This window comes from Aulostomus chinensis, chromosome 24, assembly GCF_037954235.1.
Source record: "Aulostomus chinensis isolate RoL2024-O1b breed Wild chromosome 24, RoL_Achi_v1.0, whole genome shotgun sequence".
Classification (NCBI taxonomy): domain Eukaryota; kingdom Metazoa; phylum Chordata; class Actinopteri; order Syngnathiformes; family Aulostomidae; genus Aulostomus; species Aulostomus chinensis.
The window spans coordinates 15,672,871-15,794,766 of NC_141343.1; the positions used below are offsets into that span (position 1 = coordinate 15,672,871).

The window sequence follows — 121,896 nt, forward strand, 5'->3', positions numbered from 1 at the left end:
TCATTCCCAGAGCTGAGACCCATGCTAGTTAGCTTAGCACATCGAATGCTAGTGGATGGGAAGTGTTAGCACTCGCCCTTCAAGATCATGAGATCACTAAAGAAACAATCACTTTGACAGGATTCTAGTTGTGTGCTTGTGCTGGCACCAAAAGAGGACAGTGTGTTAGTACAAACAAGCTAGCAGGCTAGGAAGCTAAATAACGTGCCACTGCTGATTCAGCAGGGTTCCATGAGATTCCGCATGTCCAGATACCAAATAACACACAAAATCAGCCTCTACCTCAGGCTAATGAGTGCATATTCATCTTTTACAAAATTCCAAAAGCTGGCTCCATATGTTGGTGTCTGACGGAGGTACGCTAACACCTACCTCCCACTCCTATTCACTGTGCTAAGCTAACTAGCGTGGGTCTCTAAGGTTTAAGGACAAGAGCATTTCTCCCTCCAAAATTAGCATGTTTCTTTAACATCTTCAAATCAAGTCATCACTTTAATCTTTAAAACTTCATGGTTGGCGGATAACAAAGATTCATCAAGTGAGCTAAAGTGTTGAAAATACCGCATCACTCTTGAATCTTGAATCTCTTGAATCTTGAATGTCACCGTTCACGGAACGAGGCCACACAGGGTCAAAACCACAGTTCAAAATCTGACCTTTAAAAACTCTCATTGGACAACAATTTATATCTTGTAGCATCCAAGAAAACTATTCGGTTCCTTCTCTCAATGCCCCATAAAAACATCTCTCTAAGGCCAAAATTGATTGCAATTTGTTCGAGGTAAAGTGCTTTCCAAACAGCGTGGAACTACAAGACAATTTAAGATTTTTCATCTGAGACGAAATAAGGATGTTCAGCTCTTCGCAACAACCGGGGTTAAGATGAGCGGAGAGGTGTTCTTCCCGTCCTGGACGAGGCAGGGGCTGAAGATGGGGTACAAACTCTCATTAAAGGTATCGGCAAAGGAGAAGAGATGCAGACGCGCCTTCACGTCGTAGAACGAGATCTGGCCTCCTTCATAATCCAGGAAGATTCCTACTTTACTGGGTTGTGATGGCAGCATTAGAGGCAGCCGGGATGATGCCAGAGCTTTCACCTCGCCGTTCTTCAGCCACAGGCACCAGTATCCCCCACCAGGACTCAGCTTGATCTCACCCTTGCGGCGGGCCGAGGCGCTGGCCATGCCCAACGTCCAGGCCGTTTTGCGCCCCACGTCCACCTCCCAGTAGTGTCGTCCCGAGCTGAGACCCTCTCTCCCCAGGACGAAGAGGGCGGGGCTAAAGCGTTTTGGGCCTTCAGAGTGGGATGATTTGCGCTCTTCATATCTCACCTGGCGACCGTCATCGGACACAAGCAGGTTCCTCTGGGCAGTGCCAGGGTCCAAAATCACCTCACCTGGGAGAGCAGAGCAGAACTATGAGGATGACAGAAATACACAGATGAATGCCAGTAAATCAAATATACCCTAACCCTAGAAGTGAAGGTGCTGTTGTGACAGGACTCACTAATGTACTCAAATTTGGCACAGACGTCCACTGACATTCAAGGACAAACTGAAAATATTTTGATGACCGAAGGTCAGAGGTCCAGGTCACTTTTACCTCACGTGAACGCGACATCCATCCTATCCTTGTTAATACCATATCTGTGAACCTAAGCTTGGCACATGGCAAATGACCAGATTTGACAAGATTTAGAGGTCAAAGGTCAAGGTCATTGTCACGTGTACGTGACATCTAACCTGTTCTCCTTAACACTATATCTCAAAAACGCTCAGAAGCCATTTCCTCAAATTTGGCATAAATGTCCACTGGGACTCAAGGTTGAGCTTTTTTGGTGGTCAAAGGTCAAGGTCACTGTGACAGGCACACTCTGCAGAGGTACACAACCACAGCGCGCTATTCCTAGAACTGAATGCAACAGCGCCAACTACAGTGAGTCCTACACGGAAGTGGCACCACCTGGTGGCCATCTGCGATAATTATACGTTCAACATTATTGCCTACCACTCTTCTAAAGTAGCTTGTCGTCAGTGTCACGCCAGCCACGAGTGAGGTGGCAAACTTGTTACTCACTTGAATAGTTCTGCACCTTCCGCAGCTCTGAAAGGAAGAGACAGAGAGAGTTAGAGTCGGAGCAGATGGCCGGCGTGGGCTGCAACCACGACGAGCTGTGAATGCTCCAGACATGTGCTGCTGTCAGTCAGCAGTCGGCGGATGAGCTGAGGCATCGACACTATCTCCATCTGTCCCGCTGTCTTGTATGTGTGAACGTGAGTGTCTGGAGGCAGACTGGTGCACTGATGAGTCACTTTTCTATTCCCGAGTGCTGAAGTAGACAGTGCTAATGATCCGCACATCCCCGGTTTGGGTTTTACACAGGAAGTGGATTACAGGGAGGTGATTGAATGTGCCTTTTTTAATGCAGTGACACAAAAAAAAGCATCTTATTTCAATAGATTTCACTTTACTAATTATGGTAATTTGTAATTTCTTATTTTTATAGTACTTTCGAGGATAAGTTTAAAAACTGTAACAACAGAATTCCCCTCCCCCGGGGATTAATAAAGTATTCTGATTCTGATTCTGATTGATATGTTGATTTTGTTAGTATTTATTGAAGTAAAAGCAGTTACAGAAGCAGCCAATATTACGGTGCTAATATTTAGTTAGCACTTAGACCGATGTCCTACCCATCCATCCATTTTCTACCGTTTATCCTGTTCAGGGTGGTGGGGGTGGAGCCTATCCCAGCAGCCTTCCCCCTGGACAGGTCACCAGTCCATGGCAGGGCCAACACATCTAGACAGACAACCATTGGCTCTCCCAGCCACGCCTACGGTCAATTTAGAGTCTGGATTAACCTGGTCCCTCTTGATGTCTTTGGACTGTGGAGGAAGCTGGAGTACCAGAGAGAACCCAGCAGGAACAGGGAGAACATGGAGACTCCACACAGAAAGACCCCGTGCTCCAGCCGGGGCTCCACCCTCAACCTTCTTGCTGGGGGCCACAGGGAGGACCACTGCTCCACCGTGCTGCCCTAGACTGATGACCAGAATTTAACATGCTAATTGCATGTGTTGGTTTAGATGTATCTGATAGAAAACAACCATTCAAAAAAAAGACAAATGATCTAAAAAATTGCCCAAGATTTTGTCAGTACTCTGCTGAAATGAGCTGAAACCTCCAGTTCGCTCATCTGAGACTCCGCTGGGACTGAAGGATGAAGGAAAATACTTTGGCAAGCCTTTGCCATTAATGCAGTGTCTCTGAAAGGCCTCACGGGAACTGCTACAAATCTGGTGAAGGTCACCGCCACCTCCTATGACTGACAAATCTGTGGTACAGCTTGAGGGATCTTCTTGAACCTGGGCACAAACGTCCGCTGGCACTTGAGGATGAATTGAAAACTGATAGGGGTCAAAGGTGAAAGCTAACGCAACCTCACGTCTATCCTATTTTGTCTGATGCCGTGTCTCAGACAAAGCCTGAAGAATTTACTTCAAATTTGACACAAATGTCCACTGGGACTCAAGGATGAGAAGCTTTTGGTGGTGAAGGGTCAAGGCCACTGTGGTGGGAGTCCACTGCAGGAGTATACAAACCCTGTTCGTTGTTTTCCAGCTGGATTTGAGGAAATCCTCAGCAAGTTTTGGTACTTGTTCATGGATTCTGTCTCATATTAAATGTTTCTTTGGTTTTTGCTCAACTTTTACTCAATCATTTATATCCAAGCGTTGATCTTATAACATGGCCCTTTATTTAGCATGACAGGCTTTCACTCTTACCTTTCCCATACAGCCTCTTAAGCTCCTCCTGAAACTTGTCAACGAGGCTGCTGACGGACGAGCGGATGGTTCCCAGGTAGAGGTCGGTGCTGATGCTGACCGCCGACCAATCGGTGGGCTCGGGTAGAGGCGGCAGCGTGTTCAGGTTCTACCAGGACCGGAAGTTAAAGGTCAAAATGGGATAAAATGAACGTGTATGAAGAAGAACACTAACCACCCTCGAGCGGGGAGCTAAAATGGGAGAAGCTCAGTGCCGTCTTGTGAATTCCTTATTGGTTCAAATCTGTGGCAGGTTTGGCAATGAATTCTAAAAGCACTGAGATGATTCATGTGGACGGAGACCAGGGGATGTTTGTGTATCTGCGAACTACAATGAGTCACACTCGTAGCTTTGATCCTGCAAATACTGCGTTCAGGTACATGAAGCTATTACTTCCCTTCTGCCAGGCAAAAAAATAAAAAAATAAAAAAACACCCCAAGCCACTTCAAAGATGTTCTTTTTTATGGGAGAATCGACATGGGACGAACGCACGAGGGACCGACCCACAACAGCTGTTCACATAGAGGCATTTGATGATGTCAGAAGTAGACTTAATACTCATAATAATGTTGATTAGAAATATAGAGAGATTTGTGAATGCGTATTGTTCCCTCCTGGATATGCCGGTGCTTAATCAGTGGCTGTTTTCTGTAAGTAATTGATGAGTGAACTAATTATGTCACAGGGGCTTTCCTCGTCAAAATGAGCTCATCCGTGTGTCCCAAATACATATCAAGTATGTTTTGCAGAAGTGAAACTACTATATATGCAGGTAATGCAGCTGCTTTGAGACCCGCAAACTTCCATCTCCGCCATAACTGGATCAGCAACTTTGCATAACCGCCACCACGAAACCCAAAGAACTACCTTGGTAGAGGAGTGTTCAGCTCGGTTCTACCTGTAAGAAGACCACTTTGTCCTTGGTCTGTGCGAAGGCATCCAGCTCATTGCTGCGCCTCCTGAGCTGACTCAGTTCATTCTCCAAGCCTCGAGCTAACTCCTGCGCGTGGCGCTCAGCCTCCTGCTGCCTGGTGCCGATCAGCTCCACCAGCTCTGCTTGGCTCTGCTCCACCAGGCGCTGCAGCTCGGCATAAACCTGCCAGCTGTCCTCCAGCTCCTTCTGAGCGCTGGTCTACCAAAGGGGCCACAGGAGGAGAGTTTAGGTGGGGAAAAGTCAGTTAAGCTCAACTTCAGAGGAGTCAAAGTCATTCAGCATCAACTGGAATTGGAAATACATCATATTTGTTGGTTATGTAATTCTGCAGACTTGGGAGCAGAGTTCAGCTGTTCCATCCTCCCGTGGTTCTCTGAAGAACTCCTGTCACCTTCCCTTGAGCCTAGAAGAAGTTAAGAACAAAAAGCCTCTAACAGCCAAAAGGGAAGGACAAAAGGTAGGAGCTGCAGGTTTGCGTTACACTGAAGGTTGCACTACAGCGAACTTGTATGGTCGCTAAGGTCTCCAACTTTTTGGTAAATATGCTTTTTGTCCTGCGACCCATGCTAGTTAGCTTAGCACAATGAATGGTAGAGTAATTTTGGAATCAGCCCAGTCAAGGGAACCAAACGTTTGTTGAGGACGAGAAGAGCGACTGCTGCTACTCATCACGAGGATGATTCATCACGATGAATCTTTCCAGCACCACCAGTCCACCAACAGACTACCCCCCCCACACCAGACCATTACGTGGCACAGGAAACCACCAGTAGTTACATCTTAAATGTTTCAACGCTGTTTACTCTTTATGTTTTCATCTCAAAGTTTGTCTATGACATGAACCCACATGCCCACACACAGTCAGATGTTTACACAGTAAACACACACACACACACACACACACACACACAAAGACTTGCACAGCCTGGTAACCGAATCCTCTTTGTATTCTTGCAGGTAGATAAAAATGTCATCTAGAGGGAGTCAGCGATGACCTGGGACATTTGTTCATCACCGCTGTAGTCAGTTTTTTAATACAAATACATGTATATGAACAAAAGTAAACATTTGTGTTGTAGGCGAGTTTTGACACGAGGCTGTGAGGAGGAACTGGGTGTGGGAAACTAAATGTAAATGTGGAGACTGGTCACACCAGTCGGGCGACTGCAGATGTGGATCTAAAGAGCCTGCGGCTGAGAAGGGCAACATGTTGGCCAAAGGGGTTTCGATTTTCAAGGAAACGGGAGGTAAATCTGACGTTAGATTGGCGGAAAGACGAGTTTGTAACAGGGATCGTGTCTAGGAATGCAGCTTAAAGTGCACGTTAGGGTATATGCTCATTACTAAGACTACATAAAAAAATAGTTGCCGAAAATAATGTTAGCCAGCCATGTATATTTTGCTTGAAGCTAATAAGTATTGACAGCTAACAACAGCTTCAGGGTGACAGTTTGTTTTAGTTCAAATAAAAGTATATGACTGAATATAAGGCTGGATAAAAAAAGACAGGCTTGAGAGTTTGAAAACTGACATTTCTGGATAGTTTTCTTGTTGTTGTTAGCCATCAGTCTCCATTAGCTTCAAGCTAAATTTTGACTGTTTCTGCATCTTGGAGTCACAAAGTCGTAACGAAGGCGGTAAAACGCTGTTATGTGTTCCAGCTAACCTTGATAATCTTGATGGATTGTTTGATTTCATCCAGCTTCTTGGCTCTCTCCTTGATCAGCTGTTTCAGTTCAGACCTTTTCTTTCCCAGGATACTCTATAAGGGGGACAGGAGTCAGATCAGGATTGTCTTCCCAATCCCATGAAGTGCTCATACGTGACTATAACAGACCATCTTCTTCTTCCATTCGTGGTCAGTGGATACGATGTCGTGGGATTTATGCCCCGCCTCAACGCAGGACTTGCAGATGCAGGTGTGGTCCGTACGGCAGTAGACCTCCAGCAGACGCTCGTGTTTCTTACAGATCTTCTCCTCCAGGTGGAATGTTGGTTCAATCAAACGGTGAGAAGTCAAAGACTTCACCTGGGAATTCACACATGGAAGAAGATGAATACAGACATGTCCGTGTTCCTCCACCAAAAGCCAATGGGATTGTCCCATGTGATTTACTGAAACAGTAAATCAAGATCATCTCAACTAATGAACCACTCTGATGATGCTGGAAGCCTAACTGCAATAGTAAGCAGTACAAAGCTAACGTTAGACTAACAAACCACACCATGACTTCAAAGTCACAACCACTAAGTTTCAGGCTTCTTCTGTTTTCACCCTGATGACCTTTAATGACCTCCACGACCTTTGTAGTCTCCTTTAGACTCTTGGTACTTATTAATTACCCTGAAAGTAAACCAAAAACTGACCTTTCTATGGTGCCTGAGGTGGGTCTCACAGAACGACCCCGGACAGTTCACACAAGACTTGTGGGCCTTTAACTTCCTCCCGATACAGGCATCACAGGGAACGTCCCCGGGTCGTGCAAACTGTCCAGTATCAGGCCCTGGTGAGCCCACTGCATCTGAGCTCAGATTCATCACGGACCCTCTGGAAGAACCACCAGCCCCCCCACCAGCTCCCCCAGCCACCATCAACCCTTGGAACTGGGAGGAGATTTCAGCCAGAACCCGGTTGACACTCATCTCTGGCTTTTTGGAGTAGCCTTTCTTGCACATGGGGCAAAGGTACTTCTTGCTGTGGTTCCAGTAGCCCTGCAAGCAGGCCTTGCAGAAGCTGTGACCACATGGGGTAGAGACTGGTTCCTGGAAGACCTCCAGGCAGATGGAGCAGCTGAACTGGTCCTCGGAGAGACCTCCCGGAGAGCCTAGAAGACAGATGCAGACTGCTGACTACGAAGAAAAGACCCCTCTGTACTCCTCAGTTTTGACAGGGAACATGGAAAGGTGTGGAACAAGCGGACCAGTCTCTCCACCTTTGGCTTCATCCGAACTGTTGTGGACACACCTTGCAGGCACATTGTACTGCAACACCAGCTGGTACAGCCTCAGTCAAAAGTTGCGTGCGTACAGAATAGAGTATAGCACCATCAAAATGATGATTTCCACAAGCGGAAACATTTGTCTTTTAACCGTTTCACATGAAATTTGATGGAAGTTCATCAAACGCTTCCATCAAATCACCACTAAAAGTATATCCAGGATCGAGAATTTGATCCAGACCGCACAGTCCTGGCAGTGTTCTATTGCCATCAAATCCCATCTGTTCTTGAGGTTTACCACAGCAGCGAGTTTCTGCTATTCTGAAGAGTATAAACCACAGTGACTCTCACCAGTCATTGTAATCGCTTGAATTAGACCACTGAGCGTCCCAGAGGGGAGGATACAAACATTATTAGTATAATGAGGTCATTCCATATGCTGACCTAGAAAACACTCTCTCACAAGACCTGTCAAACAAATCTGTGTCAAGCACACACTCAGTGGCCAATTTATCAGGTTCACCGCTGCAGTTTAAACCGTCAATCTTACTCTTACCTGCCTCAGAGGCTTTACTGTACAGAAATGGGGGCGGAGCCAAAAATGTGGTCCAGTTCTTAACAGAGTTTATGTTTCTATTTACATTTTATTTGCTTTCTGATATTTTCATAACACATCTCCTCCATTATTGCTGATTTTTGAAAATGAGAGAAGGAAGTGTTGAGGGTGTATCTCTGATGCACCAGTGGGTCATTTTATATTCTGCAATGATGGAGTCGGCAACAGTGAGACTGGGAGGGCTGAGCATGGAGGCAAAAGTGACTTAATCTGGCTTAATCTGAACATATTCCCTTTGATAAATACCACCACATACCTAAAGGTGAGTGCGGATGCCCTAAAATCCCGTAGTTCCCTCTGCTTCCCTGCCAAAATGTGAGTTTTTAAGTCGTAAACAGTGCGTTATTGGTCAGTTTCACAATTCAGTATATTTTTATTTTTAAAGAGGTGGCGCTTGAATAATTCACCAATCAGTCAAAAGAAAGAAAAATCATCAATCTATATTTTGATAATCACTCATTCCAAGCAGTAGTGTCAAACATTTGGTGATTCTAGACGCTTTTTGGCTGATTTATAGCAGAAATTGAATTTTGGGGGGGGGGGGAGCCTCATGTTTTGGAGTCCTGAGCAATGGTGATGAGCATCCATCACATTTCCTTGATGTTTTATAAACAATCACTAGTTAAGAAACTCGTTAACAGCCCTTTCGCTTTGTGCTGTAAATCTTTTTTCACAACTACAGAACACAAAACCTTTTCACGGCAAACAGGAAGTTGATCTCAACGCGTCATTCTCTCCAGGGCTGAGCAGGAATGTGAGGAATGCGGCGAGGCCAGACCTTCTACCTCCCCGACCTGCTTCGGCTTTATCAGAAAACAACCACAGCAACTCCACAAACTCACCGTGTTCATTTGCCTCCAGACGCTCAACTCAAACCTCCTGACCTCCAGCCGCCACCGATACCACGAGCCCAACAGTTTTAGCAGTTGTGAGCAATTTATAGAAAAAGTTGGATCTATTAACAACATGTGAGAGGCTGACAGAACCGGAGCATCACATCACAACATATATAACCCTAACATCAATGCAAATAGGAAAGTTAATTAATAATAAGATAAACCCTTCACTTCATCTACATTTAAAAACACACTGGTAATACATGTGTACACGACATTTCTCATGGTTGAACAGCTCCACACCATCTTTTGAGATTTTTTAATCGGCCTATTGAAAATCTGCACGCGTCACTGATGCACTTGCGTCCCATTTCTGAGGAACAAATTTGTTTCCTTCCATCACGTAACTGTAATGTAAAGATCGAAGACTCTGAACTGAAAGTATTCACCGGAGTTTTGTCTAAATGTGACTTTAACTCTATCTTTTCTCAGCAACATCGTCACAAAAACTTATATTCAGAGGAGATCAACCCTGAGGTACAAATTGGTGAACTTACTCTGCATCTTGTTCTCTGACGTGACACTCCAGTCCTTCACTTCATGTACTTAGACACGAATCACACTCCAACAGGTGTTACACTCTTCCTGAAACCAGGGAAGGCCCCGCCCCCCTTCCCATGTCGTGTTTCAGACACACCCAGGTTTCAAAAATACACACTCCTTTTGTTATCACGCCTCCACGGCTCGTTATGCAAAACCCTGGACTGACCAACAGGTGTGTTTAGTTGAACAGGGAGCTGCCTGATACCAGCCTGAGCCCCACGAGAATGAGTGAGTACCGTCAAAGTTGTTAGTGACGAGTTCCACCACCCCTGGGCTGTAATCTGATCTTAATTGTTGAAATTATTGACATTTCTGGGATCAAACAACAAAAAAACAACTACCATATTCTTTCAAGTCAAATTACAAAAACAAAATGCAACACTTTCCGTCCTCCACCATTGCATCAAGCTAACTAGCATGAGTCTCAGCTCCCTAATGCCCCTTTTTTAGTTCAAACAAATGAATAATGTTTTTATGAAACTTTCAACTAACAATCTGCCATCAACAAATCATCCTAGGGCATTTCATGGTAAGGATTTTTCAAAAGAAATAAAGAATTAAATATTTAAAGGTAGCATAAAGCAAAACAAATAAGATGCCAACCAAACAAAAAAGGGAGAGAACCAACCAACACATAATGGTCGGACACTTTTCATCATTTTCTTATAAGTAAGTCTTGATTTTTTAATAGTATTAAAAGAACCAAAGACAATGATTTTCTAAATAAAAATAATAATAAAAAACACCTGCAGAACAGAACGGTGCATAACCAAAGTCCAAATTTACCTGAAAAAAAAAATGTTATATTGATGAAATAATTCAGTAAAATCTTTAGCCAAAATGCTCTTCAACTGCAGGAGAGTTGCCAGATGTTGGATTAGCCGTAGGAATGGCAGATAAAAGTGAGGCTTCATGCTGTCATCGGTCTCAGATACCGTCGGACCGACGAAGGAGCAAGACGAGGGTCAGTATAGGTTCAGCATCTCGACGCTGGTCCAAGCTGAAAGACCAAAAGTGTCTGAAGCCATGCTGAGGGGGCCAGTTTCCTGATGGACAGCTAAGCTAACGGTTGCAAACGAACAATAGCAGTCGCTCAAGTTAGCAACTTTAGGCTCTGACAGGTTTATGTTGTTTTTGTTGGTGTGTGACATCATCACCAAATGTATCAGGAGATCAACCCCACGAATTATCTGTCTTATTGCCTGATTATTCCAACTCTGTTTATGATGATGGCCATTGATTATCCATCCATCCATCCATCCATCCATCCATCCATCCATCCATTTTCTCCCACTTATCCTGTTGGGTCATGGGGGGGGTGGAGTCTATCCCAGCAGCCTTCAGGACCAACACATAGAGACAGACAACCATTCACATGTAATTAATTATATATTTTGTCATATATTCTAATTAATCTAAAGAAGCAACATGAAAACAATCATGTTGAATGGTTTGAGAGGGTACCAAATCCCACATAAGGTGCTAACACTTCCCATCTTCCACCATTCATTGTGCTAAGCTAACCAGCACAATTCTATATTGCAGCACAGGGAAGAGATGGGTTTCTGTCCTCCCGTCTGTCCGTGGCCACAATGGACAGTAAGAAACTACCTAAAAGTTGCGGTGTTCTTTTGACACCGTGAAAGTTTACCTGACTATAAAACTATCCTGCTACATCAAACTGAGAAGCATAGAGGACCTCGGTAAAAAAAAAAAAAAAAAGGCACATCAATTGCGTTCTGTAGGTGAAGACAGAACATAATCAGCTAGGTGATAAATGACGAAGCGGTTAAGCGATTAAAAACGTCCTCACCTGTACAGATGGAAACATCTTGGCTGACTTCATGGTAAATCACTCGTTTTTTCATCAATCACCTTCCAACTCACAAAATTGAAAAAAAGGTTTTTGCATAAATGAAAGGGGTGTTGGAGGAAAACTCAGCTGAATAAAAATGAGATATGTACCTGATGAAGGTCGGGGCGAGAGAGGGAGCATCGTAAACTCATAAATATTCCAGCGGTAAATCATCCAGCTGCTCCTGTCCTGGAGAAACGGACATTAAGATGTCATACAAAACTGTCAGGCCCTTGGCTTTAATTAAGTTGGGTTTTTTTTAACTGTTTTGCAACTTTGTTTTGATATAAAGTTTTCCCCAGATTCACTGAGGCAACACACCACACCGAATGATGGAGAGAGGAAGAGCGAGATGCCTCAGCACTTGGGAGTTTCACATGATGCTAATGTGACACTGCTAGCTTGCTAGTTTTTATATTTTCAACAGTAGTTTAGCGTACTAGCAAGAACGCTTGCCAGTTAGCACTTACAGCAAATGATGAGACTTACACGGGTATTTGGCTTTAAACCAAAGTTTTGGACATTTATTGTTGTGTTGCTTGTACGACAGTAAAACACTGACAAGAAGCTAAAGCTGGGTGGCACGGTGGTGCAGTGGTCAGCACTGTCGCCTCACATCAAGAAGGTTGTGGGTTCGAGTCCCGGCTGGAGCACGGGGTCTTTCTGTGTGGAGTCTGCATGGTCTCCCTGTAGGTTCTCTCCGGTGCTCCTGCTTCTTCCCACAGTCCAAAGACATCAAGAGGGGACCAGGTTAATCCAGACTCTAAACTGACCGTAGGTGTGAATGTGAGTGTGAATGGTTGTTTGTCCTCTATGTGTTGGCCCTGCCATGGACTGGTGACCTGTCCAGGGTGAACCCCGCCTCTCGCCCGTATCCGCTGGGATAGGCTCCAGCCCCCCCGCGACCCTTAGACAATGGATGGATGGATGGAAGCTAGCTCCCAGCTGCTCCCTGCCACCTCAGCATTCAAGTCCCTTGGTTCTTGGTTATCTTAATTGTAGGCACTGTGGTTTTTCCCGTGATGTTTTCAGTCCAAAATGGTGCCTTAAAACCACCAGTTTCTCCTCTCGACTTATATACTCTTTGGTAAAGCCAGTGGAATAGATGAATAGGATTTTACACTTAAAATAAATATATTGAAAGCTAATGGTGGTGTTTGAACTGCCTGAAAATAAACTCGGTGGCATTTTCTTGTTCATGTGAGTTTGCAGCTGCAGCAGCAGCAGCTTTGTTTCAAGCTGCAACCCTTCTCTTCCACCACTAGTGGGCAGTGTTGGGCTTCAACTGAGGTACCACCAGCCTACTTAACATTTCTGATGTATTTGTACTCTACACTGTACTTGTACGAGAACAGAAATGACTAACGTGGAACTCCATACAGTCACAAAGCAATTAGTGTGATGCTGCTGACTAATCCTGGGCTCCTGCCTCCCAACACTCCCTCAGGTCTGGATCTTCAAGGCGTATTCGATCCCCTCTACCTTCCTGCAAACGTCACTGCATCTCTATTTATCTGCATATTATTGATTGTCCTCTGTGTTGTGTTTGTCTTATTCCATCACTACTAATTAATTGTAAAATCAAACTCACATGGATTTTGGATAAAACACATGGATGACCCTAGTTTATTGTCTCTCACAGCTGTGAAGGAAATTTAAACAAAAGACACATTTGTTTCAGGAAACGTGTTTTTTAACGGTCCAATATTTTCTGTTATGATGTGGGGAATCAATGGACATCCATGGAAAACATTCTGGTTTAAAGCTTTAGAACTGAATTAAAGTCAGGCTTGATTTTGGTTTATTTGCTTAGCTTCACCGAAGCCCTTGAATCATGGACGTGTTATTTGAACCCAGTGACATACAAAGGTAGACTAATATTGCTGTTTTACATGTCTGACGCTGGCACAGGGGGAAAACTGTAAAACCGCCACCAAGAGGGCTTCATGGATACAGAATAATAACAAAAAAAAAAAATCAAAACCCACTTATAAAGTTTGTGTTTTATCGCCACAAATAGGCCAATAGGATTGTTCCATGTGATTTTAGTTGAATCAGAAAATCAGCTCCGTGGTGAACAAAAGTTGCTGAGACTTACAGGTGAGTTCATCGAGATCATCTTCACTTACAGTGAAGCCTAAATTCGATTTTTAGCAGCACAAAGCTAACGTTATGCTAACGATATGAATGAATATTGAATATCACCACAACTAAGCTTGACGCTTCTTCTGTTTTCACCGTAATGATGTTAAATGTGCTCGACAGCCTCTGTAGTCTCCTTTGTTGGTGACCGAGTGTGGTATTTATGGATTATTTCATGTCCAGAGTAAAACATTAAAATATAATCAGCTCATGCTAACCAGGGACCTCATTTCAGGCATCTAACCAAAACCTGCTGACTCGTAGACGAGGAAGCCAGATGTCGAACATCGCTAACTAATTTACGTGTTTTAGAACTCACTCCTTAACCGTTCCAGTTCATGGAAAATATGTGCTCTGGTCCCAGATTGAACCTAGATTACTTCCGTAAATGTTCTTCTTTTGTCACAAGGCCCTTGATGGAAATGTGTCCAACACATGTCCAGATGAATACTGCTCAGCTGTGTCCAGCCAGCGGCGTAGGACAGTCGACAATTTGATACAAGATACCTCCAAATTGTAGTATTACCTGTCTTTGCTGCATATTTCTTCACAAACTGTGTATTAGCTTGTGGATATTCTGCCACAGATAGACGACCCTTCATGGTTGAGGTCTGTCCGTCTGTGTGTGTGAAAAACCTCCATCACATACTTGCAGGCTATTTTACATGATGTTCTTTTAATAAATAATGTACTATTCTGTAGCAGAGCCCTTCAGAGCCTCCTCCTGAGTTGTTGGGGGGGGGGGGGGGGCTGGAGAATACAACATGTCCACGAGGGTCCTCACAAGGATACAAGCATGGGACTGTGAGTCTTCTTACAATATGCAGTGTTTCCCTACAGCAAAGCTACTGCAGAGATTGTGTCACATGATGTTACGGAGCTGCGATTTCTTAGAGTAGAGGATTTCTGCTTTCTCTCTCTGTCGCAGTGTCAGTAAAGGTAAATGTATTCCTCCTCCCCCTCTCTTCCTCTCTCTCTCTCACTGTTTTCTTTAACCATCTTTTCTTTTTTTTAACCGATCCGCTGGTCTTTTCTTTTTGCTCCCCCCTTTTGTTCTCCCTCTGTTTTATTTTCCATAACCCTATCCAACTGTTCTCTTTCAGGTTTAAAAATAGAAGCTTCTCTTTGCTATTTCTCTCACTCTTTCTCGCCGTTGCCTCCCTGCCAGAAGCTGCTCCGCTGTTTTTTTTCTTCAAACTCCCTCACTCGCATCTTTCTCTTTCATGCTTTAATTTGTAGAACACTTGCAAAGATGCAGCTTCAGGTTCCCCGTTTGTCTGCAGCTTCCTCTTCTGTTTCTGACACAACACCCAAATAACACTGAGCTCTTCTTCACCGTGTAGTTGAGTCGCATCCCAGCATGTTGCTTCCTCCTCCCTCTACGCCACCTTCCTCCTTCCTCCTCATGCTCTCTGGCTTCCCAGACAGGCTATCGGTGCTCTCGCCTCCTCGGGGAGCGCTCATGAGCGTCATTGATAGTCAGTGTCCCATTCTGGATGTCAGCGATAACCCCCCTTGCACCTTGGTAACCAGAGAACAACAGCTGGAATTACGGGATCTGATCATATAGCATTTCTCCATAGGCTCCACAGGAAGTGTTGCTGCCGCATTAGCACTAAACACTGAGACCTAACACTGATCCCCGTTGGGATATCCTCCAGGGAGCTCAGGAGCTGGGGCGGTGATCCTGAGAGTCCTGGGTACTTCGTTAAAGTGTGCGCTTGCGGAAGCCTCGTGTGCGGGTCTGCTCGTTGGCGGTACTTCTGATAGCCAGTGGTTATGTAACGTATCGGTGCAGGCTGAGGGAGCGCGTCCCTCCAGGGGTTGTTGTGGTATAGCTGATTTGTACTGATCAATGATGAAATTCCGATACTTCCGATCCCGACAAATCCAGGATCAATTCCCATATTTAAAGGTCCAGTTGTCGAGCTGGTTGTGATTTATCATCGGCAGGGGCTGCGACCAGTCGCTACACCAGCGCTACGCTCCCTTGATCTGCGACCTAGAACCACTCATCTGCTGCTTGTTTTCTGCTGCTCTTTCCATTCACCTGCTCATCTGCTACTTATTTTAATTCGTCTGCTGCTTGTTTCATTTCTCACTGCTGCTTTGCTCTATCTGCCGCTTATTCCCATTAATTTACTCCCGTTTCTTTTTATGTGTTACTTATTACCATGTGTCTGCGACGTATTTTCTACTCACCGGCTACTTATTTCAACACCTCTGCTTATTTTTCATTTACCTGCTGCTTATTTGTATTTACCTCTACTTATGTAAATTAAAGAGCTTCTGATTTAAATTCATCTGTTCCTTAATTCTGGGGCTCTATTACTGGGTGTGCTGCTGTGTGTTTTCCCTCCAGTTATAGCTTGATTCTTTTACATACCTTTTGGCCCGTGATGGTTGTGATTGGCTGGCAGAGAGAGAGAGAAGAGGCGGAGCCAGACCCCGTTCCCGTGCTGGCGATCACAACATAACTCCAAATGGTATTTATTGAACCTTTAGACGTGATTCCGCCAGTTAATGACTTCTCTGTTTTATCTCCATATCAGGTAAATCCTTCTCATGCATCAGATGGCTTTTGTTGCTCTGGTGACACTCATGTGTGTCCTCCGACATTAAATCAAGCGCGCTCAGGCCGATGCAGGATTTTCTTTAAACCATATTCTGCTTAAGCCGCTTAAACATCTGAGCACAGTAGCACAGTTGACAACGGTTATCTCCTCGCCCTCCTGATGTGATCTGATCTAATCTGATGTCATCCGATCTGATCTTGTCTCTCCTCATCTTGTACGATTTGAAATATTCTCTGCATATGTCTTCATAAAGACACACTAGAGGACAAAAGCAACACGGCGTTTCTCGGCATCATATGAGACTTTGTCAGGCTAAAGATCATGAGCTCCGATAAACATGAGAAATCAGGAATCCTGAGAGGGGGGTCGCTCCAAATGACGCATTTTTAGATTCAGGGTTTAGTGCTGAAAAAGCGTATCACCGGCTGAGTTTAGCCAGAAGCTGTGGGATCAAATACCTCCATTTTCCAGGCCAGCTAATGGGGGACAATGTTGTGTTTTCATTATTTCTTATTGAAGCAACTTATCCAAACACAAAGACGTTGGGAGAATATTAACATTCTGCTCATGCCAGTGTTTGTGCCTGGTGGAGGGCTTCAACTAATAACATTTTAATCATAATCACACGCAATTCTGAAACAAACATGGAGGCAGATTTTTTCTGAGGAAACACCTGGGCTCGTGCTAGCTGTTGCTACAAGCTAATGCTCCATCGGTTTGGTGGATTTGGCCATTACAGGTTTTCCTGTTGCCTCCTCTTTTCACGTTGCAGGATTGTAGTTGTGAAAAACTCACCAACTTTTTGAGAAATGCACTCATTTGCCATCGTCCATAGAGACCGGCTGACATCTAGATAGCTTAGCACAATGAGTGGTAGCGTAAGCGAAGTAGTAGCATCCCTACAACAGAAGTAGTCAGGTACAGTTTTTTTCAGACATGATTTTTGCCTTCATTTGTATGACTAGACCCTCACGTTTGTTATGAAATATGAGGCAGTCTGAGATTTTGAGTCATTATCATTTTAGAATCCGATTAACTAGAACTACTAACCTGACTGGAAACAGCAAAAATATATGACAACCAGAAGAGTGGGTTTTTCTGCTCATGGTGGAGAGGATGAGGAAGGTCACCCTGGACTAACAGGATCCTGAACCTGTTTCTGGCAATCACTGGACCAACTACAGGTTTAGGTTTACCTGAGCAGGTGAGGTGATGCAAAGTTGACACTTCCCATCCAGTACCATTCATTATGCTAAGCTAATTAGCATGGGTCCCAGCTCCCTAGAAAAGTATCTCTTTCCTTCTCTCTGGGTCTTGTTCTGTCTTCCTCTAAAAGTTGGTGTTTGTAAAGAGCCTAAAATAATCCGATCCATGACGCTAAGATTGCTCCTTTATTGGACCCAACGTCAACCCTCCTGATCCCCCTTGGTGTATGTTTTCCAGGGCCTCCTACTGATTTGACCTACCCACCGTAACCTCACTTGCTCCCCTCAACACGACGCAGCATCACCTCGACTCTGGGCTCCCTCCTTGGACCAGCTGGAGGTCAGTTCAACCACATCCTCTACAGACCTCTTGACTGTTTGTACCCAACACTTACGAATGGCTTTAAGGCCCATTTATGCCCAAGGTTAAATACACATGAAGATGCGGATCGAGCCTTTTGTCCGTACTCTGCGTTCATTTTGTCCGTATTTCTGCACGTTTCCATGAGGCTTATGGATACAGACCAAACAGAGCAGTACCACTGGAAATCGTGGGGGCAGTGTTGCTATCACTACCTGATACATAAGTCTAGTGAGACACAAAGAACCAATAGCAATGGTGAAACACTTTGAGGAACGATGTACAAGTTGGTGAGAGAGCACCTGGCGAAGCAAGTTATCAAATTCCCCGGCAGACATGCGGAAGTATTCGAAATGACGCTCGTCGTCATTTTCTGTCATCGGCAGTTCTAGAGAAAAGAATTCTCTGTCCTCCTGTCATGATGTATGTACGGCCTCACCGACCACTGCCTCCTGCAACACTGCCTCTGCTTAAAATCACCATGTTTGTTTTTGAAATTGTTGTTGTCTTTCACTTTGACTGTGGGCTGCCCCCTGGTGGATGTACTGGTTAACCTCCCTGCCAACCCAAAGGACGCAAGGAAGTGTGTGAGCGGTGACGGCAACATTGTTTGAAAGGGACGCATACATTTTGGTTCGTACGTTGAGCATAAACGGGCCTTCAGAATCGTAGTCCCTGTTCTTGAAGCCACGTCCTTTTCCATGACAGGATATTGATCTCTGACTGGCAAACTGCCAAGACAAAAAACTGATCCTGCAGATGGAAAACAGATCTCCTCATGGGAGATCCCTAGTTAGAACTCGAGACTGAACTTTGGATTGATTATAACATTCAGTACGGTTGTTGGTGTCAGATATTAATGGACTAAATGACGTGTTGTCAAAGAATGTGTATTTATAACACCAAAGTACTGCACTGTTCTACCACCACACAGATGAAAAGGTGTAGTTCTACTTGACTTTTTGATCGGTATTTTTATGGGGCCATTGGCTACTTTACGTAATCTGTTAAAACGGATCTTTTCCTGGTTGGATCATTACAGCCTACCTGACCTCTCTGACCCCTGTGAGACATGCAGCCATCTGTGTCAAGGGGACACAAAGACAGATTCTTGTGTCCTACTTATCCTGTGTATAATTGACTGCTCCAAATTCCTCAATTCCAGCCCTGGAATGACGAAGGCGTGGTCTATCATGTCATCCTCTAACCGCTTTGAACTGGAGCAGCACCCAGTGGGGATCAGATTGGGACCAGCTCCTACGGGGACCCTGGCAGCGTCCCCTTAAGGCTCCAGGTCAGATGGATACTTGTGCGTGGAATGACTGTGTGAGACATTCAGATGGATTTATTTCATCTTCATCAGCTGTTTAAGTTCACCTTCCAGTAGACTTCAGGTTTTACATGTAACAAGTATGGATACGCGAGACGGGATGTTGACGGTTTAGTTTGCATTCAGGCCTGGAGGAGCACCTGAGCTAAAGTTTGATTTCCACTTTGCCAAAGTGAAGACCTCCTTAATCCACAGCAGAGTGGTAAACCTCCAGCTTTAATAATTTACTTTCTTTGCCGCTTTGTTCAACGCAAAATTGCTTGGTATCACCTTTTAAATTCCAGCTGAAATTTAAAAAAAAAAACAGCTTCTTAAACCTTTCAGTTCATATCCAACACCAAAAAAATGTTAAAAAAAAAAGTTTTGTATTTTTATATCATAACCCAATCTTTTTATCCCCCCCCCTGTAAAACCCTGACACATGCAACCAGTTTCAGGCACTAACATCCTGACATCGTCCCCCTGCGCCAGTAAACGTAGCCACACGCTAATCAAAGTGTGGGATCTTGATACTTAGCGGCAACGAATGAATCGTACGATGGAAGCAGGATATTTCTTGGCCAAAAATTCAGTAAATTGAGGGAATGAGTTATATCTTGTGGCCTCAAAGTAGATAAAGGGAGGGAACAAGTTTGATGTTGTGGTCTCAAAATAAGTAAACTGAAGTAAGGCGTTAGATCTCGTAGCCTCAGACTCACTACAATGTGGGAAACAAGTTAGATCCTGTGGCCACAGTCGGATTAAGTTGAGGGAACAAGTTAGATCCGGGGCTCTGTCCTGGTTTGAAGCCTGACAACCAACCAGCGTGACTGAAGAAACACGCACGACGGTGGTAGAGTTCAAAGCTATATGCAGCAAACTTTATTGAGTGCAGAAAACACAGTACAGGGGATGTTGTGCATTCTCACCAGCCGCCGTCTCAGAAAACACGTCATAGATTGAAATGTCAAAAATACAAGGGAACCCTTCGGCTAAAAACATACAAATATGAGAACCACAGCAACTTCACACCAGAAACACAATGACGTCACGTAAAAGGGAGAAACGTAATTTCAGTAGTAACTAAAGCATCAGTCATGGAAGAGGGAGTCGGAGGAGTGGTGGGTGTGGGGGGGAGGGGCGGGGCTCTGTAGAGCTTCCTGATTGGCAGATGCCTCCCTGAAAGGATAGTGGTCACTGAGAAGTCCACGCCTCGCTATCAACCAACAATCATCCTCCTGTCAGAATAGTTGCTTTCCTCAGCGGGATCTAATCTTTTTCTGGCACTGCAGACGACATAAAGGAGGGATGTAGAAGGAGAGATGCCCCTCTGAAGTATGGCTTTGATGTCACTTCCGGGCTGTAACGCAGCCCAAGATATTAACGGTTGGCCTATCGCACCCATGACTATCAAGTACATTATATTCCTGTGGAGCGTAGTAAGTGGACGTAGATACACGAGCAGCGAGCGGGGATGTGAGGACACAACAGACCCGTGCGGGTTTTTCATGAAGACCCCACTTAAGCCACCTCGGACCAACAAACGTGGCTTTGGCTCCTTTTCACCGTCGCCGCAGTGAGACGAGTTTTAGTGTTTCCATACATCCTCCCCTCTCATTCACAGCGCCGCGCTCGCCAAACCCCGCATTTGGTTGCCTTCGGGGAAAGTAAAACGAGGTCAGGATAACAAAGCAAAAACACAGCCTTGACAAAGAAAGAAAGAAAAGAAAGAGAGAGAGAGCGAGGCTGAGATGTTTTGCTGTATATTAACACGGGGAGGGTTGAATATCTTGCAGATGCAGCGAGTCAGTAAAAATATATAAACAAGGAAATAACTTGATATTCATCGTCACAACATGCTGGGATGTGATATCCACACAAATGGCTTGTTAGCGGTTTATTAGCTGAAGGCTATTCCATTAGTAAAGGTACTGTCAGGAAGGATCCCTGCTTGTGCGGAGCTTCTCACTCTGTCTGATTTCACTCTTTCTCCTCAATCAGCCTCATGTAAAGACACACACGGCTGCGACCATCAAACCTGTGACCTTTCAGCTGAAGGTCACGCTTGTCCAAACACCCCAAAGCTCTCAAATCCACCAGGATTACAACTCACATTTCACATGAAAATGACCGGCCCGCCGTGACTTTCTTGACTCGTGTCTGTTGCCAAGCAACGTTACGTTTCTTTTCGATGGGGACAGGTAGCTATTTACAGCCTCCAGACGGGGATTCTGTTTTCAATTACACGGATATGGCTCTTGAACAGGGAAAGCAGAGACTCTAAAATCCCTACAACAATGCAAATACGCAACATTTGACTGTCGGCAAATCAGGTTCCACTCATTTCACTCCAGTAGATAAAAGCACGATAATATAAAGAATTAATAAAGACCAGCATAACGAGCAGTTTAAAAGTGTATCTCGGAAGTTTAAAGGCTGATTCATACATGTGCACTGGTGTGGCTGCAATGACACCACCGAAACACTAGCTGGCGTTGGAGCTGTGGACTCCTCATGTTCCTTAAACAATGGCGGTCAAAACTGTTAATAATAAATGCTCGTCACCAGCTACAGTTACTGAGGAGATGAAACACGACGGTACGAAGCCAACCCATCACAGTTGCTGCGTTCTGCATACGTTAGGCTAGCATAGCAGCTCCAGAGGTGTCTGGCTGTGCTTGTTAGCATTCTGCTATAGCATCAAAACCATCTCGTCTCTTGGTATTTCTGTCAGCCAATCGTAATCATCATGGGCGGGGCTTAACCAGGGATGCAGTTGCAGCACCTTGTTAAATATTCCTGGAGGGAAAGCGAGCTCTATTCTATTCTATACAGAGATGTTTGTTCCGACTAGACAACAGACCAGCCTGATTACGCAGTCAGATCAAAGGTTTTCAGGGTGTAGCTTGCTACTTAGCTGGTTAGCTAGCTCACAGTTTCTTCTGTCTCATGTAGCGAGGAGGATTTGCAAAAAGGGGAAGGAGAATTGTGACAGAAATAACGTCCAACGGCAAGTTCATACCTGCAGTGTTGGTCCCTTTTATGAGGCGAACTCAACGAAGGGCGGCCGAGCTCTGCACAGGCAGCTGCTCGTCCTCCGCCGTATCCTACCATATCAACTTGATGGATCAAGTACACATCAGGCTTCACACTACAAACACTCGCTTATCTTCTTGGTCAGGGTTGTGTCGGAGTGACTTGATCAGATTAGACTGAAATGGTCAAATGTTGCTAATTTCTGATTGGACAAAAGTATGAGACATCATCTGGTTCAGAGGGAAGAAACGGAAGAAAAATAAAAAACGGAAATCTGCGGAACAGCAAAACATGTTCGGAAAGTAGTTTTCTGTTGTAGGAGGTGCTTCCAAAAGTAGCACTTCAATCAGAAGTATTCTACCCAGTCAGAATGTGCCTCTTATAGATGGGCGCTGAACTGAAAGGAGCTCAAATGGATTTCTAACTTGTCAATCCCCTCAGCTCAAGCACACGGCTCACTCAGACTCAGCTCGCGTCGGCGGACGCGTGTGTGTCATTGAGCTAGCCTTTTCACATGCTAGGGAATGATGTCCTGAAATGTCCCGCCGTCTTGTGGAGGAGACAAGTGACTGAGACAGTCGAGCAGGTGCCAGCAATGGCCGGCGTGTGCTGGTTGCAAACACTTCCTGTACTTGAAATAGAAAAGAGGTTACATTCCAATAATAATTCTGGTAATTAGTGAGATTATTAAAGCGACGCGGAGTAAATCTGGCTTTTTAGAAGCAGTTCAGTGTACATCACGAGGGAATGAAGCAGGAGCGTGAGCGCAAATACGAAGGAGTCGCAGCAGAATGTGCTTCAAGTCAAATAAGAAAGAGGCGTTTGTCCTGATTTTTCTGTCTCCTCACGCAGCGTCTTCTGCCTCTCTGTCTCCGTCCGTCTGATCTAAAGGTGACGGGGCTCCGGTTCATGGCTGGCGTCTGCTCAGAATCATTATCGAGAGGTTTTTTAAGGATACAGAGGTTTCAGTTACCAACAGGGACGCTGAGTAACCCGACACCAAGCTTTCTCCGAAACAGTCGGAAAATCCAAATGTTATGAATGTGACCGACGCGATGCTGACAGCAGGTTTTACTGATGGGAAAAGGTCTTGAATAGAAGGTTAGCTTGCGGGTACTCAAAGCTGATGTTAGCAGGTTTAGGAGCATGAGTGGAGAGGTTATTGCCCCCATCTTCAAATATTTCACGAGTTTTACGAGGAAAGAGAATCATTCGAATACTCAGAAGGAGTGAATCTGGATCATTTATCCGAACGCCGCGTCTCCTACTTTCACTTCCTACGCTGGCACTCGCGTAGCACGAAGGATCCACGATCGTGTGAATTAATTTCTGATGAACGATAATGGTTGACGTAACTTGATTCTTTTCATTTATAAATGTCATGTAACATCTTTTTTCTATATTTGCAAATCTGCCTGAAGTCACTAGAAGTATACCAGAGCACAGTACAGTACTGCAAGTCGTGGTCCATCAATGTACTTCGCTGCACACTCTGAAGTGGTTTGGAGTGTGACATATCAAGCTTCCTCAGATTACGTGCTTGGATTTTAGTGTGGGGGGAAAAAAACACATAAAAACTGTATGAAATAAATGATTAATACAAGAAACGACGCTGAATTCACGGCTTATCAAATCTGACAGTTGGACACTTCAAAAGACCAACTTTGAATTGTTTGTGTTCATATTTTGCCTACATTTGAGGTTTGTAGCCACTGGTCTACTGGATGTCGATGTAACGCCGGGGGAATATCTGTTGCATCCTGCAGGACAGCAGGTCTGAGATGGAGTCAACTGAGAGACCAACAGCAAGAATTATTCATCATGACTTCTTGTCCTTGGACTATCAGTGACGCAAGCAGCAGTGACTCAGTGGCCGCCACTTTCAGATCTGCTATCACACGAAGGCTTGTTTGTTAATGAGCTGATACATAAATATTTGAATGGGTTTCCACCTGATTGTCCGGTGCGTCAGGACACAAACGCTGGACGGTCGCTAGTTGTCAATCGGACCGGAGCAAGCTAGCGACTTGTGCCTATTTTCCATCACTTATCGATCTCGCCTGCAGCAGATTGCCTCTAACTGTGCAAATTAGCAGCCAGTTTCCATGACCACCACCTCCACCTCCGTCACCTGTGAGATCAGACTGGCAGAGGCGATCCAGGCGATCGGGCTTCCACGGGAGGTGATTTTACACCTGAGATGGTGTTATTTTCATCCTTGCTGAGCGACAGAGGATGAAAGAAAATAAGCTGGGGGGGGGGGCACGAGGGTGTGTGTGTGTGTGTGTGTGTGTGTGTGTGCTTCTGTTGTTCTTGTGCTCGCCGCGCGTTTTAACGTCTGCTCGTGTGTCATCTGCAGGATTAGCAGGGTTTGCATGTTTGCAAAGGGGTGATATGTGGGACATTTGCAAAGGTTAATGTGGTGATGAGGCGGGGGGGTTACAGTAGTTTGACATGCTAGATTATAATTTCCTAATCTCTACCCTTTCCCCCCCTTTCAAATTTGTAATCCTTCATATCAGTCCATCTCTCATGCAAAAAGGCGTTTCATGACACTTTGCATAATATAACAATAAACCCTGAATAATTAAAACCCCTGCTCCTTCACCCCCCACCCAACCCCCCCACCCCTAACCATACATTTCAATCTACTATATTTCTGTACATTTGTTTTCATTTGTGATCAGTCATTCTACTTCTTTTTCTTCTGGAAACGCCTGAACTGGTTCTGGATGGCGAGCGCTGCCTTCTCCGTCTCCGGAGCCTCCAGGTCGATGTCGATCTCCTCCTCCTGTTCCTGAGGCTTCGCCGCCGACGCCTTCTCTGGAGGGGCAGAGGTGCAGGTTAATAAACAGCATATAGAGGGCAATAAACGTGTCGGCCTCAGGGAAGACAGAATTTTAGTTAATTAGCAAGTAATTTTTGAGATGTAGTATTGTAAGTCCCTCCCTTTTCAGCTGGGTCTGTAAAGTACCAGGACTACCCTGAGCGCCAAAGACCCGGCCAATAGAGCTCACCCATTTAACGCAGCGAAAAACTGTATTTTTTAATATTGGGTTTGGAAGAGGAATGACAACAATACCGTAGCCCTGACGTGCTAACTTCCTATTAAACTACAAAAATACCTCATCCCTGACGTGCTAGCTTCCTATTAAACTACAAAAATACCTCATCCCTGACGTGCTAGCTTCCTATTAAACTACAAAAATACCTCATCCCTGACGTGCTAGCTTCCTATTAAACTACAAAAATACCTCATCCCTGACGTGCTAGCTTCCTATTAAACTACAAAAATACCTCATCCCTGACGTGCTAGCTTCCTATTAAACTACAAAAATACCTCATCCCTGACGTGCTAGCTTCCTATTCAACTACAAAAATACCTCATCCCTGACGTGCTAGCTTCCTATTCAACTACAAAAATACCTCATCCCTGACGTGCTAGCTTCCTATTCAACTACAAAAATACCTCATCCCTGACGTGCTAGCTTCCTATTAAACTACAAAAATACCTCATCCCTTTACACTCATTTTTGAGGAATTGCTTCTGTTTGTTTGAGGCAAAAATGTAAATCATCTCCAACTCTGGATCTCAGACTGTTGAATAAAACTTGAACCGTCATTTTTGGAGAAAGAAATGTTTTGATGAGCCATGTTCAAAAGTGATATCGTTAGTTAGCATTAATCAATTAATCGGAATGGTTCATTCATCCAAAGACCGTTTGGGGATCGTGAGGTTCAACAGGAGTGATGACCTTCGCTACTTAACGTTACACCTCAAAGACAAAGCCGGTGTATTTTGTCCTCAGTTACCGCAGTTAAAGCGAAGAGCTGAGTGGAAACCTGGCGTTCCCATGCCGAGCACCCTCAGCACTTATTTTGTGCCCACTAGCTGATCAAGTGTTTGCTGCATTGATAGATGGGAACCTCTGCAATGCTAGAATTAGATATTGATGAGCAATGCTGCAAGTTAAGCCGCAGCCAACTTCTCCTGGCTGACAGACGGCTCGTTCCTGCCAAAACGCCACCTTGTCCTGGTCTCTGAGGTCATGGAAAATCACTGATATGACCTCCATGAAACAGAGAGGCTGTTTTTGGGGTTTTTTTGCTGTTGTGGATGCAAAACCAAAGACAGCAAAAAAGAGTTTATCCTCTTCATTCAAATCTTCTTCAACAAAGCACAATATTCATGTTGTAAGATGTGGTCCATGAAGAGATGGAGCAGGGATCCAACCCTCGCCTCCGTCTGGTCCGACACGTCTCCTTCCCGACTCATGCGTAGTTGACTAATTACTCAACGTCCGAGGCTCAGAAGTGAGAATGATAGTCATTTTCACCAGCCGCAGTTCCGTAGAAGTGTTTAATTCAATATTGTGTTCAGGGATCTCAGAGAATTCCGAGACTTCTTACAATCCCAAAGTTACAAAGGTGGTGCTGTTAGCGTTTCACACAGTTTGAGTGTCACAAGTTCCTTCTGGGGAGGGTAGTCCCATACCTACTACAACTACTTCGATAATTATGTACATAGTCTAGTACCTTTGCCTTCCCATCATCATTTTGCGTAAATAGAGAAAACGACTGGGAAGTATAATTCCAGTGGCCTTACTATGTAACGGGAAAATACGATATTTGCTCCAGGATAAAATCGGGATTTTTGGATCTCATTAAATCACTACAACAAAAACGGTCAAACGAAATAACAGAGAAGAAAACTGAGCATCGGAGGTGGGCCCTCACGGCTCTCCACTCTGTTGAGGTAGCGAACACACAGCAGCAAACGCCCCACTGCCAACAGTGAAGCCAGTCAAAGTTCTGTTGCATCCAAATGATGACTTCTTGTCTCTGGTTCAATCTGAGTATGAATTATTTTGGGAGATTAGTTTCTCTCCCTAAAGCCATATGGCACATCAGTGTTTACATATTAAAAACCTCCGACGTACCTTTGTTGTCAGCTGCAGTCGTCTGGCTGCTGTTAGCAGAGTTAGTGGATGCCAGCTGCAGAGAGGAGAGAGAGACAAGAACAACCCTTTAAGCATCATTAACTGTAACTGTACCTGTTAAAGTGTTATATTACTGCATTACTGCAGCACTTTTGCTGCACGCCTGAGAGAAATTGTCAAGATGTTGCTGCAATTGATGTTGAGGGAGTTTTTGCTACCAATGCACCTGTTGTTAGGAGTACTAAAAAGCAATACCTCATCCAAAAGATGTATTCTGAGCTGTCAAGTACTCCCATATTAGTGTCTTGGGCTTATGATTACTTTTTCTCCTCCTGCATTCCTTGTTTGTGACTCCAGAAGGCAGAAAATGCCAACAACATACACAAGGCTTGAAGCTAATGGGAACAGACGGCTAACGACAGCAAAACTGCCCAGTCCACGTCTTCCCTATCCAGCTGGATGCTCAGTAATCCACAAACGCTTTGTGATTCGAGCTAAAAAGGAAAGCAAAAAAGAGACCATACCAAAGCTGCAAAACTGCGCAAGCTAGTTGGTTCAACTGAACGCTTCGGTACCACAAAGCTGACAGTTTGTTTTTAGCTCAAATGGAAGTGTTTATGGATTGCTGAGGATGCGTTTGGAGAAACAAGACATGAATACACGATTGATGAGCTTGAGAGTTTTAAACTGTCAGATTTGTGTTTTTTTGGCCAGTTTAGCTCTTGCTAGCAATCAGGCTACATTAGCTTCAGACTAAATAAACATTAGCTGGCTGGATCTTCATTCTGGAGTCAAAAAAAGAAAAAAACTTTATCACTTACAGGTTTTTTTTGTTACACAAGATACCTGATACACAATCAAGTGCCTTAAAGGCTTTCAGTCATGACAGAATCTTCCAAGTGTCATCAGATCTGTACCAAAGTCTCCTGCTTGTCACCAAACGGTCTCTGTTTCTCTCAGAAACACTTGCTGGCCAACTGAAGTAGAAGCAGACAGACTGCGCTGTGTCGTCCCGGAGCTGTTCGATTGACACACAATGACACACTGCAGGGCAGACAGAGCTGACTAAGGCGAAGCTACATGAGCGAGTACGTTGGCCAGGTTCAGCCGTCATCTTCTCCCTCTCATCAGCTTGTCAGATGACAAATTTACATCAAGTTTGTAGCGAGCATCCTCGCCGAGTCCGGAGAATCCCAGGAGTTCTCATCCCACCGTGTCTGCCTCCCTGTCAGCGTTTGAAACCTTTTCAACCATCAGTCTCAGTTCCATCAAAACGTCTGGAGCATTTCTACTGGGCAGCGACAAGGATTGCCCAACAACAATACAGATGCTGAAATCCCTGCCAGCAACAGCTGGGTCACGCTTGGTGCTTTGGTGGCTCAAAAACCTTGGTTCAGAGTTCTTGTTGTGTCCCAGCCTGGAAAGGTGGGAAGGCGATCATCTTTCTGCTGGTCTTTGTTTTTCTTCAGGATCGTGCAAAAACTATGTGGCTGATTTTCACTGAACCTGGTCAGGGACTTGTAGCTGGGTCAAGACAGAACCCAGTACATTTGGGGTCAGATGAGTCATAGCGCCACCTGGTGGCAACAGGAAATGACTTGTGCTCTAAATTGTTGATGTCCTCCTCCTCGCAGGTGAATCAGATCACCTCAAATATGGTCAGAACTGTAAAGATGAGGAAGAGGCCATGTTGGATAATTGACCTACAACAGGAATCTGTAGTAGCTGGACTCCAAATGGTCAGATCTCTGGCGAGAGTCCCGGCCTGAAGACCTTTCCAGGCCGAGTTGAAGTCGTAGCGCCACCTATTGATTGGTCAGCATTGGACTGCTCCTACACGTAAAAGTCAAACTCAGTTTCCACCTCCCTCTCATGCTACGGAACAGAACCACTCTTGAACGAGGTCGTGGGGGTCATCTTGTCGCTCCTAATTAGGACCCAAGAACCAGGTGGCGAGCGTCTGCCTTGTCGGAGGTATGAACTCTGAGTACTTACGCAGCAGGAGAAATGTCGCCAAGAAGTTGGCGCTTTAAGCTCACTTTCGTGCCAACAGACGTTTTACATGCAACATCCTCCTGACATGAGATGAACGTGCAGTGCCGGGTCTTCCGTCTCGCTTCCTTCTGTCGCGTTCAGCCTTACGTGCTGAGAGTTACGCTCACAAATAAGTGAGTCAGTGACACAGGAGACGGCGAGAGGAAAACTGACAGAGAGGGACGTGGACGGAGGTTTATGCAATATCGTGTCAGACCGAGAGAGGGGGAAAAAAACAGAAATATGAGTGTGCTCAAGTATAAGTGTGTGTGCATGCATATTCATGTGTGTGTTCACATGGAGCCCTGCTTAACTTTGTCCTTATTGCACTTTATGATCCATGTAGCGAATGACCCATGCATAACGCGATCTCCAGCAGAGCGTAAAGGAGTTGGTGAGGAGAGCCTGTCACTCCCGCCCTGCCAATAAGTCTTTGGTGTGTGTGTGCGCATGCAGAGGTGCATGTGATGGGCTGATTTGTGTGGGAGTTTTTCAGTGTTCATACAGTGTGTGAGCATGATGTGTGTGACTTCTGTGCACACGTGCAAAAGAAACCCATCGGGTCCACAACCAATCAGAGGCCCACGTTTGGAGCCAGGGAGCCCAGACAGAGAAGAAGACTAATGTTCAGTGACTGCAAGTGTGTATACAGTCTGTGTCTGCTTGAGGAGGGAGGGAGAGAGGGGGGGGGGAGAGAGAGAGAGAGAGAGAGAGAGAGAGAGAGAGAGAGAGCGCACTGGGACTTAAAAGCTCAAAGAGAAGAAATTCAAATGACAGGCAAGGAGGCCGAGGTCGACGGGGTGTTCCGGAGTAAGCGGGAAAGAAAACACTTGAGAGAGTGTGTTTGGGCAAAGAAGAAGAGTGACTTGCACTCTGAGTAACTTGAAGATTGTAATTAGGAAGTACAAGTTTTCCAGCAGCAAGATCCTGCAGGCGTGTTAAAGCTTCTCCATCCAAGAGATGACGGTCGAAAACTACCCACAGTGGGAGAAATGTATGAAATATCAGGGCTGGGTGAGGACCTCATACATGGGTCGCAGTACTTTTGGATATATTGCAGTATTCTCCATAGTCACTCCACCGAAACTGTCAAAATACAGCTGAAAGTACAACTTGCTCCCCTTGTTGTTTATACTTGGGATCTGGAATATCATACAACACTGTGGAAAAAGAAGGATAGCAGTATAGCAGATTTCTCGTCTGTTTCCACTTTGATGTTATCTTGTACAACACTGGAACCTCAGTTAGCTGCTAGCAGCATTATCGTTTTCTAGTTTGTACCTGGTAGCTTCTGGTACTAGCTCAATGGACAACTAGCCAGATGTTTCCAGTAGCATGTACAGTACTTAAAGCGGAACGCCAATGGAAAACACAGAGCAGAAATAAGTGACAGAGTTGGAAGAGTTTGGCGCTCATTCTTGCAAGTTTTGACAACAAAATAACCAGGGGAGTTGGTTTAGCTGAATGTGCTAGCTAACAGCGCTCGCTCGCTCACAGTCGCGCTAAACCTGGAAGTGTTATTTTGTGTTTTAATCTCAAATCAAAGTGTTTGTGGATTATTACATTTACAGCTGGATAAAGACACGGGATTATATCGGATAATGCGCTTGAGAGTTTGTAAACTGACATCTTTTGGTACTTTTGCTGTTGTTAGCTTTTAGTAGCGATTAGCTTCCAGAGAAATTAACATAGCTGGCTCTTTCTGCATTCTTGGGAGCACCTGAATGGCAAAACACACATCTTGTGTGAAATATCTCTTCTAATATTCATTCCAATGAAAAATATATTTTTAACCACATTTTTAACATCTGCTGGTATAAAATTAGCCAAAATGTCAGCACTGTTCTTATTGAAATAATGTTCTTTGATATGGTTTCTGTGTGACATCAACAAAGTGGAGCTATTTCAGATATCCGGCCTATTTCTGAGGCGATGTGATGTAACGTCATCCCAGAAATAGATCGGATGATGTGCTTGAGAGTGGAAGCTGACATTTTTTTGGATAGTTTTGCTGTTGTTAGCCATCAGTCTTCATTAGCCCCAAGCTAAATACACATGGCTGACTCTTTCTGCATTCTGGAGTCACAAAGATGTAATGCAGCGATGAAAGGAAACATCTTTTTAAGCTTAAGATTCCTATTTGTGAGTACTTGAAAGGCAAAATGCATACAGCCGAAAAAAAAGGGACAAAAAAGAAATGAAAGGCGGGTAAATTGCAACATGCTTACATCACACATGCATTACCGGTCGTGTAATGAACTCCTGAGTTACTGTTTCACTCGGAAACCTTCAGCTCAGAAACATACAAGAGGATTACCTTGGCAACCAGAAGCTGAATGTCCATAGCGACCGAGCTACAAAGTGATGTTGGTGGCAAATTACATGTGTGCAGCTTCAATCAGTGTTTTTGCTCCTTATTTGGGCACTAAACTATCATTTTCTGATTTTATTATGTAGACACAAGATGATTAGAATTTGGTTAAAGAATACTGGCCACAAATAAAAGCCTGGAGAGAGAGAGAGAAAGAGAGACCTATTAGCTCTTATTGCACCACTGCTGCTGTGGCGGAACATAAAAGCCATAAAAAAAGAAGAAGGAAAAAAAGGTGCAGCAGGCAGAAAGAACAAGAGATGTTGTAAAAACAGAGAGACTGCAGAGATATGAGTGTCTGCAGTAAGAGAGAAAGAGACTGCGGAGAGAGAGAGAGAGAGAGAGAGAAGCTGTACGTTCAGCATTATCACACGGCGAGAGGAAGGAGGCATTAAAACAAGCTTTCACTCTGACAGGATCCACTCTTGACAGCACGTCTGATAAGCCCATCGAGAGAGAGGGAGAGGGAGAGAGAGGCTAGGCAATTTGGCCTTGACAAACATGAAAACAAAAAGGGTGAAGCAGCAGAAGAAGAAGAGAAGATGAGAAATATAAGAAATGCAGAATTGTTGAGTGGGACGATTTTTCCCAGACGAACTCCTTCTTTTGTGCCATTTTGTCATCTTTTCTGTCGTTGTTTGACTGGAAGGAAAACTAGGAACGTTTACGTGAACCATCTGGAAAAAAAACAAACGCCGTTGAGGTTGTTGAGGACATTAAACTTCATCACACTGAAACACAGAAGTGCAAAGCCAATTGTGATGAGGTCACGCGCCCGTGGTGTAGTTCCTGCGTCGCGTAACGTCAGCGTGAGACTTCAAGTGATGAAATCCCCGCCTCAAAACCATAAAAGTGAAGATGATTGTGCGGAACTAAACATAAAATTCTCACCACATTTTTTTCTGCCACATATTTTCAGTAACAATCCCAAAATCCAACGTAACAGCCCCAATGGGGAGCCCATAGAGATGCTAACTTCCTGTTACCAACTTAGCAATCATGGATAATCAAATATTCTTGACCACTGCGGTTTTAAATATGAGGGGACCATGACCTTTGACCTCTCTTGTGTCCCCGTGGATGTTTGTCACCTCACGTGAACACGATATCTGTCCCATACGTGTTTACGTGATACCTTTGGAACTTGTTGGGGGAATTTTTCCAAATTTGCCGCAGTGACTTTGACCACCAAAACCCTTTGTCATCCTGGGGTCCCAGTGGACGTTTGAGACAAATTAGAAGAGGTACGCTCAAGGCGTTCTGGAGCTATCGCTTTAGCTGGAATGGGACGGATGTTGTGCACATATGAGGTGACAGTGCCTTTGAACTTTGACCAAAACAAACTTTTGGGTTCATCCTCGAATCCCAGTGGACGTTTGAGCCAAATTTGGAGGAATTCCCTCGAGCCGCTCTAAAGGCATCATATGAATGAGAAATAGGTCGTACGGTTGGTTTAGCCCGAAAATATTACGCCTCCGCTGCCGAGGCATAATAGAATAGGAGCTTGATATCTCCATGTAATAATCCTTGTATCAACTGTCCGTCCTTCTGTCCCGCCCTCTCTTCTTCCTCTTGTTCTTTCACTTCCTCCCTCTTAATCAGGAATGACAAGCTGGCTTTAAGCCTCCCGTGACATGTGTTGTTATCACACCTCTCCCTCCACTTAGAGTCAGGGATTCCCCCTCTTCTACATGGAGTAGTTAGCGCTGCTATTCATGAGCCCCAAAGAGAATGAGCGGAAGCACGGAAGGAAAAAAAAAACGAGGAGAGAGGATGGGAGACAGAGACAGATTGCAGCATTTAACAGAGCGCCCTGGGGAGGCGCTGAAGGTGATAGAGAGAGAAAGACGAGCGAGAGGGAGGGAGGCCAGATAGAGAGAAAAGAGACATGTATTGTAGCGAGAGGGTGGTTAAAAAATAAACTGGTTCAGCGAGGACGACTGGAACATACGTGGAGGATTCAGGAGCGACTCGGCAGGCGTAAATGGAGTCCAGATGGACGAACGCACTCGTACTGTACACACCGAAGCAACTCTGCTCTTCACACGGCGCGATGCACTTCATTTACAACAAGGTTTTCCTCTGGGGAATACACCTCTCCGAGCTGTTTTCCTCACACTTCTGTCACATTTCTTTACCCTGTTCCCAGTTGGTTCTGTTTTTCTAGCCTTGCCTGATACGCACCAACCCTCCATGGAAGAAATGCAATATTAAATAGCTTATATAAGGTTCCAGAGAGCTGCCCAGCGTCAGGCATGATTAATGTCAAGAGTAGCCCACGCTTCCTGCAGAAAATCAAACTTATTAGTGAAGGTTTATGCTCAGTGTTCTAATTTCTATATTAAATATTTTGCTTGTTTTGTGAATGTTGTAAAAATACAGAGTTGTAAAAATAAATGTACATCACATTGTCCATCATGTCCCAGAGCCACAGGCGATTTTGTCCAAAACTGGGAAGCTTTCTTTTCCTTTCTTACTAAATTTTCTAAACACAACATTTACCTCATGGACACCAGGGTAACCTGTCACTCCAAGACTTGATTCAAACCCTCTTTCTGCTCTTCCAAAAACTGCTTCGGACAGTTGCTAAAGAGGTGAGAGGAAACTTAGCGCTGGAAGGCGTGGGCACATGAAATTTTGTGGCTGACCTCATTGCATATTTGTCCGAATTTCCCATTCAGGGAATGAGAAATGGCGAGGGGATCAAGTTCAGAGGGGAAAGAGAGATATTCATATAAAAGAGGGGGCGGTAAAACGGATTAAGGAGACTGCCCACTATTCCCAGTCTAATATTTGGAGCTGGTGCTGATTTGGAGTCCCGAGGTCACATGACCTGGAGGCTACTGAAAATAGAAAATTTGGCAATGTATAAAAATCTTTGTTTTGGGGACAAAAACTACTAAAATATTCATGTTCAATAAAAGATGCGTGTTCTGTTTTTCAAGTTTTGTAGTATTAGCATGACAGCAAGGATGAGGTGTGTTTGTAGTCCAACAGGAAGTGGTCCTGTCAGGGACGATGCGTGTTTGTAGTCCAACAGGAAGTTAGCATGTGGGGGACTTCAAGGTCACCACCACTAAGCTTCAGGTTCCTTCTGTTTTCCCCCTGATGACCTTTAACGACCTCCACAACCTCCATGATCTCCTCCAGACTCTCGTTAGCAACCCACGTTTCTAAGACTCATAAAACCGCTGTGGTATTAACTGATGCATTTTTAACAAATCGTATCTTCAGCCTGTTCCCCCTGCAGACCTTGTTTCAATAATTTAAGTGGAAAACCCACTGACTTGGAAACCAGAGAACCAGACTTATTTCCAGGTTTGAGGACTCGTTCCTGCCCAGCTCTGCTCTCATGCAACATTGATGGGACAGTATAGATGAGGAGACAATTAGCCTCAAATAAACAGATTGAAAAGATAAACGAGTGCTGCAAAGTGCTAAGTGGTCCAGGGGGGATACAATAATTACATGTCAAAATCAGGTGATGTTGAAGATTTATTGCTGATTGGTCCTCAGGGACGCTGCATCATTTGTTACAGATTTTTTTAATTATTCCCAGAGAAAGAGCCTTTCTTTTCTCGAACAATCCATCTCTTTTCCTTTTCTTTTATGTAACGTCAAGCTTTCGGGGGCTGTTTTATGCACCTCATGGAGAGTTTAGCCTGGATCACGCTCTATTCTCTTCCCAGCTCCTCATCCCTGCTCGGCTGCACTCTACCCTTCAATTTTACACCCACCCGCTTGTTTCCATCTCATCCAGTCCCCCTCACTGTCCTCCTCCTCCTCCTCTCCTGACTTCATCCCTCTTGTGAGGACACTCAGCTAGCAGTCGGCGTTTGGCGTGCGCCACTGTACGAGCACATCTGTTTGGCTCTTACTGTACATTTAGTGGACCAAGTTGTTAAGCGCTCTGGGTGTCCCGTGCGAGCAGGAGGTCTGCTCGTTCAGACTGCTGCTTTTAGAGCTTAACCGGGGGATTCTAATGGACTCTGATGGGCTGGAGGTTGTAATGGACTTTGGACTCTAATCTAATTAGAATTAAAGCTGGATTTTCAGCTGTAATGGAATCTGATAGTCTGCGAGAGCTCGACGAACAAACTAAACCCAGTTAAAATGGATCACCAGATGACGCTCTTATCTTGGATGCATTGTTTTAGGGTCAGACGGCTCCAGAAGCAGCTGACCAGCTGTGTTTGTTGCCATTGCAACATTTCAAGTGATACTTGAGCCAGAAGATGTAACCTGCCCTTCCGTGATTCACCATCTCATGAAGAAGTTGTGCATTCTGCATGATTCTTGGTGACTCTGGAGGTCAGACATCCTCCGCTACAGATTGTTAGCTTGAAGCTAACGACTACCAACAGCAAGACTGTCCCATATTCTGCAAATTCAAACTCATCATCTGGTACAGTCCACGACTTATTTATCCAGCCGGATGCTCAGGTATCCACAAACAGTCTGATGTGATCTGAAACAAACCGGACAACCTTTGGTTCCACCGAGTACCGTGAGGGACCAGCTTGTACGTTCCGTTGAACTCGTTCAGTGTTTTTGGAGTACGGAGCAGCTCCATAAAGACAACTTGCGCTGCATCCGAAATCACTCATCGTACTCGGGATGCAAAATATCATAGTAGTATCTCGTAGTAGTGGAATATCATAGAGTATAGAGTAGCGTCCAGTGCTTGCATAGTTTTTACAACAGGACCCTGGAAATAATAAGCGTCTGTCGGTGCTCTAAGAGTTCTCACCTCCTTCTCTAGTGTACTTGGTAACATTTAAGTATGGAATTTGTGTTGAAGCCTCAGATTAAACCGGATGACGCGTTAAACTGACCTTTTGCTGACGTTAAGAGTCGGTCTCTGTCAGCTTCAAGCTAAATATGCGCGTCTGGCATTTTCTAGATTTTGGAGTCACCGAGAAGGTGGGAAAAAAAAAATCTTAGTGAGACGTGACGACAATTTTTGGGTGAAATATCCGTTCATGTGACCGTGGCTGACATGACAACGATGAACTTTGACGAGGAAAAACAGGATTTGAGCGTGTGCGTGTGAACATTTTGCCTCCCAGTGCACTTTGCTCGACTTCATGTCTACTTTTATATTGAAAATCAGAGTCCACTCTGCCATCTGTTAGACGCTGCAGCACCGCTCCCCTCAGCCTCTGTTCTCGAGCCATAACGGTCTCCTCATGCTGAAACACACAGTACCTGCCCACTAAAAATAGTACAATGCCGGTTAATGGCTTTATATAAGTCGGTGGGTGTGGGTCCGCGCGGTAAGAGAGTGATTCAGGAATAGTTGTGATTCCTGGGGGGTAGATGGGGATAAGAGCATGTAGAATTTGAGATTTGAATACCAGTAAAATACCAGTAAAATACCAGTAAAATACCAGTAGAAGTTTAGTCTTTAGAGCAGTGAAGGCAAGCACTGTTCCAACAAGAGGAGGACAAAAATACGGCTGTGTGTCTAAACTGGGATTCTCGGATATTCAAGGCTCATCTGTATTTGATATCCTGGCGATATTTGATGTTACAGGATGAAGTGGGAAGTGTTTGTGACTAAACTACACAGGAGATGCATTTCTCCAATAAATGCTTCCATAAGGATCAGATGCTTCTTTAATCTGCACTCACTCAGGCCTGCTTTGGCTCCTCCTGATAGGAAGGCAATTGTTATCTGTGCTGATCTCGCACTGATCAACTTTGAAAGAGGGAATTTTTCAGCTCGCGCTCAAGCTAATTTGTCTTTGGAGAACACAAACACGCTTGGAACCATCACAGTTGGCTGTCATTTACATTGAGAAATGAATCAAGTGATCATTGCAAGCTGCCCGTTCAGACCGAGTAGCATGGGCCAAACAAAAAAACGCAGAACAAGAATTAGGTTCTCCGCTCAAGGTTCCAGTGAAAACACAAACATTGGAAGCTCTTTCAGGTTGGATGCAATGTGTGAAATTTCAACAATTTTTAACTTTTGGACGTGTTTGACGGGGCAGGAGACCACACCTGAAGCACCTGGATAAGCTAACACTTGATAAACACCTGGGGGGGCCAATTTTCTTCTATAAAACTACAAATGTGTCTCTCCCCCCCAAAAAAGGGCATATTTTCATGACGTGGCTGTAATCTTACACAGAATAAGTGATTACGTCCCTCCGGATGTAGCTGTTAGCGCTGTTTCTGGACACGTTACGGATGAATTTCCATTAAATTCCTGTGAACTGTCTTTGGCCATGGAGAAGAAAATGACTCGGTTCGTATTCGGTATCCATGTAGCCTCTTTGGCGCAGCCGTTTTTTGGACTCATTTTCTGGAGCATCCGTGTGTTTGTTCTCAGCGGACGTATTGCAACTAGTGCTGCTACAGTAAGAAGAGAAATCAGCTTTGATGTATTCAAAGTAGCAATTGATATTCAAAGCATGCATCCGTGTCATCAAGTATTCACATATTTCAGTGTTTGATATCGGATAAACACACACCCGCCTCACCCCTTTGGGAAAGGGAGGCAGATGATTGGGTGGGAGACGGAAGGAGGGGACGAGACTAAAAACAGGTGCAGGGACAGACTGAACATAATTAGGGATCCTTTTATTGGGGAAAAACACACCCTTTGCTGGTCTTTTTCCAGTTCTTTGAAAACACACATTTCTTAAGCTGCACACACACACACACACACACACACACACACACGACTTAGTTCGGCACTTGCTATCAGAAGGGGGGGGGGTGCAGCGCAAAGACTCTCTAAAAGCTCAGCAGAAATGTATTTATAGACAGAAATAAAAGGATTATACCTCCATGAAGGAATAGGGGAAAGCCAGTGATTTCCAGACACGCCAGATGCTGTTACAACTGGAGGAGGCGGGGGTGGGAAGGCAGATACAGCGGGGGAGAAAGGAGGAAGTGAGGGGAGGAGATGGGATTGACAGATGGAGAGAGATGGACTGAGGAGAAGTGAATAATAGCGCTTTCTCAGTTTTACCTCTTCATATTGGCCTCGTCAGACCCTGGTAATTATCCCCTGTCAGCTTGACAGGAATCGGGTGGCTTTTTGCATGGAGGAAGCCTGCTAAGTGTTAATTACAAGTAGAATAAGAAGCCACCTCACTGTGTGTGCGCTGTGCCTTCCACGGGGCTCTTTGTGGATTTAAAAAGTATTTAAAAAAGGACTTTTTGATAATGTGGTGTTAGAGAGAGCAGGGGTAGAAGGAAAATCCACCAAACAGCTGTCAAAAGTGGAACCACTGCCAAACACGGTTTACATAACAGCCCCATTTAAATCCTGGCATATTCCACTCATATTCCCAAAATTAAAAAATGCCCCCCCCCCCCACATTCTGACTTCACATCACGCTGTGCAGATGTTAGCTCCCGGATGTGCGCATGAAAGTGTTAATACCCTGCCTCTCTCTGTTGCTAAGGAGAAGCCTTTAGAGAGGGGGAGCAAAGAGGGAGGCAAGGGGGGAGAGATGAATAGAAGCTGCTGAAAAGAAAGTGGGTGACAAGATTTCAGCTGGAGGAGACAGTCCGTCAAAGCAGCGGGGAGGTGCAGTACCATCACTCGTGGCCATCACTTCAATGGACGTGTTTGTAGCGCTAGGATAGGCCCGAGAGTGACGACACGCGTCCTCGTGCTCTCGTGGAAATGAAAGCAGGAGGACGAGCATGTCGGGATTTTATCGACTGTAAAACTCTTCAAAGTGTCAGGTCACGTGTTCTAATAACATCCCGCGCGCTCGACGCAACCGATACTCATGACACATTCGTATGACGCCTCCGAAAATGTTGGGCCTAATATTTTGTGCACGATCCTACGAAAGCGCAGCAATACAAGCGATCAATGAGACGCGAACCTCACGCAAAAAGCCGTACATTCCTGTTGTTTGCAGTGGGGAAGGCAGTATTTTAAGGTAGCTATGACAATGTTGTGGTTCCCTTTTGCTCGGGAAAAGTCACTGTAAAAATGTCCCAAGTTTTCGCTAAAAATGTCCAGATTTTTGCCAGAAAACAGCAAAAAAACATCTGGTTTTATCACTGGAACGATGGCTGTAAGTGTCCAAAAACCCCAAAACAACGCGCAGTTCTTTTGCTCAATCACAGCTGCAAATGTCACAAAATCCCACTAAGAAAATTTGGTTTTGTCACCATTAATGTGGTTGAAAATGCTGTGATGTCACACTGATAACGTCTTGTCAACAGCACTACAGCTGAAAACATCCCGCCGTTTAAAAACATCCGCTCTCAACCCTTCAGCTCCGGCTCGCGTTTCCGTGGGTTAAGTGCGGTAGGAATTAAAGTACATTATTTTTCGTTGGAATTAGCACAAACAGAGGATGACAACAGCCTGCTCTATTGAACCGCCTCTGTATCTGTGGGGATATCTAGTGTTACATAATTTATAAGTCATACGCTTGCATTTGTTCTGCACATGTGTGTGTTTTCATGTTTGCGTGTCCAGCATTGAAACGAAAAAGAAGAAATGCTTTCCCCCTCCACTTAGGCCTTATTCACCCGGATGGCACAGATGCAGTCTAATGCACGAGGTCAGGGGTTCAGCTTGTATCCGTCCAAATGGCGCTAAAAGTAGAATGGCATGGTTGGTCACCAGAGATTAAGTTTACAAGCTGCTGAGGAAGACCACAGTGCCGACTGTGAGTCTCCACATCAGCTGCTGAACAATGATGTTTGCCCACTGACGCGTGGAAGTTCTGATTCTGGACTTGTTGGCCAATGCCAAATGCCTTTTACCGTAGGGTGGACTACCGGTCACATGTGAGCCGATAGTGGTGGTACTGGCACCGCAAACTGGGTCCCCAAACTGTAGTTTGTTTTGCTTTGCTAAGTGTAACAACCAAAGGAAAGCAAAGGCGTACACCAAGCAACAGGCTATGGTAGTTTTTTGTTTTTTTTAACTGCATGCCATGAAGTGGTGTGTATAGTGCTGTGTATGTGCAGACTAACAACAAAAACAGGCTCGTGCCACACAAGCTGTACTGTCTGGTACTTCACTGTCACGATATAAGCATCGTTTCAGCTAAAGCTAGCTACCGTTAACATTAGCGGCACATTTTGTGATTCAGCAGATGCGTCCTCGGGCCAACTTTGTGTTTTGCATCGTGAACATGACAGATCATCTTTATCAAGTTTTTAAAAGCTCAACCAACAGACCGCGTTGGTCTTGAACACAGTGGTCGCGTCCCTTGAACTCTAACAGTTGCTCTCCCACCCACGTTTGCTCTCAGGCCATGTAGCCCTTTTGGGTACGTGAGAAGTGGAACCTTTCCATAAGGGAACGTTCCAACTTCCCAGCTGCATGAACACACATCTGGAGAAAAACAACAACAACAAAAACAAACTACTTACCTACTGTATCGCTTAAAAATGGCGACCGTGAAAAACGGTCTATTGTATAGACATAAAACACCCTACACCACCATCAGCAAAAGCACTTCTTCTCAGTGAAGGCATTCGCTGGCTTGTCAAACCAGTTTGACACGGATCACAACTTCAGCTTAGTCCACTTTCAGAGTGCAGACTTGGGTAACAAACTTCCAAAAATGAGCCGTTCTCTGGTCTGGTTATCAGTGAACTGCAGGAGTGACCCGCAGATGTTCCACGGGTCATTCTGTTTACATTTAGAATTTCCCATGAGCAGCGGGGGCATCATCTGCTATGTATCAAAAGACAGACATGTCCACTGCTGCCTCCCATCTGTCCAGGGAAGGAAAATGCACTGAGTCTGGATGTTATCAAGCCATTAGTTGCGTGGACAGAGTGAAGATTTGTGGCGGTACGGCCCTGCTCTACCCTCCATAGTTCAGGAGACAGGTGCCCTCTAGTGGCCGAGTAATTACGATAAAACAAAAGAAGTTAAACAGATCCTTTACAAATACATAAACAGAACAATAGGGAGCAAACAAGTTTCACGTCATATCATGCTGTTGCTCCATACCCGTGCACCATCCAAGAGATGAAAAAACACAATGAAAACCATATATATTCTGAAAACAACAGTAAAATGTTGTATTCAGTACAGCAGAATCTAATTCTCAGTACACTGACGATCACCTTGTGGAGCCATGTCGGAAATTCCGTACACAGAATTCAAACTGATTTCAATGAGCTGACCTTTGGGGTCTACTGGGATCCGGGATGTGAAAGCCTCTTAAAAATGATCACCCTTATTAACCTTGATGAAGAAAGTTACTAACCCAAGCTGGGATGTTTTCCTCACCATAACCAAATCCGACACATTTCCAAAAGCAGCTGCAGTGCTTTATCATTATATATCATAGAAAATTCAGATGTTTGCACCTTCTTGTGTCTGAGGCATTCCAATAGCTGTGGTAACATCTGTCCATGTAATGGACCGGTGACGTATGAAGCTGGGGGAAGTGAATGGCCTGGACCACGTGCAGAAGGAAAGGTCCCATTGGAGCAATGCTCTACATTTGTGACCCAGAGGAGAAAACCAAGCACCACAGGGACCTCCATGACGTCATTTTTGTCCATGGAATTTATTTGACGATGGGTTTTCCAAGCGTTTACATAATTGAACAGTGACAGATGCAGGCGGGAATGTGCACAGTCAGTGAGACTCTCGCTGTCCAATTCTGTTACCCATCTCAGCAGTGGCGTTGTCATGATGTCAAACACAACTTGCATGGAAATTCATCAAACCTTTGCAATTCCATCCATTTTTTATACTGCTTATCCATGAAGGGTTGCGCGGGGGGGGGGGTGGAGCCTATCCCCGCTGACATTGCGTGAGAGGCGGAGTTCACCCTGGACGGGTCGCCAGTCCATTGCAGGGCCATTAGGAGGAATTCTGGGTTCAGTATCTTGCTCAAGGACACTTGGACATGGTCACCTGGGGGAAGTGAGGCTCGAGCCAGCGACCCTTCGGTGGCTAGACGGCCGCTCTACCTCAGAGCCACGCTGCTCCAACTTTGCAGATTTGTTTCTTTAAAGGTAACAATCACAGTTATCAGTTCTTAGGTGTCAAAGTATACGGCTGTACCTCAGCCAACCACCACCACACTCTAACGTACGGTCGAAAGGATTTTTTAAGAGCGTCTGTACTTAAGCATTTAAAAATTGTGATGAAAAACTGGCACTTCTGACCCACTACCATCCTTTGTGGTTAGCTAACTAGCATGGATGTCAGGTCCCCAAATGCTGCGAAGGGGACAGAAGGATCTCCATCTTTGTGTCTGACTCTGTGGAGGATGGACTATGGGCTAATTTCCCAAAAGTTGTTCCTTTAAAGACTCAACGTTAGCCGTCTTCCACTGATAAACACAGCATGAACTACCAGGAGCTCCTACATTTGCAATGCAAAATTATACGCTGCAGAATAATAGAAGCTATGAGGTAGAAGTGAGAATTTGGTGCCTTGTGTGGGCCAGAAGTGGGCCAAATGGAATAAGCCAGGCTTGATTCAGGTCAGATGCGGGTCAGGAGGTGGAGTTTAGGCAGCTCGTCCAAATGTGCATGTCTACAGCTGAAGATGTGGTACAATTTGTAGCCAAATAGTCACTTCTTTACTTTCTGCCTTTGAAATAAACCTCCAATCTGTTGATGCTGATTCATTGTAGTTCTTGTCAAATGGTGTTGGGCTCTAATGCCTCATTTCCAACAAGTGCATGGAGTCCATAACTTCCTGTTATACACAGCCCCCATAAGACAACAGAATCATCAGGAGTTGGAAGCTAATTTTTTTGTTTCTGACACCTACAAGTGTGACATATTCACAAGGAGATAAAAAAAGAGTTGTTTCCTTCACTTTTGACCATTTCCAATATAAGCAAATACTAAGGATCAGTAGTCAAGGGGCTTCGCAGTTTGTTTCCGCGCATGGGTGTCTGTTGTGTATTTTTATGTTTTACACGTCGTATCCACGACATCCCAAACAAAGGAGAACTGGGACTTTTCCAACCTCATACTAGAAAAAGTACTCAGATGCACAGAGACATCGTTAAGGAGAATCCAAAAATGGCGGCACCCTCAGAGTAACATATCATCAACGGTAAAACAACTCGAACTCATTTTAAAAGTATTGAGTATTTGCATTGTAATAACGCTTATGAAGGTGGTAAATCCCACTAAGCATGGATATTGATGGCGAACTGGTCAAATACCGTGTCCTGTCCCTACTCACAGTATCGACATAAGTTATTTGGGAAAAAAACATTAAAGAAGGAAATTTCGATAAATGTCATATTTGGTTAATTTTATAAATCATTTATAGATGTAGCTGGAAAGGAACATGTTAGCGTTATACATAAAATTGGCAAGGAGGCTGTACTTGTTGTCTTAACGTCATATCACTTGCCATTTAAAAAAAAAATCTTAGCAAAGGTCCGCCATGTTTTTTTTGTTTGTTTTGTTTTTAACCTGAAGCCCTCGCGACGCTTTGAGGGCGGAAGTCGGAATTTTCAAACGGGAAGTTCCCACTTCCGACTTGTCTTGAATGGAACGTCATGTTGTCCGGTGTTCGGCACCTGTCCGTGTGGAACATGAAATACGTCATCGGCTTCTCCTGGGACAGAAAAAACTCGTGAGTTCGTTAGCACGTTTAGCTAGCATCGGATACACCTAGCTTGTTTACCTAGCTGTATCCCAACTACGCAGCGAAATCTCCATTAAAAAAATTTTTTTTCAATGTACCCGCAAGTACAGGGATAGGAGGAGCTTTGTGAAGACTTGGGAGTCCACGGCGGTTTCATGGGAATGTCAAGGAATTCCAGTGTGTTCATTGCCGGGTTCCAGTGGTACGTGACCAGAAGCAGCACCCGACCAAGTTTGTCCAGCGGAGATTACTAGACCGTTTCATCCTCTGCCAAAAGTACCGGGTCAAAGCCTCGTTTCACCGTGAAACATCTACTTTATTACAGGCCACCGGCAGGAAAACGGTGCATCTGCAGCAAGTTCGGGGAGGATCCGCGATGTGAACCACCGATCCGCGAGTGGAGGACATGAAGTAAGTTTCCGTCTGCGGGGGCTCATTAAAATGCACAAAGCCAATTTTAATCCTCACATTTCCCTTGTGCAAGTGAACCGTTCCCGGAGGCCATATAAGACATTTAAAACCACCCATAATTAATTCGATGAATGCAAAACAAACCCTTTTTGAATTTTATTTTGGACACCCGAGGAAGGGGTCTCGTATTTGTCCCCGGCCCCTACTTTGGAGAAGCAAAGCTCCAGCAGATGTTCATAATCGCCCGCTGGCGATGCGAGCTTGTGCCGCTGCAGTGCTCCTGTCAGACTTGGGACCGAAGCCAAACAAGTGTCGGGGGGTAGCGTTGCGCTAAAACGCCGCCAGGACCGCACCTCGGATGCGGGTTTTAAGGATGTGTAGGAGTATTACAGAGCCAGGTTTGCGTGAAATGTCTCGGCTAATTCAATAAGACGTGGAGAGAGACAGAGACAGAGAGGGAGCGCTCGGTGCAGTCAGTGCGCACTGGAATGGACTTGAACACTCACCTCGCTCATCTCGGAAACACAGGAGTTCTGCAGCACAAGTGGACTTGAGTCTTCTGCCTCCGTCTAAGAGGTCTGCAGCGCGCCTTCACAGGACTGCAGGGAAAAGATGGAACTGTCTGGTAGCCGGTGGGGAGAGATGCTCCGGGAGTCAGCGCGGCTGCAGCAGGCTGAGAGGAGAAGAGGCGCTCCGGTCCTCCGGTACGGATAATTGAAGGAAGCGTCAGTGCTCGTATCAGCGAGGTTTATGGGCAACAGGATCTCTCTCGCTCTCTCTCTCTCGCTCGCTCTCTCGCTCGCTCTCTCTCTCGCTCTCTGTCTCGCCCACTCAGTCTCAACCAGTCACCAGGGAGCATCAGACTATTGCCCTGGTACAGAGATGTGGGCTAATAGTACATCAGAAGGAGGACAACCCTGGAGCATTAACTCTCAAGTGTCAATCAGCATTTGACAGGCTATATTTGTGTATTTATTTCCCTCAGTGAGAGTTTCAAATCCCACAAGTCCTCCAACCCTGTGATACGGCCGATGTTTAGGAACGATAACGTTCTGCCGGGTCTAGAAAAGATCCTGGTTTGACTTAGATGATGCTCGTCAGTACGGTATCCTAGCATCCCATCACAACACAGCAGGTCCTCCACCTCTGTATACGGGGTTTTCCTTGCTTTTGTAGACATTTCTTGCATTTGTATGGTCCTACCTACCACAGCCACCAATGATGGCTTCTATCCACCGCTTGTGTTGACCGCATATCTTCTCTCGCCAATATTTGGTGTGTAAACTCACAAAGACGAGTGTGTGCTTCCTCGTTCCTCTTGCTGAGGGGGTTTCTTGTGGAGAGAGAGTTAAGTTTGGGCTTCTCTTCACTGTTTCTGGACCCTTATTCCTTTTCCGCAATCGAACATTAAACTTTTCACAATCAACAAATAATTTGAGTGCAAAAGTATCAACACGGACCCAAAAACATATTTAGCTGGAAGTTACATGAATTTCTGATTAAGAATTTATTAATGTGAATTCAACACTTGCACATTTATATTCCCAAATCTTGAAATTTAATTTGAAAATCCAAAACTTAAAATCTGTTTCTGAGATGCAGACCAGCCAAGGATCTTTCAGAGTGGGTCCTGTACTCTAGACTCAGTTTAATCTGAAAGGAAAAGTTGTTGGGTTCCCATTTGTAGGCGGATTATTTTGTTCCCAACAAAACTTCTTTTAAATTGATGTTTCCACCTTTGCTCTCTTCTCAGTTTTTAGATTACAAACTTAACTAAATATATAAAACTAACCAAACTTAAAACTAAAACAAGTTCCCTCCCTCCATCTTCCCCCTCTTCTCCTGTTGAGGGTGGTGGGGGTGGAGCCTATCCCAGCAGCCTTCCCCCTGGACAGGTCACCAGTCCATGGCAGGGCCAACACATAGAGACAGACAACCATTGGCTCTCCCAGCCACGCCTACGGTCAATTTAGAGTCTGGATTAACCTGGTCCCTCTTGATGTCTTTGGACTGTGGGAGGAAGCTGGAGTACCAGAGAGAACCCAGCAGGAACAGGGAGAACATGGAGACTCACCCAGAAAGACCCCGTGCTGCAGCCGGGGCTCCACCCACAACCTTCTTGTTGGGGGCCACAGGGAGGACCACTGCTCCACCCACAACCTTCTTGCTGGGGGCCACGGTGAGGACCACTGCTCCACCGTGACAGCCTAAAACAAGTTTCATTTGTCAAATCTAAATACTCAAACGAAGAGTATCCAGCAGAAGGAATTCATCTTAAATGATAGCTTTACACAAATATTAGTCAGAAGGTTTTGTCTTTTTGTCAAGCCAGAACAGAACAATGGTTTTTGAGAGGAACATTGAGTGCGTTTGTGTGCTCAGGTTGGGTCGTTCGTCTTGAGAGGAACGACCGAATCAAGCTAACCTTGTTTTTTTCAGATGTAACATTTTGTTCACCGGTGCAAAAATAACTTGATTTGCGGTTAAAATGTAAAGCATTGAGTGGTTGATTCAACTTTCTCATAAGTGATGCCACCGGAGGGCGGCATTGCGTCAAATATCAAACCAGATACCTTCTTCCCCTGGTGAAGTTTGTCAAGGCTGCAGTAAATCTCTCCAGGTACAAATACATCCAAATTAGACCTAGAGGATACTGGCGTCATCCTCCCAACTCACAACTGCCTGGTGGGTACAGCTTCAGGGTTCCTGAGGAGAACCGCTAAACTTAAACCCAGTGTTCCTTTCTCTGAAACCTCTGTTATTTATAGCAAACTGTTAAAGTGCTAAATGTTTCTGCAGAGGTGTGAATCATGTCTGGTATGGAGCAGGGAGGAATTTTCTGTTGTACCCATGAGGGCCATTATCTCATTATCCATCAATGCTGAGGTGACATCAAGTTTCAGGACGGAGCCTAAAAAAGCACAGCATCCTCCCATCTAACTGATGTCCTCAGACGTTTGCAGTCCTCTCACCACCGTTCTGAAACAGAAGCCCAGCTTGGGCGGGCGAGGTCACGTACGGAGCACAATTCCGTCAACGATGGTGGAGAGCTTGGGTCATGGCAGTGCTTTATTTGGGTCGTACTGTTTGGTGCTACGGTTGAAAATAAAGCAGGAGGCACCTCTGATTTCAACATCTGTCTTTAGGACTTTATTATTGACTGTAGAATATCTCAGCGCCCTCCGTCCGTATGTACTTGGTTGTGGTTTACTCGTAGTTTTGGAGACTTTCTTGTCAGACAGTATTTGGGGAATATTGGTTCCTAAAATGGTGGACAATGTCCTGGAGGAAGCAGGGGTAGCTGTCGTACACATACAGTGAAGGTCTATGTTGTAGCAGTCAAACAGCAGGTGCAAACATTCATCAGGTTCTGAGGCATTTTCATGAAGTTCCATCTGTTTGACCACTGGTTAATTTACTTCCAAAGAAATCCAAAATGCTGGACGTGAGCGGGTTCATTTTGGAGGTCTGTGCTTTCGCGTGGAGCTGAGCTGCTTTCACATCTCCGGCAGGAGCCACAATGATTAAGTCACCTATGAGTCAGACCTCCAGGCTCTTCGTACTGTACAACTACAATCCTAGTCTGTTAGAAGCTGTTACCGACGCCCCTGGCCCATGCAACGCCAAACACTTCCCTCCACTGGGGGGGGGCCTTCCTCAAGGTTCCCTGAAACATCGTCCTCTAAATTCAAATGATCGGAGTCCCTCTCAAAAGGAAGTTTTCACATTGGTAAATCATTCTTTGTAGCAAATCTGTTGGAGAAGCAAGGGTCAGGGTGGAGAAGGGTTTCATTTCTCGCCATTTCTCACCAACCATTCCACCCATGGCCACAAGAGGGCTCTCTCCTCTATCTCTCCAGCCTGCACATCTGCATTTTGCTGAGCAGCTCCTCTTATTGACACATTTGTCAGAACCGTGCATTCAAGTATCCACAGCATTTCCTTCTAGAAAGCCACAAGTCACTAAGAATAGATAAAAAAGAGACACAGCATTGTTTTATTTGTGTTTATTAATTTCTAATGTGTTTTATTTTTATTTTTTTATCTGTCCACAAAGTCATATTAGTCACTACTATGTTAGATCAGTTTTCCCTCACTGCAATGGCAGTCAACTACACAAGAGCCCAAACCCAGCATGGCCCCCTCACCTCACCAAGATTTCTCTCTTCACCCTCGACACAATCGCAGGTACCATACGTAAAGTATATCGTGGTGCTTTTGGCAATAGGATCTGATCACAATCAGGAGATAAGGTGCAGTTTTTACCTACATTTAAACAATTACTATGTGCAATTTAGGAAGAGGTATATTTTGTTTTCGTGGAGAATTTTTTTCTTCTTAACCCAGGATGTCGGCATAGAACAATGAAAGAGACACAAATCTGTACTTGTTATGTTGGAAACTGTGCACATACATGTGCCATCAACGCCCACCATGTTACTGAACTGTCTCCATTCACAGTAAGGAGTAAAACGTCTGGTACAAAACACAACATGAAGTCTGTCCTTAAATGAAGGCTAAATCAGATTCGTCTGAACAGAAAAGTCCTGCAGGGTTCCAATGTGGGCAAGTATGGACTCGGTCCTGTCTACAAATTTGAGTCTGTCACGTCTTCATGTAAAGTGCAAACAACGTAGCTTCAGTATGCAACACTTGGGATCTCACATCAAGGATCAACCACACGGAGCTTTAGCAGGCACCTGCGTCCCAGTGGTGATGTGAGAGCTCACGTGAAGGTGAGCAGACACCTTCAGTGTTAGCATGTTAGCTTGCTTCTAGGTTAGAGAGATTAACTTGATTAGATTAGTGTTTGCCCCCCCCCCCCCCCCCCCAGTATTAGAGGTTAGCATCAAACCAAGCAAAATGCATAATTAGGGCAACTGGTATGAGAGCTTCTCTGCATGGATTAAGAATCCATGGACACCGTATAGAAAGAATACTCAAGGAGTTCTAAAGCACAGATTTGCTCTTCTCTTACTTCTCTCAGTGCTAGAATCCGACCAACTCTAGGAGGAATGCTGTAGTCGAACTGGGAGCTTCCGTCCAAGTTCTTGAAATATTGGGTGAATGCCTACTTTCATTCACGGATGTCTTTACATGAGTACACACCAAATCCTGCCAGTGTCATTCTCCTTCTTCAGACCAGTTATTTTATTGTTCAAATACTTGACATATGCACTGTACTCAACTAAACTGACAAGAGGTCCTAATTGGGAAACATGCAGCTCTGCTCATACAGTACATTGCCTAGTTTGCATCTATCAGCTATAGAAACGTGCAAAAATGTTTGATGTAACTTTAAAAAACCCTTTGTCTCAGTATCATCCATCATTGACTACTTAGAACAGAGGAAGTCAGCTAAAACTTCATGTGAAATTGTTAAAAGTGTGTATTTCCACAGAGAACAAAGTATACCTTCAATGAGGAACAGATTGTGACTCAAGTGCTGCCTCAGTCTTTCAGAAATGATTTGTCTTTGTGTAAATTTGGGATCGGACTTTGATTCAGAGGCTGCCTTTTGGTACATTCAAATCTCCAGAGAAGAACGCTACTTACACAAAAGGTTTATTTTGAAAATCTGTCATCGCTGGGGACATTTTTGTCATTAGACAACTAAATTGATTGGCAGGCCATTTTATTCCCATCTGCCGGTGGGAGGAGTAGAAGGGACCATCACTCAAGTTTGTGCTCTCATTTAAAAAAAAGCAAAAAACACAACATCTCTAGTGCTATCTGTACAACATTCAACAACACATTTCTCATTTTTTTGTCATTTTTTTTAAACCATAATGCCAAAACAATAATAATTATCATTATAAGATGAGCATTTTCCATCTCAAGGGGATTGAACAAACACCACATGAATCGAAATAAAAATCTAATAATAAAAGGCCTCAATACCAGAAAGTACACGTCACCTTGGAGTGGTGCTAGAGATCGACAGTTTACGGACAAGAGAGGGACGTGGAGGAAGAGCAAGCGCGAGATTAAGATGAGGAGGGAGTTGTAGAAGAAAGGAAGAAGAGGAAAGAGAGAGGAAGGTGAATTTATGATTTAACAAGTTGCTTTAGTGTCACATTGGACATATTTTGGCACCTCATGAGATTGAATATAATATTCATTAGTCTTAGACCTGGGCTTTGGTTTACCAAGTGTTAGTATTAAGACCAAAGTCTTCTAACCTCTAATGATTTTTTCTTCACTCGTCTAAGGGTTAGGTAGTCCATTCTTTCAAGCTTCTAGCCATGCCAGAATGCTTTAAGGCCCACTGACCTTGTTTAAGGTCGAACAGGTTTGAACAGTGGGAGAGAAATCTGGTATGAAAACAGCTTCCCCGAGGAATAGAAAAAGATTAGCTCAATGGGAGATGGAAGGAGAGAGGATGTGGAAGAACAGAGAGAGAGAGAGAGAGAGAGTGTAGATATAGGCTAAGTGCTTTTGGTGAGTTTTACAAAATACACCAGGAAGTGCTTGAAACAGAAGGCACGGTGGCATTGACAGTAGTTGTTAAGGAGACACCACTAAGGGACTTTGACTACAAAACTTATAAGGTGCTCTAAGAAAGAACTCAAACACATTAATGCGCATTAATATGTGGTTGTAATCAATTACTACCCCATCTGAAACCAGCCTGGTATGGATAGAGGTTCCCACAGAAGCCTTGAACAGCCGGGCTTGCTATTACTTGGAAAATGCAGTTCTCTCAAGATCACCTCAAATATTCAAGATGAAGACGCTTGTTTACTTGTAGCTGCGTGTTGATTTATCTCAAGAAAAGTAAAGGATGTTTTCTCAGGAAGAGTCAAAAGTTGAGAAAAGTGAGATAAGGAGTTGATCTGGAGAAAACAAAGATGTCTTTCAAGATGATGAGTCAGCAAAGTTATTGCAAGAGAAGAGCCTTGAGATAAATCATCATTAAGAGAAAACGAGCTGAGGTCATTTGGCACGCAGGTGTATTCTGCAGCCCACCAACACCATGGTCGCTGGTTTGAATCCCCACATTAACCTTCAGCTTGGTGAATGGTGAAAAGTAGCATTAGGTGACCCCACAAATTATGGAGCAAGCACATTCTAGTCGATGGACAACCCCAGATTGGCAGAAGGGGTGGAGCAAGGACCAGGACAGCTTGATAAAAAGGTAACTGGCAAAAGCAATAACAAGCACGGTAATTCTTGGCTACCGTTAACCAGAGTTTAGGAATATTATCATCTTACATTCAGATTCTTTTCCAACTATTCCCTCTGATCACACAGATTCATAGTGAGATTGGTTTTGTGTGTTTTGTTTACGCAAACCACCTGTGAACTTTCTTTAACAACCAGTTCAATGGTTGGATCCTTAATGCGGGTAGCACCGATGAGGTCAACCCATTGAAACCACAACTCTACACATTTCAAACAACAACAGAAAGTGACAACTTCCATTGAAAAAACGTTTGGTCTATAGATAAGGTCAAAATAAAAACAACTACTTTGGAAACTCAAACTTTGCACAGTGCTCTGTATAGACATTCCAACTAGTCTTAGCTCACAAACATTATAATCAATATTACCTATATTGATAACCTTTTTCTGTAAGCATCTTCAAAGGAAAATAAACAAATGTCCGCTTTTTTCTTCCTTTCTTGTCTTAACAAAAGCTACACATATTCTACTGGGATGTCTATGCATTTGTTAGTGTTTTAATAATTACTCCTACCATTGTCTTTTCTTATATAAAAAAGAAGAAGAGAGGGAACCTACTCATCAAAAGACACTATACCCCAAGTTTGTCTCCCAGATTTTGACCTGTTTGGCAGAAATACCGCTTTCGTTTTCATTAGTTACCATGTTCACTTCAACAGCAAAACAGGAAATTGTTCCTTTGTAATTCCACATTTGTCTCTCAAAAATGTTGATTGTTTTGGGGGCTCGAGCAACGTCCCTACAGCTCTCAAACAGTCTTCTGCTCTGGGTTTTGTTCTTTTCCATTTTTCGATGATAACCTTGAGTTGCCTTGGCAACCAACCTCTACGGCATCTTTGTAAGCACTGAAATGTGAACTGTGACCCCTATTTAATCACTTTATACATATATCACCAACTTTTGTTATTTTCTTTTCAAGCCGGCCCACAAACGGCTGCTGTCAAGGACTTCAAACTATGCTGTAACATTTCTTTTACAACTTAACTATTCACAACACCCTAGAACCACAAATATACTTAAAATTGTTTTAAACTGTATATTCAGATAAAATTAATGACCTATCAGAGCCTCAGAGGCGCAGGAATAGCAGAGGCTCCCCTTGACGACATACATGAACAGGCACTAACTGAAAACAAAGAAAATTTTACAAATTTTTCTTTCATTTTTCCCATTGGACAATCCTCTAGAAACTGACACACAAGGCATTAATATATAGTTTAGGGAAAGCACACAGCCTGCAACAGTTACCTCATGAAGGAATACCAAATGTCTTGGCTTTCTGGAATAAACTTTCCCCCACTTCGGTGTAGATAGAGGAGGAACTTCAAATTTGAGGTTTCAAACTGCTTACTGGTCAGTCATGAGAACATTTCTTCACAGCTGGCGTCAACAGTGTAGTAGTCTTGGATACACAGTCCAGTACTAGTGTTGAATAAATGCAAGATTGTTTCTTTCATTTATCAAATTGGAGGCCATCTTAAAAATCCATCTTGAAGTGAAAGTTGAAAAAAGGAATAGAAAACATGGTCAAAAAGTCCTGAAAAGATGTATTCGTACATTTTTTGGGTGGAGGATCACCATATCAGAATATAATGTTGTAGGGAATGCAATGCTTTTCCTCTCCATACTTACTTTTTTACAAGCCTCTAATACATTGGGGGTCGTGCCTCCTCTGTTCAGAAGTTGAACTATAAAGGGGCAAATATTAATTTAACCCTTAACCCCTTTTATCACTGTAAAGCTTCCCATCCTTTCTTCACTTCATGAACCCAGCCTTCAAGCTTAAAGGGCATAACCCAATTCTAATCTGTTTCCTCCTCTCCTGCCATGTGGTTGAAGGCTGGTGAAAGAGTGAGGGGCATCTTCAGATCCTTGTCCAGTCTTGGTGAATCCTCAAGACTGCTACTCTCTAAGTTCTCATCCAACTCCTCCTCCTCCTGCTCTTCGTCATCCTCTTCTATCTTGCCCTGGAGGGCCAGACTGTCGCTTAATGTGTGGGATATCGAAGCCAAGTTGGAGTCTAAGTGGTCGATGTCATCGGCAAGATGTTCTGTTGCATCCTGAGAGAGTCCGTTGAGGGTCTGGGTCTGGTTTGAGGACCATTCCCTCACGGGTGCTTGGGATCCAATCTCACTGACATGCCTCCATATTCCAAGGGAATCAAGTTCAGAATGGTCATTGTGGTGTTTGGGAGCCTTTGTGGTTCCATCTTCGTCTAGAGTAGCTGAAGAGCCACGTTTACGTCTGGACTTACTGGTGTGGTTGACCTGGAGATGCATGGCCATCAGCTCAGCAGAGGATGTACGAAAAGGACAGTCCAAACACTGGCTCAATTTGACCCCTGCTGAGCTATCCTCACCACCACCAAGAGGATCTCCTCCTTCCCGCATGATGCCATCCTCTTCCATCCCTCCAAGGCCAGGGGAAGGACGACGGGAAAGATCAAGTGGTTCAAACCCACCCTCTTGAGTTGAAGATGCTGGCCCTTCCTTTTCACTTGACAGCTGAACCATTCGGCTAGTGGTAAGGGGCTTACGTCGGGATACTTTGAGGGCCTTTGGTGGGGGAGACTCCCTGATCCATCCTCCCTCCATACCACCTTGGTAAAGTGCTCCCATCACCCCAGACAGATATCTGTACTGGGTTTCTAAGTCAACATCCCTTAAAGCCGCCAAGGCCTTGTGATGGTCTTGTTGGTCTGGAAGCCCCAGGAGCCAGGACTGCTGGCTAGGCCTCGATGTGGTGGTGTTAGTTGCTCCTCGGCTGCTTGGGCAGTGATTGAGTTGAGATCTGCGCTGCTTACTCAGCCCAGTGTTTCCAGAGGTCAAAGTACTGATAGTGGAGTTAAGTCCAGCAGAGGAAGAATTGGAGGAGCTGGACAAGTTGTTGCGTTGCTCCCTGTGGTGCCGCTGAAGGTGATACTTAAGTGAGCCTGACTGGGTACCCGCATAATCACAGTGGGGGCATTTGTAGGGTCTCTCACCTAGAAGAATGAAGATTAATAAGGTAGGTAAGGAGAAATGGTGTGTTTTCACTCAGGTGGTGCCTAACAATTAAACACCAACTGAGGAGAAAAGAGAATGAGTACTCAGCTAGCTGACTTTACTAAAATGTCCATACACAGTAGCAGTGGTTTTGCATGTATACCTTTTTTAAACAGTGAATGTTGTTTCTTTATATAGGCTTTTGGTTAATAAAAAGATTTAAAGATGTTTGTTTCTGAATCCAATGATTTTATTTGCAAATCCAAAACTTTTGGGAATTCTGGGTTCAAAAATGGCCACTTGGATTTGTCCTACACCGTTCAAAAGTCCTTCAAACAAGATCAACTCAGCAAGCAAAAAAATTGTAGAAACTTTTTGAGTCTCAGGTTAAATAAAAAAGGTTTATATTTACATGAGAACATTTTACTCACATTTATTTTACCTGTTGTAAGAAATCTGATTGAAGTGCCAGTAATTTTGATTGTACATCATTTTTCAAATTGATATTCCACTCTGCTTGGTTTTTTAAAATTAAAGATACAAAGTATACTTCCATATTCCATTTACAAAAATCACAAATATGAATTATTTTCATATAAATAATAAACTGAGATGATGTTTGTCTGGAGAATAGAATATTGAAATAAAAAAAAATTGGAAAATAGAAATCTCTGAAATGTGTTATGGCTGTTAACTATGTCAAGCAGTGATATTTGATGATTCACGAGCAAACATAACTGTACTTGGATCACTGTTCCCTGGGAATTGTAGTTACATGCTTAGAGAGGAGATGGCAGTATTGCACCACAGATTAAAAATGACACTGCTGAGGAAGATAAGAGGGAGGGGGTCATCGTGTGAGGCATGTGAAGGGCAGAAAATGTATTACCAATGAAAAGTGGAAATGATATCATTCGCAAGAACAAAAAAAAGATTACACAAAAGGAACACTGCACACGCAGAAGTATGAACAATTTGAATATTTTACCAAATCAAAAAGTAATAATGGAAAAAAATCTCTAAGGGTAATGATGGTCTGAAGAGGATAGTAATATCAGGAGGGTATAATTTGATGCCTTCACTTAAATAATTGACCATGTAGTAATCATTTGATGAGACAGAGAACCAATGGTGCATCAGAAAAAGAGCTGTATGGTGTCATGAATAATAGAGCTGCGATGTGATAGGTCAAGTCGGCTATAGACGAGTCCTGATTGCAATATTACATAGAATTAATAGAATGCATTTTTGTCAGTGCCTTGCTTGATATGCTCGAATTACTTGCTGTTGTGGGTTGCCTCAAAAATGAAAAAGGGGTATTACTTTTGATCAAATACATCTAACAATGGCAAATAATTACAAAATGACAATGACGCATGCAGATAAAGTCTTATGAATATGGATAATTAATTGAATAGTGTGAGTGAGTGCTGTGAGAGTTTTCATAAAGTCCTACTTGTCACCAGAAATTCAGTATGTCTTAATTTTTTAAGAGCCTGCACACTCAAAAAATAGCAGTATCAGTATGTACCTAAAAGGGTACAAATTCTTGTTGTTCAATGATACCCTTTTGAAAGAAAATTGTGTGGCCTGAAGTTCACTTTGTACCCTTTTTGCTCATAGAAATGTGCCTTTCTGGCCTCTGTGAGATCAATATTGTATCTTTGCAATAAAAATGGAGCTTTAAGTGACATTCAAAAATGTACCTGTATGTACATAACTGTACTTGTCCTGTTCCTCCGTTTTTGAGTGTGTGTAGAGCCATTACATAATACACTCCAGCAGGTATTATTACAGAATGAGGTCAGAGAATATAAACGCATACTTAAGTGTTCACCCAAGACACAGCATATGTAATCCAAATAACATATGGTACAATGCTGATACATCAAGTATCTTCATTCTGTTTTATGTAGCCTAAACACATCCCCCCCGCAGCAGTTCGGTCCAAAGGGTAGTTCTAATTAGACATGTCAACCCACCCTTTTACCAAGCTCTCTAAATCTTTACTCAGGGATCTGGTGCTCAGAAGTGCTTGCTAACAATTTCTGAACATGTCATTCTTGTCATGTACAGCCAGACCATAAGAATTGAGAAAAGCCTGTTATGCTGGGAAATTTGTTGAAAGCTATAAATAGCTAACATTGCAGGGTAGCTCAGTTGTAGCCATCTGCTAGCTGAACGACTTGTGAACTATCTGTGCAACGACTTCAGCCATTCATTGACTTTGCCGTGACTTCAGCAAGCTTTAGACATTTTCCTTTGGGCTTCTATGAATGCAGCTTGTCTTGAGTGGTGTACGACTGCTGCTGTGATTCTCTGACCTCTATCAAAATCACAGACTTCATTAAATTTGTTATCGTGAATGGGTAGGATAATTATATTCTCTTCAGTCAAATTGTTAGGTTATGGAAATTTGTTTTGCTTATTGCAGATATTTTTGATGTGGAGTTTATCACTTTGTGTTTTACTCTAAAGTTAATTGATGAGCTAGATCAAAGGGGAGGGCTTCCTACAAAGTGACTATTCCAAGCCTGCTGTTAAGTGTCTGTTTGTTTTAATTGGAACAAAGGGGTCGGCTGTTTGAATAATTCTGTCTCGGTGCACTGTGAATGCCAGCCCTGCCCTTCAGCAAGGCACCTAACTAAGAGTCTCTCCAGTGGAGCTACTTAGTTGCCTGCAGAATGGGGCTATGACGAGCACTGGCCAGCTCTCTGGGGTGAACCAGTATAATAGAAAAAGGTAGTGCTGCAAAATTGACAGTTTTGATTCCTTTCTAGGGACTTATGAAAGTTAAAAAACTAAAGGTGGTTTATTAAACTCACAGCAGTTTCTCACCTGTGTGAACTCTCAGGTGCACTTTGAGATGGTGTGATGAACGGAAGGCTTTACCACAGTAGGGGCAGTCTTTTATTCCTCTACCACGCACTCGCTCCCTGGTGGGAACTGACGGCATCGAGGAGAGTGCTGTCAAACCATTTTCTCCTGAAAGAGGAAAAAATGTTAAGACAAAAGCCGGTGAGAATTTTACAACAATATGAGGACAATATAGACTATTAAAACTCTTATAAGCAGCAATCAGTCAAATAGACTACAAGAAAGGTCAGATATGACCTACCTTTGAAGCTTGACATGACAGAATGAAACCCTGTAGCCGTTCCTGCTTGCTGTGATCCACCAGTGTGTATTTTAGATTCCTGTCTCTGGTCTCCAGTTTGTTGGGATCCTCCTCCATGTAGTTGTGATTCATGTACCCCATCACCTCCACCTCTTCCTTGCCCCACTCCTCTTGAACTTCCACTCCCCTCCTCCTCACTGCCACCACCTTTCTGATGCTTCTGAGAGTGAACACGAGCATGGACTACCACCTGCTGCAGGCTGCGGAATAGCTTCCCACAGTCTGGGCATTCCCATGACCCTCCTGCTCCTCCAGATGCCTCTCTTGTTCCCATGTAGGCTCTGACCTGGTCGGCCTCCATTACTGCAGAGCTGCGGCTATGGCCTCGTTGGCCTTGCTGCTGGCCTCGTTGGTGGGGCCTCTGCTGCTGCTGCTGAGCTACTGCCAAGCTGCGGGCCACTAGCTGCCACCAACTGGCCTGGTCCCCTCCCTCAGATACTGATACTGTGGTTTCACTGGTGCCCCCTCCTCTAGCTGCTGCTCCTCCTCCTCCTGAGCCACTAATGCCACCGCCATTTCCCATCTCAGCCACTTGGGCCACAGCTTGGAGCCTCTCCATGCAGCTGGCCCCACTACCATCACTAGGCAGCCCCAGGTAGCCCAGGATGGCTGACTTACTTGATCCCATGCCTGCTCTGCCTCCAGTGTCCCTCTCAGACCTTCCTTGTCCACCTCGCACACCTCCTCGCTGGGCCAAAAGGAGGCTGGAGTAGAGGGCATTAAGGGACTGATTGCTTGCAGAGCCTTTGGCCTGCTGCTCAGCACCTCCTGGTCCCCCGAGGGTTCCCAGCCCAGCTTTCAGCCCAAGTTTGTTGAGATGCACTTTCATGTGGTTTTTGAGGAACCACGGCTCTTTGAAGCCACGACCACATACCTGGCACTTATGGTCCAAGGAATCCTTGTGCTTTCGCATGTGCCCCTTGAGAAACCAAGACTGGGTGAACCGCTGTCCACATGTATCACAGCGAAATGCTGGCAGTGAGGAAGATGCAGCCACTGTTGCAGCTGATGTCATCTGTGGATTACTTGGGGTTGGGGCTGGGGTATGGGTTGGGGTGGGCACAGGAGTGTCTGGGGTAGCTATGATGGGCCTGGAATTGAAGGCCGGTGGCAAAGCATGCACCTCAGGTGACGGGTGGCACTCCTTCAAGTGAGATGCCAGGCTGTCTTCTTGACTGGCAGAAAAAGGACAAAGAGTGCATTTATACGGGTTGTGGAGAATGCGGACATGCCGCGCCAACTCTGAAGCTGTTCGGAATTTGCCTTTGCAGGCATGACATCGAAATGTAGGTATTGTTGGTGTAGACGAAGCCTCCCCTATTGGATTAGAGAGATAGGGAGAGGTCACAGAAAGAGGGTCCTCTGTTAGTGGAGGTGTCAATGCTGTGCTGTCATCCAGCACAAAGTGTGGGTTCTGCTCTGTCTGCAAGTCATTTTCTAAACCTTTCACCTCACCATCAACATCCTCCCCTTCTGTGAGGTGACTGATGAGAGTCCCTGGCAGTAAACGCTGGTTAGAGTGTCTTCGGTGGTTCTGAATTATGTCCTTGTGGTTCTGTTGGACCTTGAGGTGCTGTTTTAGGGGCGCTGAGGGGAGTCCAGTCCGATAGAGCGCTGACGCACGGCGGTACCGGTCCAAACTGTGAGCTCTTGCATGAAGAGATAAAATGCTTTGGAATCTGAATCTCTTCCCACAAACATGACAGGGAAACCTGAGCGAAGGCCCTGATGAGGCTCCTCCTACTCCAGGTAATGCCCTGGTAACAGTATCCTTCTGGAAGAGCTGGAGGTCTAGCTCGTCATTGCAGTTTCCGCTCTGCCCTGAAGAAAGGGCCAGCTCCAGAGCTCCAAACCCGAGGAGTGGTGCTGATGGTGTAGCTGGAGGGGAGGAGTCCAAACAGGGGCTGCATCCAGCTTCAGATCCTCCTCCCCCTCCTGGGAATAAAGCTACTGCTGGGGTCGGGGAAGGAGGACCTCCATCAAGCTCTTCCTCATTATCTTCATCATCAACGCCATGGTGATTGTTGTCATTGTCTTCGTGGAGGGTGAAGGGAGAGAGGGGGAAATAAGGCGTGGTGTCTGGACTCTGAGGGGAAGGTTCTGGGCTATGGATGGGCAGGGCAACTGGGCTGTTAGGTAGGGAGAGCTGGGCATGAAGCGAGGAAGCCTGTGGGCTGTGATCCAGAGATGGCAATGTTGGGGGGGACTGGGGCTGCTCACAAGAAAGAGACAACACACACTCTGGTGGGGAATCCATCCTCTATTTGTAAAAAAAAAAAAGACAGAAGGAGGAACACAATAGTGAGTGGTGACTTTAAAGAACTTTAAAAACCTAGAGGAAAGGTTACATTTGCATGTTGTGCATAATTACCCTTAACTGTAACTCGACCTTCACCAAATTTGGAAAATAGCCAAAAAGACAACACTTAACAGTTTTGTATGTAATGCAGGTAGGTGTGTGTGTGTGTGTGTGTGTGTGTGTGTGTGTGTGTGTGTGTGTGTGTGTGTGTGTGTGTGTGTGTGTGTGTGTGTGTGTGTGTGTGTGTGTGAGTGAACAGAATTACCAGCAGTATGTATGCTGTTATGCCATTCTTCAGTGTTTTGGCTGAGGGGGGGGACACTGTGGCAGCCTCCTCCTTTAATCTTCTGGGGGCAAAAAAACATCAAAATTATTACATTGAGCTCTGACATAAAAGTTTTTTTAAAGTAACAGTAAACGGAAGCCATTGCCCAACTAAGACTTAAATTAGCAATATCAATGTCAGCGTAGGTGTAAATGCTTTTGAAGTATTGAGCAGGGAACAGCAGGTAGTAGCAAACTGTGCTGAGACTCTTTGGATGTATACCCTCATAATGGCAGAGAATCAAATGCACACTCATTATGGTACTATTATGAATGTGTTAATTAATGTAAATGTTTGGTACAAAGCAAATCATACTTGATCTTCATTTACGCTTCAGACTGTGTGGGTGTGCGCCTGCGCTTGAATGTGCAACAGGTGCGCACCTGTTCTGCATGCCAGCATACTGTAGGCACACATGGGCTTAGGAGCCTGAGTGTGAATGTGCATCAGTGTGTTTCTGTTTAGGAGTTAAGGGCACCACCACAGGACACGGACTGTCCCAAACAGGATGGGCGAGCGATGTTTTGACTTCCCCACACACCCTTCCTGTACACTCAAACAGTAGCAGCGGCTTAAATCTGGACACATGTGCAGCGGTGCTTGGATACATTCATGAAGTATGTATTGCATGCATGGGTGTGGTGCTTTTGGCCGTGCTTACTCATGATTAAGAGTTTATGTAAGGTTGGTCACACTTTACAATAGGGGTGCCTTAACAATGAGCAAAAAGAGTGCTGAAGGAGCATTACTTAAGTATAATGAATCATTTATGAATGCTCTGGGGCATATATACTGTAACACTTAACCCAAACCCTACCCATATCCCCAAACCTTCCATCCATCAATCCCTCTTTGCTGTAACTGTAAAATTAGTAAGAAACCATTGGTAGTCATTACTTTGCCCTTTCCTGAACACATTTCCCCTCTTTTGTAAATCCTAACCCCTTTCCTAAAACTGGCCCGGTTTTCTTTCCCTAACCACCTCTATTCTACTCCCTACCTTCATTTTTTTCCCCGAATGCTAACAAGTAATATCAATTATTTCCTTTCTTAACCCCTCACACTTCTCGAGCATCAATCAGTCCAGACAGGACAGCAATTAATTCTAACTTCTTATCAGTGATTCTTACTAACTCTGACATCGTGCCTTTGCATACCCATAAAAGCGATTTTACTTTCTTATAAACTATCCTTTCCTGCAGCCGGTCCTAATTCTTAAAAAAAAGTAGAGTATATGTATCCTTCGAGATGAGATAATAAAATGACAATTGTGACAAAACTGCAGACCACAAACTCACCTAGCAAATCATTAGAGGAGGTGTGACCCACCGAACCCCACCCCAATCTCCCCCAGGTTCTCCATCTGTCTTTGCTGTAAACTGTGAATTTAACACCAACGACATTCGTCAATTATTACAAGACACATCAGTTAACTGCTAACAAAGCATTACCATGCATTCACTAAGCATTAACTCACTTTTATGAACGTACCCTGACTGTAAAGTTGTGTTTGCATGCTCTAAAACCAAGAAATCTGTGCTGAATATCCAGCTCATTTGGGACAAGCATGTTCACACACCCGGAAATTTGGAGTGCAATGCATCAGAAAAACTGGATTTGTGCACATCAACATAAAGTTGAGGAGCTGAGGAGAGGCGCCCACGACAAAGCAAAAGGTCATAAATCAGTGTGGCGAAACAATGGAATGCCTGCATGCGCAGGTGTGCCGTCCGCGTTTGTGTTTACATGGCAGTATGGTCACATATGATCTGTTAGCTGTGTGTGTGTGTGTGTGTGTGTGTGTGTGTGTGTGTGTGTGTGTGTGTGTGTGTGTGTGTGTGTGTGTGTGTGAGAGAGAGAGCGAGAGAGAGAGAGAGAGAGAGTGAGTCTGGATGACAAAGAGATTGTCGTGTAGCCAGTTGACATTTTAGCTCAGCTATGACTCACAGGGATATCACACCACATCAATCACATAAACACAGACACTCACACACACACACACACACACACACACACACACACACACAGTCCTTTCTTAATCCACTATTATTGTTCTTTCTGTCTTCCTTTCCCTTCTTGCTCTCTGATTCATTCCCCTCCCATCCCCCTCTCATTCTCTCGCTCCCTCCCTCCGTCTATTATTCACTAATTTTCTTTCATTCTCCCCCCCTCTCCCTCTCTCTCTCTCTCTCATTCTCTCCTGCAGTGTTGCCAGTTGGCAGCATGCCAGGGAATGCTGATATCAGCTGGTAGATTGGGTCCTGCCAACATGGCGAAGAGCAAAAATGAGAAAGGAGGCAGACAGAGAAAAAGAGCCAGCGAGAGAAACATACAGCGCTGTGTTACAAGCCGGGCAGCTTGGAGAAAAAAAATGAATGAAAATGGTTTAATGTGATTGCCAACATGGTTTTGAGGGGAAACGGGGGAAGGAAAATAAAAAGAGACAGACATGCTGGAACAGAGAGTATGAGAGAGTGTCAGGCTGGGGCATAACATGAAGAGAAACATACATCTGGCAGAGAAAGACAGGGAGGGGGGTGCAGAAGGGGAAAAGAAAGACTGGCAATCTTAATGTATCTGCAGCAGTCTGATGGCATTATCATATGAATATCACCATCACAATACATTGTTCCACCATGACAGTGGCGTTCGCTAACCACTGGCCCTGTCATGCCAATAAAGAAAAATTTGGATAGATGGAGAGAGGGAGATAAGGTGCAGCAAAGGATGCAGGGAAGGGGGCTGGGGGCAGCAGTGGGCCAAAAATCAAATCTGTTGGAGCAGAAGCTCATAAAATCCAGGTAAAAAGAAAGAAGCAGAGTGTGTGTAGATGCATTTGTCTGCATTCATAAAAAAGGCAGTTAATTGCTAGCAGATATATCTGAAAGTCGTAAACTCACACAGCCTCATCTGACGATGTAGACCATTGGTTTGCATGCGTTTGTATTCATTTGAAGATTATCCAGTCGTAGATTTAATATCTACTTTTCAACTTAAGTTGATAAATAAGCAAACAGCTGGGTTTATGTATTTTTGTGGTTCGACAGCAAGTGGTCATCTCCAGGGTTCCTTGGGTGACGAGTCAGTCAGTCAGTTCTGTGGTGAACAAAGGTTGTTGAGACTTACAGGCTTAGCTCGTCGAGATCATCTTCACTAGTGAACCCCACTTTGATGACGCTTGAAGCCGAAATGCAATGGTTAGCAGTACAAAGCTAACGTTAGCCATTTCAAGCCATAGAGCAAAATGGTGAAACCTTTTACTAAAACCACTTCAACTTTGAGACGAGGGATCGTTTATTGCTATTAATGAGGGACGTCCAGATGTCTGCTAGTGCTGAACCTTTGACCGCTGCCCGTGGAGGCTATTCACTGTTTCACTGTTTCATTGCTAATCTGCAAATTTCTGCACATTGCCTGCACTATGAAATTGCACAAAAATGGACTGTGCAATTATTAAGGTGACGAATGTTAATTGATATCAAACAAAATTCACCAAAATCGCTCCTGTCACCTAAATCATGCAGTCAGCTGCCCATTGTACACAACCTGATCGAAGTGGTGGGAATGTTACGTCTCACTGTCTTTCTATTAAAAACACACACACACACACACAAACAAGGTCATCACAGCAATGAATCGTCATCTGGGGAGAAGTGCTTAAAAAATAACAAACCAGGGTGATGGTGGGGGTGTTGTAAAAGGGGCCAAGAGAAATGTTGACACAAAATATACAAAAAAAAACCCCTGAAAACTGCACAGCACTTTCATGGTAAAGGCTGACATATACTTGTGCGTTGGGCTCATGCAGCCCCTACGGTGTGGCGTTCAGATTGTGCACTGCATTGATGTAACCAGAGCCCTAGTTGGCAGTGCAGCTCAATGCCACTGTGTTGAGATTCTTTGTGTACTTCAAACGACACAGAAGCACATTTTAGATGTAGGAATGTGACGTGATGACTCAGTATTGGCAGCTGTCAATCAGGAAGGGTCACACCACATTCACACCTTGAGTCCATAAGTTTCCAATTGTATACGGCAATAGAAGTTAAAACGTTTGATCAGGTTTTCGCTACCTACACATTTTGAATACCAACACTGCAGAGATAGCAATGGCCGGTGTTCTCACTGATAGCCTGCTAGCTTGTTTTGGCTAGCACACTGTCCACACATATTCAAAATCTGTGGTAAAAGTTCAACTTTTTCGACCCAGTTAGGGCAAATACTGGACCAAAAATAAACAGTAGAGGTTCATCACAAACACATCAGCGATTCTGGAGAGTTCCACATGAATTATTGGTCTTCAAGTTTAACAAATGCCTTCGAGAGTCCAGACATACCTATGTGGAAACAGGGTGTAAATATTGAATAACCTTCGCTGAAAATCTCTTTTTGTGGCCAAGGTCAACATTCTTCGATTAGCCCCTCCCCTCCAAAAAAGACAGCATTCTATTAATACTGAAGTGTGTGTGTGTGTGTGTGTGTGTGTGTGTGTGTGTGTGTGTGTCAGTGTGTGTGTGTGTGTGCGTGTGTGTGAGTGAAGGAAGAGGAGTTGCTGAGTCATACATCACATTGCTGGTAAATAGTTAGAGAGGGAGTCGGAGCACAATATGTTCAGACAAGTTTTTTGAGCAGGGGGGTGTTTGATGTCATTGTATAAATATCCACAGAGTGGTACAGTTTTATTATGAAGGTGCAAGTTTGTACATGCCAGCAAGCTACACATCATAATTGTAAATGTGAGGGTGTGAACACTTTTAATAGCATGTGTGTGTGGGCAGGAAGTACTATATCTGCTTTAGCTTTACGTTAATTATACCAGTCTCCAAGTAATGGCCTCCAACGTTGTGGTTTGTTACCCTTTATAGCTCAGTGCGTTTTTGTATGTCTTTGTACCCTTAAAAATTGGCACGTTTAAGGCCCAGGCATTGGGGCATAGCTAGCATGCCTTGTGGCTCTTTGTGTACATTTCTGTGAATCCTGTACAAATGTATCTTTCTCCACGATATCGTGAACTCTCATGTGATGAAGTGCGTGCGAGGTGATGTTTCCTTTAGGGAGAACTGGGCGTATGAGGGTCTGACCATGAAAAATGAAATAGAGGGGAGTGCGCTCTCTGTGCGGTTACAGTATAATTTGGCTCTTTTTGGCTTTATCACATGGTCACGTGGCAAACTTCCCCCACAGACGGTGTTCATTTCCTTGACTTCACCTTTCCCTGAACCCCCGCTTCTCTCCCCGCTTCGGTCCAACTTTGTCTGGCCAGAGCTCTCCCCTCCCCTCAGATTCAGCTTCAGCTGTGATACAGACGAAAACCTCCCACTGTGTCTGAAGAGACTGCTGTATTCTTGTAAGGAAAATGAAAAAACAACAACAACAACAACAACAACAAAAACTGCTCATGAAGCTTGATAAATGAGGCTCAGTTATCAAAGTCCCTGCGCAAGTTTAAGAAACTAAAAGCACATGTGGCTGACCTGAAGGGCTACCCTCACATACACACGTTTACAGAGTCACTGGAATACGTCCGCCTTTTCTCTCCCCAGTTGTACATCATCAATTCACGCTGGTTCTGAATTACCACTAGGAGATTCACCAGGAGGCTCCCCCCAAATAAATACCCCAAGGAGCCGCTAGTGTACTATTCAGGACGCTTCTCTAGACTCGGCCAGTTGTGTCTTTACGCACACCCTACCAAGCCAGAGGCAACACAGGGAACCAAACCAGTGGCCCCTGTGTTGGTAGGCGATGCAGTAGACCACTGCACTACCTGGTCACCCATTGTGTGGAGGATTTTATCCAGATAAGAGGGAAACTACAGCAAACTTTAGTTCCCCCCAAGGCCTTCTGACAAGCTGAGGTAGCCTGTTTTTGCATAGCGGCATTTAAACAGGATTGCGAGAGAAATATTCATTTTCCTTCGTCTTTGTAAACAGCATGGCTGGAATATTTTCTTTTTGTTATAGGGGCAAAACTGGTCATGTCCGTGTCCACGTAAATACAACCATTTTGTGCCAGACAGAGGAAAAGGATCTATTCGACCTTAAACTCTCAATCTGTCCTCAGCTCGCTCATCATTTGTTGATCTTAGGAGGCCACCCGCAAAACAGAGTGAAAAACGACACTTGTGTTTTTCATCCCCCTCCTGCCTCCTCCTGTCTCTCACCGTCCAATCTTACTCTTCCTTAATCTCCACTCCTCTAAATCTCCTCTACTCTCCATCACCTCTCAAGCTTCTGCTCTTTCTGAATGAATTCCTCCTCCAGGAGGGAACACGAGCCCACAACCTCCCTGCTGTAGTGGAGCGCTGAGCCTCGCGACGTTGCCAGATCTGAGCGGGTGAATATGAACGTTAAGAGACATAAGAGCGTCTCGGCACTCGCTCCGAGTCATACAGGGAACGCTGTGTCTAAGCCAATGAGTGGAGGCATTGAGAAGCCTGACTGACTCGTCTGACTCAGGATTACAAGACATGAGAACGTCATGAGAATATAGCTGAGTACATTTCAGGGATCACCTGAAAGGGATGAAAAAGCAAAGCACCCTCTTCAGGTGATCCAAATACCTTCAGGGGATTTTTTTTTTCTGATCAAGTTTCTACTGAAAAATGTCAATAAATGATTAGGCGCACATCCTCTTAAGTCCTCTCCAGCAAGACAACTGAACTCCCACAATTGCTGACCCTTCTCTGTGGCCTCCTTGTGGAATATGCGTATCACATATATCAGACATGTGAGAACCTAGAAGGGCCTTACCAAAGAATAAAATAGTAACACAAGTTGATTCTTTATTCACCCGAGGGAAATTTGCAGAGCATGTGTTCTCTTTCTTAGAGGCGCTTTCCTTCTACATTACACTTCTATGCATATATCAGATACTTAGGTTGACTCCTCTTGAAGTAATTTGGGGTGATAGCAGTACTCAAGGGCACCTTGAAAGTGTATTTTTGTTTTACTGACAGGGGATTTGAACATAAAGATGTTTCGCCGCAGTCAAAGGTATCCATTCTAATATTGGGACTGCTTGTTGGGTTAAAATTAACAAATCATTCTGAACAAATCTTTTTCGGGTCAGATACGTACTGGGTCGGTCAGCCCGCCGTGCGTGGAGCCGTGATTGATGCGTGCATGGCAAGTGGTGTGACCAGTGTGTAAAAGCTGAATTTGAACGTGACAGGCGGGCCCCTTGAGTAACACTTCAGTAAGGACAGCAAATATGTCCACGTCCTGTAAAGGCACAGCTGTCACTCAAACACCTGAACCAATATGAAGGGTTCAAAACGAAAAAGTAAAAGTCCTCCAAAAAAAATTAAGCGTGTGCGGCTAGCCTAACACCAGGCTAACAACCAACCTAGCTTAGCCAGCTCGACTCCATTTCTGGACCATGCTGGTTTGGTGCTGGCACTGGTATGTTGATCCACCAGTCAGACGCTACCACAGTGGATGCTGGTATTGCTGTCGAGGGCTAGATTAAGAGGAAAATCAAGCCAGGAAAAGAGAAGAACGACAAACCTTTCTCACCTCTGCTCACCTGCTGATTGTTGTGTCAAGTGGACATTTAAGGACAGTTTTGGAAAGTTACCTAACTTCCTGTAGCGAATCAGACAATTGTAGATACTGGGCCCAATCCATGAATTGTTCTTACCAACTGTGGGAATTTTTCAACCTTCAATTTACAGTAACAAGCAAACTCACTGCTCCTGACATCTATTGTGCACCTCTCTCAAACCAAATTGAGAGATTAAAAAGAAGTCCCACGTGTGGGACACGTCATCAATGCGGTCCAGAGATCCTAGTTGTCGCGTGCTAAAACCAGACTAACCTTTGGATCTGCTCTTTTAGATCACACAGGGTGGCCCTTCCGGCTTATCTTGCTTTGCTGCATCAAATTATTTAATATTTAAATATTTTTGGTCTGAAACACAAGCCCTCTTTTGTAAAAAACTGGTATGAAACTTGCCTGAAAACTCAACACAAAGTGTTGCACTATTTAAGTAAGACCCTAATGCTCTAAATACACACTAATCCTGAGCAACCCACAGAACTCTCAACAGTCTCAAAATGTCACAATGCAGTAGATTCTCCCGAACTGAGGGCAAGCAGGTGCCTCTCCCGCAGCGCACTAATGACCCAATTATATCAATCAGAAGCCTTGATTGGTGCTACACTCCTCCTCTCGCTTTTACACTCTGTCTTTCTGTCTCTTCCCTAAGAGCCACCTGGATGGGGTGCATGTGCCCCCTCAAGTACAGTACAGTGTGTACAAAGATGGGGAGGAGGCGGTATTGAGGATGGTGTGGAGGGAGGAGGAGGCGGAGGAGGAGGAGGAGGAGGTTTCTCCTTGAATGAAGCAACAAGAGTATTTTTGAAGCGCTGGTATTTCCTAATTATTTGTATGGAAGGTTCCTGATGAGGGTTTGGGGCTTAAACATCAAAAAGCTGACAACCTGTAGGGCGTTTTGCTAGCAGAGATCTTTTCAAATTAAAACATTACCTGATGCTCAGCATGTATCAAAGACGGCATGTGGGCAGTTTCATAGCGTCACTGATGAGAGGATTTTATCTGATGGTAATAATCAGAGTCGGCTGAAGAACAAATCTGTTAGCATTAGCATGCTTTAGCGCGACCACGAGGGGGTGCCAGCTGTCATCGAGACCTTGACCTATGATACAATTTGGCAGTTGACTACAAAGTTCAAAGTTCAAAACATGATGGTGTCACTGAGGGCATCGGTAGAACGTCATCCAAACCAGAAGATCCAGTCGACGTAAAGAATTAAACTCCTTCTGACGCGCTGACGAGTAACTTGACTTTTAGGCAACAAATTAAACCAATGAGCAACTGCAACCCTAAACATGACAACTTTCTCTCTTGTTTCATTTGATTGAGTAAAAAAGATTCAACTGTTTTTTTTTTCGTGTATATATGAAATGATTACGAAAGGTTTGGCCTACGGGAGGGGTTCAGGAAGAAGCTCGCTTTGTTGAAGGTTCCACTCGCTGGCCTCCAACTCAACAGGATTGTTGGCGTAAAGCCTTGGTCAACACCAGTTTCAGGTATTTGAACAGTTTTTCCTTCTCCCAGCATAAATACAATAAAGAAATAGCACAGCTGGGAATTGTGAAGCTTTTTAGAGGACATAAAAGCGCTGGTGGCTTCGTCACGGTGAAGTTGAATTCAAGTGTCCTCGTTATAGCTTCTCCATAGGCTAATGTTAGCTTCACACTGCTAACTGCTAATGCATCAGAAACCCTAACATGGGTGTTCATTCGTGTAATCCCTACTAACCTATGGAGATCGACCACGTAGTTGCATGGCGAGAACAGTAACATAGACCTACCGCGAAAAGGTAGCGTTTGACGGGACGCGGTGAGTGAGGCTCCCCCTGACTGCAAGGGTTAGCGACTGAAACAGCATCGCTGTGCTAACAATCCGTCGCGTTTCAAACTTGAATCTCTTACACTTTTATTCACCACAGAGCTGATTTTCTGCTATAATCGCAAGAGACGCTGTGGAGCTGCTATCTTCCTGGTGGACGACAAAACCACCTCACCTTCGTTTAGGTGCCCCACAGATGCCCCCCCCCCCCCCCCCCCGGCACCGACCCTGCACTTGATACAAAGAAGAATACACTTTTAATGACCTTCGACTGTATGTTTACACTCAGCTTGTATCAGTTAGATATTTCACTGACGTTAAGAAGCCTGTCAGATTCCTCTGTCAGACAAATAAATAAGAGCATCTCTGCTAGTAGGACAAACCAGCAACCTACTTCCACGCGCTCTCAAAAGTGTGACATTTAGGCTGGATGTAAAAATAGGGCATTTCAGGATCCCTACACATGTTCCAGAGGATATAAAAAAGGCGACGGGAGTGTCTTTGGTCAACCCAGATGACACGTCTGCGCCTTATCTCAAGAGGAATTTCCTCCTCGCCCCTGTGATGTGCGTCAATAACGTGCAACCATTTTCAGTCTCTCGCTCTTTCCCCTCTTCTTCTCTCTCTCTCTCTCTCTCTCTCTCTCTCGCGGCCATCTCAATTAGAGGCACATTAATGAAATAAATAACCATCAACAAACAATGCACTAATAAACACCACACACGCGCGCGCGCGCAGAAACGAGATTAACCCTGACCGCAGATGGTGTCCGCGGACAACCCGCCCCCCCCCCTTCTAAAAATAAAAAAATAAAAATCAAACATGTAGTTTAGAGAAGTCGAGGGTGGCGCGCGCGCGCGTGTGTGTGTGTGTGTGTGTGTGTGTGCGTGCGCGCGCGAGTGTCATGTCAGCCCATCTATCTCTCTCTCTCTCTCTCACTCACTCACTCACTCTCTCTCTCCCCTGCTCCATTTTGTTCTTAAATTTTCTATACAAAAGATTAAGGGAGGGGAAAAAGACGAGTGAGAGAGAAAGAGAGAGGGAGAGAGGAGGAGGACGGCAGGGAGAGAAAAAAGTGCCATCATGGATTTCATCTCGAATCCAAATCTTGTCCACTAAAAGTCACGCCACGTCCAGAAACATGTACATTGAAGCACGCAGCAATAAAAGCCTCCAACTTGAACGTGTGGTCGGATGCGAGCGGCGGCGGCGGCTGGTCATGTTAGGACAGGGTGGTAGTAAACACGGAGTGAACGACTCCACCAGCCTGATCACCCGCCTGCGGACGCGGCTTCCGTTGGAGGGGTTGTTGGTTTGGAGGTTTTTGTTTTTGTTTTTTGTTTTTTGTTGCGCGGATGCAGGAACAAAAACGCTGCCTCATGTGTGGCCAACAAAAGACGGAGCTCGTCGCAAACATGTAGGAAATTGCACTTTTACGCTCGGAGAACCGTCGAAACCCGCCGTTGCGCGCCGGCGAGGTCTCGCAAAGGAAGACATGGGATTTGCTCGCCTGGACGGAGATGAACTTGCTTAAAGTTCCGCTCTTTTTAAAAGAAAATACAGCTCCCAGCACTCCCGGAGAGTTCCCCTGCACTTGCGAGCGTTTTAAACTTTCTTGGTATATCCATGTACGTGGATATGGATTTTGTCACGTCACGATAACACGAGCAACGGCGGTTACATGCATGTCGGGCCACGCGCACATTCACCGGCTTCTTACATACATGACACACACGTAAAGTGATCCAGAGCGCGCGGTTACATACATCCGTACATGCCAATCACTCACACACACACACACACACACACACACACGCATACACACACTCTCTCTCTGTCTCTGTCTCTCTCTCTGTCACACACACATGCAATAAAAAAAACTGAGAAATAAAAAGCACAACAACTATGTTAGTAATAACGGCTCGTGGAGAGAGAAAAAAACGGTAGTAAAAAAGGATTTTGGAAATGAGAAATTCTTCACGCCACCGCTTCTAAAAGTGTGTGTGTAAACACACTAGTGTGTAAAAATGTGAGTAGATAAATGAAGATATAGGATATATGTTGAAAGTAAAGACTCAGTGTACTTACGGGAGAGGCGGCGAGGAGATTAATGACACGACACGTCATGATTACGTTTCACTTGAATTAAATACATTACGAGTTGGGAAAAAAATGGAAATCAGGGTTGTATACAAGCATACGCCGTTTCCCCCTCCCTCCTCCCTCCGTTTGGTCACCCTCTCTCTCTCTCTCTCTCTCTCACTCTCACTCCTCCATCTCCCCTTTTCTTTTCACTCTCTCTCTCTCCTTTCTTCTTGCGTTTCTCCCCCCATTTGTTGTACAGGAGTGAGTGAATAGTTGTGAGGAGAAAGTGGGAGGGAGGGGATGTAGGTTGGAAATGTTAATTGTGATCTCAGCACGGGCACCATTTTACAACGCTGTCATCTCCTCACATCCTAAATATGGCATCTGGGGTGGCGGGGGAGACATGACAGTTTTTTGGGAAGGAGAAGGAGGAGAAGGAGAAGGAGGAGAAGGAGAGGAATTCACTTGTGAGTGTTAAAAGTAATGACAGGGTTATGAGGCATCATCACCCCGGAAGCACATGGCCACACAGAGGATGGGAAGATTCAAAGTGCACATATTTGGTTGGACGTGGGGTTCCCAACATAAGGTCTGGGGACCACCAGGGGTTTCACATGGGGGCAACAGTAAAAGCACCAGAATAGAAACATTCACCATAAAAGTACTTGGCACTTTGCAGCTTGGTACTCCTCCTATTGCTTCCCTGATCCTGCACATGGTCAAAGTTGTCCAGTTCCACAAGTTTGGCTGAGCAGGTTTTAGCTGAAATGTTTGGAGAAAGTCCTCTGTACCGTCCCCTTTGTCCTGCGCTGCTTTTATCTTCTAAATTTTAAAACCATAGTGCCTTATTTCCTCTTGAATCTGTTTCATTTTGATCATTTGGGAACGTGCCCGAGCCTTAGCCCCGATTACTTTTGTCGTTTTTCGGGACGTTCCATACGTAGAACATGTGCACAGAGCTCTTCAGAGATAGGAAATACCTGTCGTGTAGCTCACTCGTTGCCTGTTAGCTTGTTGTTGCCAGCACACTTTCATCAGTCTGTCAAAAATGTACAGCGCAAGTTTAAAAGGTTTAATGTATTCGTGAAAATGACTGAATTCAATGGCAGAAGGTGCTTCCAGAGACGTTGTTTTTGTGGGTTTTCCGTCAATCGTATTGTTGTTGTCTCGGAATGCTGTTATGGAATTTGGCACAAATGTCCGCTGGGACTCAAAGATGGGCTGAAAAGACCCCTGTGGGTAAGAGGTCAAGGTCACCGTTACTTCATCTGATGGCGATATCCTTCATGTTGTCGCTGATGTGATGTCTCAGGAGCGCCTCAGAGGATTGTTTCTCATATTTAGCACAGAGGTCCCCTGGGACTCAAGATTTTGGTGGTCAAAGGCCACTGTCCTGGCATCTAGGCGTCACCTTTCATGTCGCTGGTAACGTGATATGAGGAGGAGGAACTGAGGCAGGTGTTGGTGGTCAAAGGTCAATGTGACCTCATTTGAAGACGATATCTCAGGATTGCCGAGAGGCAATCGAGGTCACCATGATGCGTACACATTGTGACGGCATTCAGCCTAAATGAGGTATTTCTACTATTTTATGACTTCTAAAGAAATTATGCGGTGGTCCGTTGAGAATAAGTAACTTTCAGGAATCCAGTGTAAGCTTTCAATCTGGGGCGCAGGTTCTGTCCTTCCTGGAAGGCCAGTGACGTCTCCCAACTTCCCAGGTTTTAAACACAGGTTGGGCCGATGGCTCTGAATCGGCCTCCTGAACGTACAGTGAAGGTCAAACCCGCACATGAACGAAGGCGTTTCTAGACCCTTTTCGCTTTAGTTGGGTTCGACCACGTGTAGTGAAACATATATAAGAGCAGCGCGAAACTTGACCTCGTCTCCTCCAACAGACACCATCCTTCCGGCCGTGTGGCCGAGTCGGAATGCTGGATTCTATTACGACGTGGCGAAATTGGCAGTGAGATGGAAAGGAGGCTGTGCCCTGCCTGACAAATGGTTCCTTTAATTATACACCTGCAAAATAAAGTACATGGTAGTTTTACACCTCTGAGAGACGGCGCTGATGCGTTTTTCTCTCAGCCGCCGTATCAACAGCTGTAATATTGGATTATCTGGGTAAACGTACATGTTCTTGATCGGTAGGGGTTTTTACTCGGAACACTCAGGAGTCTGAAATGAAATCAGACCTCACGTCCTATTAATACAGTCATTCATGTGCCAAAATGATAAGAAAAGGGAAAAAAGAAATGTCAACCTTTTTTTAAAATTGTTTACTTTTTCTTTTCTTTTTGGTAAAATGAAGAAAAGTCCAAAGTATTAAAAATGACATGATACCCCCCTATCTCTCATGTAACCCAAATATTTACCTCACCGTCCGATGAATGTGCTCCATGTGCTGCAGCGTTGTCAAGTAGACTTTGTTTTTCCCTTCCAATGGTTGGATGGTACCTCTGAAGGTGGAACACTGTGGAACCGCTTCCTGTCAGGGAAGGTTCTTCCATTCCAAGACTCATCTAAAGGCATAACTCTGGACAAACCAGACATGTGACCACATGTATGTGTTGTGTGGAGGGCGTGAGAGTAAAGATGCCGTACATGCTAGCACGTTTAGCACTTATTCGTCTTGGGGAATATCCTATAGTAGTCCACTCTGTTGCCACTGATTGAGGGGCCGACTGACCCAGACTGGGGGGGTCGCAAGAGGGTTTATTGAAGAGGATCTTGATTGTTCCTAACGAGTACTGAAACTACTATAGTGTTCTGTCGAAAATCTGGCTGTGTTTGGATGGGCCTGTTACTGCATTGGTGTAGGCGCTGTTGTGGACTTAGGTTCGTGGGAGGTGGCGAGTCTCTGGCAGCTTTATTTTTGGGGTCTGCAGCGGACAAATTTGGGAACTTCTGGACCATTTTTTCTGTTGCGTGTGCTTGCAAATAGTCAAGAACTTTAGGAAAGTTTGCCCATGTATTTGTGGAAGGTTTGGTCTTTGCGTAGTTTCACTGAAATACTTGGAGGAAATTAGTCCTGCTGGCATGTTTCCGGTCTGAGTGTTTGGTCCTGTGTTACATCAAACTGCTCAGGTTAATATTAGCATGTTGCTACCATGTAGCGACCTGGTGAAATAGCCACATTTGCAAGCTTACACAAGGAACCATGTTGCCAGGATTCAAGGTAGCACTCAAGACATGCCAATCGACATCCTGTGAGAAGGTAGGAGTGCGTAAAAGTTGGTGTGTGGTGACGGTCAGAGCTTGTGGTCCTCCGGGTTTGCCCATCAATCCTTCGTTTGTACCTGTGCTTGTTTGAGGTCGCTCTTCTCAACTCCTCATCTCGCACCTCCCTCTTCTTCCACCGTTGTAGATGAGAAAATGCCTTTGCCACATGCTGCCTATCCCAGTGAACCAACGCCTCGTGGTCACATAGCAGGAGGGGATGGCAAATCACATAAATGTTCTTTTGCTGTAAAGAAAGTTGGTTAACATAACCAACCCTTTGGATGGAGACATGACTCGTGTCCTTTGAGGAGGAGGAGGAGGGGGTATGGCTTAGGTATGATGACAGCAAGCCTCACTACAATGGCGTCTCCTGAAGAGGTTTGTGTTGATGCTACTATGGCATCACCGGCACTGGAAGGCAAGATGTCTTGGCTCATCTGACAACTGGCTTCTTTGTGATTTCATTCATCTGATCAGTTGAAGTTTGACAGGCAGGCGGTTCATCCAATCATCTGCTGAGTTTCTCTTGGAGGTGTTTGATCTTTTCGAGATGGATCTGTTCTTTGTTTGTAGGCCTACATGTGACGCTAATGAATGTACCCAGTTTATCAGGCGACGATACAGCAGGAGAGCTAGAGTCAGGTCTACGTGGGCCGGCTGAGCCACCACCTCCATAAGAGTGTGTAACTACAGCAAACTGAACAGTGGGGAGAAGAAACGTCTCCCTTCTTTCACTCTGATCTGATTCTCTCCTATAGAAGCTGTTCTATGTAAACTCTGCCACTTCCCATCACAGATGAATATCAGTTAGCCGCTACGGGCCGTAGCGTTCACGTTTAATGTGCTCCAGCACTGTGTGAAGGTAAATGTTGGCTGGGAAATTCAAATGTCTTTGCTGACGCAGAACATATCTCCTGGATCAGCCATTGTAAGCCCGCTATTGTGTATCTGAGAGTGACGGACTAAGTCAGTGGCATATGTGCAGTGCAGGCTTGTCTCAGTGTGTGTGTGTACCTAGTAAATCAATGTGAGTGTGTGTGTTTGAGCTGTTTTTGCATGTCAGCAGCTCATGTTTGTATATATGTATATGTGTGTGTGTGTGTGTGTGTGTGTATATATATATATATATATATATATATATATATATATATACACACACACACACACACGTGTGTGCGTGTCTACATATATATGTCTGCTGATGTGTTGTGTGTTTGTGTCCATGTTCATGCTACATACGTGTTTGCGGCTGCCACAGTGGCATCATCACCCGCCCCTGATGCTTTGATTGTTTTCTCCGCCGCAGCAGAAATGCACCAATTAATATGCAGAGAGTGAGTGAGACACACACACACACACACACTCTCACACACACACACACATACAAAAAACAACAAAAAACAGCCATGAGGGAGGAAGGGAGGGAGGGAGGTGTGATGGAGTGGGGCAGAAGAGATGGCACAGAGAGAAAGAATAGGTGGGATGAAATGAAAGATGAGGGGAAAGTGTGTGTGTTTGTGTGTGTGAGTGAGTGTGTGAGAGGGGGAGAAAGATAGAAAGAGGGAAAGAAAAGGGGGAGATGTGGTGGTGAGATAAAGGGTGAGGGTGGAGGAGATGAAATCTGATAGATGTTTGAGTGAAAACAAGAGAAGGAGGAGATGAGACGGGGTGAGGGGGATCAATATGCACATATTCAGTGAGATATGGTGGGAAATCAATTGAGAGGAGGGGAGGAGGAATTGATTCGGGGTGAGGAGGAGGGAGGGAGGGGAGACGAAGGGGTGCAGAGGTGGAGTGATATGTGGCTACGGCTGCTGTCCTTTTTGTCGCAGTGTCAGGGTATTGATACTGTAATACACTCCAACCCCCCCCCCCCCCAACACACACACATACACACCATCACCCCCTCCTCACAATGCTACCGTGACAACGGCTGTCGCGGCGACGCCTACTGGCACAATGCAGCCACAATACTGAGGGCACTGAAGCATCAGAGAGAGAGGGAGAGAGCGAGAGAGAGAGGAAGAAAGGAAGGAGGGAATGAAAGAAGAGGGGAGGGGAGATATAAGGAGGGAGAGGTGGAGTTTAAGATGGATGGAGGAGGAGAGGAAGGGGGGGTGGATTGATGGAGAGACAGGAGGGAAGGAAGGAAGGTGGGTGAGAGATACAACAGGATAATATTACATGTGTAAGGCGCTGGAGGGTGTGTGTGCCCATAGAAACATGTTTAATGGCTTTTATGATGGCAGGGAGGTTGGCTGAGGTGCTGTGACACACTGATGGATGAGAATCCTCCACCAACACACATAATACCTATATATTTATACACACACACACATGCACATGCACACACACGTCTAGACAGTACCTTCCATGAATGGCTGGTCATCAGTGCTGTGATGTGATTCCATACATTCATGTTTATATTTGTGATATTATTCTCCCACCATGGTTGCCATGTGTTGATGTTGACGTGTCAGCAGTGTTGCACCGCCGCTGTTTGACCTGAACTCTCCTGGAACAAAAGCTTCCATCGAGCCTCTCCAGATGCAAAGGAAACCCATGTGGTTCCTGAAGTTACTGCAAGGGGTCAATGCTCCACTGTGCCACATCCATGACACATCCATGACACATCCCACCCCATGGATCTAAGTTCCACCTTCACTGAGTAAATGCCCCACCTCCCCTGGGTCTAATTTCCACCTTCACTGACTAAATGCCCCACCCCCTGGGTCCAAGCCCCACCTCCACTGGCTCAATGCTCCACCTCCACTGGCACAATGCCCCACCTCCTCTGGCTCAATGCTCCGCTTCCAACTGCTCAATGCCCTACCTCCTCTGGCTCAATGCTCCACCTCTAGTGGCTCAATGCTCCGCCTCCACTGGCACAATGCCCCACCTCCTCTGGCTCCATGCTCCACCTCCTCTGGCTCAATGCTCCGCTTCCAACTGCTCAATGCCCTACCTCCTCTGGCTCAATGCTCCACCTCTAGTGGCTCAATGCTCCGCCTCCACTGGCACAATGCCCCACCTCCTCTGGCACAATGCCCCACCTCCTCTGGCTCCATGCTCCAACTCCACTGGCTCAATGCTCCACCTCCACTGGCTCAATGCTCCACCTCCACTGGCTCAATGCTCCCCCTCCACTGGCACAATGCCCCACTTCAAATGTTTCAATGCCCTACCTCCAGTGGCTCAATGCTCCGCCTCCACTGGCACAATGCTCCACCTCAAATGTTTCAATGCCCTACCTCCACTGGCTCAATGCTCCGCCTCCACTGGCACAATGCCCCACTTCAAATGTTTCAATGCCCTACCTCCACTGGCTCAATGCTCCGCCTCCACTGGCACAATGCTCCACCTCAAATGTTTCAATGCCCCCCCTCTACTGGCTCAATGCTCCACTTCCACTGGCACAATGCTCCGCCTCCACTGGCACAATGCCCCACCTCCACTGGCTCAATGCTCCGCCTACACTGGCACAATGCTCCGCCTCCACTTGCACAATGCTCCACCTCAAATGTTTCAATGCCCCACCTCCACTGGCACGATGCCCCACCTCAAATGTTTCAATGCCCCACCTCCACTGGCTCAGTGCCCCAACTCCACTGGCTCCATGCTCCACCTCTACTGGCTCAAAGCTCCACCTCCACTGGCACAATGCTCCACTTCCACTGGCTCAGTGCTCCACTTCCACTGGCTCAGTGCTCCACCTCCACTGGCTCAATGGTCCACCTCTACTGGCTCAATTCTCCACCTCCACTGGCTCAGTGCTCCACCTCCACTGGCTCAGTGCTCCACCTCTACTGGCTCAACGCTCCACCTCCACTGGCTCAGTGCTCCACCTCCACTGGCTCAATTCTTCACCTCCACTGGTTCAATTCTCCACCTCCACTGGCTCAATGCCCCACCTCCACTGGCTCCATCTCTACTGGGTCAGTGCTCCACCTCCACTGGCACAATGCTCCACTTCCACTGGCTCAATGCTCCACCTCCACTGGCTCAATTCTCCACCTCTACTGGCTCAACACTCCACCTCCACTGGCTCAGTGCTCCACCTCCACTGGCTCAGTGCTCCACCTCTACTGGCTCAACGCTCCACCTCCACTGGCTCAGTGCTCCACCTCCACTGGCTCAATTCTCCACCTCCACTGGTTCAACTCTCCACCTCCACTGGCTCAATGCCCCACCTCCACTGGCTCCATCTCTACTGGGTCAGTGCTCCACCTCCACTGGCACAATGCTCCACTTCCACTGGCTCAATGCTCCACCTCCACTGGCTCAATTCTCCACCTCCACTGGCTCAACACTCCACCTCCACTGGCTCAGTGCTCCACCTCCACTGGCTCAGTGCTCCACCTCTAGTGGCTCAACGCTCCACCTCCACTGGCTCAGTGCTCCACCTCTAGTGGCTCAATGCTCCACCTCCACTGGTTCAAATCTCCACCTCCACTGGCTCAATGCCCCACCTCCACTGGCTCCATCTCTACTGGGTCAGTGCTCCACCTCCACTGGCACAATGCTCCACTTCCACTGGCTCAATGCTCCACCTCCACTGGCTCAATTCTCCACCTCCACTGGCTCAACACTCCACCTCCACTGGCTCAGTGCTCCACCTCCACTGGCTCAGTGCTCCACCTCTAGTGGCTCAACGCTCCACCTCCACTGGCTCAGTGCTCCACCTCTAGTGGCTCAATGCTCCACCTCCACTGGCCCTTCATGTTGGTCTTTATTACCCAGCCTATGTTTGAATCACCTTCAAGAACCAAATCTTTGACATTTCTGACACCTTTGCTCCAGAACCTCTCACCCCAGCTCATGGTTGCTGGCCATTCGTGGTTCTCTCTATCATATCAGATACACGCTTGGTTTCTTCCTTCTCAGTTGTTGTTTTTCTGGGATTGAGGTGTGGTCGGTGGTAGCGGTGGTGTCTTGACCTCTACTGACACGTCTCTTCTTCTTTCATCTACTTGATTTTTATGTATTTCACTTGTGTACAAAGACAAATATTCACTGCAAAAGTGACATGTAAAATCGTGAATCCACAGTTCCTCGCGGCTTTGAATCATTGATGTCAAACTTGTATTCAGAGCAGAAAAAAAAGAATTAAAAAAACATGCACACACACACTCCCTTGCTCTGACCTCGCTTTTGCCAAAATGTCTGCGCCGGCATATTACTGTATCTCCCCCCAACACGCTCGCTGGTTTACAAAAGGAACGCTTGGCTGGCTGCCTATAAGTCAGTTTATCCGCGTGAGATGACCAACGTCCCCCTTTTTCTCTTTTTTCCCTCTCTCGCTATCTCATACAGTGTATGATCTATAGTTCCCTGCCCTCCCTCCTCCCTCGCTCGCTCTCTCACCCCTCCCTTCCTCCCTCACCCTAACCCTTCTTAATATGATGTAAAAAGCTAATCGCATGCAAATGTCTGTTGTCCCGGTAACCAGGCCTGAAAAATCCCTTTGATGTTTCCCCCGACTCATTCTCTTCACGTTCTCTTTGTTTGCCACAGTCTTGCTGCTTTGTCAACATCCCCCCTTTTACCCCGCTCGCTCGCTCTCTCGCTCTCCTTCATCCATCCTGCAGCTCTCTCAGCCCTCTCAGAAAAAAAACTTTGTGTCTCCCTCTTTCTATAAGCCCCTCTCTCTCTATTCTTTCTCATTTTTCCCCCCTCGTGCTCCTGCTCTCCCCTTGACTGTGCCTCTCTGTCTGTCTGCCCCTTCGCCCTCGCTCATTTCCCATCATTCCCACCTACTGTCTCCTGTCCCTCTCCTCTGTCGCTCCCTTTCTCTCGCCCTCAGTTCTGCCCCTTCCTGTTGCCCCCCTCCTCTCCCCTCCTCACTTTGCCCAGCCTTTATCTCTCATTCCTCCCTCACATGCACAGATGGACACTCTCCGTCTACGCTTCCTCTGTTGGAGAATTTGATCCCTGGAACTATTTGATATGGCGCTGTAGTTATCTAATCACCCTGTGAGGCCTGGTGGAGGCAGCGACACAGCTGGATCGCACCGACTCGTTGGGCTGTTTGCGAAGGCCTCACTTGGCGGTTAGACCTGCCCCAACCGTTCCTCCGTCCTATTTTAATACACCAAAGAAAGTTTCATCAAGTTAGCATGGCACGCGTTTCCAGCATTCCACACTTGTGTCAAAAATGTAAACATCAGGATTCTCCATATTAATGCGCCTCGCAGTGGCGTGAAGGATTCTGAACACAGCAGCAAGAATGAAAGATGGTGCTCATTACATTGCTTCCAATATAAATGCAGTGCTAAAGGCTACGAGGTGCACAGGCACAAATTACATATCGATTCAGAAACGGCTCGATAACCATTTGCAATTTTTGAATTTGGATGCAGATTTGCTAAATCTGATAACCGCTGCTGCAGACACGAACGTGACCTCCTGCTGCTGCCGCTGCTGCCGGCGCTCTCACTCGCCCCCCACCCCCCCCCCTCGCTCTCTACCTGTGGTTGGTACCCGTATCCATGGCGTTGTTTGATGCTCTCCAGTCACACTAATTGTTTTTGCTTGCTGGCATGAAACATGAACCACATTATTGATTGAAATATTTTATACCGACAATATTTCTTTCTTCTCCCTTCCTTTGTGGCTGCAGCTTGATTTCTTTCACAATCTTTTCTACGTGTTCAGACGTAATTCTGGCCTATGTGAGGTTTAAATTCTAACTTCTGATGTTCTGAAAGAGCCCAGCGGCACCTTTTCATGCCTCCATGCTACATCTGTGGGCCAGATGATTCGGGAGTTGTCCGTCTGTCCGTCTCACTCCTATTTATATCCTCAGATTTGGTACAAATGTCCACTGGGACCTGAAGATGAACAGGAAAGATTTCAAGGTCAAGCTCACTCTCACCTTAGGAATACCCATGACGGAATTTCCTCTTCAGCGCACACGTGTCCACTGGGACGCCAGGATGAAATGGAAAGATTTGGTGGTCAAAGGATGATGAAGAACTCATGAATCCAAAGGTTTTGAGACGTGCCAGCTTAATATTAGGAACACAGCACACTGGACGGGGCAACACATGTTTTCAGCCTCAGTGCTAGCATGGCGTGCTAATATATTTGGTTAGCATATTATTATAGATAGTTAGAAGCTGTGGCGTGGCCAGTCTTTTTTTTTCTTGTGATGACGGGTTATTTAATTCGTTATCGAGAGAAAACCAGCCTTTTCTCGAAATAAAATCAACCTTTTATCCCGAGGAAACAAGCTTAGTTACCTCAAGATAATGCAATAATTAAGTCGGCATCAAAAAAGTAATTACCGGTACAAGCGTGGCCGTTCTTGGCTTCTGTAGAAATGACATTCCAATCCATTTATATTTGCTGAGATGTTTCCAGGGTTTGAGCTCCAATTACAGCATTATCCATCTTTAGGGGTCGCTAATCCTTTATTTTAATCCTGAGTAATGTGTTTTTCCATTTTGTGTTATTTACATTAACAAGATAACCACGACCAGCTATGCAACTGCTTGGGGAAGTTTTGTCTACGTGGAGAAATGGCAAAAACTACTCAGCCGCTTGCTCAGCTCTGTCTTCTGCGTGTAGTCGTGTTCTTCATCCTGGCTCCTGGCCTGGCTCGCCTATCGCTGTCATCATTTCGGTTTCAGGTTGTTGCAATCTCCTGGATATTATTGTTGCTAGTCCAGGGCTACTGTGGGAAAGTGTTTGACCATGAAATGAGCAGTAGTGAAGTCGCTCTCTCACAGAAAGCTTAATCTGAAAGGCTGTTTATCTCAAGCCTTCGTTATTTTAGAGACTCCCACGAAGCTCAGATTATAACTCAGAGCCCGGGTGGATCAGGGTGAAGCAGCCATCAGTGCCAATCCTGTAACCCTGACGTAGAACTGCAACTGCATTATTCAGCTGCTCGTGAAGGGAGGTTTGTCTGAGTTTAGGCATAACGTGTGACATCACAACTCGTTTACAGCAGGTGGACTTGCAGGGTACAAATATTGAAACCTGAATTAAAAAATGCCAGCATAATCCTTGATTTTAGATTTTCAAATAAATGAAAAGAAAACCACTTTAAGGACTTTAATGAGGTAATGTTGAGGGAAATTAATGGAAGCTGAGTACTTTTATGGGTTTTATGTATTTTTAAGTATCTTAAAACAGGTTAGGCAGGCACACCTACTTTTTTGGAAAAATGTACTTAGACCCCAGAGCCATTCAAGAAGGTGAGACCCTTCTCTAGGGACTTGAGACCCAGGCTAGTTAGCTTAACCCAATGACTGGTAGTGGGTGGGAAGTGTTAGCATCAGCTAGCTCAGGTCCAGGTTAGTTAGCTTAGCCCAATGGCTGGTAGTGGGAGGGAAGTGTTAGCATCAGCTAGCTCAGGTCCAGGCTAGTTAGCTTAGCCCTATGGCTGGTAGTGGGTGGGAAGTGTTAGCCTCAGCTAGCTCAGGTCCAGGATGCTGGTGTGTCCAGCAGGAATCCTCCTCCTCCTCATGATCAGTAGCAGCAGTCGCTCTTCTAGTCCTCAACAAACGTTTGGTTCTGCTGACCCAAGTTGCATGCTAACACTTCCCATCCACTGCCATTCATTGTGCTAAGCTAACTAGCATGGGTCTCATCTCCCTAGAGAAGTGTCTCTATCTTCTTGTCTGGGTCTGGAGACGATGGACAATAAGAGACTTTACCTTGGATGTCATGTTCCTTCAAGAATGACCAGTTGGTATCTTCTGCCCAAAACCAGTAAAACCAGAATAAAGCAAATCAAACAAACAATTGTTCTCCATTTTATGGAGCAAATGGGAAAGCTAAATGTAATGACAATACACATATCATCATTGCACAGACACCCATTTTTATGCCTTTGGCATATATAATATGGCATCTTATATTCAAAGGTATAAATTCATTATCAGTACTCATCAGAGGAACATAATGCTGATATAAGTTACACTTTAAAGAAGCCAAACACCATTTACTCTTCCGCTGTTAATACAAACAATATTAGCTTACAAATACACAGTAACAGCATGAAGAGGAGTAGGGCCACACGTTTAGAAAAATAAAAGTAGAGAGCAAAGCATGTCATATTTCTGACTGCAATCTTAAATCTATTTTTGTATTTCTCCAGGTTAATGTGTCACAGGATGCTACTCCTCCCCTGTAAATGGTTCCAGTTCATCATCCAGGCAACGTTCCCAGCAGGTGTGCCTGTCGTTGATCGGGCCGCTGTACCAGGCTCTAAAATGGCCACAGTGAGTGTGTGTCAACATATGAATGTGAACAGTGCTCCACTGTCTTATAACAATAAGAACGACTGCGTGTGTGCGCGTGTGTGCGTGTGTGTGTGTGTGTGTGTGTGTGTGTGTGTGTGTGTGTATGTATGTGTGCGCGCGTGCGCGCGTGCTCACACAACCCCTGCCTCATTTACATAGATGCAATCACACCTGGCCAATATCACGCATTTTTACACCGGCAGGGTGAGAAAAAAAGCTGTCAGTTCTCCATTCAGCATTATGAAAATGACAAAAGCGCACAATACATTCTAAATCTGCAATCCTACGCTGGATTTACGCCCCGCATATTACTTCCTGTTTATTATCAGATGCTGGGGCATGTGATGCGTACAGTCAGCCAGCCAGGCAGTCAGTGGTTCAGACCAAGTGGTTTGGCCTAGTGGGGAGCGGCGGGGCGGACAATGGCCACACTGTGTGGCTGAAGTGCCTTTGGTGTCAGTGACTCTGCCAGAAACTGAGACTGGCAGACCCAAAATGGCGGAGTGCAGAGAGCCCTGCTGGTGCCTGTCATGACTTGAACAGGGCGGTTTAGATCCTTTTCTTTGGATGTTCATATCAGAGCTGGACGCTTTAGGAGGGGGTCGGCTGCCCCCAGCTAATCTGCTGGTTTTTTGGTTGTTTTAAGGAGGGTTTTTTTGGGGGGGGGGGCAGCAAACATGTAAGAGAGGTTCAACATGAGTCTTCTTTAAGTCCAGTATGGCCTGCCCAGAGGTGAGATAGAGATGTCTTTGGAAAAGTCCATGGTTCCAGTTTCTGAGGGAGCAAGAAATAAAACAGCAAAATACTGCATCATATTACACACGTTACTGCTTTTGTACTTCAAACACTGTAGTCCAAAGTGCCATCTCTGCACAGGCAGTCGAGGGCTGGAGGCATCAGGTTTACAGGTTGCCACTGGGACACGAGGATGAACTGAAAAGATTTTGGTGGTCAGAGCTCACCTCACATTGGTCAGCTTATGGATGCTGCATGAGGAATGTCCCTGCAGCCTCAGTGGACACCAGGGCCAGGACGCTGGCCGTATTTATAGTTGGGGTTTTCACCTTCACCCCTGAGATTATGGGACAGCTGGCACTGGTTTGTCTGCCAAAGGTGGAATGTGGATAAATGTGGAGGTTTGGGCTCCCTGGCTGCCCTCGAGTTGTTGATGCCAGTGGACGCTTGCGCCAAGTAGGAAGATCGTCCCTCGGGTGTTCCTTTGGCGGGTATTGATAAGTACATACAATACAATACATACAAGTACATACGTGTGATATGACGTGACCTTTGACCACCAAAACCTTTGCAGTTTATCGTCGAGTCCCAGTGGGTGTTTGTGCCAGACAAGCAATTCCATCACGGCGTTCCTGACATTTTGTGCCTCCGACATGTGGAGGGATGTCATGTTCGAGAGGTGACCACCAAAATACTGTCAGTTCTTCCTCCGATCCAAGTGGACTTTTATGATAAATTTGAAGAAACTCCCATAACCCTTCCTCACTGAGAATGGGACGAGGGGGCAACCCTGAAGCGGGATCCCTCCGGCCCACAGCAGTCACCAGCGTGACGGAAGGTAAGTGGCTGGTGAGACTCAAGTGCAGGACTGACGTGAGACACAGAGTCAGGCGCTTCCAACTTACTGGGGTTGAGATGACAGTCACACAGCTGTGGAGGGGGACTGACTCTGGGGAGGCAGAGAAAACAAACAGTTACAGTTTTTATTCTGCGCTAAAATGTGCATTCATACCCCGGCGTGCTCGGGCACGGGCGCCAATCCTCCCTCTGTTGTTGAATATGTGCATATCGCTGTCTGAGTGTTTGCCCTGTCTGTCCGTCTGTCTGTCAATCTGTTCGCCGGCGCAGTCTGTTTGCCAATCTGTCATATTATGTTTGCTAGATAAGGAGATTGTGAGTGTGTGTGTGTGTGAGTGTGTGTGTGTGTGTGAGTGTGTGTGTGTGTGTGTGTGTGTGTGTGTGTGAGTGTGTGTGTGTGTGTGTGTGAGTGTGTGTGTGTGTGCGCAGAACAAATTCATTTAGCATCCAGACGGCAGGCAGGTATTGCTGCATCTTCTCTTTACAAACAAAGCGTTTACTGTTTCAGGGACATTTTTTAAAATAACTCAGTGACACAAGAATCGTCTGCAGGCGTCTGAAACAGTTTCTCAGCAAGTGTCTTTTTGGACCTGGAGGAGCCTCACCAACAAAATATAAATGTTGTGTGGATGTCAGTGCAGGTCATCTAAAAATAAGCGTGCATGATCATCAGGCAAATTACTATCAGATAATAAAATCGCTGGGGGCGTCCCGGCCAGATGTCGAGCCAGAAAACTTTTGTTGTCCCTCAATTGGAGTCTTTATGGTGCACAATTAAATGAAAGAAAAAAGTAGTCTTATAAAGTTTTGCTTGCATTGATGTTTAAAAGGAGATGTGCAGACGTGGCTGATTCGCTGCTTTTATTAATGTGTATGTTCTTAAAGATCCCCTCCAGACACGATAAAAATACCCGGCACGGAATAATAAATTGTGTTTGATATGGGTTTTCCCCAACTGCCTTGAAAAAGAAGCTTTAAAAAGACATCAACTCCTTCTCTGGAGTGTCTGAACTTCACAGTTGGCGAACTTCTCCTGGGCCGCCAGGTCGTTTCGAACCGGGTAGCGACGCTGCAGCATGCGCCAAAGGTCAAACGTGCACTTGAAATGAAAAGCAACTTTTTTTTAGAGCAGTTAGCATTGTTGAGCGTCCAGTTCCGTTGTCTCTGAAGCTCACCTGTAGGGGGCGCTGTCAAGCCCACCTGAAGATATTTGAACATTCAGCTCCACGGCACTAAACAGCTCAGTTATTCCACACTGTTATCTTTCAAAGGGTTTTGGGTGTGAAACACTACGTTTGCAAACAACAGGGTGAACGAGACGCTGAAGGTCATGATGGTGAGAACAGAGGGCGCGTGAAGGTTAGTTAAGGTGACAGTGAAGTCATGTGACCGTGGTGTAGTTCCTTCATTGGCTAACGTTAGCTTTGGCGCTTTGGAGAAACTGTTTTCCACCTGTTTTCCTCTTGGACGGGAGGTGAAAGGTCCTCTACACTAAGAGAAGCCCAGTTGCCTTCGCACAACTCTCAGACTGTTTTCCTCCGGCCGGTCTCTGGGGGGACGAGTCCCTCTCCACCTGTGCAAACCTCCCTGGCAGAACTTGAGATCTGACGCAGCAGGAGATCTTAGCAGTAAATCTGCACGTCCACCGACAGGTCATGTGATCGTCAGTGTTGGTGTGTCTGTTAACTGTATAACTCAGAAAGCTGCGGTTGGATTATTGTGTCAGTTGGAGGAACAAAGTCTGAAAGTCTTTATAGGGACTTTTTGGGGGGGATTCCCTCCTCTCCGTTCTGGAAAGAGGCCCGCCGTGGCTCAAATCGGAACTCTTCACATTCCACACACATCTGAAGTGCCAATGGGGACATTTCCGGCGCCATGAACCCACCTGTGAGTAACTTGTTGATCCGGAGCTTCTCCTGGGGTCCCTCCCAGACGCCGGGGATCCCCCCTCCTTCTGACTGCCAACGGAGGAGGAGTCCGAGCAGCTGCTGTGGACTGAACGCACATAAAGAGCGTGTTGTCGGTTAACACGTAGCATCGAAATACAGCCCTGAGGTGTTGGGCCCCCTCCCTCCCTACAGGTAGTGGAGGCTGGAATAATGACACCATTCTATATGCACACATGATTTCCAGGCATGGCTTGTTTGCTGTTTGTATTGGCCAGGAGTTGATGCATGTATAATCTCCAACACCGTTGTCCTGGCTGGAATGAGAGTGACAGAGGCCGGCTGGGAGAGACAAAGACGAGGGAGTCAGAGTGTACAATGAATTTCTAACACTGTGTTCTTTCCCAGAGGACAATTCCTGCATTGAGATCTTTGTGCTCAATGAGACACCTGGTGAGCAGTATGTGTATTACACCCAGCTATGAATGGCAAATGACTTCAGCTCCAGGGCAACGGCGGCCTTTCCAGCCTGGATGGAGGCTCTGGAGTCGCAGGAATTACTATTCAGATTGGCTGGATTGTGACCGTGCCGACGGAACCTGCTTCTTAAAGAGAAACTCTCGTGGTTACGCCGTCAGTTAGCCTCAGAGGTGACGACATAGACGCGTCGCAGAGAACGTGAGCTGAGCGAACTAACAGCATCAAGGGTAGCGGATGATTTGCTCCCCAATAGGTAAATGCAGTTATAGCAGCTACAATGTTGTGAATGTGGAAGTTCAGTCCTCAGTCAAGAAATGTCCTTATGCACAAATGTGTTCTTGCACACCACAGGACTCCTTAAACCCTTGTTTCAGCCTTACAGACAGGAAGTGGGGCTGCTACAGCTAACATCTCACCGTCAACCTCCCAGGCCTGTGATATCAGGGTAAAAACAAATAAGCGATGAAGAACATTTCACGAGTAAGGCCTGCTAACATCGAGAAAGACATATGTTAGCTCCAACTTCCTGTTCCTCGAGCTAACATGTCAGCATCTGGCATATTTAAGCTTGTTGTCATGAAACGGCTTCTTTTAGTTCACAGTTAAAACAGCTTCAATCACTTTTATTTCCAGTGATGACCGGACATTGTTTGAAGGGAAAACCATTTTAAAAACAACCCTCTGATCCAGAACGTAGCTATGTTCATCCACGACACCACCACGTTCACTCAGGACGTAGCCACATTCACTCAGGATGTAGCCACATTCATTCAGGATGTAGCCACGTCCACTCAGGACGTAGCTACATTCACTCAGGATGTAGCCACATTCATTCAGGATGTAGCCACGTCCACTCAGGACGTAGCCATGTTCACTCAGGACGTAGCCACGTCCACTCAGGACGTAGCCATGTTCACTCAGGACGTAGCTACGTTCACACAGGACGTAGCCACGTTCACTCAGGACGTAGCACATTCATGTTCACTCAGGACGTAGCCACATCCACTCAGGACGTAGCCACATCCACTCAGGACGTAGCCACATTCACTCAGGACGTAGCCACATCCACTCAGGACGTAGCCACATCCACTCAGGACGTAGCCACATTCACTCAGGATGTAGCCACGTCCACACAGGACGTAGCCACGTCCACTCAGGAGGTAGCCACGTTCACACAGGATGTAGCCACATTCACATTGAACTGTGAATAGAAACTGATTCCTCAAGCCAGTTTTTGTTTTTTCTGTACAAATCCTGCTCATGTATTTGTTGTATCTCCCCCAAAAGTACAACTAAATTCTAGTATTTGAATCTTTTGATTCACTTGATTATCTTTTCAATTAGCTCACAGCACCAGTTTTTTGAAGGTTCTCTCCATTTTGATTGTGATTCCGAGCGATTCACACATCTGTGTGTATTTTTGGAAGCATGTGAATCAGTGTAGTACATTAATAGAATAAATGAAGGCAGAGTGAGAGACAGCGTCAGAGCTTCAGGGCACAGACGCGCTGTTCGCTGAGCTCGTAGGTGAACGGGGGCTTGCAGCTCCATCAGAGGTGGAGCTCTCCCGGGCTTACCTCTGTCACTGAGACTGCAGATGGAGTCCAGCTCAGACGCTGCCGTTCCTGTAGCATCCAGCAGCAGTTTACTGGACACGCCCATGCACAGCGACTCCTTCAGACACAACTCTGAGAGATCAGGGAGTAAAACATTACTGACGATGAAGAGGAGTCGTCTCCTGACTTACGGCTGCGTCAGGTTTTCGTCCCGCGTACCGGTGTTGTTGATGGCGTGAGTCCACAGCAGGTGAGCAATGTCCTGGGCCCAGACCTTCCTGCCCTCCCTGTCCTGAGCTTGGAGTGTGATGCAGTCTCGGACTCGAGGGGCCTGACGGACCCAGACCTCAAACTTCAGCCCCTCTTCGCCCACGCTCTGAGTCAGACCCATCTCACCCGTCTGAAAGGGGGAGACAAGAAAAGGGGAGAGATGCTAACATCCATGTCAGTCCAAAGTCCAGAGAAATGAATTTGATCGGACTTGATGACAAGAATCCAGACAAAAAAATCCTCTCTGCTTCCTTTGATCCTCTGGGACAAGAGCCATACTGTGACCTGTGACCACCCAATCCAGATCAGCTCACCAGAGTCCAAGTGGACCTTCTACAGTGTCAGCTCTTGCTCACCCATTCATCATGGGGGGGTGGAACTACTGTGCAAGTTGCTAGCCTGCCCATCTGGATCAACTTGATGCTGGATCAGCTATCTACCAAAACCACTTCCAGTGCAGTGACCTGCCTTCAAAATAAAAGCAGCAACACTTTTCTGCTGACTAGAAACTTCCATTTGTAGCTCGTTGTTGGCAGCTAAGCTAACGTCACTCAAAACAAAATCATCATCTCTGTCTCTATCACACCTCTTGCTTTCTTCCTCTTTTATTTTCAGCGTTTGAATAATTGAGTCGCTCATGTTTGAGGTGCATTTTCCTGTTGGGCCTGCAAGAACTGAACGGGTCAGGTTCTTGCATCCCTTGAATTTTATTGCTACATTTAATAGTTTGCTAATGAGGTCTAAAACGAGGTTCCTCCCCTGAAGGACTTCAGAGACATTAACACCAAATTTTCTCAAAAAATGTCAGTTTATTAAAGTGTGTGTGTGTGTGTGTGTGTGTGTGTGTGTGTGTGTGTGTGTGTGTGTGTGTGTGTGTGTGTGTGTGTGTGTTCTCCACACCTTGATGCTGTGCTTGTAGCTGAAGGCAACTCGTCCCGGCCCCGTGTTCTTGTGTTTGGTGAAGATGATGACGTGCTGGTAGAGGAAAACGTTCCTCACACCTACCCGCTTCCTCCGAGCCCCCCCGCACACCGTTAGCTCACCCTGCCGCACCAGCTCGCCACGCTCTGCCACAGGGATCTGAAACAACCACAGACACACACACACACACACACACGATCACCGTGCATCTTGGCTGGAGGCCCAGGGCCCAAGGCCTTAACTGTATCATGGATCTTCATTTTTATCTTGCGAGGCCTTTTACCCTGATTTTGAGTTTTATAACTGTTTCTTTGCCTGAAGGTTGTAATAATTTCATGTTTAAAACCCAATTTAATTTGGTTAATTAATTATCTTGGAACAAGTAAGAATATCTGCAGAAAGGACAGATAAAACAAGCTGATTTAATAGAAATAGCCGAGCTATTCACAATTATTCCGTTACTGGAAACTGAATGGTTGCAGTTGTGGTTTGTGGGGGTTGGAAGAGTTTTATTCTCGTGTCAGTAGAGACCAGATCAGCGCTGACATGTTCCCTCCTCACGTCCTTCTTGCTCTAATTGGCCGGCTAACTGGGGTCTTGAGTGAAACTGCAGCTTTATTGTTCGTGTCATTAATGACGCTGAGATGTTGTGATGCTGTTGCAACATGATGTAACGCTCCTGAAGGATCCGCCATCGCCAGCGGTCACACAACAAGGAACCAGCCACAAGTTAGCAGCCGCTAACACACAACTGTATTTATAGAGCTCTAGAGATGAGACGAGTGATGCTCCAAAGTCTGTTATGAAACACACACATACACACAGTATACAGACACACACTCTTGCACTTTGACCTGGAGAGCTTTGGAAACACAATCTGAAGTAGCTCAATGTAAGTGTTTGTGCCGTGGGTGGGAAGTGTGTGTGCATGTGTGCGTGTGTGTGTGTGTGTGTGCAGTCAGCAGCAAGGGTGCTTTCTTCATAACTTCAGTTTGTTCCAGTGCTGTGCTTCGTCTGTGGTCACTAGATGAGCTCGTATCTCGTCCTCCTCTGTTGTATTTTTCTCAGTTGTTTTCCCCAAATCAAAATACTAATTTGTTTTCCTGAAGATTGAATAAATGAGCGTGAGCTAACGTGCTAACGTTGGCATGGCTAACAAGACCTCCTCCATGTGCTTCCTTTTTTTCCCTCTGAGGAAAGAAAGTGGGGCTTCATTCACAGTTGCATCGTCATAAACTGGGACAGGCATTCTCACCGGACATCCGACGATGAGGTCGCTGGCCCGGAGGTCCTCGCCATGTCGCTGGGCGTGTCTCAGGATAGAGAGGGCGGAGTCTGAGGCGGGGTTTATCCCCCCCAGCTCCTCGAGGGCCTCACAGTACTGCTCCAGTCTCTGGGTGGGAGCCTGAAGACAGTGAGGGAAGGAGAGGGGGGAAAGGGGGGAGGCCGCCGGGAGCTTGGACTGTGGGAGGAAGGAGAGGAAGAGGAGGAGAACTGTTGACCTACTGACCTCTGGGGGCTTAATGAGGGTCACACTGCATCATCGCGGCACAAACACTCATGTGTTGCTTCAAACATTCCACATCAACAACTGCAAACAAGTAAAACGCATATAAACAAGTCATAGAAACCTTTTCAAATTTCACTTTTAGCAGCGTACAGACTTCACGTGTACAAACAACTGATCAACGGCCACAATTCATAAAGTCCCAGCTTGCTACTGCGGCACAAAACTCTAATCCTAGGAAGACAATAATACAGAGTAAATAGAGATAAAAGACACCAAAACATCAAAGACTCACATGTCAGTCTCTGATCTACAAATATTGTATTTCAGTGCTTGCTTTGAATTCCTGCACCAGCTGTTTAATTAGGTAAGTTATTCGATTTTCCAGTCATTTAATTTTACATTGATATTATTGACTGAAAAAGAAATAACATTATTAAAATGTGTAATTAATGAAAAAATTACAGAAATTCTTAAATATCATTCCACTACTTTTAAAAATCCAAACCTGTGTACATTCTTAAATCCTACCAATACATTCTAAATGTCTCTCAGCAGACGACCGCATCTTCCAATGAGTCAGCTCATCTTAGTCTCTGTAGTTTTCCGTTGATCTGGTGCCGGTAATGGCGGTAATCACCATAACCATCATCACCAGTCTCCACCATGACTGCCACTCCCATTTAGCCTGAACATCAGTTTCCCATCATCACCTCCATAAACCATCATGAGGCTGCAGCTGTTCTCCAGCTGAGGTGAGCTCACGCTGCCTCCTGCTGGCGCTGTGTCGGAACTGCTCCTCACCAGTGCAACAGACATCTCACGGCGCCGTATTCCGTTTAGTTAACGGTGGCGAGCACATGAGTCTCTATAATCCGCCTTTAATTGGCTTTTCTGGTGTACATTAAACGTGTAATTAGCTTGACTGCATACAGCAGTGCCGTTTTAATTGCTGCCGCTGTCGAGAACTTTAATTGGTTTGTGCTTGAAAGTGACTTGCACTGATTTCTCACAAGAAAACAAGCAAATAAAACTTCTGTGAGCCAAATTATCTTCATTTTTCTAGATTTAGGATCGTGTCTTTGAGAAAATCAGGCACTTTTCTTTGATTAAGAGTGTAATAATTAGTAGTAATGAGGAGGAGTTCTACCCTCCAGATGTTTCTCCTGTGAATGCCGATGCCGGGGAAGTTCTTACCTTAAAGAAGTCAGCAGTTTGTGTGACCAGAGGAGAGTCCAGATCTGGTTTGGTCCGGATGTAGTGGGAATACTGCAGAAACTGCTCCCGCTGAACGAGGGGGAAACCGATATAAAAGAAGGCAAAATTCATGTTTCTTATGAGCTCTCTATTCTCCTTGGTTTGAATCAAGAAGTGAGAGGGAGCCTTTCTTTGAGTTGTGTTTCAAACTAAATGTTCTGATGAGAGTGGTGCGATGACGCAGCCATCAGTGTCCATCGTCTCGGGAGACCAGAGGACAGAGCCCCTCTGCAAGGAGCTGAGACCCATGCTAGTCAGCTTTTGTTGTGTTTTCGTGAGAGTGGAAACTTGACGGTTCAGAAGTATTTTTGCTGCTCACAGCTCACCGACTAAATGGTTTTTAAAAAAATGCAACAAGACTTACATATTTACTGAAACAGTCCTGTTGAAGCAAGCTTTGTACAAGAGCCCCCTCCATGGCGGGGAGAAGGTTCTGCGAGTGGAAGGTGCTCAGGCTGGCCCAGTTAGGGAAGAGAGAATCTGCCTTCCCCCGAATGGAGGCCGGTGTGTCTGAGAGCTCCAGTAAGGGCAGGTAGGTCTCCTCCACCCCCTTCAGGACAGTCACGTACTGGCGCTCAGAGCTCAGCATCCGACACCAGAGAAGGTAGAGTTTACTGAGGGAGGCGAGGAGATGGACAGAGAAGTTTGAGAAACGTGGGAGGGAAGAGAGGATAAGAAAAGCAGTAAGGAGAGATCAAACAGACAGTCATGATAGAATTATCTGAGATTGCGTGTTGACTGATAACATCATTCTGAAGCAGATTTAATTTATCCCAAAGCGGATGAATCACTTCTCTCTTGATTCAGCGTGGCCTCCTCTTAATGGAATTCGTAACGTTGGTCTTCTTTGGAGCACAAAGCTAAATCAGACTTCCCACCACTCCTTTTCTTCCACAAGATCTAAAAATGAGGGAAGGGATTCTGACACACCTCTGAGGAGTGGATCCCGTTCGTTCTGTCCCCGTCTCCCTCTCAGTCCTGCCCAGCAGCACGTGTTGCCGGGGTGACCCCGTGTGGTCCACCACCTCCTTGCTGCTGACCTCCACCCCTCTGATCAGTACCCCTCCTCCTGCACCTCCACCAGCGCTCCAACCAGGGACGGCAGTAGCCATGCTGGTAGTAATGACCGGGTCAGCTAACGCCCGGCGCCCCAACCAGGACATTGGGGAGTTACGGCTTGCCCCACCCACCGAGGTCTCCACAGGTTTGGTGGTGGCATTGCCTCTCCGGGGTGCCAGGAGGGCCTGGAGATCGAAACTCGGGTGTCGCTTCCTGGGCGGTTTGGGAGGAAGTGGCGCCTCCGTAGGCTGTGAGGTGGCAGATGAACGTAACATCAGTATTTCCATCCGTCATGGTGAGGACGATCATCATGACGGATGAAACTGGTCAAAAGCAGCCTGCTAGCATCACAGATAGCATGGACATAAAGCTGATGTGTTAACCACTAAACAGACATTCAGCTTAACAGTCGTTAAAGCTGAGATACACCGAAGTCCCCTACAGTCCCGCCATCAACGGCCCAAAGCTGGTCAGAGTATAAACTCACACTCTTCTTTGCTGGGTTCAGAAGGTTCTGCAAGAACTTCCCTCCTCCAGCTCCTCCCGCTCCCTCTTTCTTATTCCCTTTGTCCTCCCCAATCTTCAGAGTGGAGCAGGTTTGTGGCCTGAACAGTGATGCCAAGGATCCCCAGGACTGCAGTCCCCCTTCCCCACCTCCAGCACCCAGGCCCCAGTCTCCCTCTCCCTCTGGGCCCATCAGGTCCCACAGGCTGCTGGCAGTGGGAGTCTTCGGCTTCACTTGGCCCTGGTTTTGGCCTCGCTCAGACTGGAGGAACCGCGGTTTGACCTGCGCCACAGTCCGCTGGTAGCGCTCTACTGTCTGTGTCCAGAGATCTAGGAGTGCTCCACCACCCAGCTCTATGGCTATTGAGCGAGCATCCTGGAAACGGGATGGGGGAATGGGAGGAAGAGAGGCAAGGGGGCAGGAGGCAGAAGAGGAGGACGGGGAGGAGGAAGTGGAGGACACTGCATCGCACCACTGGGTAGCCTGCAAAGGAGGGGACGAACAAAGTCTTACTTTTATGTATAGGAAGGAGATTTGAAACAGTGCCGTCATAGCTTCCTGGAAGGGATTACCTCAGTCAGTGTGGACAGCAGCCTCTGTGTGTTGTCCAGGGTGGTCCAGCAGTCAGACAGACAGTGGGACATGTCCCTTAGCCTCTCCCTGACTGGGGGAAGTCGGATCTGGACGTCACTCAGGCCCGCCCAGTCCAGCTCGCACCAACCCTCCAAATCACTGAGCACCGCCAGAGTCTCACTGTGCAGCTCCTAAAGAATTTCACGAGATTCCCTATGAAGTCTTTGAGGCTTGAAAACATTCACCTGAACTTCATGAACACACCCTTTAAAGCTGCAACACACGGGAATTTTACACTCCCTCTGTCTCTGCCAGGGTCACGTCTGTGTCATTCTCTATTCTAACACTAGATGGTGCCAAAGTGAAGACGGTTCTGTTTCTCCAAAGCCTGGCTTTTGTTTCAGGAGTTTGCCCATGAAGTGGTGTGACGTTGCAGTAGAGACGCTTTGGATTGTTTTCTTATGTCTAGGACTCATTGAACATGCAAAGGAGCACTTCCGAATCTTACATTCGCCGTTTCTTTGAACGTCTTGAACTTCTGCTGTTTGAGTGAGAGTCTACTGAGAGACAGAGGAGGGTCCTTGTAGTCCTCCAGCTGTGATTGGACTTGTTCAATCTCCTTATCACACTGTGGATGTGAAGCAAATGGAGGAGAGAGAGAGAGAGAGAGAGGAGGTGAGAGCAGGGCGAGACCATTTCACTGAACAAATGTGAGGAGGGACAGAAGAAGAAAATGAACATTCACAGGAAACACCGAAGCCCTGTTCCCCTGGCTAAAAAACAACGAACAAATGCTAGCACCCATTAGCATCTGGCATTCAACATGGCTGTTGGTCACCTCCTGCACACAACTTCCTTAAAGGTGTTTCTGAGTCATGGCGGGACAGTGAGGTCATCCACAAGTCCAAGTGGACGTCGTTCTACATTTAAAGAAATTGAAACAAATCCAGTTGTATTTGTTTACATGGAAATCAACATGGATCTTTATCAGAAAAGTAAACAGGAAGTGCAAGTCCACTCATATTCACTTCCTTTTTGATTTGGTGATAAAAACCTGTGTGACTGGAATGCTGATTTCCACTTAAATAAAGTAGGAGTGACCAAACTCGGGCGCCGGTCCACCTGCTGCTGCCGGTGGTTACTAATGCTTCATCTTTTATTCCACACGGGTCGATTTATAGGCTTTAAGTTTGTTCACTAAGTTAAGGTTCTTCTTCCTTCCCACTCACCTTCTCCAGTTTGGCCACCAGCCCAGCTAGTCGCCCAAGCGCTTCCAGGTCCCGACCTCTCTGGTTGGACACTCGGACCAGACCGTGGAGGGCGTCATCCACGCTGTCATAGAGTTTAGAGGTCGCAGCAAGAGCAGCCCTGAGGAGTCAGAAAGGTTAGCTTTACTGTTTTCTGTCAGCCTAAAATCCCTCATTTCACTAGAGATGTCGTGGGAAGGAAGCCCTGCAGTCGATCTGTCCGGTGAGGACAACTCGATTATGATGAAACCAAATACTAGGTGTCATTGGCCTGACTGGCATAGAGAGGAAGAACAGTCATTCGGTCCTCCGTAAGCCACAATCAAGAGGCTGCTTTGCTCCGTCCTCCACTTCCTCGCCTCCTCCAGATGGTTTCCATTATTTGGGCTGAAAACAAACAACTTGGTTTTCAAGAGGAGGAGTATTTTTAACAAATAACTCATCTTGACTAAATAATCCCTCCAACAAATACAAGGCTTGAGAAGCGCAGGCAGTTTCCTTTGCTGCACCTTGGGACCTCGCTGCTGTTTGTCTAAGCTGGTTTCTACACGAATGAACGTGTTGTGTTTATCAGGAGGGCTTCAAATTCTCCAAGTTGACGAGTTAGTCATCAGTGCACAGTCTCGTTAGCATCGTTAGCATCCGTCCATTTTCTAAACCGCTTATAAGTTAAGGGTCGTGGGGGGCTGGAGCCTATTCCACCTGACATTGGGTGAGAGGCGGGGTTCACCCTGGACGGGTCACCCGTCCATCACAGAGCCATCAGGGGTTCAGGATCTTGCTCAAGGATACTTGGACATGGTCACCAGGGGAAGTGGGATGGAACCAGTGACCTCTTGTTGCTAGACGGGTCTCGCTAGCATCGGAACGCCAGATCTCCTGATATGTCTTGTGTATTGTGATTTTACCGCAGCTCAGGCAGGCAGTAGGACACTCAGTCACCTGCAGTCTGGTGACTTCTGCGCCAGCCCAGATGTGCAGTTATTCAGTCCGGCAAGCCAGGCTCCGCCCCTTTGCTGTAGTTCAGTTAAGCGCTGGTCAGCCAGGACGCTCGCCATCAGCTGTCTGTGTTTGTCAATGCTCTGAGGGACGGCCTGAGGAAAGATGGAAATGGTGAAATGCGTCACCGACAGGCACGTAACATTCTCATGTCATGAAATATGTGACACTCGTCATATTCGCACCTTGATGTTGTCTGGCATCGGCTCCGCCTCCATCGACTGCAGTGCTTCTCCTAAGAGTGAGAGGGCGCTCTCACAACGCTCGGTCAGACTCTCCAAGCTCTGAGGAAGGAAATCAGTCCTTTTAAGGTGACATCATACGAACAGGAACAGCTGGAGAAGAAGCTTAGAGGCAGAAATGTCTGAGAGTGGGCTGAACTGGGGAGAACTTGAACAGAAAGCCACTAACAGAGTGAAATGGAGGTTGTTCGTCAACGGCCTATGCACCCAAGAGGAGCAAAGGGCTTAAGTCAAGTAAGTCATACGAAATGACTTCAACAAACCAAGAAGCAAATAGGTTCAAGTCTAAAATGGGATGAATTCTCCTTCTGCCTGCTTCTTCAGAGTCCATGAGAGAAGTCAGAAAGTGCAGATGGCGAGGAAATGCTCGGATCTGTTTGGGTGAAGTTCTATAAACTGTCTGGGGAAAAGCCATTAGGAGTCTTCTCGGATCCTCTTTGATTTATCCTCCACACCCAATCCATCATGAATTTGCAGACCACCACAGCGCGATTCTCGCTGACATCCTGGTATCCCTCCAAGCTTCACTCCATTTCCTCCCCTCGCTGACAGCGACGTAAGCAGAACCCTCATTAACTCCCAAGTAATGATGTACATGGACTTACAGACATCTCACTCACACCATTATATGAGCAAAACAAGAGTGAACTTTACTCCAGTGAAGTGAGACATAAAACGACACAGTAAGTCAGACAGGATCATCAGATCACATCAGATCACATCAGATCAGACGAGATAAATTAAGATCAGACAGGATCAGATCGATAAGACAAGATCAGTTGTTTATTCTTCGTCCCACAACAGGGGAATTCCTGCTGGTACAGGGATTTTACAGATTGAATGTGACAACTTCACGCAGTGAATAAAGATGAAAAAGAAAAAGTGAAAGGAGAAGGAGAAGTTATTTATGGCATGACAGCAGTCAGGACAAGTTTCTCACCAGCCTGAAGGCCAGCCAGTCTGAGTGACAGTGGGTGAAGTCCCCATCCATCTCTTTGGGCAGCTGCTGCTTGTCTACATACTGCTGGAGGACCCCTGTTCCCTGCACCAGGTGGACCTGAGAAGGAAAGCAATTAATATGACAGCACAATACAAGAGAAGAGACTGGGACACAAGGTAAGAGCATACAACGCCTTGTCTCAGTGCAGTGGGATTGTACAAGTTACCGTTGACTTCAAAAAGGCGGCGGCTAAAATATTTCGACTTTGTTTCTTTCAGCTCACAGAGGTCACGCTTCAGCAGAGAACACTAGCGCAGGCTCTGGATGAAACTGCCATATTTTCCTTTTGCATGTGAGGTTTGCCAGGTTGAAACACAAGCCACATGTTAATTCTCTCATGCGTGTGTGAAAGGAAGGAACGGCTGATCAGTGCAGAGCTCTGAGCTGAATTATCCCAGAATTTGGGAAGTCTGCAACTGCCAAATGTATGGAATTCAGACTTATTTAGATTCACGCAACACGTGAACATGAACAAAGGCCATCTGCCATTCATCACATTTCAGCAAGGAACAGAAACAGCGGTGTGGTTTCCCCTTGCACAGTTCAGTTTGGATCTTTTTTTATAAGCACAGTTCTGATCTATGAGTTATTCTTACAGAGCCCTGGAACGGCCTTATTCTTAAAATATATATCCATCACTTCATTGAACTAATTTGTGGCTACAAGATAGCTTAGCTACTTGTTCCCTAAATGTGGTTGGGTTAGGTTTTGAGGAAACAAGATGGATTTAGGGAACAAGTACTATCACGTGACCAAAAGTTACATTTTGTGACCACTCATTAATTTGGTCAAGGGAACAAGTTCTATCTTGTGCCTTTGAGGTAAGCAAATTGAAGGAACCAGATCTATCTTGTGACCATCAAATAATTAAATTGAGGGAACAATTTAACGACCACATATTACAGTAGGCCTATAATCAAGCCATATCTTGTTGCCGTGACTTATTTCTCTGTCTCTCGGGACACTCCAGGGCTCTTTACACTCCCACACACTTGGTTCTCAATCTGTATTTAAACATTTTTATTTGCAAAGAAATAAAACACTACTGAACCGAGAGGACATGAATATGATTTGTGACAAAAATGTATGAGATCACCTCTACTCCTTCCAGATTATGAGAGGGCGACTGAAGCTGCTCGTCAACCAAAACCAGAACAGATCCAAGACCGCCAGGAACAAGCAGCTGGAACCCACAAACACATGTGCGTGAGCTACTCGATCCCGTCTGGACATGAGCAAACATTAGTGCGTTTGACTGAACAATGGCTTTTCTTCTGTCTCACCTGGAATAATTTAAGTGCGGAGAGGACGAGAGCGGAGGGTGACGAGCATCTGTTATCCATTAAGACGGTGAGACCTTTTTCTTTGGCTGCGGGCCTGATGAGGGTGGATGGAGAGATTCAAACAAGGGCCAACAGAAGTTAGAAGATAAGCATTTCTCTCTGAAATGAAACTCATATGATGTGAAGAATAAATAGAAATGATACGAGTGGGACAAAATGTAGGTCGCTATTCGCCTCAAGTATGTTAAAAAAATTAAATTCTTGCTGCAGACTTCAGATAGACGAGCCAGTGTGCTAGCTAAGAAACAAGCTAAGAGGCAGCAAGTGAGCTAAATTGCACCCCTTGGTTTTCATGCAGGTATCTTTGAAACCTTCCAATGGATATTCCACATCCCAGGTGTCAGAAACCAGACAAACTAGCCTCTCACCACGGGACATATACAACATTACAGACTCAGGGTGTTGACCTTGCACTTTAGACCATCTAAATAGGGCCTCTACTCTTCTAAAAGGATATCAGAGATTCTCAGATTGTACTTTGTGATAAAAGGAGAACTGTACCGAGTAATCCTGTAGTAGCAGGCCAGGACCCGGGCAATTTCCTCCTTACAAGAATCCCCCTCTGATGCATCCGCCGTCGTTACAACCAGAGCACGTCCCAGACGGTCCACCGTACCTGAGGTCAGGAAGCATTCAGGCAAAAGTTGAAGGGTGAGGGCAAGAGAACATTGCTGTGAGGGTATCGCGCACGTTTGGAGCTACAATTCCCACAACAGTAGGAAGTATTAGAATGGATTTATAAACATTTATCCACAGGCAATGGCCATGTCATAAGCTAAATCTAACACTATGGACATGCCAAATGTAACGAGTTGTGATAAAGGTGATCATGAGGAAATAAACAAAACTTTTTGATATGAATTGAGTCTTGGTGCTATTTACTCCCACTAGTGGTCAAAAAGGCTCTCGCTCTGCTCTCTCGTCATGGCTGGCAAAAAACAGCAAGCGACCTTTCTGATGGTAGCGACCTTGTCATCAAGTAGCTAAAATCAAGGGTTCAGTGGTGTGATTTTTTTTTTATGGCCATGTGATTGGATCGGCTGTCTAAATAAAGAAGCCTGGATTAAAGCACAGTTTATAACTCAGGGCACAACTATTCCATGGTGTCTTTAAAAAGGAAGTACTTCAATCAAGACCTCACTTTCTCTAGAAGGAAACTTAATTGCCATGGCAGTAACTTTAATTTTGTGGTATGGCTCTGTTTTGGGACCTTCATTTTCATACATGGAAAGCTAAAGGCAGGGAGAGCAGCAGCAGCAAAGTCTGAAAATTCTTACCCGTCAACTTCAACCTCCCTGACTGGAGAAACTCTGTGTCCAGTTCCCTCAGCAGGGGAGGCTCTTTAGATGTGACACCGTTGAGCTGGTCAGGACATGTCTCTGCTGGTACTGCCTCCTCATTGGAGTGGTTACATAAGGATGAGCCTGACTGGCCATTACAGACAGGCACCGATTCAGCTTTTGTGTCTGTTGAAGAGATAGAAATGTTATAGAAGATTCACTGGGCTTATTTCAGGACCCATGCCTTAACATTCAATTTTGGTCAGACCTGCACTGCTTGTCTTTGTGTTCTCAGACCCCTCATTGGTTGATTCACCGTCAGGTGTGCTAGTTGTTTCTGTTTGTTCTGACAGGTTTTCCTCAGTGATTGGTGGTTGTGCAGAGGCAGAGCAGACGGCAGAGCTCGACTGTGGAGGTTTACCCTGTGATTTAGTGCCTTTGTGGTGTCCACGGCCACCAGACCTAGCCCTCCCTTTGGCCCCCCTGCCCTTCCTCTTCCTCCTTAGGACAAAGTACAGGAAGGTTTTAATGAGGCACAACAGAGAGTTAATCATTTTGAATGCAGTGTTCTTCAGAATTTGTTAGTTAGTGTAGTGTCCTGTAATAAATGAATCTGTACCTTGGAGCGCGGAATCCAGCAGTTTTAACTTCCTTTCCTCTCGGACTCTCTTTGTTCTGTCCTTCATCTCTTTCTTCTGCCACCTTTGTGTCAGATGAAGTCATTTTTGATCCACTTATAGCAGTGTCTCCACCTGTGGAGACTCCAGTGAAGAGTGTCTCCGGTGCATCTGATGTCGGGGTGGTGGCATCACTGTCTCCACTCAGTGGTTTATCTGTATCCTCAAAAACAGAGTCAGACTGCGATCCGTGATCAGATTGCCCCTCGATAACATGTCCGACTTTGTGGTTTGTCAAGTCAAGAAATTCATTTGTGACCACACTATCACTGTTCTCGGAGTCTTTACCTCTGTGGTCATCTCTGCACGGCTGTGTGAGGCCATTACTTTCTCTCTCCCCGCCCACGCCAGGCCTCCTTTCTTTGAACGGACCATCAAAATAAAGCCGGTGGGTCTCAAGGCCCTCAGAGTCTCTATTTGATTTATCTCCCTCATCAGAGTCATGGACAGAAGAGGAGTAAGACCGCCTCCCTCTGCTTGGTTCATTGACTCCAAGAGGAGGCCGAGGCGATGACATTTCACCCTTGGGAGTCACCGAATCTCTTTTTGGCCCAAGGAGGCCACGAAAGCTGCCGAATCCTTCCATTCTCCCATAGCCCCAAGCTTTTCCTTTCCGCAATTTGATGGCTTTACCTCTCTTGCACAAAGGCAGTGTCTTAGTCTTACAGATTCCATGCATCTCCAGGTACCTCTGCCTTGGGTCAACACCTCCATCAGGCCCCCCTCTGGGTTCCAAGAGCTCCACATAGTCCCCATCCAGCTGAGGCCTCGCTGTCCTTCCGAGGCCATCTTCACTGCGCCTTCGGCGGGAAAGAGCAGGCTCAGAGTCCAAACCATCTGGTGGTAAGTCTTCATCTTCCTCTTCATCCCAGGACCAAGAGTCAAGTTCTCCAGAAGATGAACCCCCCCAGCCTCCAAGGCTGCTCCCCCCCTCACTAGGCAGACGATTGGATATGTAGCCCTCATGGTTGGACATCAGGCCCAGTTCCTCCGAGGGGTCATGAATGAATTTTGGATAGACGACCTCCTTCCATGGAAGGCGGACCACACCATCACATGTACTGACCAGGCAGGTGTCTAGACCACCTCCGACTATGTTGAGAGAGGGGTCACAATTATTAAACATATCAAGCTCAAACCTGTCTCAAACATAAGAAAGAAAAAGGTTTTCAATTTAAAAATTCAGTCACTTTCTTTCCTTCTGTTCGTAAGCCAATCTCACTCCCCGACACCTACTGACACCAATATATTAGTCCCTCTTTTGTTGGCCTTCCACATGCCATTCCTGGCTCGTAAACTCGTCAGGTCTAGCCATGCACACATCTGTTTTCCCTGTGGTCATCTTCACAGCCGTTTGTTACCGTCAAAGCTGTAATAGTTTTTCTAGTTTTCTCCTAAAACCTTGATTTATACATGTACTGCAGGCATGAACCCTATAATTAATGTCAACGACCTTGTCATTACAGACATCCTGATGGCTTTGGTAGGAATCACGCTTTCTGATGTTGAGAACAACATTTTCAGGGGAACTGTAGGTGCACGCTTTCTTTACCTTCCCTCTTATGGCCCCGTTCTTTGTTGACGCTGTGCAGCCACTCAGTGGTAAACACAAGGGGGTGTTGGGACTCAGGTACCAAGATTTCCTGGACAGTGCGACCCCCAGGGGCCAGACATTTCAAGGCCAGACGGGGACATCGCGTCGAGAAGGGCACCACCTGCAGGTAGAAGTCATTGCAGCGCAGAAGCCTCCAGTCGAGCGTAGAGAGCTGGACGACCACTTTCTCACCGAGACACAGAGGCCATCCGGAGTGCAGGAAGAGGCAACCCAGGTATTGGGACTATGGCGAAAAGTTGAGTTAAAGAAGGAGAAAAAAGCAATCGTTTACATGAATCTACCAAATGTTTTTTGTATACTTCTTACAGCTGTAAAGCCATTTCAGCTTTGCTTTGAAGTGCCCCCTCCTACCAGAGATCCCACGATGATCAGCTCACTAACTCATGGTTTTATCTTAACATTCATGAATGCCGCTGTGCGGGCCTGTTGGAGCATTCCTGCATGCTTCTATTTTGACTTATACAGGTCTGTTTCTAGAACTGATACCACACCAGACAACACTATTCACCAGATCAACTGGCTACAAGCCAGCACCACATACAAATATCAAACATGTGACTCACACTGTGTTTTATAAAGTGTAAAACTGCTTAGCCAGCATGGCACAATGAGAAGACTCTCGATGGCTGCAGACAGACAGTGTGAGTCAGACAGAAACATGCAGATGACTAACTCTCCACAACAACTGGCCACTGTTACTGCAGTTTCACAAGCATCAAACATCCGTGAGGCTGAGAAAATCGAAATCATGCAGGAGTCTTTTAGGGAACTCAAGTAGAGAGGGAGTGCCCGTAATGCGAGTTATGAATCGTGGTTGAGAAAAAAGATGTGAGAGAAGATATTCTTTACTTTTCATGTTGAGAATTTAGTGGAACTGTCAAGATCAAAGTCGCCTGAGCACCACATGACCAACCATCTTGACTCCTGTAATACAACATATCCTCACTCTTCTGCATGTGGGAGTGACTGTCAAAGATTGCAACTGTCTACTGTTAACTGAAGGACATGTCCACCTGTCCTCCTGAGCAGACTCCCGGAAGCCCTTCCAGTTATGACCACATTGTTTCGACCTAACCACTGCAGACACTGATGCAGACGCGACCGTGTTCCCTGACACCTTTCTAGAAAATACTGACGCAGATCTCACAATGGTGCTTTCACTTAATTCTAAGCGTTTTGACTTTATAATCAAAACGAAAACGAGAAAACATCCTCCTCTTATTGCTCATGCCTCCGTGCTTGTGACAGCTGTGGATCGGCTCTCAGGCTCCCTCCATTCATCCCCTTCTTATTAAAATATCTCAGGAACTCTTTCAGGGTTTTTTTTTTTTTTTTTTTTTTTAATTTTCCACAAAATGTCCCAAGGGACTTGGCGATTAAATGAGACATTTGGTGGTCAGAGGTCCCTGCTATCTCACTTGACTATCTCTAGTAAGCCCGGAGGGAATTTCTCCAAATGAATGAACAGTGTAGAGTTTGGGGGTGAAAGGTCCCGGTCGCTGTGGCAGGCTCGCACAACGGCAGTGTTGTAGTTCTAGTTTTCTCCTCCGTGGCCCAGTACTCCTCCATCAGGATTTCAGGTACCATTAATCTACATATTTATTCGGAATAATATCCCAAATTCTCCCTCTCTCAGCCATTAGTCACGTCCAATCATCTGGGACTGCTCCTTGCTCGAGCCATACCCTCCAGACTCACAAGACCTGATCCAGTTACGTTCCTGACTTACACTCTTTCCCAACATCCCTTCTGACTCTCCGTCACTTGTTCAGTTTCTTCTGTCATGCTTCCGTCTTGTGTCACTAAATTTCCCAGAAGCAAAAGTCTTGTTTTAAATCGAGTGTGATTTTTTTTCTTCTTTTTAAAGTTTGTTAGCTTTGAATCAGTCCGCATTCTGTAGCTCTCTGTCTCCTCCACCCCCCACCTCCACCTCTTTTCCTCCTCCTACTTCTCCTTCAATGTACCCCAGTGTTAGTTTCTCCGCCACCTCCCCTTTCTCAACCACTCCTCAATCAGCCTACTATAGTCTCTGACTCCCAGCATCTTCTTTTTTTTTTTTTTCCGGACGCACAGTGAATGAAATCCATGCTCATTCTCTCCTTTCACTCCCACCGGTTCTACTCTCCGTCTTTCTCTCACAGGAACATATGGAAGGAATTAATGTCATGACTCACAGGCTAACTCCTGTCCCAGGCAGCGACAATGAAAACATGGTTTGCTCACAATGGCTGTGCATGTGTTGGCCTAGCAGAGGGAAATATGAGACCAATCCTTGCCTCCGAGCTTGTGTGTGGTTTATCTTGTGTGTCTCGGAGAGTAAATTAAAAGGAATGCTGTTGAGTATAAACCTCTGAGCTTTGATTTATGTTCAGCTCATGTGTGTTTGTCTGTGTGAGGTAGAAACTGTGAGAATGTTTGCTTTATATTTACATTCTTGTTGTGCAAGCAGGAGGGTTGAAAATTACAACCAGAACTACTTTACTGATGCTTTCACTTTGACTTTACTTCACTATTTAGCGGAGGTTCTAAGGCAGGAAACTGCCTCATTTGTCTTTGGGTCACAGTGGCTGTTAGAGCTCAGGTTTCACTGGTTACTTTCACTACTTTTACTGGCCGGCTGAGGGGACCCAACCCTCCTCATGGACTGGGGTTACACATGTGTCAAATTAAACATGACTTGAACTCTTGATGCACCGGGGTCTTCATGCCACAGAAAAATCTGCACAGGTGTCAACGAGACTTGGCTGCAACTTGGGCTTGAGATCAACTTGGACTTAAACCGTCGAGGGGTTTAAGAACATGTCGTCTTTTTAGGAAATCCTCTTATTGTCCTTTATCCCCACAGCCAGACAAGAGGATAGAGACCCCAATCTACAATCCTACAATCCTACAATTCTACAGTTTCATTTAGCAGACGCTTTTGTCCAAAGCGACGTACAACACAAGCAAGAATTTAGACCTAATTAAGGAAAAGCCCATAGGAAGCGCAAAAGTGCTTCAGTTGTGATTTGGTCACAGGTACTGCCATCTAGTGGCAGAAGAAGTGTCGCCCCCCCCCCTTTTTTTTTTTTTTTTTTTTTTTTTTTTGACAAACATACAACATCACACAACCCAGTTAGTGCTACATAGTCACTAAGTGCTGGGTCTGGGACCCTCTGACTGATTCTACCCCAAAGAGGAGCAGAGTCAGGTTCAGTGCCTCGGTGCTCTCTGAACAATTGAGTCTTCAATTGTCTCTTAAAAGTAGAATCTAAAGTGCTTACATCCATGCTGGTTAGCTTAGCATAATGAATGGTAGTGAATGGGAAGTGTTAGCATAATTTAGCAAAAGTCATCTAATGCACATCTCCATTACACGATACACACTACATTCCTTATGACGTAATAGTTTAAAACTATGATACATTGTTAGAATCAGATATGCCGGAACTACTTTCCTGACTCAGCACAGTCATTTTATGCAGCAACTCAAATTTCAGTCAACAAGACAAAGTATTCATTGAAAATCCCTGACAGTATCTTTTCGACCAATCATAACCTCAGTAGGAACTCCAGGTTTTGGCTGCTGAGCCAGCAAAATGGCAGAATGCGAATACTTCTCGTTCACTACCATTCAATGAGCTAAGCTAGCTAGCTCGCTCCTTAGGGCAGCACAGAGGAGAGAAGGGTATCCAGCGATCTTGTCTGGCTCAGGGGAAGATAAAGCTGGTGTCTTCCTCTCTTCCATGTCTTAATGCTGCTTTGAAAGGAAAACGTTCAAATGACACGTCATCTTTCTGTTGATGAGCTTGAGACTGGACCAGAGGTCTGAAAAAGAAGCCAAACCTTACCAAGTCTAAATAAAGACCTCGCTCAACTCTAGAACCAGGACTTGCTGCAAAACAGCAACAAGTCAAGACTTAATTGAATGAGTTTTGACTGGTGTCAGTTGACTTCACAAGACTTTGAGACTTGCCCCAAATTATTATAAGCTGGGACGCGGGGAGGCGTGTCTTGGCTTCACAACTGCCTTAAGGGTTGATGTGATGTGACTTGCCGCAAAACAAGTCAAGACTTAAAAATATATGAGGCCTCATTAAGTCTTGTGATTCCACTTGTCCTCCAAATGTAGATGCTTGACTTGAGACTTGTTTCTTCTGACTTGGAACCATAAACATTTAGAACTAAATAAAGATTTACAAGCAGATCCAGTACAACACACTTGGCCTTTACCACGTGGCAGAGCACAAAAGGACTTTAAAAGACCTTATTAAGATTTGTGTCTTGACTTAAACCTCAAAAAACTTATTGTCTCTAAACAATGAGTGAGAAGAAAAAGATTCTCCGACCAAAAGATAAAACTCTCACTCTTCACTTGAACAGCTGATTCTGCTTTTGATTATACCACAACGTGTGTGTTCTCTGTTTCAAACTCACACAAGCGTGCTGCTGCAGCTTGTGCAGGAGGTGCTTGGCAGGGACGAAGTAGTCCAGGAGGTAGCGGAGGCTGTCGTGCTGGTAGGTCGACTCCAGGACAGAAAAGACCTGCACAGATACATGGGGAGGAGTCAAGATAGATGGACCGAATGATAAAAGCAGGACGGCCTGAAACATGAGGTCCTTCCTGACAGAGGGCAAGTATTCGTTGCGTACGAGTCTCACGCTGGACTCCGACCTGCCACCCTCAGAGAGGAAGCCACTGACACCCTCTTGCACCTGGGTAGTTCCGCTTGTTTCTCTGCTCTGGGATTCCGTCTAATGATCACAAGAGTTTGACAGTGTAGAATCTGGAAGAACCTCGATGAGGAGAATGTCTAACTCGTTCGCTGTAGTTCTTTGGTTGTAGTTCTCACCCGTTCGTTATAGTTCTGACCCATTTGTTGTAATTTTCATCTGTTTGTTGTAGTTCTGACCCACGTGTTGTATTTTTGTATCTCTTTGTTATAGTTTTTACCCGTGTGGTGTAGTTCGTACCCATTCGTTGTCGTTCTGACCCTTTTGTTGTATTTTTTATGTTTGTTGTAGTTCTGACCCTTTTGCTGTATTTGTATCTGTTTGTTGTAGTTCTGACCCTTTTGTTGTATTTTTCATGTTTGTTGTAGTTCTGACCCTTTTGTTGTATTTGTATCTGTTTGTTGTAGTTCTGACCCATTTGAATAAGCATGGCTACTATTCGGCAGTAAGTGATTTGTCATATATTGTTTTAAAGTCCTCGTCCCTGTGCCCCTGCCCCTCTGAACCTCAACTTCTGGATGCAGGAACCCTGCCTCCAGCTTTAACTTGGTAAGATTGTCTTTGTACAAGCTTCCACTCCATCAACAAGATCCTTATCATTTAATTAAGTACACATTATTAATGTACTCACGTTTATTCCTGTAAGACTGGAGGTGTGTGTGACATTTACCTGGGAGAGGAGGGGCGGTGCCGTGCTCTCAAACGGAGGATAAAGAGACGAGAGCGCCCCCTGGACACAGTCCTCCATTGCCTCTGACCCCTGTATGAGAGAGAGAGAGATGATTGAAGGGTTAAAAAATGACTGGATGTTGAATCTAGAGTAATGTCTGTGTTTGTGCTTAACAGCCGCATTGTCTCCACACACACACACACACACACACGCACACACACTCAGACAAACATACACTCTCAGTTTCCTGTTGTATGGTCTGGGGAGTGTCAAACATTTCCTCCAAGGCCTCGTGAATGTTGGAATCCCCCAGAACAAAAGAGTCAAACTACTCTGCAGCACACACTCTCACTCTGGCCAATGAGGTGGAGGGTGACAGAACAGAGCACACAGCACACGTTCTCTGTTTATTTTTCTGCATGGCCTGTTGGCATGGCAACCAGCAACTTTTTCTCCCTCCTTCCCCAACTTTCCCTCTTAAACTTCCCCATTGCTATTTTCCCCCAAACTTCTTTCTTTCCTCATCGTCTCCTCTTTCCACATCTCCTTTTTTGAAAAGCTTTATTTCAGCTCCATCCCTGAATGTCATCTGACAACAATTACAAGGAGATTCTCCTCAACAGTCGACATATTAGGCAGCTGAGGGTAGAACACGTAAGACGGGAGGAATAGCGTGTACGGAAAACGAGAGGAGCAGCCAGGAGAGAGTGAGCTGGCTGATGGAGGAAGGTTCAGCAGTTGTTGAAAATGAATTTTGGGGTTTGTTTTTGTGCACAGACGGGGTCGGCGCTCGCCACAAAGCAGGCTAGAATGACTGGAACCAGGAAAGTATTTGAGATTGTTTTGCAGAGGCTAACATCTTATGCAACTTTGTCTGAAACGCCCTGACAACAAGAATTTAGCTGGTCATTAAGACTAAAGTCAATGAGGGAAAGAAAAGGGGAAGAAAGTTGAATCACTTGGAGACGGGGGAGGGGGAGGAGGGTGGAACACAAAAAAGTTTCTTCAGTGTTTTACAGTGTAAATCTGCTGAGTTGGCTCGGGCTCGTTCACAGATGTTAGCTCTTGTTTTCTTCTCGTGGCTGCGAGATTTTTTTAATGTGGCTCCAAAGTCTGAAGCCATACGGCAGCGCGTCAGCTGAGACATCAGCTCAGTCGCCTGGGTTGGGGTAAACAAAACCACTAAGTTGTTGGGTGTTGTTTTTTTCTTTTGAATTTTCAAGGAAAGCCACATATAAAATTGCCCTCTTAAATGACACACTCGTCTCCAGTTCAGTCCCTTTCATATTTAAAAAGTCACGTTCCTGCAACTCGTCATACACGACTCCAGATAATTCATCTTTTCATGCAACTTACAAAAAATAGTATTACAGTATTCCATTTTTATTTGTTTTTAATGTCATTATCTCCAGAGCTTGTTTTCTCATAATAATGAGTTCATTTACTTTATCTCAGTAAACTAACTGTATTTTTCTGAGATAAGGAGGTAATGAACTCTCTGGAAATATAAGCTAACAAACCTGACTCCTCGAGGCAATGAGTTGATTCAGTCTATCTTGATGAATCCACAAGCATTGTTTTAACTCAAGATTACCAAGCTTGTTTTCTTGTGATAACAGGTTCATTCGTCCAATCTCAAGAAACTAAGACGGAGCTTTCTGAAATGACAAGTTAATTAACTTATCTCAAGACAACAAAGATAACAAGCAAACTCACTTGTTAGCTGATTAGCTTGTTTGCTAACCCTATGAAATCCTGGAAATGCAACCCGATGTAGTGTAATACAGAAACTGAAGTGTATTGTTATCACTTGATACTGTGCTGGAGGATTTTTCTGACATTAAACCCACTAACTTGGAAAATAAATTCCTGTCGATGTGTTGAAGTTTTCATGTGCAACACACAAGCCTACAGGAGTCTGTGTGTGGACAGTGAGAGGTGAAGCGGTGTGTCAAAGAGGTTCTGGCTCACTGACAGAACCTCTTTGGGTATTCAAAACCGGGGCGTTCGGATTGGAATAAAACTCAGCAGGCGCTTCCTCAACCTTCCTAAAGCATCTTAACCCTGTCATCCCAAACACTTCATTCATAGCTGCGGCTGGTGGAAGTGGGGCTGTGAGCCGAGTCATGTGGCCACAACATTTAGGCGTGATTTGAAACTTCAGTCGGCCGTTGCTGCAAAGATACAGTAGCCTGCTGCTATCAAACAACAACAGTCGTCTGAATTAATGTCTCTGAAAGGACTCTAAGTTCGTGCTGCACTGCGTTCTGCCTGTGCAGGGCTTCCAGAAAGAGCTGAATGGGAAACTCTGAAATTCGAGCTCCTCTGGCTCAGTTGAGGCCCTCGGGATCAAGTATGTGCTCTTCGCCAGAAAACAGTCACACAACAATGTACCACTCAGAGAGCTTTATCGCTTAAGTGTTGGTACAAATAGAGGAGGTTTGGAGAGCTTATCTACCGCCACACAATCAGCATCACATTTTGTATGAGCGGACGAGCTAGTTGTGTCAATGTAGCAACAAGCTAGCTTATCTCTTTGTAGCTTTCCTAGAGACAAGCTAGTTAGTCTATTAGTGTCGCTTATTCAGGCACAAGCTAGCTAGTCTTTAGTTTACCTCACAGCAAACTAGCCTTTTAATGTGGTGTATCTGGAGACTAGCTAGCTAGCCTTCCGGGGTAGCTTATCTATGGACACACTACAGTATATAGTCTAGCATGTCATTGTGGCTTACTTCGAGACAAGTTAAGTCTTTCAATGTAACTTACCTAGCAACAAACTAGCTACTGTAGTCTTTCAATGTATCTTCCCTAGAGACAAGCTGGCTGTATTGCAACAATATTTGGGTTGACGCCATTTCCACTAAACATTGACTCTCTTTGTGTTTGCATGCCTGCATAAACAGTTTTCACGACGTACCACTGATGACCAAAGAATGGAGACACAATACCCTTAATAACGTCTTAACAAAGGAAGCAGGATGCTGCTTTACAACAAAAATCCTGTAATTTTATATCAATCATTTTCCATCAAATGAGTAATGTACTGGGCAACATGGCAAGGTCAAATGTCTTGTCTGGGTAAAAAAAAAAATTATATTAAATTTTGTAGCTATAATTTACTCAGGACTTAATGTCGCAGTGGATCCAATGCAGTTACCCATCTCTTTTTTTTTTGTTCACAGGTCCTCACAAGCACATGAAACAAAGGTCTGATTTAATTAACAAACTAGGTTACTTTTAAGTGTTCCAGACAGTCAGGAAACTTTCATGTAGAAGCTGATGCTTAGTGTTTAACACAGTCAAGGTGTAATCCAGTTACTCCTCCATGGGTTTACTTGGCCAGCTGCAGTGCAGCTATAGCTTTAGCTTGATTAGGTAATTTGATTGCACTCCTCTTGTTCTCCAAGTATACACGCATGACGCATCACGTGTCAAACAAGTTGGCAGGCAGCATCCATGTCGCGTGAGGTACTAGAACAGACAACTCCTCTAGGTGAGACAATTCATCTTCTTGTTTGTCCAGGTAGATGTTGCTTAGCCGTGGTTTCACCCGCCATGGTGATATGTCCCTGAACAAGTTTACTGACCAACAAACACTTTACCTGGGTGTGTCTGGCTCCTTTTGAAAAGCAAGATTTCAGTCAGACTAATATTTTTTCATTGGTTTTTAAAACTTTAGTTTTTATTTGAAAAATGAAAACATTTCTAAGATCATTTAAATGTTCTCACAAGAGTGCATCTGTGTTCCCAGGTGCCTACGGGTCCTCACCCCTCACAGCAACACCCTCACCCACAAAAGACCTGGGGACCCTTTGTCATTGTCCCTGTAGATGCCCTATAAGTCCAGGAATCGTTGGACCCTGGAACCATAGGGTTACTGCTGGCAAAGGTTGCCACGTAAGGTACCAACCAACTCATTTCTGCAATTTGGGGTTCACTAACTACAGGGTCTGCAAGGAGGTGTGGGATCAAACCCTCCAGTTATAAGATGGCCATTCTACTTTGTGGGTGATACCTCACCCCAATGGTTGCATATCTTACAACCACGGTGCATCTTTGTTGGATAAAGTGGTGTCAAGAGTTCTCCAGAAAAATATGCAGTCAAAGCTTTTGTGTGACAACGGAGCAAACTCCCAGGGAAGAGAGCAGTGACTCAGCCGACACCAGAAACATAACATGGGCGGCATCCGCTAACGCCACGCTCACTGTCCACTCTTATTTACTGCCCATACCAGGAAAACGTGTCGGTGCAGCAGTGACGACCATCACTACAATGAGCGTGAGTGTGCATCCTCTCGTTTGTGAGCTGAACACAATGTACAGTATCACGGTTTGTCATTTTTTACGTCAGACTTCCTGTCTTTCTCTCCTGTGTGCAAACTGAAATGGCAGCCTTGAAACTGACGCTTCACCCAGAGAGGGAAGAAGAAAAAAAGGCAGACAAGTAAACAAATGGTGAAAACAAAGTGGCTTTAAAATGTACCCCATATGGCTCTCGAATTGTCCCGCAAGCCTATTGAAGTGTGAATGACTCGAGAAACCAAGTGACATTGAGAAAACCAGACAGAAGTACAAAGAAAGAAAAGAGGAGGCAGCCAAGCAGTGGGAGAGATCGATGGGAAACAAAAGCAGCAGCAACCATGATAGAAACCAGATGTAGCGAGGAGGAGAGATAGAGTTGAGGAGAGCTGGGGGCTGACAGAGGATGACATGATTTGCAGGGGAAATCAGAAAGAATGCGGCAGAGAACGAGGGAACAGGAGGTGTAGAGAAGAAAGAGAGGCAGACAGACAAAGGGAAAAGAGGATGAGGGACGAGGAGATCCCTGAAAGTGATTTCCTTTCTTAAATCTCCCCGTGTACTGGAAACCTGAGCGAGAGTAGGTCAATACGTACACTGATTGTCTGCTACTTGAGGGCGAAAGCAAGTACTTGGCCTCGATTCGTTGTAGTACTGCGCATGATACATAAGGACAGGACGCAGGACATTTCCTGACCTCACGTCATTGTGAAACCGGTGGATCATGATCAGCCCATTAACTGGCTGTTATCGCTTGTAATCTGGAGCGCATATTGAAGGTAGTTGTCCCCTCCTCCTGCTACTGTACTTCAAGCACCTGATGCCTTCCAGCGAATGGGATTAGTGCTTTAGAAATGGAGTAAATCAAATAACCTTTGTATACAAGTACATACATGTCACTGCCAGCAGGGAGCTTGGGCTGGTGAAGTGGAATAGAAGAACAAGAAATGGGTGGTTGATCCACTTTAGCTGCTCTTCTCTTCTAACACCGTGTAAGCCAACATGTGGTAACAAGGTTATTACTGTTTATTGTGAATAATGCAAGGTCATGTCAAAGAAGATCGCCTGAAGTCAGCGCACATAACCTATATGTTAAATAACACAATGTACTGTCCTTCCAGAAAAATGTGGAGGTTTTTGTGATTGGCAGGCAAAAATCCTTGATTATACGGCATGGATTTAAAAAAAAAAAAAATGCAATGGAATACGTAGGTTATTTCTGTAGTTTTATGCAATAAAAATGCAGGAACTTGCAAAAACTGCGGTTTGATGAATTAGAAAACAAAAGCGATTCCACTGTCCTCACTGGGCCACAACCTTGACCTGAAAAGTCGCTTCCAATGACTTCCTATGGTAAGCAAGCATACGACGTCACAGGAAGTGCTGGGAAGAATGAAGTTCCCATCTTATTTTATTCCAGACTGAAATAAACACATGGCTCAAACTGACAAAACCTTGATGAGTCCAACAAGTTCCAAGCTTGTTTTTGTTGGCAGGTGAGACGGATTTGCGGACTTCATCATGTCTTTCTTTTGTCTCTCTGATGACGTCACTTCACAACGTTCCCAAGGTAACAGTAGGAAAATGGTTTCTCTTCATTTTTCAATTTTCTGCAAAGATATGTGACTTTTTTGCAACAAAAATGCAGGGTTCATGAAATCATGCTAGCTCTGCATATTTCACACATTTTCTATTGAAATCAGCGATTTATGTGGCGAAAGTGTGGCATCCTTGGAAAAACGCAGCCCCTGCATAAACACTGAATTATGTGATCGCATAATGGCGTTTTTCTGTTCCTTTGATCTAAGGTTAACTTAAGGTGATGGGATTATAGATGGTAACTTAATGTAACAGAAACATTTAAGGATAAATGTGTATTTATAGTAAGTTGCCAAAACCCAGCCAGACTTTTGCCATCATATGGGCCACATCCATCCATCCGTCCATCTTATCAATTAAGGGTCGCCGGGGGGGGGGGGCTGGAGCCTATCCCAGCTGACATTGGGTGAGAGGCGGGGTTCACCCTGGACGGGTCACCAGTCCATCGCAGGAGCAATCAAGGGTTCAGTATCTTGCTCAAGGACACTTGGACATGGTCACCGGGGGACGTGGGGATCGAACCAACGACCCTTCAGTGCAAGAAGGCCTCTCTACCTCTGAGCCGTGCGCATTTGGGCAACAACTAATGACTATTTTCAAAATTCATCAATGAATCATCTATAAAGTGTAAAAACTTAAAAAAAAAAAATCTTCTCATCACAATTTCCCAGAGCCCAAACAGAACACTTACTTTGTTCATCCAAACCATTTCCTGTCACCAACGACTCAAAGCTGCCAGAATCCTGACATTCAAGAGCAACCAGCCAATCTTTGACATTGGTGCTGGAAACAGTTCACTTTTCAAAATAGTTCAGATTCATTCTCTAGCAATAGCCTGCCAGGAGTTCGCAGTATCTTTGGTTGACAGTGACAACTGATAAGGTCCTAATTTAATTGATTGATCACATCTGCTACAGGTGGAAGGAAAAGATGTCATCATTTTCACACTCTAAAGGACATTGTCCACAGATAGAAAGTATGGCCAAAACCACTAAATCTCATTAAAAATGCCCACAGACGCAGCTCTGCATTCAGTCTCTGGCTTCCTGCGAGTCGCAGACTCTTGACAATCAAAGGAAATTGTGTTACTAAAAAAATTCCCAACGTGATTGGCAACACAGTTGACCCTGTCTGGTGCTCGCCTGGTGTTCCCAACTCTCACATACAATCATCTGCTAACTTTCATTCAACTTTTTCTTTTCGCGTCTGGTGCGTTGCCCCATCAGAGTTGTCAACCTCCCGATAAAAAGTCAGAGCACAGTAGACCGAGTGAACTGAGATGCCCTCTGGTATTGGCGCACTGTTGTATGGTGACAATATGACTGTTTGTGTGCATGCACGACTGCTCAATGATCCATTTACATGTGAACGTGTTAAATTAGCAACCATTTTATCTGCATGAAATTGTATGAACAGATTCCTTCCTCTGGCTGTGTTTTTTTTTTATGTTCTGGATGATTGTTCAGTTGATGCGGCTCTGCCAAAGTCTCCCAGTGTAAAACAGTTCCATGAAGTAAATAGAAGACTAAAAAAACTAAAGCTGGACTTTTGCAGTACATGTGAACACATTAGCCCAACTGAAATAGGACTTCTCAACTCTTAACATACCGAGATCATGTGGTCAGGATTCGTTTCACACCAGCATGCAAACCCTTCAATCAGCTCTACTTGTTCCATTGGTCTCCCTGCAGCGTTGCTCCCAGAAGTCAAACACTGTACAGTCGAGGCAAGTCGTCACCGTGGTTTGCAAAACTACAGTGAAAATAACGTATTTCTGGACAAATGAATGGAACTTCATGAGTCTTTGCATTGAAAGCCGCCGTTCAACAAGGATCCTGCTTGCCGTTTTGGTCTATTGTAACGTAAGGTCACGTAACATCAGGTCACTCGAAGCTAAGCTTCACTTAGCGAATGCTTTCAAAACACAACAGCTGTCTATCAGAGCTCAGGAAAATGAAAGGTCCCATAAAGTCAGTTCATGTAATGTAGGGGAACAGTTGCCTATCGTAGCACAATGTGAGGCCGTGGGACGCATGGTAATAGGTCACACCTGATTATCATCAATTTATGGTGCCGGAGCTACAATTAAATCATGTAACAACTTTGTTTCTAGTGACCACAGGTCTTGTTACCTAGGGTTACACCAACTATGTTCATGAGAGCCTCTGTAAGGTAACCCATCTATTGTAACAACCCTGTAGGAGTTACGTACGTTTACACTACCTCGGCTGAAAGACTTCGGCTTTTTTGACAGTTGTTTAATTTACGCCTGCCACACATCAGGGACACTTGTTTTTTTTTTGGGGGGGGGGGGGGTTTGTTTGGTAATTTTTTTGATACATGAAGCAAAATATGGACCCAGAAGAACATCTGATTGGCGTCAGCTGTAAAGGGGAGTACCACCACTCATCACCCCGACTCTTCCCGGGTTCATCCTGGGACATCGACGCTACTGCAATTAAATGGTCAACTCCAACTGTGCATGTAAACCCAATGCTTGTCTTCACAGGGTGTGTGTGTGTGTGTACACGTGTGTGTGTGTACATCTGTTGCTATTTTCCGTCCATGGCTACTGAGGAGGATGAATCTCTCCTGCACATGTTCTTCCTGCCCTAAGTCCATGTGCCATCCCTTGTTTCCTCTCTTTCTCTCTCCCTCGCGCTCTCTCTCATTTCTCCCAGGTCCAATGTGGAAAATGCGGCATCACCAAAACCGCCGCCTCTGCTGTCCAAGTCTCCTAAAATAAAGAGTAACCCTACCCTCCTCTTTTATTCCACTCGTTCTCTCTCCAGGTCTCCCCTTCTCTCTGCTTTTTCGCTTCCTCCCTCTGCCAAACTGCTCCACCCTTCCCAGCGCACAAATGGGATTACAATCACGCTTTTTCTGTCTCAACTCCTCTTGTTTCAATCTGTGTTGCCATGTGGGTTCAACATCCGTACATCAGGGATTATAGCCGCCATGTGTGGTAGGCGATGGTAAACAAAGTTGCCTCTGCCACAAAAGTCAGACAACAATGGTCGCACTTCTAGTTACTTTTTTAGCGTCGTAATCTCGAGATGTATATTTAGGGTTATCGGGAGGTAACTGGGCCACAGTTTTACTGGTTCTGTTGGAAATCCTGAAGCCAGTTGTCCTGACAGTGAAGGTCAAGTCACCTGTGATCAAATGAATAGCACACACTTTTATTCAGCTCTCCATGATTAAGTAATTAATTAATACAGAGTAACACAGAATGAGTCATAAACCTGGAGATAAGTTATGAATTAGCATTGTCAGACATCTGGTTCCCTCAATTACGGTTAAATCCCTAAAATCAGATCTATGGGAAGATGTAATGTTTTCTTCTACTACATAAAATACATCAGTAAATTGATGGAATTATTGTATCTTTTTTTATTAATTGCAAACAAGTGGCTAAGCAACACAACTGAGGTTTCTGTGGCCATAAACGTCATCACACAAAAAACAACCGCTAAGCTAGTTGTGGCGACATCAGAGTCACGCGCTTGCGGTTTGTTCGTGGGCTAACGTTGGCTTTACACTTTTGACATTTACACTCCAAAACCATAAAAGTTGTGTTTATTCTTGAATTTTATCTTTGGAAATAATTCAGTGTCTATTTTTCTTTTATTCAGGGGAACATATGGTGATGCTAACGTCAGAGTTGGTCAACAAAAATCCGTTGATACCCACTTGATGAGTGCAGTTGTTGTAGAGAACGAGCATGTTAGGACTGACATCATGAGCTAACCGGCTTATCTGAAGATTTTTTTTTAAGTGATTAAAAGCATGGCCTTTCTTGGCTTCCATATCAGAGCGTGTGGATGCCTGACAGATTTTTTTTTCTTTCCAAGTGTCATTCACACTACCGCAAAGCTCCATTTAAAGTGGATAACATTCTTTTAACCACAAGTCAAAATGTTAATTATTAATTAACAGATCAACAGCCTGATATGGGTTTTTTTTGGTTATGCGTTCTTGCTCCTTCATGCTTGACTACAGCTTCCAAACAAACCTTTCAAAAACAGGGACTTACCATGATTCAGGCAGGAATTCCTTCTTAGTCCACAGCTCCTTTCCTGGATTCGCCTCCTCTCTGCATTCTCTGCAAAAAAACTTTAGAATCCCTCCAATTACACCGCAGCCATTTACGCGATCGTTCACCCCGTTAGGCTCTCAGTGATTTCAGTCAGTAGAAGTACTCCTCTCTGCCTCTCTCCGCTGTATTTCCCAGGCTGGGAATGTCCAACTGCATATTTCCCCCCCCTCGCCGTCTGAGTCCCATGCACTCCCACCCCCTCTCCTCCCCTCTCCTCCCCTCTCACCTAACAAGAACACTACAGTCCCTCTTTGCACTCAAACTTTCCATTTTCTTTACCCCCAGAGTAAATGAATAGACAATGTAAAAACCCCACCCAGGCCTAATTTGCCAAAACCTTTTGATGTTTTATAGCTAAATGATGAAAATGTGTTTTATTTCTTCAAAGAGAAGCATTTTCTTGACGAGGTTTGATTCGGTGAAACCGCCTCACTGGATCTCTTTGTGTGCACATGCCTGTAAATGTCTTTCTACTGCCGGAGATGCAACTTTTTAGCCGGATATATTTAGAATGTTTAGGAGTTTGTCACGGACATCAGCACTTCGGCACCTACCTGATATTAGACCAATACCTGAAGAGTGTACTTTTCCTTTAAAGTACTCGGAGCAGAGCTATATTAGGCTCACGAAGATATTTTTGTTCCTGTTGCGTTGCTTTTTTGTGATTCTAGAGAGCAGAAAGAGGCAGCCATGTACATTTAGCATGAAGCTAATAGCGATTGATGGCTAACAACTTTAGCAGCAACAAAATAAAAGCAAAACTGTCCAAAAGTGTCTGTTCACAAAGTCAAAAGCAGATCATTCAGTTTAATCCTCAATAATGTCCCCAAAATGTTTGATTTCAGCTACAAACAAGCCATAACTCTTTAGTTCCAATGAGCAGCCTGCAAGCTAACTGGAAAAGCTAGCAGACTAACTGGACCAGCTTGCTCGTGCTGGTCTACGCTTTTTTCAAACAACAAGTGTTACAGCATAAGACAGAGTTTTGTACTGGCTATTGTGCTTCAGAGTTTTGCTGTTGTTGGCTGTCAGTCTCCGTTAGCTTTGCACTAAATTCATGTGGTCTCTTTCTGCATTCTGGATTCCAAAAGAAGTAGTGCAGAAGGGGGAAACATCTTTCTAAGCTCAAGATTCCTTTTTGTGAGTACTTGAAAGTACAAATGTACTTTTTTGGGTGAAACATAACATGAAAGAGGGGTCCAAGAATGTAGTGTTGGACTGTGCCGTGCAACTAAATCTGTCATCGCTACTGGCATCATCAGTGTTGTTTTTACATACCTTTTCAGAGTCCCATCCCGCAAATCCAACATCTGTTTTCACAGGCTAAGCAGTACGACTCCCCTGGAGGAGTAAAATGAGCCAACCATGTAAAATCAGTGGGACGTCCCTTAATAGCCACTCAAAACAAAAACCTCTGCCAAACTCTGTCTAAAAACAAAACAAAAAAAGCTGGGTTTTTTTGTTTGTTTGTTTTTGTTTTTTTTATGTTGAACAATTCTGCCCCACATTGTAAAAGGTTCCCTCCCGGCCCCCTCACCACACCCTCCAGCAGATTCCGTGATGAGCGGTCAGCAAAGTCTGCTGGCCTCCTTAGCAGAGGTACAAATAATGGAACAGACCACACTTTTAGACAATATGCTTATGCACATCGTTCCTAGAGCCAGATATGTAGAAAGGGACCTTTCTCTCCCATGCTAGTTAGCTTAGCACAATGACTCTTAGGGGGTGGGAAGTGTTAGCATCAGCTAGCTCAGGTCCAGGATGCTGGTGTGTCCAACAGTTATCCTCCTCATCTTCGCAACAGGCTAGTTAGCTTAGCACAGTGACTGGTGGTGGGTGGGAAGTGTTAGCATCAGCTAGCTCAGGTCCAGGATGCTGGTGTGTCCAGCAGGAATCCTCCTCCTCATCATCAGTAGCAGCAGTCGCTCTTCTAGTCCTCAACCAACGTTTGGTTCTGTTGACCCAAGTTCCGGTGGAGCTTTGGAGGTGCTGCGTCAAATCACTGCTCCCAGTCAGGAAAGTAGTTCCGGCTAC

At 45.3% G+C, this 121,896-nt stretch overlaps 3 protein-coding genes and 1 long non-coding RNA gene across 10 annotated transcripts in view; 1 reads left to right on the plus strand and 3 right to left on the minus strand.

The window, feature by feature from the left end:
* Nucleotides 1–9,807, minus strand: part of btr12 (bloodthirsty-related gene family, member 12) — a 10,116-nt gene extending 309 nt beyond the window's left edge. Inside the window, exons 1-8 of the mRNA XM_086197973.1 lie at nucleotides 9,712–9,807; nucleotides 7,131–7,588; nucleotides 6,601–6,792; nucleotides 6,430–6,525; nucleotides 4,728–4,961; nucleotides 3,789–3,936; nucleotides 2,077–2,103; nucleotides 1–1,396 (exon numbers count right to left, since the gene is read on the minus strand). The exon at nucleotides 1–1,396 is cut by the window's left edge and continues 309 nt beyond it. Of these exons, the coding sequence (XP_086054099.1) occupies nucleotides 855–1,396; nucleotides 2,077–2,103; nucleotides 3,789–3,936; nucleotides 4,728–4,961; nucleotides 6,430–6,525; nucleotides 6,601–6,792; nucleotides 7,131–7,588; nucleotides 9,712–9,718 (1,704 nt within the window). The 5' untranslated portion in view covers nucleotides 9,719–9,807 and the 3' untranslated portion in view covers nucleotides 1–854. The remainder of the gene's footprint in view (nucleotides 1,397–2,076; nucleotides 2,104–3,788; nucleotides 3,937–4,727; nucleotides 4,962–6,429; nucleotides 6,526–6,600; nucleotides 6,793–7,130; nucleotides 7,589–9,711) is intronic.
* A 34,154-nt stretch (nucleotides 9,808–43,961) lies between these two features.
* LOC147238896 (uncharacterized) lies at nucleotides 43,962–84,479 on the plus strand. Of its 2 annotated transcripts, none has more exons than XR_015111761.1 (4): nucleotides 43,962–44,145; nucleotides 44,263–44,359; nucleotides 44,483–44,568; nucleotides 84,328–84,479. It is a non-coding gene; the product is annotated as an uncharacterized LOC147238896 (long non-coding RNA). The 2 variants fall into 2 exon arrangements; XR_015111762.1 differs by having other exon boundaries at nucleotides 44,268–44,359.
* On the minus strand, nucleotides 49,404–72,237 carry znf219 (zinc finger protein 219). Of its 4 annotated transcripts, XM_086197115.1 has the most exons (6): nucleotides 72,003–72,237; nucleotides 61,838–61,918; nucleotides 60,480–60,561; nucleotides 57,856–60,175; nucleotides 57,576–57,722; nucleotides 49,404–54,736 (listed from the first exon to the last, which is right to left on the minus strand). In XM_086197115.1, exons 4-6 carry the CDS (start codon nucleotides 60,170–60,172, stop codon nucleotides 53,556–53,558), a joined length of 3,645 nt encoding a protein of 1,214 aa, XP_086053241.1. In that variant the 5' UTR covers nucleotides 60,173–60,175; nucleotides 60,480–60,561; nucleotides 61,838–61,918; nucleotides 72,003–72,237; the 3' UTR covers nucleotides 49,404–53,555. The 4 variants fall into 4 exon arrangements, with proteins under 4 accessions (XP_086053241.1, XP_086053240.1, XP_086053242.1 ...); XM_086197114.1 differs by lacking the exon at nucleotides 61,838–61,918 and having other exon boundaries at nucleotides 60,480–60,558; XM_086197116.1 differs by lacking the exon at nucleotides 61,838–61,918 and having other exon boundaries at nucleotides 57,630–57,722.
* arhgef40 (Rho guanine nucleotide exchange factor (GEF) 40) lies at nucleotides 83,294–120,015 on the minus strand. 3 transcript variants are annotated; one of them, XM_086197110.1, is made up of 27 exons: nucleotides 119,800–120,015; nucleotides 109,866–109,955; nucleotides 108,899–109,006; nucleotides 104,420–104,705; nucleotides 102,810–103,959; nucleotides 102,459–102,691; nucleotides 102,188–102,376; nucleotides 101,412–101,526; nucleotides 100,851–100,944; nucleotides 100,664–100,750; nucleotides 99,508–99,624; nucleotides 98,511–98,609; nucleotides 98,269–98,420; nucleotides 97,309–97,447; nucleotides 96,588–96,707; nucleotides 96,079–96,270; nucleotides 95,489–95,989; nucleotides 94,873–95,249; nucleotides 94,307–94,556; nucleotides 93,883–93,972; nucleotides 92,434–92,640; nucleotides 91,158–91,337; nucleotides 90,207–90,387; nucleotides 90,009–90,119; nucleotides 87,951–88,060; nucleotides 86,113–86,156; nucleotides 83,294–85,246 (listed from the first exon to the last, which is right to left on the minus strand). In XM_086197110.1, the coding sequence occupies exons 1-26, from the start codon at nucleotides 119,800–119,802 to the stop codon at nucleotides 86,130–86,132; spliced, it is 5,208 nt and encodes a 1,735-aa protein (XP_086053236.1). In that variant the 5' UTR covers nucleotides 119,803–120,015; the 3' UTR covers nucleotides 83,294–85,246; nucleotides 86,113–86,129. The 3 variants fall into 3 exon arrangements, with proteins under 3 accessions (XP_086053236.1, XP_086053235.1, XP_086053237.1); XM_086197109.1 differs by having other exon boundaries at nucleotides 83,294–86,156; XM_086197111.1 differs by lacking the exons at nucleotides 83,294–85,246; nucleotides 86,113–86,156; nucleotides 87,951–88,060; ... (2 more) ...; nucleotides 91,158–91,337; nucleotides 92,434–92,640 and adding an exon at nucleotides 92,734–92,769.
* Nucleotides 120,016–121,896: the final 1,881 nt, after the last annotated feature.

Bases quoted from the DNA above. Each gene is read 5' to 3' on its own strand.
- arhgef40 (XM_086197110.1), bottom strand. The intron at 98,610-99,507 runs GTGAGAAACTTG...TTCCTTCCTCAG, and splicing joins ACTGGCTGGCCTTCAGGCTG to AGCTTGGAGAGTCTGACCGA. The intron at 95,250-95,488 runs GTGAGTTTATAC...GCCACCTCACAG, and splicing joins TGAACCCAGCAAAGAAGAGT to CCTACGGAGGCGCCACTTCC.
- znf219 (XM_086197114.1), bottom strand. From the start codon at position 60,172: ATGGATTCCCCACCAGAGTGTGTGTTGTCTCTTTCTTGTGAGCAGCCC. The intron at 57,723-57,855 runs GTAGGTCATATC...TTCCTCTTTCAG, and splicing joins TGTCATGTCAAGCTTCAAAG to GAGAAAATGGTTTGACAGCA. The intron at 54,737-57,575 runs GTGAGAAACTGC...TCATTCTTCTAG, and splicing joins GCACCTGAGAGTTCACACAG to GTGAGAGACCCTACAAATGC.